The sequence below is a fragment of the Indicator indicator genome, chromosome 21, assembly GCF_027791375.1.
Source record: "Indicator indicator isolate 239-I01 chromosome 21, UM_Iind_1.1, whole genome shotgun sequence".
Classification (NCBI taxonomy): domain Eukaryota; kingdom Metazoa; phylum Chordata; class Aves; order Piciformes; family Indicatoridae; genus Indicator; species Indicator indicator.
The window spans coordinates 4,240,728-4,365,273 of NC_072030.1; the positions used below are offsets into that span (position 1 = coordinate 4,240,728).

A 124,546-nucleotide genomic window follows, 5' to 3' on the forward strand; every position below is an offset into this window, starting at 1 on the left:
TAGGGAAATAGTGACTGAGTGATTAGCATCACCACTGCTGAAACACCATCCTTTACATTTCTAACTCCTACCTGTTTTTCTTACAATGAGAAGCCATCAGTTTCTCACATTCTTTGCCTTCAACTTTCTTTGCAGCTAAAAGGCTCTGTGACTCATGAGAAGGCTCATGTCTGTCTCATTCTGAGTCCTAATGGTGAAATGTAAACTGCAGAGATGATAGCGAACAAAAGAGACCTTGATGCTAGCTTTAATTTTAAAAGAACAAACTCTTCTAATAATGGAGCTTATTAATTAGCAAGGGATCCTTAAAAACATGAGGAAGTAAAAGTTTTATGAATACTCTTTCGAATGGCAAATATTTTTCTTTGGGGTAAAATGCTGGACTGCAGCGTTTCTGAAATCAGAATTGCATAGAGTAAACCAAACACAAATATGAACTTAGGAGGAATTCATTGACAGGTGTATTTGAAAAGGATTGCAGTCACCCAGGGAATGTTTCTGTTTGTTGGTTTAAAAGGCCTTTTAATCTGCAGCCAATTTCCTCCTAAATCTTGAGGCACTTCAGCATAGTCTTTTCACACACTGTAGAGTGTGATCCATGCCTTGCATGAAATTTTACCCTGGCTCAGACTTTGAACTAGCTGCTAGAGGTAACAGAATATGGAGCTGTCATGTGTTCTGCTATTTCAAACTAGCACTAGGGGATGAGAGACTGAAAATAGTTACTCTTTTGACTCCCTGTGTTGTGTGTCACTGGAGACTGAGTTTCTCCTTTAATATCAGAGAAAATCCTGTGAAGTATCACCATCTGCCCTGACGTCATACTCTCTCCTGGATACCCACTCTTGGCTGCTGCCAGAGATAACATGCTGCACTGGACCAATCTCACAATGGCTGCTGCTATGTTTTTTACACTTTTCTGAATTTTCTGTAGATCACAACTCCCTCACACTGCCACACTCACCCTTCAATTACACCTTTGGTTGATCTCAGTAGAAAGGCCAGAGCTTGATATTCTTCCCACCATGAGCCTTCGGTGAAAGTTGTATTAGGTTTTACCACAGAAAACTGTAGAAGAACCTAAAGTGTTCTCTCCTTCTCCAAGGTTGTCTTTTGGATCAGGCTCTTCATAATACAACAATCTCTGTTTGAAACTCCTCAAGAGGAACAGTGGAATACTGGTTCCAGTCATGTAACCAATGACTCCTCATATCCCAACATCACTCCCTAGAGGCTGGCACAGACACCAGCACGCAGCTTCTGTGTCAGCTGTGCTACCACAAGGCATGGGCAGCCACAAAACCTGCAGGAACATGTGCCTTGTGAAAGAAGAAAACCTCATTAGCCAGACCTGTAATTACTCGCATTGTTTTTCTCAAGACAATTTTAGATCAACACACTATAAAACTGTGCAGCAAGTAAGGTAAATTCTACTTTCCAGCTGGAAAAATTCCAGACTGAGATGCTTCCTGATGAATACATAAGCTAGTACAGCAGTCAATAAAACTATGACAAAATGTTGAAATATCAATCCAGAGCCTTTTGGACAGCAGGCAGAAGAAATGTAATGGGTTATTTATTTGGTGTTCAATATTCTTTTGTTATGGAGGCAATCTGGTATTTCTTTCCAATTAGAGGGAAAGGTTCATACGAAGTCCAATGTGTTTAAATTACTTTATCTACATGTTCACAGGCTTTTCTTGCCATTCGTGATGTTAACTGCAGGCATCAAAGACCCAAGGCTCTGCCATTCATCATGAACCAGCACACAAGAGCCTAGTTTCTGAACTCAGCTGCACAGTCCAAATCCAAAGGCACACTATTACCTGCCTCAATACCAAAACTTTCCCATAATAAGGAATCAACAGCCTTTGTTCACCAATCTTTGCCAAAATCTCTTACTCTGGCACTCCAAATGATCAGCTGGTGGAAAACAGAATAACTCCAGTGCTGTACAAAAAATATCAGCTGGGGCCTAGGACAAACCTTGGTCCTAATGAAGGTAATGGCAGAATTCCCACTGATTGCCATATGACCTGACACAGATTGTGACAGCTGCACATAAACCAGAGCAGACTGGTAACAGCCTTTCAGCTCATTGTACTTTCTTGGAAACACACAGAGGCTTTCATAAGTCCTTTTGTCCACTCCAGCACTTCAAAGGTGATTTAAAATTACCTTGAAGCTAATGCTGAGCAGTACAGATACAACTGATTTTTAGTTCTCTACTGGGTAAGAAAAATAAAAAAGGAAATGTTGTTTTAAGAATCTTTCAGATGAATATTTCATGAACTTTCTAGACAACTAAAACTCTGAAAATTACTAGCCAGGCAAAAATCTGTTTAATTTAAAATGCAATGCATTTTAAAAAATGAATTAAAATATTCTGGTCATTCAGTTAGAAAAGTATTTTGGAATTTTAAATCTACAAAAGTATTTTTTGTAACAGTTTTTCATTTTCAACATGAACTAACTGGAACAATACCTATGTAGTTTGTTGAAACTTCATTTCCCCAAAACAGTTCTGGTAAAAAAAGACCCTGGCTCATTGATTGTAGATTTGACCTTCAGATAGCATGAGGCTGGCTGAATGGGTCACAAGCTGCTTCTGCTCTCCTCAAAACAAGGGGCTTGTGGTGAGCTGAAAGCATCTCAAGGCAAAAGAGAAGTGGGTTTAGTAACCTGCTGACAGAATTGCTCCTCCTGGCATGCAGCTACTGTATCCTAAACTGAAGGGCAGCTCAGGGCTCCTGGGACAAAAGAGAGACTGAAAATGGAGCTGCCTTCTACCAGGCCTATTCAGTGCTTACTTCTCTATTGCACTTGCATAGAGTAACATTCAGAGTTTCTTCCTTGTCCTTTGATTTTTCTGCTAGCACAGTAGTTTAGTACATACTGAGTCCCACCACTCTGTAGGGTCACCTAATTATCCCCATGAAAAATGAATTTTACCTTCCTTTCCTACTGTACCTTTGCCTTTACAACCATATCACAGGTGTTTATTCAGCAGGAAGAATAAGGTCAGGGGCTTCTATTTTTCCTTGAAGAGGCTAACACAAAGCTATCCTATTTTCTCTTGGCTTAATTACCAGATCTGTGAGGAAAGCTCTCACACAGGTTCTGTTACTGTTATTTTGCTTCAGTTGCTACTTGGGGGCCATTGTACTGTCTGTTTCACATACGCCTCCAGGCAATTTTGGCCTGCTGAGATCTTTTTTTTGACACCCTGAGAACTACTGATGAGTTTTCATACCCCTGTGGCAATGCAGCCTGTCTCCCTGGCAGCCAAAAATGATGCTGCACCGGTTGGACTGCTGGCTGGTACGGATCATGTATTCTTTTCTTGGCACATCATTTTCAACAGGTGTCACCATGCTCTAAGGAGCCCATGGTAGCAGCCTGTAAGACAGCAATTGCTTAAAGGAGCTGCTTTCTTAGAAGATATGATGCTTGCATTGTCATGCAGGCTGCTGATCATTGCCTGGCACCTCTGCCCTCAAGGCAAGAGTCCAACCAACTTGTGAAAAGGCACTTTGCCATCTCAGCAGATGGACATCAGCATAAGCAGCTTAGGGACTGTGTCTGGGCATCAAGCATAGGCATTGAGGGCATGATTGCTAGCCAAGAATGCTGCAATTGCTGTTTATCTTCTGCTTACCAACCAAGAGTTCAGGGAATATGTCACTACTAATTAAGACCTGGGCTGGACTCAGTTTCAAAAGTATAAAATATGCCTGTGCAAAACACATCTCTGTCTGGCTTGAATCACACAGCCAGTTCTGAGAGGGGCTGAGAGAGTTACCAGGATGAAATCTGCACTGGGGCTATCCAAAATAGGGGAAAACATGCCTCAAAATGTTGCCATTTCATAGGATTCAGAAAAAGAGTAAGGGCAGGGAAATCACTGCAAATATATCTGTGAATTGATATTTACTCAAAAGGAAGAGTAAAAGTTGGCATAACAAAGGTATGTAGCTGAAATGGGGGAAAAAAAAATAGGCCAAAGATGAGAAAAACTTGTGATTGTGAATTGCATGAGTTTACAGAATAAGCTCAGAAAGGAAGGTTTAGAGGCATTTTTGCTTGGCAATTGTAATAACTGAAAGAAAAAACTTCTTCAAAAGAAGAAGACAGCGTTGTATCCACTGTGAGAAAACTCAGATGACCTCAGGGTTCCTTTCCCCTCTCAGTTCCATGAGTCAGATGAGATTACCCTACCTCAGGTACAGAGGTAGGACAAGTCCTGTAATGCCTTTGAAAGCCTGAAGTAGAATTAAGTGATTAGGAGGCCTTGTCCATGTACAGAAAAGAAATGAAGCAGAGGATCAGGCAATATATTATTTAAACCATGATGTGACATGCTTCTGCTCACTGGAGGCAACTGCAATACCAGATGAGGGGATCAAGGACACGTTAAAAATGGATTTTGATCTTGCTGTTGTTATCTGAGTTTCAGGCCAAATATTCATGAAGTATAAAATTTGCTCCCTCTCTTTACAGTTTTAGTATCAAAAATGGTTAATAATTAGAGTAAGAAGGTCAAGCATTTGCTTTCCTGATTAAAACAAACAAACAAAACAAAAAACAAAACAAAAAAAAAAAAAAAAAAAAAAACAACCAACCACCACCACCAACAAACAAACGAGAAATTGTAATTAGATAGAAGAAAAGCCAGTGAATAAAAATCCAAAACTAAAAGTGAACAGGATTCACCAAATGATACTGGAGTGAATGCTTAAAATCCAGCAGTCTAAAAGGAAAAGCTGGCCCAAAAGGCAAAAAAGCCTACAAAAAACCCAAGCAAATCATGAACCAGGCACAGCAGATTTCAGACATGGTGTTCACTGGTTCAGGTCCTTATCCACACACTCTGAGGAACAGGACCATGCATTTTATATGATTTTATTTCAAAGGCTATCTTCATCAAGCCAAGTGTCAAAGTCATTATGCCTGCCTGGAAACTGGGATACAAGAAACTCAAACGTTCTTCAAATCTTTGCAAATACAAAAAAAAAAAAAAAAAAAAAAACCAAAACACAAAAAAACCCAAAGAGACAAGACAAAAAAACCCAAAAATTCTATATTGCTTTTTTACCATGCACTGATACTGAAAAGTTAGAAATATCCACCTTCCTTTTCCACTGTCCTTTCCCTTTCCTGACCTTCAGTCTCAGAGGAGGACTACTAGGGGGACAAAACTGAAGAACAAGCATAGCTCATATAAACAGATGCACCATGTTCCAGCACCCTCCTCTAATAATACAACTAGATAAAATTTCAGGCTGTTCTCCAGCCCTGTGCAAAAAGACAGATGGATTTGATTGCCATCACCAAAATGTCTTTGCAGAGTTCTAGCAGCTTTCAGAAACGGTGTAGTCCTGACAGCCACTTTCATTATCGCTGCTCTTGTATCTCTATCAATATTTGAATTTATATATTTACACTTCTGTCAGAGAATCTTCACATACAAGGAAAAAATTTATGAGAAAATCTCTTTGGTAGGATGATAAAACCATTGTGAGGCCATCACATCCCCTTGCCTTGTTTCACCTGATAAAAATAAGCATTTGGGGATGCAGAGGAAATTAAAAGGAATCTGCAGTTTCGCCCTTGTCTGTTACTGTGCTTTAAAGCCTAAATCAAAGCACAGTGAAGTTTGAATCTGCTCAGTGAAATAACCTTTTCTTATTTATCACACTTCATCTGAATATCCTGATTATCTACCCAGTCACAGGTGAATGTCAGCTGAACCCTTCAACTCATTTTCTCAGACTGCTCACGTCGCTTTGCAGCACAACCAGAGCCCCTCCACAGGCCACCAAAGTCAATTAGCTGCATGGTCCTTGCTTACTGACATGATGTGGGTCACCTCCCAGGTGGAGGATGACGTCTTAGCCCCATTCTCTCTGCTAGCTGGCAGAATATCTAATTTGGGGAGGGGTGGTTTGGAAAAAAATGGAGAAAAATCTTGCTCTCCATCACAAATCACAGGTACAGGGTAGCATGGCTGCAATGCCTGAAGAGTTCTAGGGAAACAAAAACCTGAAGAAAGCAATCAGATGCTGAATGCCAACCAGCATGAGGAGGAGCACACAATGAAAATGTGCTACTGTGTTTTCTTCTGGTTTACCTTCAGCTTTTTTCTTCTCTCCATGCTATCAAAGCCAAGGCTAGTAAGGACAGTAAGCACCTGTAAGTCAGGCATTCCACAGTTAAACCTGGACTTGCAGGAGTCTGAAAGGTCTCCAGATACCAGTCTGAGGTGCCACTGCTCCACAAGCTGTGCACAAGGAGGGCACACTGGAGCCTTATTCCTCCAGAATGATTAGCCCACAGTAACTGGGGCAACTTTTCACATGGCTACCAGGGAGAAAGAGGAAAAAGAGAAAGGTAGAAAGGTAGAGTCAGTGATCTCTCCTTGGGCCTCCTCATGCTCCTGACAAATGCATTTCAATAAATTCTATGCCACGGGGGAAGGCAGGGGAGGAGGTGCTTTTTGAAAGCAGCTGTTTTAGGAAACACTAAGCACAAGGATGCATTTGAAATGTGACCCTGACCTACTCTGTGCTTCACATTTTGCAGCAAAATGCTTTTATCTACTGCAAATCCACTGCTTTTAGCCCTTTCCTGAAAGAGGGGGGTCTGTGACCTGTCTTTGAAATAGCTAAGCAGGGACTATTCTTCTCCTTTTTAAAACCCAGTTGAAAGGGGAGATGATAAAACAGCATTGAATAAAATATGAATCCTTGGAGCAGAACTCAAGCTATCCATCTATCATGGAGTGCCCTGCCCATGAAGCTGTGTTCATACTCCTGTTATCTTATTGGCCTAGTAAACCTTGAGTTCATTTCTGTACAACAATCCAGACAGGATAGCTGAAGAGCACTGCTCACACCTGAACTAGGCAAGAAAAGGAGGAGTGTGTGTCTCAACTGGGTAAGACATTAAAGAAAGGTGAAGATTCTTCTAATACAATTACAGACTACTACATCTAAGGGAAATGGTAGGGGAAGATTATCTTCCTTCCAAGGGAAGATACTTCCTGCTGCATTTTGTCCAATCTTTCCAGTTCATAAAGCACTTAACTAGGTAGAATCCCTTTTGAGATTTAATCACAGGATTATCTAATTACTGTATCATGAATGTGAAGGCCATTAAACCCAAGTTATAAAATCATTGTTACTTGAGCTATCTGAACAAGGCTGAGTAAATCTGAACTCTGGCAGAAGAGGGGAAAGAAACATTCTGAAGTATAATCAGCTGCAGCTACTCTTTGAAAGCCAACAGCAGTCAAAGGGGCAGCATTCAGATCCTGACAGACAGAAAGAAAAGCATGAGTTCATGGCAAAAACAAAAACAAAAAGAGAGAGAACTGAAAAGGAGGAAATATATAACACAAACATCATGAGCAGTACAGCTTTTTAGGTTTCTTATTAAGCGTGGTCCAGCAAAGCAAGTGCAGGTTCACTAGTTAATATGTTAAGTCAATTCTTGGTTCAGATTCCACTGGGAACAATAGTCATTAGGCACTGTCACCTACTGTAGATGGTTATGAAAGATCTTAATAGAAGAAGAGGCTATCAAACATTTCATCTTAATAATATCTACCTGCTGTCTCATGGTCTACAAAAGGAGATGTGAAAATGTTTCATAATAAATGTATTTCATAGAAAAGGAAGAACTGCTGCTTGCTATGGAGTTTTAGTTGGATTTTTTTTTCCACTTGTCTTTTATTTTTTTCTTTTGCCATTTCATTCCATATGCTCTGGAAGTATTTGCTGCTGAAGGAGAAAACTTTGATTTACTGAACCAAACTTTGGTTTACTGAACCAAAACAACAGTTTGTGTAATCTTATGCCATGCCTTTGGTGGTGTTCAATGAGTTACTTGACACAGAACAGGATGGAACAGGTACAAGAAATTCTAACTAACAATTCTGAATAGCAAGCTCTGATGAGACCTCACCTGGAGTATTGTGTTCAGCAATGTGGCTCTCAGCATAAGAAAGACATCAGTCCACTCAAGCAGGTCCAGAGGAGGACCAGGAAGTTGATCAGAAGGGTATGAAGACAGGCTGATAAGAGTTTGGATTGTTCAACCTGGAGAAAAGAAGTCTGCAGGAAGACCTTTCTGTACTGAAAGGGGGCCTACAGGAAAGATGAGGAGGGACTGTTTATCTGGGAGGACAAGGAGTAACAGTTTTAAGGTGAAAAAGGTAGAGGGTGAGGGTGGTGAAGGACTGGAGCATGTTTCTCAGAGAAGTTGTGGACTCCCAAGAAGTTTCCAAGGCCAGGCTGCATGGGGCTTTGAGTAACCTGTCTAGTGGAAGATGTCTCTGCCCAATGCAGGTGACTTGGAACTAAATGTTCCCTTCCAACCCAAACCATTTTATGATCCTGTGATTTCCTGATGCAATTCACTTTCACTTCACCTCCTTTTTTCACCCCCCACTGCAATATGCTTCATCAGACCTAATATCTGACTTTCATAACTACTTTGAAAATTAGAAATACCTCTTCTATGAAGTTCCTTGTACCACAAGCCTTACTAAGAGATACTGAAAACAAAAATAGAATCTTCCATTAAAAGCGCATTAGGTGCTAAATGAATCTACAAAACCATATTCAGAGACCCACATATTGCCTATATGGGGAATAAGATATGTGAAGTCTGTGGCTGGCAATCTGTTATTCAAATGGAGCATTAATGTAATAGAAAGTATCTGCTTGTATCAGCAAAATTAGCATCATAAACTTCTCAGAGTAATCTCTTGCTGTTAATAGCATTTCACAGGAATCACCAGAGACTGGGCAGAAAACGTTTCCACTCTGGCACTACCCAGCAATTCCCAATGGAGAGTGCTGCCTCTTCAACAACTTTAATGCAAAATTCAAGGGGACATGGTTTAAAAAAGTCAGCACTTGAATTTGAATCTGGATCTCAGATCCCCAAAGTATGAGGGTAAGGTACCAAGCTGATCCAGATGTTCCATTTTCACAGCTTGCATTGGGTTGGAAGGGACCCTTGAAGGTCATCTTGGCTAAGATGATTTTATCTATAAAAATTTGAGAACTCACCAACACTGAAATGTGGTACTAAGTGTATAAGGAAGGAAGAAATGTTCTCAGGCATGGGGTGTGGTTTCTCCCCCTTACATTAATGCTATGGAACTGAAATCATACTTAATGGATTTAGATATGTGAATCCAACTGACATTCCCAAGCCAAATCCTTAACTTAGGTATAGTTCAGACTTAAATAACACCAAACTTAATAACACCAGACTTAAGTAGCAATATAAACTACCAGGGAATAAAAACAATGACAGGAAGAAGGAATAATTACTTATGTCACTTCATTACATAAAATAGCAAGTTTCAGTAATGTCAGCAACAGCAAGGCTTCAAGGAGCACTTACCAAGATGCTTCTGAAAAATTAAAAAAGGTGTCATTTTCTTAGTCTCTGAAACAAGTGGAGATTTTTTTGCCTGGATGTTTTGTTTCATCTTCTGTGCTTGCAATACCCAACCAGAAAAATATGTTATGTCTGCTGAGTTTCATTCAGACTTCATCAATGAATGGTGGCACCACCCTGAGGTTGGAATTCCTTTCTATTCTCTTGTTTTCATATTCCAATACAAGTTTGTGGATACTCCAGAGTTAGAAACTGCTGGGATCCCTATCACAAGCATCCTCTTTCCTTTCTCACAATAGGATCCAAATGTTATATTCTGAGCATGTTCAAACCAATGAAAGAGAGGAGAGGAATTCTCAGTAGAATATTTATTTAGATACTGGACAATCCAGATCAAACTTGGACCTAGCAACCCTACCAGCAGGACAGTATCCCTCTGGAGCCCACAACACAGGTGGTCCTCAACCTTTTCTTGTGGAGCTCCCTTTCTTGGCACTGAAAAATTTAAAATATTTGTCATCAGTTAGAGACAGATTATTGTAATTAATATGGCACAAATGCACAAGGCATTAATGTCCTTAGGAAAATTAATTTTTGTTTCTTAAAAGTAGAGAGAAGTTGGGGAGGGCTATGAGAGACAAGAAGCTCCTCAAAGGCACAGACATCTGGGCCATCCCTGCTGGTAACCCTTCCCCATCATCTAGCTGTTTTGCCATTTCTGCAGGCTGACTTTTATAAATCCAGGTTTTAGGCAAATATTACATCCAAGGATTGAACAGCAGAATTTATAAACCTATCTGTGGGTTGCAAACTCATCTAGTCCTCTGGGTAAGAAAAGTTAGGAATTCTGTAGGTTAGTACTGCAACAACAAAAATCCCCTTGATAATCTACCCTCAATGTCTCAGTTCTATGCTGTCTGAAGCAGGGCACAGGTCAGGTTATTCTACAAAACAAAACATAATATTACCAATTTTATTTTATTTTTTGCCATGTAAATCACCACTGCCTGAGACAAGAAGCAAATTGTAATCTCTAATTGCAGGTTGTCAGAACCAAGTACTTTCCCCAGCTCAGCATAATGGGGAACAGTAGTGACAAACTGATCCCACATCTGAAAACATGACTTGAAGTCTCCTTTTTCTGACTTTGAAAGGACTGAAAAGCTTTTGTCTTATTAATAGGGTATACTGTTTTAGAAGTACAAAGTACATATTTGTCCAGAATATCTCTAGATTAGATTTCAGGACAGCCATAAATCCACACTAGAAAGCACCTTGGCAAGCAGCTCAGGTTTGATTGTACAAAATGCTTTCCAGTGATATACAGCAGATTATGCTGCAAATTTCTTTTGAAAAGCTAAATTCAAATCTAATCTCATCAAAACCAATTCAGCTAAACTTCCTAGAGGAAAGGATAGGCAGATGGCCCACTGATGTCACACCTTTACTTTTTGTTCTAGGATTTTCAGATATATGGATGCAAGGTAAAGACACTTGCACTTCAAAACCACTGAGCCCTTGGAAAAGCCATTTATAGTAAAATTTTAATAAGCACCTTGATGGCTTAGGAACCTAAATTCCTTTTTTTGAAAGTGAGGTAAGCACTGACAAGCTTAATTCTCCTGAAAATCTAAGTGACTCAACACCATAATTTCCTGAATTCTCATGCATATAACCTATGTCAATTAAGCCTTTTATCTCTTAAGGAATAGAATTACTGCAAGTGGCAACTATTCTTTTACTGATATTCAAGCAAACAGAGACTGTGTATACTTTCTATAGATTATTTGTACATCTGAATCTAAAATTATTTCATATTGCAGTTGGCTAAGGGTAATTTTTTTCCCCATCTTTCAATTTGAGCAAGATCACCTCTATAGCTGCGAGCAGTTTGTAGAAGACTTCCCAAAGAACATCAAAACCAAACCAGAAAATACAAATGCTTGTCAGGAAAATGTTTATATTTGTAATGGAGGCAAAGACTGTAAACAGTTATTTCCACGGGAAAAAGATCACCAGAAAAGGAGGAAGGTGACAGTCCATGTGTTTGCACCTCTTGCTAGCTGGGAAAAAGAAAGGCAATTTCAGTTTCTCTCTATAGACTTATTCTCAGTAGCCTGCCAAAATCTTAGCACAGAAACCCTACTTCCCTTCTGCCAGGTAAGAGGGCTGCAAGGGACACAGTGCACCCAAACCCATAGTTCCTTCCCTTGCCATGCTCTGTGATAAATGATCCAACCTGCTGTTTCCTCAGTCTCAAAATGGAGCCACCTGTTGGGGACCTGCCTTTCAATTTTGCATCCCGAAATATCTTCAGTGCCCAAATTTCTTGAGAGGATTTTCCATCAGCTAAATATTTTTTTTATATATTTCCCCAGACATTTTTGAACATTCAGCAATCTGCTGAGTTTTGGAGCAGATGATTACTTCTCTGAGCACTGATTTTCTTCTTCTTCACTTTTGTACAGTGCTCTGCACAATAGGGGCCTAATTATATTAATGGTCCTTTGCCTCTAAAGTCTGTCTCTTGAAAGGGTCATTTCAGACACTTGGGCACTTCCATCTGTGCCAAACCTCTAACAGATTGAGAGCCTGAAATAAAATCCCCCAAAGCACAATGACCTTTAGAGATCTTGCAGATCACTAAGGATCTCATTGAGACACTAATAGAAATCAATCTGGTTCTGTGAATTCACATTTTGTTTCCAGACACTATTAGACACCTTGTCTACATGAAGTGCACTCACCTAACCCCTTGATGATAGCCTTTTCCCATTTCATATTCATTGTGATAAACTGAATAAAGAACTGGCTTGATGGCTGCCCCCAAAGAGTGGCTGTCAATGGCTCCATGTCCCAGTGGAGGCCAGGGACAAGTGGAGTCCCTCAGGGCTCAGTCCTGGGACCAGTCTTGTTCAACATCTTTGTCAGTGACATGGACAGAGCCATTGAGTGCACCCTCAGCAAGTTTGCTGATGACACCAAGCTGTGTGGTGCAGCAGACAGGCTGGAGGGAAGGGATCCATCCAGAGGGACCTGGACAGGCTGGAGAGCTGGACACAAGCCAACCTCATGAGGTTCAACAAGAACCTGCTGCTTGAGAGCAGCCCTGAAGAAAAGGACTTAGGGGTGCTGGGGGATGAGAAACTCAGCATGAACCACCAGTGTGCACTTGCAGCCCAGAAAGCCAATCACATCCTGGGCTGCAGCAAGGAAGTGTGGCCAGCAGGTCAAGGGAGGTGGTTTTCGCCCTCTACTCCACTCTGGTGAGACCCCACCTGGAGTGCTGCATCCAGTTCTGGAGCCCCTATTACAGGAAGGATCTGGACATGCTGGAGTGTGTCCAGAGAAGGGCCACCAGGATGAGCAGAGGGCTGGAGCACCTCTCCTATGAGGACAGACCGAGAGAGTTGGGACTATTCAGTCTGGAGAAGAGAAGGCCCTGAGGAGACCTTATTGTGACCTTCCAGCATCTGAAGGAGGCCTACAAGAAAGCTGGGGAGGGACTTTTTAGAGTGTCAGGGAGTGATAGGACTGGGGGGAATGGAAAAAACATAGAAATGGGTAGATTCAGATTGGATGTTAGGAACCACCGTGAGGGTGGTGAGACACTGGCACAGGTTGCCCAGGGAAGTGGTGGAAGCCTCATCCTTGGAGGTTTTTAAGGCCAGGATGGATGTGGCTCTGAGCAACCTGATGTAGTGTGAGGTGTCCCTGCCGATGTCAGGGGGGTTGGAACTGGATGATCCTTGAGGTCCCTTCCAACCCTGACAATTCTATGATTCCATGATTCTAATGCCAGTCTTCGTATCTGAATTTGGAAGGTAGAAACTTAGGACATATTTGCAAACTCCAAGCACTAACTTACTCAGGGATAAAAACACACAGTAAGAGATCTTAAACCTGTAAATAAATGTTATTAAAGAATACTTCTAAAAGCAAGTGTGGGAAAAAAAAAATAAATGGTTGGCAATAGTATATTTGAAATCAATGAGCTGCTGTGGTTTGGAATTTAGTGATGCTTGTGCCCTTTCTGGCATGACAGTGTTTGCCATGCTTGCTTTGTCTGATACCAGGCTGTAATCCTTGCTTTGCTGTATTTCAAGCTGCTGCTAAAACTGCCTGAGAAAGACTGGAAATACCTCTTTGAAACGCACAGCAGGATTGCTCAAAAATGAATCAAGAGAACTTTGAGAAAACTCTGCTGCAGAACCAAAAGCAAGAGAAAACTGCAAGCATTACACATGTACACATTGCCATCTCAGAAATGCACAGGATTGAAACAGAGGGTAAAGAATTGTCTAAAAAAATAATCAAGTAAGGACAAGAGATCATGCACAGATGTGAGATTACGTAACAAAAGGTAAATATTTGTGCTTTATTGTTTTCCTCCCTCATGTGTATCCAGCTTCTACAATAGCAGAACAAAAAAGAACCCTGATTCTTCAGCCTGGTCTGTTAAGAGATATAGGAGTCATTTAAACCAATTTCCATTTCAGAAAATCACTTCCTGAAAGCACACAGCAAATTTTTTCTTTCTCACATAAAAGGCTGGAAGTTGGGGGGACATAAATTGATGATGATCTCAAACCAATGATTTCATGGTAAGGAGACAAATAGGAAGCCTTCAGTAGTGTCATGCTACCAGAAAATTAGGACATTCTTTAACACAAGGTTTTGCTGGTATTTTATTATTGGTGACATTTCTGTGGGTACTCTGTGTGCAAAAGATTGAGCACTGCACTACAAAGCCTGTCAGGAAAAGCAATCCCAAGCAATGTTGATTTCATTTAAGGCTAACAATACAGGAAAAAATGGAGCAGAAACCCAACACTCTGCTTTGTTATATATGGAACTTCCTTGCCAAGAATCGTGCTCTAGAAATTTTTTCCCTTCTTTCTGCTTTTGCTACACCTGTAAAAAAAGCTGCCTGCCAGCATGCAGCAAGCAGTATTACTTCATAAAATAGATGATAAAATGAACCTGCTTGTGATAGCAGCTGGAACCAAAGATGTAGGGACTTTCCTCAGTCATGAAGTATCTGAAATGGAAGCCTTAACCTGTTTTACTTATTTTTATATTTACTTAAACAGAAGAAATTTGAAGTGTAAAATCTTGTGGTCCATAAAAACAGGAAAAGAGCTCATATATCCTGAATGATGTACATCACCAGTAAGTAAATCAGAACTTAACACCTCAGAGCAGTATCGTGCAAAGGCAAGAAATGCATTGTCAAAGGCATCTATAGACAAACTCAACTACAAAGCACCCAGGCCAGTAACTGCAACACTCTCCTCTGGAACGGCCTCAGAGGCACAGCCTGCTTGCCATGCAGCTCCTTGTGAGCTCTCTGTAGCACAGAGCATCTTGTTCTCATGTGCATTTTTATTATGCAACACTGAGCAGAAGGCAGTCTCACTTCCCAACTGAGGCTCTGGGATTCTGTGGTACAAAAGTAAATAAACAAGCCCACCAAACAGCACCACACACAGCTCTGACATTTTTCGTGGCCTCTTCTGGAAATAGAATCTGCTCTGTGTATGACGGTGTCCTGGTTTCAGCTAGGATGAAGTTAGTTTTCTTGCTTGTATCTAGTTACAGTGCTCTGTTCTGGATTTAGGATCGGAGTAATGTTGGTAACGCAGAGATGTTCTTGTTTCTGCTGAGCAGTATTTATGCAGAGCCCAAAGCCTTTTCCGCTCCTCACCCCACCCCACCAGCGAGCAAGCTGGAGGTGCACAAGAAGCTCAGACAGGACAGAGACAGCACAGTTGGCCCCAGGTGACCAAAAGGATATTCTGGAGCATATGATGTCAGGCTCAGCATATAAAGGTGGAGGAACATGGGGGACATGTCTGGAGTGGTGGTGTTTGTCTTCCCAAGTCACTGTTACACGGGGTCCAGCCTGGCTTTCCTGGAGATGGCCCTGAACACCTGCCAGCAAAGGGGAAGCAGTGAATTAATTCCTTGTTCCACTTTGCTTGCGTGTGTGGGGTTTGCTTTGCCTGTTAAACTGTCCTCATCTCAACTCTTCTCATTTTTCCCCTTCCGATTCTCTCCCACACCCTCCCGGGGAGGTGGGGAGCAAGCGGCTGCGTGGGACTGAGCTGCTGGCTGGGTGTAAACCACCACAGATGGTCAGTGTTCGCGCTCTCACCATTTCTCTTCCCTGCCTGAGAAACACAGCACAATTAAGGAGTTTCTGTTGGAGTTAGGACTATTCATCATACTCGGACCTTTCAAATATTTTAAGCCAAAAGCGAGTGTTTCATTTCACCCTGCCAAGCGTGAGCCCTGTGTGCGCTCCGATGAGAATTTTTAAATCGCGCTTCAGCCTGGTGCAAGCCAAGGCTGAGCTGAGCCTCACCTTCACCCGGGTTGCCCTTCACCTGCCTGAGGCCTGCCCAGGTGTCCCTTTCACACCCTGCCGCCCTTCCTTCCCCCTCCTGCTGCCTCCCCAAGTCTCACCTCCTTACCCCGGGGCCCTTCCTTCCGCTGCCCCAGGCCGGGCTCACGCTCCGCAGCGCGAGCTGCTGGCGCCCCCTGCCGGCTCCGCGCCGCCACAGCCGCGCAGCCCCCGCGCAGCGCTGGGGACACCTCGACGCCGTTGACTGCCGATCTCCTCAACAGTGCTAGTGACGAAGCGCTGACTGGGTCTAAGATCGCATCTAACTGCATCTCAGTCCCTCTCCAAGAGAGCAAATAGACAGCAAAGGGTCTGATATGAAAGCTGGTGACAAACGGGAGAGCAACCTTGTCGAGAGCCAACTTATCCTGCTTTGAGCTGGACCAGAACCCATTCTGTCACTTCGCAGCTCAGTCTCTGCTCACTGAGGCACTTTCTGAAGTTTCAGGGTAGGGTTGCACAGGCAGGAGCTGCTTCTAGCAGGGAGAAGCTGATGGGCACAGCCAAGGGCTCGGTTGCAGAAAGGCTCTGGCTTAGATTTGCTCCTCCGCAGACCAAGGACACTGCCACGGCTTGTGCCCCACCTTGGGAGGCAGGAAGTCAGAGGTCACAGAATCAGAATCACAGAATTGTTGAGCCTGGAATAGATTCCTGAGATCATCAAGTCCAGCCTATGACCTAATCCCACTCATTCTGCAGCAGGAGGGTCCTAACTGGGATTCCACAAGGTATTAAAGCAACCTTTAAATCACTCCTTCTTTAAATCCTTCCTCCATCCTGTGACAGTGGATTGACCACAGCTCAATGTGAGAACAAAACAAAACAAAAAACTGGAGTCTCTCTCACTAAGATTCACCTACCATAAATAGCTTAGACTTCATCTATGTGTATTTTGAAATATGTGCTTTTTGACTTGGTAGATGCCCAGTTTCCTGTGTTTGTGCAGCTCTGTGGTTTCCAGAGTCCCTCACCAAAACAGCTTGCCTGGCACCATGTATCCGACAACAGATGCCCATGCTAACCATGACAGATAATGCACGAGAAGAGCAACCTTCACCCATACATGAGAGATCTGGGTCAGCATCCAAATTCTGCCCGTGCTCACACAGATGGACACTGTTCTCCTCCTGTCCATGAGGACAATGTGCTTTGTCTACCTGGTTACACTCTGGGTGCATGATGGGCACCCTGCATGACCTGCAGGGCCTGGCAACCAGCCTGGTCCCACTGCACCAGTCAGGTGATGGGCAGCTGAGGGGCATCAGGTAGCCCCATCCCTGGGCACCAGGCACCTCTGTGGCACCAGAATGGAAAAGGTTGGGATGTCAACCAGGCTTATCTTGGTGGGGCTCGTAGCTGGGCAGGGGGCAGGCAGGGCTAGTGGTACCCTCAGGACCCTGGCAAGTTTGTCTTGTGTCTTTCAACATTCTTGCCAGCTCTCAGGTTTCTCCTCTTTTCTGCAATTATAAAGTGAAAGGAAAGGAAGTGCACCCATCTGGGCATGGCAGGGGAGCCAGGCTTCCATGCAACACAAAGGGTAGGTCTGCATGGCAGTGAGTGCCAGGCTGGATCTTGATTATTGAAGCTGATGGATAAAGACTGCTGGGTCTTCTTGCCTGCCTAATATACAAACTAAAGATTTTCCTATACCATCCACCAAAAGCTTAAACAGCAGCTAAGAGCAGAAAAGAAAAGCACCTTAAAAAAGGGAAAATTCCTAAATTTAGCAGGATGGAATGAATCTAATAGGTTTTTTAAAAAATGAATAAGAATCTCAAAGCAGCTTTAATTGTACCACCTTTAAGCTGCTCTGGTGCCCAACTAATGCCCAGAAATTAACATCATATAATCAGAAGTTTTTAGCACCTGTTATCTGATACCACTAATTTATATTGAAAATGCTATTTTTTTTTTTAGTAGTTGTGTTCAAGCTGCCAGTTTATTTCCAATGAATATCTATTTTTTTATATATTTATGGAAAAAATAAAAGCATGATTATATGGAGAAAGGCTGTGACTGAGACTTCAGAAGCAGGTCCTTAATTAGTTTCCTCAGGATGATATCAAGTACCTAAGAAATAACACAATAAAATAGAAATGTACATGACTGGAAGGTTTGAGTTCTGGCAGGACTCCTTTTACTTATTATAAAAAGAACAGAACAAATTTCCCAAAATGTTTAATGTCAGTACTTGCAGTTCTTCTTTCACAACAGCAGGAGGGAAAAAAAAAAAAAAAGGCAAAAAAAAAATTGTCTAATGTCCAAAAATGACATCTGTGAAAAAAATCTGTGCTAAAAAGGATGAAAAGAACATCTAATAGAGTTTATTCACAGAAATGCCCTTAATAGACTAAATTTGCAACATAAATCCCCTTTTCTACCCAGTTTATATAATAAAGAAAATTATCTTATTGATGCTAGTGTGAAACCAGCCTTGTGTGGTATAGTAAACCAGACTCATGCTACGCTTAGCAGACGGACACATTCCTGTTATGCACCAGGGACTGTACCAGGTAGCCAGCTGAGAAAGTCTGACCAGCACATTCATTCTTCTCATGTAACATTCCTTTAAGGCCATCATTAAAATCATTAGCTGAGATTTCAAAGGCTGAAAAAGTAACCAGATCACTAGAACAAGTCTTTTGTTACACAGCCCATCTCAGGTAGCCCTTGCTCCAGATCTGAAACTGGTGCTGCAGGCAGAGAGCAAGTTAGCAGGCAGAGAGCAAGAGTGTAGCAGGCAGAGAGCAAGAGAATGTAGCAGGCAGAGAGCAAGAATGTAGCAGGCAGAGAGCAAGAGAGTGTAGCAGGCAGAGAGCAAGAGAATGTAGCAGGCAGAGAGCAAGAATGTAGCAGGCAGAGAGCAAGAGAGTGTAGCAGGCAGAGAGCAAGAGAATGTAGCAGGCAGAGAGCAAGAATGTAGCAGGCAGAGAGCAAGAGTGTAGCAGGCAGAGAGCAAGAGAATGTAGCAGGCAGAGAGCAAGAGTGTAGCAGGCAGAGAGCAAGAGAATGTAGGAGGCAGAGAGCAAGAGTGTAGCAGGCAGAGAGCAAGAGAGTGTAGCAGGAAGAGAGCAAGAGAATGTAGCAGGCAGAGAGCAAGAGTGTAGCAGGCAGAGAGCAAGAGAATGTAGCAGGCAGAGAGCAAGAGAGTGTAGCAGGCAGAGAGCAAGAGTGTAGCAGGCAGAGAGCAAGAGTGTAGCAGGAAGAGAGCAAGAGAATGTAGCAGGCAGAGAGCAAGAGAGTGTAGCAGGCAGAGAGCAAGAGTGTAGCAGGAAGAGAGCAAGAGAGTGTAGCAGGAAGAGAGCAAGAGAATGTAGCAGGCAGAGAGCAAGAATGTAGCAGGCAGAGAGCAAGAGAGTGTAGCAGGCAGAGAGCAAGAGAATGTAGCAGGCAGAGAGCAAGAATGTAGCAGGCAGAGAGCAAGAGTGTAGCAGGCAGAGAGCAAGAGACTGTAGGAGGCAGAGAGCAAGAGTGTAGCAGGCAGAGAGCAAGAGAGTGTAGCAGGAAGAGAGCAAGAGAATGTAGCAGGCAGAGAGCAAGAGTGTAGCAGGCAGAGAGCAAGAGAATGTAGCAGGCAGAGAGCAAGAGAGTGTAGCAGGCAGAGAGCAAGAGTGTAGCAGGCAGAGAGCAAGAGTGTAGCAGGAAGAGAGCAAGAGAATGTAGCAGGCAGAGAGCAAGAGAGTGTAGCAGGAAGAGAGCAAAAGTGTAGCAGGAAGAGAGCAAGAGAGTGTAGCAGGAAGAGAGCAAGAGAATGTAGCAGGCAGAGAGCAAGAGAGTGTAGCAGGCAGAGAGCAAGAGTGTAGCAGGAAGAGAGCAAGAGAGTGTAGCAGGCAGAGAGCAAGAGAGTGTAGCAGGAAGAGAGCAAGAGAGTGTAGCAGGCAGAGAGCAAGAGTGTAGCAGGCAGAGAGCAAGAGAGTGTAGCAGGAAGAGAGCAAGAGAATGTAGCAGGCAGAGAGCAAGAGTGTAGCAGGCAGAGAGCAAGAGAATGTAGCAGGCAGAGAGCAAGAGAGTGTAGCAGGCAGAGAGCAAGAGTGTAGCAGGCAGAGAGCAAGAGTGTAGCAGGCAGAGAGCAAGAGAATGTAGCAGGCAGAGAGCAAGAGAGTGTAGCAGGCAGAGAGCAAGAGTGTAGCAGGAAGAGAGCAAGAGAGTGTAGCAGGAAGAGAGCAAGAGAATGTAGCAGGCAGAGAGCAAGAGAGTGTAGCAGGCAGAGAGCAAGAGTGTAGCAGGAAGAGAGCAAGAGAGTGTAGCAGGCAGAGAGCAAGAGAGTGTAGCAGGAAGAGAGCAAGAGAGTGTAGCAGGCAGAGAGCAAGAGTGTAGCAGGAAGAGAGCAAGAGAGTGTAGCAGGCAGAGAGCAAGAGTGTAGCAGGCAGAGAGCAAGAGAGTGTAGCAGGCAGAGAGCAAGAGAGTGTAGCAGGAAGAGAGCAAGAGAGTGTAGCAGGCAGAGAGCAAGAGAGTGTAGCAGGAAGAGAGCAAGAGAGTGTAGCAGGCAGAGAGCAAGAGTGTAGCAGGCAGAGAGCAAGAGAGTGTAGCAGGCAGAGAGCAAGAGAGTGTAGCAGGAAGAGAGCAAGAGAGTGTAGCAGGCAGAGAGCAAGAGAGTGTAGCAGCCATCTTCCCAGAGCAGCCTTTGAAATTTCACTTGAGGATGTACATAGCAGAGTCAACCAAATTAACATTTTCACCATTATTGACACTGCAAGATTTATTACTCCCTGTTCAATTTAAAAAGATTCCCTGGGGAAATTTTTAAGGGGTGCCTGCTTTATTAGTTGTTATTGAATTGGACCATTTGACAGCTTGTGGGGAATGGCTGAATAACAAAATCCTTGATAGAAAGAGATCAAGAGACCCCTGGTGACTGATTCGGATGACATTGATTTGGTTTTAGCATGATGCATTTAGTTGCCATTGTTAAGAGAATATAGCAGATTAATTTATAGAATGATAGCAACTATATGAATGGTATACACAAAGGAGTCTGACTAGGGCTGTGATAGAACCTGGAGCCCTGCAGTGCATGAAGCTCTCTCCCCCCCCCCCCTCCCCCCCAGTAAGCAATAAATTGCAGCAAGATTACTGGGGAGGAAGCAGTAAGGCTGAACACTACAACTTCTACACTTGATATTCACTGAATGACTCCATTAATGTGTTACATTGGCTGTGATGTGAAGAGAGAAGGCAAGATGGGAGAGAAAGATTTCTATCATCTTCAAGCTCCTGAATAATTTCCTTCTAACAGAATATTAAGAAACCAAGAAACATTCTTGTGCAAGCAGGATTTTGAAACAAGAGCTCCAGCAAATACAAAGACAGGGTATATTAGAGTCATGCAGTTTAAGATGTGTTCTTGGCATTAAAACACAAAACATAAGGCCAGCTAACAAGTAACAAAACACAAGGCTGAGCACTGATAAGGCTGGAGCCATTTTTTTTCTGAGGGATTATGAGACAAACAAATTGAGTCAAGGAAACTGAAGACAGGAAAGACCTTAAGTTGAATGAATTCACAGAGACATCAGAGCATTTATAGAGCTGTGCACAAAGACAACAGCTTCCTCTAAGACACTGATAAGAAGAATTTTCAGAAAAGCAAGAGTGAATCAAGTTTACGTGATTGCATCACCAGCATTGTTTACTAATTGCCATAAGCCCTAAATCCCTCATTTTAGGGACTAATCAAAAATTGGCTTTTGCTTTCCCAAGAAAGGGTCCATGAATATTCCTGTTAACACCAAGAAAGACTAGTGGAGGGCCAGAATGTAGTCACAGATGGCTGAAACCAACTTACCTGAAGCTTAAACTGAAAGCTGAAGATTTAATAGAAGGACTGAAAATATGTCCTTAAAAAATACGTCTCAAAAAATCTGAGGTGTTTCAATTTCAGATGAAGTCTCTGCTGGATGGGCAGCAGCTACACATACTCTAGACTTACAACTGCTCTAAGATACCTTTCTACCATGGTTCCAAAAATTCCCTGACTTTGTGTGTTTTACCTACCACCCCACCCCAGTCGTCTCCACCCCAGTCCTCTGGCAAATGTCCATTTGTGGTGAGCTGGTTGATTACTCCTATGATTCTAACCTGCAACCACTGAGAGACTGAAAATTTACCATGTAAAAGCACCAAAGAGTTTTCATTCAGTCTGTGAGAATTTAGGGGTGTATCAGATCTGAATTGTCTAATCCTAGAGTTCATCCAAGGCTTCACATGTACAGGTCATTAACCCCATATCTGTCCTACATACTGGGCTTTGCCAAAAAGTTGTGCCAGGCAAATATTCACATTATACAAACCAAAGGAAGCCTGGAATCTGTTTCTCCAAGCACACCAAGGTTACTCAGCAGGAATAGCTTTTGTCCCACAATTTTTCTACCCATCTATACTTTGCTGTGTACAGCTTCTGTAATTATACTTAACCCTCTCTGTGTTCCATATGCTAATGTAATCTTCTGTACTGTGTTTGAGTCATCCATAATTCACTTCTGCCTTTCTAACAGAAAGCTTTATGCCTGTAGGACTGTAATTGCTTTTCCCATATGCCAGATGAATGCCCAAACTGGTGGACTGTGGTCACTTTCCTTAAGTTTGGCTCTGTCATCAACAACTCTGTAGAACAAAACAGTTTTAATAGCAAGAGATTCCATGGGGTAGGAGATACTCACAAGTAACTCACCATTTCTGGTTATCTGGCATTTCTCCATTGCCAGGTTAATATCCTTGTCATTCACCTACACACCTTGTGCTAATTTTCTCTTGTTTTGGCCAGAATGAGAGAAATCTTTTTTTACAGAATAAAAAGAGTCTCTAGAAGAGCAAACTTCTTACTAAAAGTATCACTTCAAATGATTAACATTAACCCTTGAAAATCAATGTTGGACTCTCAGTTTGAATATGTTGGTGGTTCCAGGTATGAGATCAAAAATGTCAGGGACTGTGAATCTCTAAATGGTGGATAAAAGAGAGAGAATAATTATTGCTGTGTGTTTCCCAAATGAGAGCTTTGCACTAACTTCCTAACTAGGAGGAGCAACTCAAGGGAGCTCTGTGAGATATTGCAGTGCAATTCATTCCTTACACACTGCTGTGAAAGAGAGGGACAAGGCACAAAATGCTCCTTGAAAAGCATTTAGCAAGGAAAGGAAGGAAGAACACACTTCTTCACATTAAACCAAATCAAAAGACCATGTTCAAGAACCTAGCCACAGATGACTAAATCCAGCAAATTGGATGATCAAATTATGGTGAGCTACAGCCATGGGTATCACACCACAAGGAGTATTCTGCAACCAAGGAGCAGCACATAAGTTCAGCCTCACTGAAAGAATGATTGATTGCAAGAAAAAAAAAAAAAAAAGGAAAGAAATTACACAGGGTAGCTTTTTTTTTGGAGGCAGAATTCTTCTTTGTGCTCTTTAAACCCAAGACAAAGCCCCTAGGAATGTAAGATGCTAATTTAAAAGAAATGAAAATTATTTCTAACTTGTTGTATCATACCCTTGCATAAAAGCATTTCCTTTCATTCTGTAATGCCTAAAGATCTTCTCAATTATATTTGGTTTCTGGTTGATTCTCCTCATCTGAGACCCATTGCAGTATAAAAATGAACACTCCTGACAAGCTTGTCCTCTTTTTTCAATGACCTTATAACAGTAACAAAAAGTCTTGAACCATTAACTTTAGTGCAACTTTTGTCTGAAAATGGACAAACAAAACATTTCAGGATTAGGGCCACAGAATTACACCAGCATTAGATTCAAACAGGCAGACATTTATTCACTGTGAATGACGTGCTTACGCTTCCAAAGGGACCACTCTGGGAACAAAGGACATCAGCAACAGCCCACAGTGGTCTGATGCTGAAACTTTTTATATATTCAAATGTTAGATGTCAAATACTCGCAGACAAAGAGACAGGGATGCATTCAAAGGTGACATAAAATACTTGCTGCTCCCCAAGGGTAACTGCTGGACACCAGGAGACTACTGTGACAGCGTCTGTCACCTGAACCAGCACTCTCTGTTTCAGACAGCAGGAAATCGAGTCGTGATAGGAAGGAAAGGGGGAATTTGTCCAGCCACAAGCAGCAGGTCAGTCATGGAAGCGGTAAAAATCCTGTACTGTTGCTATATCCTCATTTCCTTCTTAAGGGAGAAGCATTGAAACTCTGTGATGAGGAGAAGACATTCTGAGCTGGCTGGGAAGAGAATGATAAACCAGCTTGAGGAATGGAAGAAAGGGGGATAGCAGAATCAAGCAGAAAGGGAAGAGATCTGGAGGCAGGTAAGAAGAGATAGGAAGGACCAGTAGGGTGAGATGAGAGAACAAAAGTGGAGAATGAAAAGTCTCTGGGAAGTTGAGTTACATTTCAGAGGAATCCTTGTTTAAAAAAAATAAAAACACATTGGGAATTATTGACATTTGGGAAACCGTGTGTACAACACAGCAGTAAATCTACATGAATTATTATTCAGATTACACATAATTTTCACTCTGTGTGGAAGTGTGAGACTGTAACAGGAAAAGATCAAATTATGAGCTGAGAAGTGTGAAAGAAAGTAGAGAACTTGTTACCCTTGGGTTATGTTTTTTGCATACAGAGAGGAAAACGGTTTTTTTCACTCTGAAATACTAAGAAAAACGATTTTAAAGAATAGAAAGTCTCCATTAAAAGAGCTGTATTTTTAGATGTGTATACCTACTGATCCCTAGCTACTGAGTATACCTGTCAAGTGTAAGAATCACCACCCTGCCAGTTCTAGTATCTGAGTCTCACTCAGGCTGTGTGCTGGGAGATATCTGTGTATGCCTCTTGCCATCAGAAAAACTCCTTACTTCTAGTCACATCCACAACACAGCAGGCCAGCTGGAAGGTGATTTGGAAGTGAAGCACCTAAAGGACAAGACTGACTAAACAACCCGGAGCAGTGGCTTTTGAATTTGAAAGAGTGGAACATTAACAATTAATTAGCAAGAGACTAGGTTAGCCTTCTAGACCCGGGAGCAAATCATTTGTCTGTGAGGTAGTTCAGGTTTTAGATAGGTACAAGTTGGGAGACATCAAGGTACAAACTTGGGTAGGAGAAAAAAAGGTTACTCTGGCAGGAGTTAAACGTGATGATTGCTATTATAGACTGTAGCACTAAGGCAACTGTGAATCTCTTACCTCCTTGTGATTCCTGCTGGTTACTCTGCATTTTGAAACAGCAAAACAGGGCTCCAGCCAAGCCATTTGTTTGGGTTTGGCTCAGATGTGTCTACACCCTGCTGAACCAGCTGATTTCACTGGCAAATTGAGAGTAGCTTGAAACCTATCACTGGCAATTATTTGTTGTACTATGCCAAGTTCACTTGGCCAAGTTGACAACAGGTGTAGTGAAACCAAGAAAAGCCTCTGGCATGTTTTTCATAGAGCTTACCCAGGACACTATTTCTTGACATACTCCTTACCTGCTAGCTAAGCAGCTCCTCAGATGTATAGTGTGAAAATATGGAGAAACATTCGTGGTGTTAATGATTTTATCATTAAAACCCGAGTTGATAGATTATCCCTGGACTGCTTCAATCAAAAATAATGATGAGTAGTGACAAGAGGAACTGTTCTGGAAGAGCAGCTGATGACAATGTTTATCTCATATCTGTCTGGGCCTGTTTTTTATCTGAATTAAAAATCAGCCTTGAAAGGGTCAGTGCTAGGAATCACACAGGGAAAATTTCAAATCTAGCTTCTCGTATATAGTATAGTCATGGTGACTGCACTCACTGCACCACACAGTCACAGTGGGGAAACATAACTGTGTTTCAGAGTTTCTTGTGAGAGAAAAACAATGGAAAGGATCACATCATTCCATGTCCCAGCTCTGGAAACAATGAATGACACCAACAAGAAAAAATTAGAGAAAGCTTGTAGGAGGCGTGTGAAATGGGTTCCTCAAAATGTAAAAGAAGGGTTCATGAAGCAGCATGGGACACTGGCTGTATTTCAGGAAAGGATTTATATAAAAGTTGATGGGTTTTGGAGGAGAGAGCTCTCATATGTGATTTAGCACGAGGTACCATAGTAAAGGAACACTAATAATCCATTCTCCCCTGTCTGATAGCACCACTAAAAAGATTAGTGTTGAGAAACGTTAATTAAAACAAGTGATGCAAATGCTGTTGAGTCTGACAACCCAAGCAGTCATGGTGAATTAAAGAATATGTGCCCCAATCCAGCAGCAAAACGTGATCTTGGAAATTGATTCAAAACAAAGATTATCAGATTCCTGTCTAAAAAAGCATTACACCAGAAGAAGAATGAGAGATTTTAAATATGAGTTTAGGGGCATGCAGATAGAAAGACAATGATAGACTCTTAGACCAATAGCATTTCTTAAGGGCTGTGGAGATATTAAACCACCAGCAGACTGTCAGAAATATTATATAAAAATAGAATGGATGCTCACAAGTGCAAGGTAAAGAGAAAGACTGTGCCTGGTTTAGCTTTCATTTGAGTGTGACAGGACATGTGTGGAGAGGATATCAATTTTACAAACAGAAATGGGGGGATGAAGTTTAATAACTTCATTACTTTGTGAAAGTACAAAGGAAATGAAGAAAAAAGCTGCAGCAGGCCAAGGCAAAGTTAGCTGATACTGATGGTGCCTCACTACCTAATGATTGATAAGAGCAGCAATTACTGACAGTTTTAAAAAATGTCATTCTATTTTAACTCTCAAGATGTCAGACCCAGGAAAATTAAACCACATCAAAAGCCACAGACTTATTACTGAAAGGACAATTTTTATGAAACTTTTCCTTAATCATTCTAAGGGAGAGATTAACTAAAGCCTACTCCATTAACTTGAGTCAGACAAGTTTTAGGAGAACATCAGGGAAAAATGGACAGAGAATTGTTGTACTTTGAGCTACTGCACAAGGCTTTGCTTCTACTTCCAAAGATCACTTGGAAATCAAAGAGTAAATGACCTTGACATTCACAGCAGTAATAGCATTCAAGACTTCTAGCAAAACACACAGATGTGGTTTGGAAAAATGCCCTGAAATAATGAAGTAGCATCACTGGTCTGAACTGCTGTAGGGATGGATGAGGAAGGCTGATGTTCCCCCTGATGTGTAAAGTCACATTCACTCCTCCAATACACCCACTGGAATTGATGGGTGGGGTGTGAGGCCATGCAGAACCAGACCACCACACCTGCAAATCCTAATGCTGCAGCATCTTCAGTAACCCATAGAAAAGCACGGAGGAAAATATTATGATCACCAAATCCTTGACTGGTTTTAAAAGTGCTGTGTCTTTTATACCAGATCAGTTCTTGACTCATGCACAATTTTAAGTTGTGAAGCACAGGCTGTGATTCTGAGAAGCTGAGGGTGATTGCACTGGAAAACTGTGGGAAAATTGAGGAGCAGGTTTGATCTGGGGAAAGAAAAGGTCAGTCTAGACTTAAGGGCCTAGATTGGAAAAAACCCAACAAACCCAAGAGTTCTTGAAAATCAGAGCTACTAGTAGATTTGCAGGACCAGAGTTTATGTACCAGATCACACAAACAACACTTTCCCTCCTTTACAATACAGAAGGCTTAATAACAAATGTTTGTGTTCATCTTTTATGCTTGATGATAAGGATAAGCTCAGTAATTTCAAGCATTTGACAGGTACACTAATTCCAGCTATCTTAGCAGACTGACTTAAAGATTTAAATTAATTAGAAACATTCAAACCTATATATTTGTATGCTCATTAATAGGAGAAGCAATGAACTCAGCAATCAGGAAAAATCTTCACACAGTAGGACTTGAGGATTTCAGAAATGATCCAATTAGTAATTACTGGATAAGTAACTACCATGGTGTCTTCTTGCCACTTTTCACTTCTGAGCTGAAGTGTGATACAGCAGAACTTTCCAAATGAGGGAAACAAGAAATGACAAATGAGACTCTGCCTCATACATTATGCACTTGAATGGGTATCCAAGAGGGCACAGTTAGAAGGCACAATTAGTTTGTCTTCTGATAAACGATACAATTTACAATTCATAAGAAGAGCTATATTATAGACAATAGCAACCAGCTCCAGGAGAGAGCTTTGACTTTTATTAGGGATGGCAGAGCTCCTCTTACAGATTCAATGGATTGACAGGAAAGGAGAATTAACATTCTGAGAGGTAGCCACCAAAAAAGTATTCAAGTAGCAGATTTGCTCCACAGAAATTACAGGATTATATATTTGCCTGACACTTTGCTTTTCTACCTGAAGCCAAAGGTAAACAGCAAAAACAAACAAACAAACAAACAAAAACCCCACAGAACCCAGGTAGTTGGTACTGGCAGGCCTCTTTGAAACCAGATGAAGCAAAGCAGCACCTTGCATTTTGAGGGCTTTTTATCCACCCCCCAGAAATTGTAAATATACATCCCAGCCAATGAACATGTAAATCTGATAATAATACAGCTTTCTTATTTATTGCTTCTCCTCTTTTTCACTCTGTTCCTCACAGACTCTGCTGTTTCCTGTTTAGAATGTGTGTATAAACTGTCAGATCATACTGGTTGTAGCCTACACTCCATTCTTCTCACCTTACTTTTAAAGGACTGATTTTTAGATCCATCTTTTCTGCTTACATTTATCTCTTTACCTTTTGCCCAGTCCTTCTGATTCTGTTTGATGTGGCCTGTGTTTCACAGCTCCTGCTGCTCTTGGATGCTTATCATGTTCACAAAGCTCACACAACTCATCTGTATGCTGGGTTGGGCAGGCCAGCTGGGGCAGCCCTGCAACTTTGCAAAGGGGTTCCCCTGGGTGGGGAGATAAGTGGCACATTATTCAGACAGGCTGTGAGATAGGGTTCGACTGTGGCTAGAGACTGGAGAAAGGCTCAAAGCACAAGGTCACTGTGGCTCACACAGTTGTGTGGAAAGGCAGGGAAAATCAGAAGGAAATTGAAGGGTTGCAACAGCCAAGAGCTGCCTGCTCACTTCTGTATTTTATTAGAATTAAACCCAAGACTGTATCAAGCAGTACTGGATCAAGGCTGATGCCATCCATTATGGAATTCACCTCTTATGAGAAAGGCTCCTTCCCAGCATATATCAGTGTCACTACATCCATCTGGGTACAGGCCAGCGCAGGCATCCACATCTCCAGACAATAGCACCTTGAAGCACACAGCTGGGTTGTGAGATGGTATCAGCCACTGCACAGCCCCAGGAATCTGGGAAAACCTCTGTGTGCTTGGGTAGGGTTGGTTATTGCAGGAATATCTTAGTCAGTCACCTTCCTTTCTGCCTGTGACCATCACACAGCTTTCCCTAAGGCAGACAGCACCACACATCACTGAAGCAGTTGCCAGGCACTGCCCAGGGAAGTGGTTGAAATCATCCCTGAAGGTACTTAAAAGACATGTAGACATGGTGCTTAGAGACATGGTGTAGCTGTGGGTTGTGTTGAGTTAATGACTTGACCTGGTGATCTTAAAGGTTATTCCAGCTAAACAATCCTGATTCTCTGACTATGACACACCCTCATCTTGCTTGCTCCTATAAATGCTATGTTTAAACTTTTAATCCTTTCTGTCTCCATAGAAAACTGCATTTTGTTTTCTTTCCTGGCCCATCTGTCTTCACTCATCTGTGGTTAGAAGTGCCACCTGCAGCCTTGCACCTAGACCATTCTGTAAGATATGAGGCCTTTGCAGCTTCTTCTCTTTACTTTTGCAGGGAAGGAGAAGGATGGGAATGTTGGCAAAGAAGGCCAAAATAGGAAGCTGCAAGAGCTTGTGAAGGATGGCAACCTTCAGCCAAGTTATTGGAGCTTACCTGAAGCCTTCTACCCAAGGAGAAGTGCTGAAAAGAGATGAGGTAGCTTGATTGTTCAATGTCAGAGAAGCCAAAAGCTTCCTTTGTTTAGGTTGTTTGTAGGGGTGCTGTATACAGTGAATGGGAAATCAGAAAATGAAGTCCAGACCTACCAAACATGCAGAATTTAACAACAATTTATAACAGTGAATGTGAAGCATTTTGTTAAAGCTCACATTATAACTCCTGCTATTCTTCATGAAAATTGTTATAAGCAGCAGAGAAGAACACAGTCATTCAGTACTGCCCACAGGATTAGCCAATCACTTCTACCATTATTTCTATTCTTCTTACCACCCGCCAGCTAAATAAATTGTGCTCAGAATAACTTGAATACCCTGTCCTATTCAGTGCATACTGAAGGACTTACCTTTTCCTAGAATTCCTACCATTGTTGACAAAACTCAGCATCTCTTAATAGAATTTTGTACACTTTGTTAAAAATAAGCACACATCACAGATACAGAAGCAACTGAAAGTTATGTACCAAAATTGCAGTTCACACAAATTTATTCTTGATGGCAGAATATTGTTTGTGTGTCTCTCATACATAACTTCAGGGTTTTTTTTTCTCTCCTGTATTTTTATGGTATCTTTCTCATTCAGTTCAACTTTACTGTCTAAGATGATTAATGCACACTAAAGTGATCTGATTTTGTTAATGTTTTTGCTAGAGCTACTGAGCTCCCTGCATCATTTCAGTGCTCTGGCTTTCACATATCATAGAATCATAGAATGGTTTGGGTTGAAATGGATCTCCAAAAGTCATTGTGGCAGTTTAGGCTGGGTGCCCCCTGCCACTGCCGCATGAGATACACCTCTGGTGTCCTGGGTGCCCACCCAGAGGGGTGGACACAGGAAATGGCGTATTTCTACCCATAAGTCCTGCGCCCTATAAGGCCATCTGCAGAGTCATTCTCTTCCTCTTTCTTCCCTCTGCTCCCATGGGAGATGTCCTCTCTTATCGGGTAATGCCGGGGGAGTATCCTCAAGGCCTCTTAGGCCTGTCTAGGCCTAATGCCAGGAGGAGAATGGAGGGGGGGGGGCAATCTCAGACCTGGCCAGCCTGAGACTTGCCTAGCAGCGGGAGGGGGAAGAAAGAGCCCTGAGGGTTTGGGTAGACCCTCAGGTGAGAGGAAGGGAGGACTGGGAAGCTTTTGGGAATTCTGTGAGGGGATTCTGTATGCTTTAGGATGTTCTTTTCCACTATGCTTTGTAGTGTATAGTTTTCTGTAGCTTCACCAATTCGTTTTTCCATTTAAACTTTTTCCATCACTCTCCAATCCGTTTGTGTGTGTCATTCTTTTGTCCCTTTCGGGGCAAGAGATGTTCTGGCTGGCCTCAAACCAGCACAGTCATCTAGTCCAAACTCCCTGCAGTCAGCAGGGATATCCTCCACTAAAGCAGGTTGCTCAGAGCCTTGAATCTCCAAGGATGGGGCCTTAACTACCTCCCTGAGCAACCTGTTGTAGTGTTCCACCTCCCCCATGCTGTTCGTAACATCCAACCTAAAGCTCCTTTAACTTCAAACCATTGCCCCTCATCCTAGCCCTAGAGGCCTTTAGAAACAGTCCCTCTGCAGCCTTCTTGTAGCCCCCCTTCAGCAGCCTGGAAGGCTGCTATTAGGTCTCCCTAGAGCCTTCTCTTCTCTAGGCTGAACAACCCTAGCTCCCTCAGCCTGTCCTCATAGCCTCATTTACTCATTCCACGATCCTCTGTTTGTTCTTTTTTTAATTGTTTTTTGTGTTGTTGTTCTGGGGTTTTGTTTGTTATGGGGGTTTTGTTTGTTTTGGGGGCTTTGTTTGTTTTGGGGGTTTTGTTGTTGTTTGGGGGTTTTTTGTTTGGTTTGGGGTTTTTTTTGTTTGGTTTGGGGTTTTGTTGCTTTTTTTGTTTGTTTGTGCTTTTTTAAAAAATAAAAATATATAATTCAAATTTATTTATCCATTTTCACTCTGGGATAATCAACAGATAGAGATTAAAAAAAAAAAAAAAGAAAAAGAAAGAAAAAAGACCAAAATGAAGCATGGGGAGCCAGCAGCTCTGGTTTCACAGGAGGAAACAGTTAGCACCAGAGGGCGCTAAACCCTGAGAAACAGAATTGTCTCTCAAAGGACAAGAGAGAAAATGGAGATTTCACCAGAAACAGACAGGAATTTACTGTGATGCAACTTCTTATCTTAACATTGCCATTTACGTGGCAGAACGGATGAAGTGGCTTCATCCCAAACCTACCACATTCAATAAGCGATGCACAAGCCATCAAGGATTAAATACTGATTGGCACTCCTGCTGGGTAGGAGCAGTTTAGCAAAATCAATGGAACTAAATCCCTGGGGACATAACTAGGCAGGGGGAGGTGAGGATCATGCCTCAGACGTTGCTGGTGAATAAATTTCGCACATATTCAAGGAGCCTTAAGAATGTCTGTACCAGCAGGAAAGAGATGAATTCTCTCTTCTTCCCAGAACACATCAAAGTATTTTTTTCTTGTTGCCTTTTTTTTTTTTTTTTTTTTTTTTTTTTTTTTTTTTGGTCTGGTTTCTTTGGATTATCTTTTTTTAAGAAGTCTTTGATGGCATCTGTAAACCGGGCAATCCAGTTATGGGAGTGTAACTGCAAGAGCACAGAACTAAAAACGTCTGCTTGTGCTTGAAATGGGATACAAGCTTCTGTTAAGATTTACCTTCACCTCTAGCAGCTGGCTCAAAGCTGCTGCTGCTCACGCAGAGGGCATAGAGCTGGTGGTGTCCCTGCCTCCAGCTTTCCTCCTCCAGCAGCCAGCACCGCTGAGACGTGGCTGGGTTTAGCTGGGACCGCACCCATGCAGTTTCCTTGCCCTGGGGAGAGTGCAAACCCGGTAGTTGATTTTAGTTGTGCTGTTGCAAATGTATAATAACTCTGGCCAAGGGAAGGTTAGATGAGAGTCTCTAAGCCATCTCTTTGTTTAGACATCATAGGTATGGTTCTCCCCTTCACCTCTTTCTGCAGACAGCTGACTAACTGGAAAGTGATGGAGTAGGAAAAAAATGCAATGAGTAATGCTGAACTTTTGCATGCTACGTTACTTCCTCTGCGAAGTGTTTGCATTCTGTTGCCTCGCACCACAAGTCTTCATGACATTGTTTTCATTTCCTGACAGCTTGAGGGCTATGTGGCACTATGCAAAAAGCATCAGCTGTCTTGAGATACAAATTCAAATGCCCATCTCATCAGTAAGTGCTGCTGAAGTCACAATGCCTGCCTCTGTGGTGTATTCAAGCAGCTGGGTTTAGCCTTGGGAACTGTGTATAGCAAGAAGGGGAAAACTGGATGTCAGGGGAAATGCAGAAAGAGTTCAGGGCACCCAGACTGAATCTCCAGGTAGCTGTGATCTCCCTTGGGCTTTCTCCTTGGCCAGTGGCTACTACATTCCTTTCTTTACAGTGGCAACCTTCAGAGAGAGCACGCAGGACTTCCTTATCATCCATGTCCTCTGCCTAGTGGCTCAGTGCCTCCCCACATCCATCCCAGCCTGCAGGCTGGTGGAGCAGCCTTACATCAGAAGAGCTGACCCCCTGCACTCATGAGACTTGGCCTGTGATTTTCCATACTCCAGGAATGTGATGAAACTAACTTATTATTACCACCTGAGATACAGAAACCATGTTCCCTTTCTGGTGTATTTTAAACAAACAAAAGCCTGTGGTAACTGAAAGGCAGTTTGGAGTATCATAATGCTGAATTTGGGCACCTAAGTTCCATCTGAGTCCCACTTTACCTTTCTAAACCTGTTTGGTATCTGGCCCTACTGGTCTCTAAAAGAATCACTTGTTTCCATATTAAACCATTACTTATATTCTAAAGGGCTAATTCAACAACAGGGAAAGAAATCTGTGAGGTTGTCAGCCAGGAAGCCTCGGTGACCTTTAACTGATCGACAAAAGCACACTCCTGAAAATGTGAGAGGCAGCAATGTTCATTTCTGGGGTACAGCCCATGTGTGCTGAAATCTCACAGCAACTGTGGGGTCATTCAGCCATCAGAGGAGAAAGTAGGCTGGGGAGCCTGGCAAGGAGACACCCTGCTTCCCTTTCACTCCTGCATCTGTTCCAAACTTGTGTGCTGTTATTTCTAACTTGTCCTCACAGTCTGATTTGAAAACTTGCTAAACCTCTGAATATATATATATATATACATATATAATTTATATATAAAGCTATTTTTTAAACAAAGGAGTGGATGCAATACACAGATCTTCACCAGCAGAAAGCTGCTGCAGCTTCCAAGACTGTGACATGGATATGGGACATGCACAGCACTGGGAATCCTGAAAGCATGTATTATCTGAACAACTTAAAGGCAGGTCCCCAGGAGGAAAATGCAAAAGCTTTATGCATTAGATTCCTTCCCAGAAATCTTTCAGAGCATCCGACTGATAGACACAGAAGCTCAGTTTTCCACATGATTTAGGACTCAGGGTCATATTGTCAAAGATGTGTTAGTGTCAAAAGGTTTAGACAGTCCTCTAAAAGGACTTTCATAAAAGATTGGATTCAAGTTGGGAATGGCTTAGAATGGGCTCCAAGACAAGGATGGACATGGAGGTATCTTTGAAATCTCACCCTCCAATGCCCCCAATTTTCTGTGTATAAATAATAATGTTTGAAATACGAAGGCCTGTAAATCAGTTTCAAAAAAGCCCATCAATGGAAAGTGAGGCTTTGTAAGGGCCACAAACTACCTGCTCTCCTTTGGCACAAACAAAAGATTATGCTTTGCTGCTGAAAATCCTAAGGGTAATCACTGTCAGTAATTTTTGGTGATGCTTGTCGCCTACACCCACAGCCTTCTAGGTGTTTTGGGTTTTTTTTTGTTTGTTTATATATATACTATATTAAAAACAATGTCTGAACTCCAGATGACCAAAAGCAGAAATATTACAGCACACCTGGTTATTATATTGATATTTCATGAATAAAGTGGTCCTGATGGTGTGTAGTTCCCCACATCCTCCTTTGTTTTGGCAGCCCCTGCTGCAGTGAGGCATGGAACTGAAAACGCAGAAAAATAGAAAACATAGTCAGTTTAATGGGTTGACCTGAGTCATTTCATCACTTTCTGAACAATCAGCAGTGAAAATGCAAGGTAGGAAGGGAAAAAAGCCTGTGCCTTTTGAAGGAAGTGTGGTCCTGGATTTCTTACGTATACTGTAAAACCACCAAGCCAGTATCTGCCTCAACTCTGAGTATTCAAGAAACCTCAAGCTGGATATTGCCTGGACCTCCTGTGCACCTCCCATGGGCAAAAGGCCTTCCATATATAGTTCCTCCTGGGAGAGCAGACTTCTGTCCTGTCTGTAACCTGTCCTTACACAGGCTACTGTGTAATTTACAAAAATTCAGTGCCTCAACAAACCATGAGACCATCCAATTACAGAGATCTGCAAGATGATCTTTGGCATGCTGGATGCAGTCTGTACACAGCTTTAGGTATGGCTGGCACATGCTGGGTGGAGCTGGGAAGAGCAACCATGTAATTAGGAGGCAAAACCCAGTGATGGCCACTGCAATTCTTGCTGTTGTTGAATACTGCCTCTAATTGCATCTTCTATGGGCATAAAAGCACTTATCTGAGATATATAATGCTGTGAGGAAATTAAAGCCTTAGCAAATACAGCTTTTGAATGGGACCTTGTAGCCTGGGGTGCTGCACGCAGTTACAAGCTGTTTAAAGGCGTGCTTTGGTGTACCCTGCCCATCATCTTTGTGCCTACCATCCTGCATCATGAGATTAAAAACTAAACTAAACATTTCAGACTCTGGAAAGCAAACAGATCCATTTTGAGGTCTTGCTCCTGACTAAAAATACACTTCTCGAAGCAGTAATGCCACACAGCACAAATAAAGGCCTAATAATGCTAAACATGAGCCCAGCACCTTAACTGACTCACTTTACTTGATTAACCTTACAACTAAAAGTCATGAAACCACTGTTGTCTTGCAGTTGCCCAGTAAGAAAAAAAAACAAAACTACTATCACTTTGGGTCCACAAAATGGTTACTTAGGCAGTAAAAAGCTGGATATACAAAAAATCAGTCTGAAAGAAGTCCTGAGATTATATTCATGAACAAAATGTTGATGAAATACATGTACTGAGCAAACTGTCTGGTGGAAACTACCTCAGATTTTTGAGGCAAGTGATGAGGACATGGGGACAGTTTGAGACACAGGAATGGTACCATGGTACCAGCTCCAGAAGGGACAGCAGCTGCAACCGGTTTCACATCCTCCCAGCACTGTGGGGCTCTGGTTCTGGGAGATGTTCTATGCTTCAGAGCTCCTGAGGGAGCCTAGATGAGATTTGGCTTGACTGAGGGAATAATTCCTTCCTGATCCAATGCCTGGAATGAAAGACTGTTTTTTCCCCCTTCCTCTGGTTTTATTTTTATGCCTGTCTCCCTCCCAGATACTACTTAAAAAGAGCCCAGAATCATTAGCCAAAACGATGTTTTTGATAGCTCTGGATCTGGAATCATCAGAGTGAACAGCATGATTCTTTATGGCCTGATTCCAGCTTAAACTTGCCCTGTTGGTGGGAAAGCTGTGTGCTGTTCTTTACATCCCTGCAAGGCCAAGAGTGAGAGGGTAATCATCCTCAATAAAGGGAAACCAGTGACTCTGCTGGCTTTGGCTGGGTTAGAGTTACATTTCTTCATAGCAGATTGCATGGGGCTGTGTTCAGGGTTTGTGATAAAAGAGTGCTGATAACACAGGATGCTGGAGTTCTTGCAGAGTAATGTCTGCATAGCCTCCAGGCCTTCTCTGCTCCTCAGACAGCTCTGGCCTCATAGGTCAGGAGTGAACAAGAAGCTGGGAGAGGACACAGCTGGCACAGCTGACCCCAGCTGACCAAAGGGATATCCCATGGCATGTGACATCATGCTCAGAAATAAACCTGAAGGGGGCAGCTGTTGGCAGAGGCTGCTGTTGCTCAGGGACTGCCTGGGCATCAGTCAGGTTGTGGGGAGCAATTTTCTTTTGCATTTGTTTTTCCTGGGTTTTATTTTCCTGTTATTATTATTTTTTTAAATTATTATTAAACTGTGTTTATATCATAGAACCATTTAGGTTGGAAAATGCCTCCAAGATCATCAAGTCCAACCATTAACCTAGCAGTGCCAAGTCCACCACTGAGCCATGTCTCCACCTTTCAAATCCCTCCAGGGATGGGAACTCAACCACTTCCTGGGCAGCAATTTTTTCCTCCTGATATATTTTTATTTATTATCAAACTGTCTTTATATCAGCCTGTGAGTTTCCTCAATTTCACCCTTCAGATTCTCTGTCCATTCCACTGTGGTGAGGGCAGGGAGCAATCTGGGGGGGAGCAGGGAGTAATCTGGGGACTGTGTGGAGCTTTGTCATGAGAAATCAACTAAAGGCAAAGAAAAAAAAACCAAACAACTCAAAAAAACCCCAAACAAACAAAATCCCAAACAAAACTCCCCACAGCCCCCACAAACAAACAACAAAACCAAAAAAGACCAAAAAAAAAAAAAAAAAAAAAAAGAGAGAGAAACTTCGCAGTTTATAAAAATAAAATTGTACAAAAGGTTGCTCTTCCAAAACACCACTAAAGGAAATCAGATTAAATCAATTATTCACATTTTGGATCTTTTCCCAGTTCAGTTCTCACTACGTAGTAAAAAAGCAAAGGGTTTAACGGCGATACTAACGAAGCAAAGACCTTCCCCTCTGCCCCTCACCGGCGGAACCGAGCCGCTCCCCAACCGGGCGCGGTGCCCGCTCGGGGCACCCAGCGGGCAGCTACCCGTCTAGCCGTCGTTCCCGAGCGGGCACCGCGCCCGGTGTTGAGCGGCCCTCAGTTGGGGTTGGCTTCGCTTTCCTGTCCCTCCTTCAGTCCCCCCCCCGCCCTCCAAGTCCGTGCTCCGCCTCTGCGGGCAGTGCGCATGTATGGGCGGCAGCCCAGGCCCTGAATCTCCCCTTCTTCTCCCATCAGCGTCCGGGAGGGATCCCCCCCTGAAGGAGAAGAAAAAGCGGCCCCCATGAATCGTTTGGGGAAGAAAGGGGACGAGAACCTTATCGAGATGGCTCTGTCTACTGATGGTAGGAGGCAGCGGGGAAAGGCGGGGGAGGGATCGCTGGTTCTTTTCGCCTGCCCGGTGATGAGGAGGCTGCTGCGGGCGCGGCGGGCTTCCTGCCCAGTGGTGGCCGCTGAGAGAGGATCAGAGCCTGGGGTGGGTGTTTGGGGGGGGGGGGGTCCTGTATCGCCTTGGAGCTCTGCAGACGGCTGAGATGACGCTTGATGCCTCCTAACTCTGTCTTTTATCCTCTGGCTTTCACTGAGAACAGCAAACGAGTAAGGCGTTGGCGAGAGCCTGAGCATAGTTTGAGAAGCGCTTTATTAACCCTAAATAAACCTTGAAAGCAATGGTTCCTGCATCCAAGCACGCAGCTTGGAACTCGTGCTGGGGCTACAGAGAAGATGAAGAAGATCCTTTTTATAAGAAGTCCCATGGAAGAGATGAGGGACGATAGGTGCAAGTTACTTCTGGGGAGATTCCAATTAGACATGAGACAAAAAAATTTCACAAGGACAATCAGCCATTGGAATAATCTCCCCCAGAAAGTGGTGGAGTTCCCAACACTGGATACTTTAAAGGTCCAACTGGGCAGGGTGCTGGACTGTCTTGTCTAAACCATCTGTTTACCCAGAGAAGTGGGACCAGATGATCCTTGAGGTCCCTTCCAACCTAGTATTGTATGATTCAATATTGAATCCTATGGTTTCAGTGGTAGCCCTTTTTTTAAAGCACACTTCAAATGCAAAAGCCCCTTTGCCAAACAGCAAACTTGTAGCCTTTCACGAAGCACCAGCTTGGTTCAGGCTGAGGAGAGCAGCTGGCTGCCAGTAGCTGAGATTATCATTACAAGAAGGTTTAGAGCAGACCAGGTCATCTTACTGAGGAAGGTGGGAGCAGTCCTGTCCCTGCCTTGCTCTCTCTGAGGTGCACCAGTACCCATTTGGCTTTGTGTAAGGCCTGCGTACCAGTTGCAGCTGGTGGGTTTATGTTGGGGCCTTGCTTGTCTGGGCTAGGCAGGTTACAGTTTCCAGTTCATGTCAACACATCATGTTAGTACTTATAATAAATGTGGTAATAGTGTGATTTCGTAAAATAACATGATGCAAATGCTGCAGTGGGTATTTATCAGCACCTCAGCTGGCAACATGGATCACCAGGCAGATGGAAAACAGTGTGGTGATATTTTCAGAAAGATTCTTTAGGTAGTTAAAAGCAAAAGCAAAACACTGGCCTAGAAAAACTTACTCCTGGGAACCACACTTTGCCAGCAGTCCTGGAAGTGAAGATCTTAAAGCAGCAAAGAACCACTAAGAGCTTCTGGGTTGGATGTTTTCCCTCACAGCTTGGCTACACTGTCTCTTCTAGAAGAACATGTCATGCCATTCTAAATACCTTGAGCACCAGTGTAAAATCATGGTTTAAAAACCTCTTCCTCAGTCTTGTTTCAGGGAGATAAGGACAGCAGGTAATGACCATGAACATTATCCAAGGGCGGAGCGTTGTCTGACCATGGCAAGGCAGGAGCCCACAGCAAGTGCCAGACAGGCTTTTGGTGTCTCAGTGCAGCTCGGTGGAGCTGGCAGGCTTGCTCAGAGCTGGAGCAGATGGGTGTTACAGCCTCTGGGCCAGCAATGCCTTTCCACAGCCCTGTGGGGAAGCCTGAGTCATTGCCCATCCCGCTGCCTGTGAGCAATGAACAGTGCTGAGGGCTGAGCTGCTCTAACCAGTGGCTGGTCTCCTGAAGTAGATTGTGACTAAAAATGTACTTTAAAAATAAGCAATAACAGTTTGGGGAATGATGTTAGAAGTCAGGTTTGTAAACTAAATTCCGCAGCATTCAGTTTTCCCATGACTGCCTTGTGTTTTTTTACAGCCATAAACATGGAATATAAGGAAATTTGAGGGGGGCTTGGTGAAGGGGGGTGGTTTTGTAGGATTTATCATACAGTAGCTCATAACTGTGCAGACAAAAGTCTTGTGCTAGGTAATTTTTTTTTAATCAACCACTCTTCTAATACAGAATCAAATTGAATGTGGGGTGCAGTGAGTAGACTTTTAAAAGTTTTTGTTGTTGTTGTTAATTTGTTATCCAAAACTCTCAGTTAAAAAAAAAAACAACAAACTTGCCTTAAATTATGGCTTAGAAAAGTTACCAGCACACTTGTATTGCCACTGGGACTTCTCCTAGATCTAAACATCTGCTTCTAAGGAAAAGATAGCCTCTTAAGGAGGCTCCAGGCTATGATGTCTGACTGCACAAGCAGGGGCTGTGTGAGTCAATAGGAAGAAAGCAGAAGGAAAAACATCTGCTGCTTCTTTTCCTTAAAGACACATTCATGTTTGGATAGTGTGTGTGTGTGTATTTCATTCAGGCTTACTACTGTTTTCCTTAAAATTGAATGCTGATGAACAGGTTGCAAGGACGAAAAACTACTTACCAGCAGCACAAAGTTTAACTTGCAGAGTCTGTGTTTAGAGACTGTGCACCAAAAGTTCTACCTTGAAGGAAACTTTCTGGCTTCCTGTTGAATTACACCCACATGAGGTAATAACTTCCATTTCTGTGGTGTGATTTTTACTTTCTGTTGGAAGATGTGGGGTGTTTACTTCAAGCATTACAAACAAAGCAAAGGGAACTTGCAAAATTGGAAGGAAAACACCAAAGGATGTAGGCTGCAGTATGCTGTTGGAATATTTCTTTATGCCTTCACTTTTAAGCATTTTTTTTTCTGTATGAAATACTAATGCTATGCTAGTTGTGTTGTGGGAGATATCTCCCAAGACTCTGGATCTTCTGGAAAACATGCCATCATTTGAAATATGCTGCCTTTATACACATATTTTATGAGGAGTAGCTGAGGGAGCTGGTATTGTTTAGTCTGGAGAAAAGAAGGCTGAGGGGAGACCTTACTGGTCTTTAGAGCTACCTGAAAGGAGGTCGTAGTGAGGGGGGGTGTAGGTCTCTTCTCCCAAGTAACTAGTCATAGGACAAAAGGAAATGGCTTCGAGTTGTATCAGGAGAAGTTTAGATTGAATATTAGGAAAAAAACCCTTCTTTACTGGAAGAGTGGTCAGGCATTGCAACAGGCTGCCCAAGGAAGTGGTGAAGTCACCGTCCCTGGAGGTGTTCAAAAAACATAGCCATGGCTCTTTGGAACAGGGGCATGGGAGTGTTGGGTTGATGGTTGGACTTGATCTTGGAAGTCTTTTTCAACCTTAGTGATTCTATGGTTTCTCTTGCAAAACTTCCATGAGTCTGGTTTGAACTGAGTAATCCAAGACTGATCTAAATTCAAACCTTACTTAGGCTGGTTGTCATCTTCCTCATGTTCCCTCTGAGAAAGGCAACAAAACATTGGACAAAGCCAATGACTTGCAGATGGCGCTGGTGCCAGCGTGTTGGGCCAAATACTACTGTTGTTTAATGAAGTGACACTTGTATTTTTAACTCATTATTATGATTCCTACTAGTACTATAAAATACACCTGTCTCTAACTGCTGGAACAATGCATGTAGTAATTTCTGATCTATTTGTGGAAGTGCTGGATGGGATATCATGTTCTCACAGGGCTAAAGCAGAGGGTTTGTGAACATGAAAGCTTAAGAAGATTATTCCTATGTCATAAAATAAAAGCTCCAAGAAGTTTAGCCATAGTTCAGAATATAAAAGGCAGAGGAGAAAATATTCCTTCACACCAGCCAATGTGTAGTGGTTGGGTGGAATTTCTTTGCTGGCTTCGGTGCGTCACCATGGGGGCACAGTGTAAATAGAGGTTGGTTATTGGAAGGTAAACCTCCTTGTAATGGAAAACTCCAGTGTGCAGTAGGAAAACCTGCTTTTGGGAGCTGATCCAAACAGCTTGCATAATGTTGCCTTATATATCTTTTTTTGTGGTGCTTTTAGTGAGAAAATAAACATGAAGCTCTTCCACCACGGCTGTTAAATATGGATTTTTATCCAGAGGTTGTATCAGTTAAAGAATAATAAAAAAGAAATTGCCCTTGGACTGGTGATTGAGGCTTACTTCTTTTCTTTCAGAAGAACCTTGCATATGAGATAAAAATCACTCTCTCTGCAGCCTGGCAAACCAGAGCAGCTCCCAAGGAGGGATTAGGTCTCTCAGTACCTTCATAACCCAGTAGTAGTTATGTGGGAAGTTCAGGCCACACTTCAGAGAGATGGGCAATACAGCTGAATTCCCTCAGGTGAAGGACTGAGTGCCCGTCCTGTTCAGCCCAGCCAAATGTTCTTTTTGCTCAGAAAATGAAAGAGCTGTTTCTCCCTTGAAGAGTTCCTGGAGGAAAGGTTTGGTTCCAGCTGGGTACACAGGGTCTGGGCTGGGAATGCCAAGTGAGTGCTGAGGAAGCAGCTGAAACCCTGCTGCAATACAAGGCTGAGAGATGTTCTCTTGGTGTTCCCTTCTCAGGCAGTTTTGCAGCCCTAGAAAAAGCAAGTGCTGTCTGATGTGGTGTCCCAGTCTGGGAGGTTTATAGGACTAGTGAAAAGCAGTGCATAAGGATTTGGTTTTATTTCTTTTCTTAAAATAAAACTTTGCCTTTGGATCTGAGTAAAATTCAAAAGCATAACTACAGCTGGAAAGTTTCCAGTCTGCTGCTGATCACTGAAATTGTGCCACAAGTATGGTGTCACACCCTGGGAGGTTTTTGAAAGTAATTCTTCTCAGTTTACAAACACAATTCAAAGATACTTTGGCTTTTAGTTAACAGGTACAATAGTAGCGTGTGTTGAGAGCTGCAAGCTGTGTTGATATGTGAGTTTTTTTGCACTCTGGACAAGTCTCTACAGAAATGAGATAATGGTATCATAAATTGGAAGGGCACTTCAACATCTGTGTTCAAATGCTTAATAATTACTATGCTCAAAGATAAACTAGAATAAGACACAAGGGCATTCCTGAAAGTATGTTTTAAAAACTATGCTGAGAACTGTTGGCAGATATTTTGTAAACAAAAAAAAAACAAAAAAAAACACCAAAGCAAACAGAAAAACCCCCAACAACTCAGAAAAGCAAACATTGTCTTCATATTTAGTATCTATAAACTAATCCATGAGTTGTATAGACACAGATGAGAAGCACTGTCCCCTAATGTAAGCATTAAGAAGGTAAAAATGTGGCAAGAGTTGCTGTGTCTGGTGTTAAGTGGCGAGGTAAGAATGTAGTGAACTTTTCCACTTACTGTTACTGGGGGGTTGAACTGAAGAGCAGTGTCTTTTCCAGCTTGTGCTTTGCCATCTAGAGGTCAGTTCATTATATTTGGTAGTAGCTTTTCATGCGCACATGAAAAATGCTTGGAGGGGATGGAAGATCCTTGTGGCGTCTTGATAGGGATATTCTTGCAGTTGTAGTTATGGAAGGATTTTGAGGTGGTGGCTGTCTACAGAAAGCTGAAGAGTATGTCAGGAATTACATAGAGATTAAACATTGTGCCTGGGAGGAATTGATTCCAGGCTGGGACTTGGTTGTTTGGGTTATTAGATGTGTGTTTTTAATTTGAAGGGTCTCCTGCAAGACCCACCAGCTGTTCAACCAGTGGTGTTCACTGCTCTAGTCCAGGGCATGCCAAGAATAGGTGTGCTGGCAGGCTAGCTGGCTGCTGCTGATTAAAAAGGCACAGAATAAGGAAGGATGGCTGAGCTAGTGCTGGAAACTGTTTTGTGCTGCTGTGCTGACAGGCTTTGTGAGCACTAATTACCTCTCTTGGTGTAACGCAGTACACCTCTTAACTCACCAATCTGGGTAGGCTAAGGGATGTAACATGAAAATCTATGTGTAAGTGTAGTTCTCCAGAAGGGCTGAGAGAATACTTCAATTCCATAGTTGCATTGCTCACATTGCAGTAATCCAGTAAAGGCTTCTGAATCTCTGTGTGTTCAGAGTACTTCCACTTGTGAGTTTGGATCACTCTCCACACCACATCAAGGCAGAACTAGCACCTATTCTCACATGGCATAGGCTTGCCTCTGGTCTTTCTCTTTAGCCTATTTTCATGGTTGGTTTTGCTAAAGTGGAGTTTCTGCTGTAGTTGTAACTGGTGTCCAGGAAATGAGGAGAGCAATTGTCTTGAGTCTGGTTTGCACAGTTACAATTTGAAAGGACAAGGAGCAATGGATGTAAGCTGCAGCACAGGAGGTTCCACCTCCACCTCAACACAAGGGGGAACTTCTTTACTGTAAGGGTCACAGAGCACTGGAACAGGGTCCCCAGAGAGGATGTGGAGTCTCTTCTCTGGGGACTTTCAAGGCCTGTCTGGATGCATTCCTCTGTGACCTGAGCTAGATTGTATGGTCCTGCCCTGGTAGGGGTTTGGACTTGATTATCTCTTTGGGTCCCTTCCAACCCCTGTGGGGTCCCTTCAATCCTGTGATCCTGTGAAAGTTTCAATAGTTCCTTTAAATTAAAGAGTTAGGGGATTTGCTACTTTTTTGTTATTGTTTTTGTAGAACAGTAGGCTGTTACAGATCTGGCCAATGTTTGATAATATTCATGTTAAAAGACTTTGTTCTAAGGTCCTGTTTCAAATCAGACCTATTTTTTTCCAGTGCACATGGATCAGAGAGTTACACCTAACAGTATATAATACAAGCAATTCATTATTTCATCCTCTTGGTTTGCCTGGTACAGTCAGAGCCATTCTCCCTGGCTTCTTGGTGAGAACCAGTGGAGGTGGTGAAGTTCCAAATGCTGGTTTTTAGGAAGTGAGAATATCTTTGGGTGAAAGGCAGTCTTATAAATGGGAATTCCAAGTGCTCCCCTTGTCTTCCTTAGCAGGCTCCCAAGGGTAAATGTGAAATTTGAGGCCTCTGGCAAGACAGCCGAACCCCAGCAAACCATGTGGGTAGAGCTCGTGATGCAGATGGCTGGCCTTTAATTTTCTCCTCTAGCCCTAAATTAGAAAGGGCCCTGTGGTTTGCTGTTCAAAGGGGTTTTCTTAACTATCAGGTAGGAAATCAGAGAGGCTATGTTTGCACAATTTATAGTGTGCTGAAAATACACCATGCTAACGAGCAGTGATTAGCAGATGTGGTTTGGAGGGCCTTGGTGAGTTGGATGCCGTTGGGTTCTTCAGTCCTCTTAATCCACTGATAAAAAACTTCAGGTGATGGGAGTCATGGCCCATTCTCTCTGTCTTTCTTCACAGGAGAACTACAAATTCATAGGAGGAACTAAAAGTTATGGATGAAATTTGCCATCTGAAATCAAATATCCAGGTGGCCCTGGAATAGTGCCAGGGCCAGTAAATTTGAGATGGAGGGAGGTTTATATATTGCTTTTCACTTTTCTCATGAAAGTACAAGTTACATTTGTTCCAGGCTTATGCTGAAGCTCACCCCACCCTTTTATCAGTCTTTCCCTTTTGTTAGTTCCCCATTCATGTCTCAATTCTCTCTTATGGTGCGTGTAGGAGATGTCTCATAGAACGGATGAGTGTCCGTAGGCACACACAGGGCCCTCCTCTGCGTGTTACAACGTGTGGATTGCCAATGCTGGAAGAAATCAGAGGCTGTGTTTTGTCAGGGTTCCAGCAGGGATTCTGGTGCAAGTTGAGCAGTGATAAAAAGCAACACAGTAGTCCCCCTTTCCTCATCTTGAAGGAGCCAGGAGAGCCCCTGGCATTTTCATGTGTGTGCACAGGGCCATTGCCTGTGCTGTTTATCTGCCTCTGCAGCGGGGTAGTGAGGATGACATCTGGCCCTGCACATAAAAGCAAACAAGCAGAGCCATACTGCTTCAGGAGTTGTAGGAACTTCTGCAGCCTAGTATTTTACCACCTTGGTTTATTTACCATCCTATCCCCCCTTACTTACATGCATCTAAATATGACACAGTTTTAAAGTACCTGACTTTATCCAGCTGTCACTGGTCTGGGCTTTGTTTTAATTGCATTTGAACCTGTTAATCAGCTTACATGTGTCATTCTGCAAAAGGATGATGCCTGAAAGGTCTGAGTGCTAACTTCAGTGCTAGCAGCATGCTTTAAGCCTTGTCTATGCTGGTGCATACAGTATGATAATGGTTGTTGCCTTAACCACATTAAAATGCCGTTTGTGTGTTGCAACACTCTGCTTGTGGCTTTTTGCTAAAAATGGGATTTACACAACTCTTTCATTTGTGGTTTTTTTTTTTTTTTTTTTAGCCTAGTGCCTTTTAATCAAAAGGGGAGGTTTGACAGTTTGTTAAAAGGAAGATAGTTGAGGATAAACGACAAGTTTAAGATGCCTATTTGTTAAACTAGAGGTTAGAACTGAGGACTTCGTCTTCCAAATGCTAAATAAGATCTCCTTACTGTTAGTAACAGATTTCTGTTCCATATAGCTATGCTTATATAAAATACTTGGGTTTTTTTCTCATGGATTAATAAGCACCTGTTCTCTGGAATCACTTGCTTAGTAATGAAACATGCTGGAAATTAATATGTCTGTGCAGCAGCCTATACTTGAATGCAAACATTTTTAAGGGAATCCTAACATTATTTAAAAATGTTCCAAATGCAGTTTCTTGGATTTACTGAGAATTTAATATTTTGGGTGTATTGATGGATGAGAAGCTCACTAGGAGCTGGCAGTTGGCCTCATGCAGCCTAGAAGGCAAATTGTGTGCTGGGCTGCAACAAGAGCAGTGTGGCCAGCAGGGCAAGAGAGGGGATTCTGCCCCTTTACTCTGCTCTGGTGAGACTCTACCTCGAATACTGCATCCAGTTCTGGTGTCCCCAGCATAAGGACACAGGGCTGTTGGAGTGAGTCCAGAGGAGGGCCACAAAGATGATCCAAGGGCTGGAACATCTCTGCTGTGAGGATAGGCTGAAGGAGTAGGGGGTGTTCAGCCTGGAGAAGAGAAGCTCTGGGGGGACCTTCGAGCTGCCTTCCAGTACCTGAAGGGATCCTACAGGAAGGCGTGTAGAGGGACTTCTCACAGGGGTGTCTAGGATTAGAACAAGGGGGAATGGTTTGAAGCTGAGAGAGAGTAGGTTTAGACTGGATCTTAGGAAGAAGCTCTTCAGTGTGAGGGTGGTGAGACTCTGGAATAAGCTGCCCATGAAGGCTGTGGATGCCTCCTCCGTTCGGGTGTTCAAGGCCAGGTTGGATGAAGCCTTGAGCAGGCAAGTCTAGTTGAGAGGAATCCCTGCCAGTGAAGGGGAGGTTGGAGTAGATGATTTCTAAGGTCCCTTCTAAGCTAAGCCATTCTATCATTCTGTGGCTTCATTGTTAAGAAATAGTTTTACATTGTTAGGAGCATCTGAGTGTGCATAAACCACCACCTTCGACATACTTTTGAGAGTGACTCTTTGGCTTAGCAGTGCAGTTATCACTCAGTAAATCAGTTACCACTCTTCAGATGATGCCACCTGAAGTAATAACACTGTACTAGCTCAGGAGCCAGCATGCTAGGTGGGTCCTCAGTTCCCCTAGACAAATCAGTCATCCAGCTCTGGGAGGATGTGGTCAGTATACACATAAAATCAGTTAATAAGTCATTTTAACGCTGTGTTGTTCTTAGGGGTGGAAGCACTCACAATAGCCATTCTGAAGCTTTCTTGGAATGAGTGATCTCCCTTTGGAGAGGTCTTTGTTCAGGGTATATTGTTGTGAGTGACTCACAGCTTAATCAGCCTGCTTATCAGAAATGGAAGTGGGTCAGGGTAGATCCCACCACAGCAGTAATCCCACAGTGATCTTTTTGGGAGCAAAGGACACAGAAATCTAAATAGCACATTGATTTACTGATAAATAATCATGTTTTACATTGATTGCTCTTTTCTGTCAAGCAGGCCAGGCTATTGCATAATGGCAGAGCTTTATTAAAGTAGTAACTTTTAAGATATCTAGGAGGAAAATTTTCATTTATTGCTTGCTAAGCATGAATATCACTGTAAGTTTTGGTGTTTGATTTGGGTGTTGTTCTTTGGAGGGGTTGTTCATGGGGATTTTTTGTGGTTGGAGTGTGGTTTGTGGTATTTTTTCATATTACCTGGACCATCAAAAGTTTGCTCAGGGGGTATGTGTGTATTAACTGAAATGCCAAAGGCATCAGATATAGCCAACAGCACAACAGGTCCAAAAGCTCTTTTTACCTGCTTGGTTTTTTGGAGGAAAAGGGATGCTGTTACTGTGTCTTAAAAAACTGCAAGTAAGTGGAAGCAGTGTTTTGGAAACTATACTGAAATAGAAGGACAAGCAGTAATGCTGTCACTGCTGCTAAGCAGTAACCAGTTTATCAACACCACTCTGAGAATCCTGGCTCTGACTTGGCCTTTGGAGTAGCTCTGTCAGAGATATTAACTGTGCAAGTGCAGATGATTTTCTAGCTTCAGTACCAAAATGACAATTTTGATCCCTAAAAAGGTCAATTCAGGTGCCACTTGTCTTTGGAAGCACCTATGTGGTAACATTTGCATTAAGCAGTGCTCATTAAAATAAATAGAATTTATTTTGTGGTGCTAGTTTTCTTGCAGGTGAATTTGATTTTTAATTTTATAGAGTCTGTATTGCCATTGCAGCCATCAAATGGTATTGGTAGGCAGGGCGTGCATGTGGGCTCCAATCCACTTACCTGATTTTAAGTATGTGATGGCCAGTGGTACGTGAATAGTGTGTGTACTGATCACAGAATGTTAGGGGCTGGAAGGGACCTCCAAAGATCATCCAGTCCAACCCCCCCTGCAAGAGCAGGGTCACCTAGGTCACAAGGTCACACAGGAACACATCCAGGTGAGTTTTGAATGTCTCCAGAGAGGGAGACTCCACAACCCCCTGGGCAGCAGTGTTCTGTCACCCTCACGGTGAAAAAATGTTTCCTCCTGTTTCCGTGGAACTTCCTATGCCTCAGCTTCCACCACTGCCCCTTGTGCTGTCATTGGGCATCGCCCAGCAGAGCCTGGCTCCAGCCTCTTGGCACTCACCCTTTACATCTTTACAAACATTAATGAGGTCACTCCTTAGTCTCTTCCTCTCCAAGCTAAAGAGCCCTCAGCTCCCTCAGTCTCTCCTCATAAGGAAGATGTTCCACTCCCCTAATCATTTTTGTGGCTCTGCACTGGACTCTTTCAAGCAGTTCCCTGAGGTCCTTCTTGAACTGAGGAGCCCAGAACTGGACACAATACTCCAGATGCAGCGTCACCAGGGCATCTATAAACTGCAGATACAGAAGGGTGTTTGAAAAATTGTGAGCATGTTCGTGTCTAGATCAGGAAAGGTTTTTGTCTTTAGTCATGGAATGAATAGGGAATCCTGAAATACGAATCATATCACAGTATTTCTTTTTTTACCATTGGGTCAGGAGGTGGAATTAAATTCCTTATATCTTTTCTTAAAGCATCAATTTTGCCATTGGAGACAAAGTGATTCAGGCACTTGTAAACAAAGTCAAACTATTGTAGACTGAGTAGTCATTTCATTACACAAGAAGACAATTTTCATGCTTGCTAGAGAAATCATGACTGCACTAAAATGTACCTTTTTTTTGTGAGGGGAGTGAACTGCTTATTTTAAGAGGCAAAATCAGTCTTGATGATATTCTCCAGTCTTCAGTTCTGAATGTTGATTTCTGTCAGCTCTTTTGGATTACTGTTGTTCTGGTCCTCAGGGTCTGTAGTTGAAACAGAAATGGTCAGCAATTTTTAGGGGTGCCAAACCAAAAGTTTTTAAATAGGTTGCTCTGTGGCAGGGTGTAGTTTAGGACAGCACATGTTAATGCAGCAGAATTATAGGCCATCTGAAGCTTACTTTTTTCCAGTAATTTGCAAACTCCCCAAACACATGTGGTTCAAGGAGTTAAATAGCTGTGTGCAGAACTGTAAGGCTGTTGGAGATGACTGTTATAGATAACTGGAAAGGGTTATTTCTCTCAGCTGGGATGTATTCATGCCTGTGGAAGGTCAAGGATTTGAATCAATATTAAAGCCATCGATGGGTGAAAAAGTTTTAATGAGTTTTGATACTCATGGCATTGTTCTGGAGTTAATTTTGAACAAAAAGTTGACAAGTGTGACTTTGTACAAACAGATTTTGTATTGAAGGACCACTTACGTGTCCTCATTTGCTGTCCTTGGTGTGCAGGCGTTTCTAGATCTCTTTATGTGCAGCAGAGTGTGTGGTGTTGAAGAACAGTGCCACAGGGCCACTGCCTCACATCTGATGGTTTTATCAGAATATCATTGGTTTACTCCCATCTTTAGATACTAAGGTGTGAGTTCTTGAAGAATTTTAAAGGTGTTTTCTTGCCTAGCAGAAACCATTATGGTCATCCTTGTTTGTGTTGCAAGAAGGTGAATGTTGGTGTTTCAAGAGGAACCTGCTCTATGCTTCATGTCTAGGTCACAGTCTCTGGTTTCCAGGGCTTATTCTTTAGTTGGAATAGTGACTGTGTTGTAGAGGGTACAGAGGAATTATTAAATGGGTTCATGTTAAAAGTAGATTTTTACTTCTAGTTCTTACTGTTTTTTCCTTTTCAAGATGATACTGTGATTCTCACCAAGTTCAAGCCATCGCAGTCAGAAGGTATTGTACTAACCAGCAGTGTACCTTCCCCCCTCTGTCTGTTCTCTGTCCTGTTTTGTCTGCCAAGAGCCCCTTGGAAATCAGACTTAAGTTTGAATCATAGATAGCTTTTTGTTATATGATTTGCAAGTCAGTTCTTGGCTATCTGTGGGCAGCTCTCTTGGTTAAGAACTGGTTGGGCATCTCAATTCCTGATGCTTGTTGCAGTTACAGGTTGTGGCTCTTTCATACCTTCCTGCACAGCTTGGACATTGCTTTCTTGTGCTGCTTCTGATCAGGAACCCATTCATGTGTTTTTCAAGGAGTGACTGTGTTAGTGTGTTGTACTTCTTAGTTAATATGTTTTGCATTCTCTTTTTGCTGCCTTGCTTGCTGCTCTGGAGTTAGGTGATTTTAAGTCACCTGGATCAGAGATGCCAGGAGGATTTCCTTCCACAAGTTGCATAAATCATCAGCTATTGTACTGAGAAACTATTTTAAATGCACAACTCTGATTTGTGCACATTCCTGTGCTTAAACGTTAACACCAGGAAGGGTAATTCAGACAAAGCACACCCACCAAGGCTGTTGTAGGCTGTGGGATCAGTTCAAGTCCTCTCAGTAGCACAGGCAGATTGAATGCTACTGCTCCTGGGACAGGGTGCCAGGCTGCCCCTGCCACAGAGGCTTGTTTGAGGAAATGTTTGGGCTTTCTGAGCCTGGGTGCTGGCCTGGCTGCTTTGCCCAAAGCTGCAGCAGCCCCCTGCTTCCCAGGGCTGCAGGAGAGCAGGCAGCAATCTGCTGTCCTGGGCAGCTGCTGAGTTTGCATTAGCTTAGAACTAGCCCTGTGTAAAGGTAGAGTCTCTCCTTAGGAATATTCTTGCAGAAGCAGCTGCTCACATAAGTCAGTCTGGGTATTTTATATAGCTGTTGGTTTTGCAGTCAAGACTTCTGTGTTCTTACTTCCATATTCAGCCATAATGTGTTGTTTGTTTCTCTTCTCTGTTGAACATTGATGCTGTGTTGGGAGGTGACTTGAACTGAGTTCTGAGCTGAAGCTGTTCTTGCAAACCTTTCCTGTGTTTGGAGTTCTCTTACAGGGTAGTCCCTGTGGAATTTCTGATACATTTGAGTAGGAAGAATGATTCCAAATTATTTGCTTTCACACTAACCTTTTTTAGAGATTACCTAATGCTGGTTAATAATAATCATATGGATTTTGCAGGTGTAGTTTGCTTTAGCAGAATAGCATGTGACAAGGTCTTGGCATTCAGAAACTTTTAAATTATTTTGTATACTGTCACATACCACAGCATCTCTACAGTTAGAAATTAACATTCCTGTAAATGAACTTGGAGAAAGAAAAAATGCATAGAAACAAAATGCTCTCATGCTGTGCCTTAAGGAACTTAGAGTTACTTAGATCAGTCTCCAGATCAGGTATCTAGCTGGTCAATAGAGATGGTTGTTTACAATAATATTTTAAAGTAAGGAATGCATTTATGTGAGTCTCTTTTTTTTTTTTTTTTTTTTTTTCCAATGTTCCTTAGGGGAGGAATGCAATGGACCTTTTTGTGAAACTGTTTCCTCTGCAGGATCAGAAGTCCCGAGCAGCTCTGAGGTAAGGTACAGTACTAATGGTAGGAGTAACATACCAAGAGGAAGAGTTACTGTGAAAGAGAGAATTAGTTTTTAAAATAGCATTTCTTTAAGGTTGTCTTACACCTCATTTTTCAATCCATGTAAACATTTTCTTCTTCTAGTGTTTTCAAGGGGCAAAAACCACAAATAAAACATTAAGACTCCCTGAGTCTTAGAAGTAAATTAGCAGTGTTAGTGCTACAGCACAGTAGTAGTAGAAAATACCTTGGACCTAGCAATGTTTCCAGCATCAGTCTTGAAATGAAGATCATACAATCATATAATGTTTTGGCAATTGGAAAAACGTAATGCTTCTGCACAAACCCAACCCTATCTGTAATTCAGTAGGAATTTTTTTCATCTGTAAAGGAGTGTGGGATTTGGACTTGAGGGATGATGCAAGTAAAAAAACCAAACAGGATGGTGAAAACCAGCCTGTCAGCGTACATATAGAAGTCAGGTGAAACCCAGGACTCAAAAGGAATTGAATCTCCCATCAATGCTCTAACTGGGCCTTCTTATGATTTTCCATTTGTGCTCTAATCTAATACTTCTTACATTATCCTGTTGGTTTTTAGGTCATTTTGGTTTGTTTTTTTTTTTTTGGTATCTGCTTTTTGTTGAGTCTTCTTACTCTCTTTTCATATCCCAGAAGGACAAAAGAAACAACATCTCCTGGAGTTCAACAGCTTTTCATATTGCAAGCCTTATAGCATGAATAATTTCTTGATGCTTTGTCATGCAGGGAAGCAAGGAGAGGTTTTCAACAAGCAGCAGACTGGAGAGGGGGGAAAAAAAAAAGAGGCTATGATAGGGATATTTCCAGATAAGCACTGCAGTGGGGACTGCTTCAAATGATGTTGTCAAATCAGTAATTTCATAGGCAGCCACTTCTTTTAGGGACAGGCATATAACCTAATGGAGGTTCTGTGTAGAATCTACCTGAATCAGTCTTAGTGGAGTTCCTATTCCAAGAAATACATAAATGCCCCTGAAAGACGTTTGAAGCAAATTGGAAAATGAATGAAATAAAACCTGAGGATCTGTTTTTCCTCTGTGCTTTATATTTATGCAGAGAGAGTCCTAGGAAAATACAAAGGCAGAATTCTGTTTTGGTAGCACAGTGCATCTCTGGCCAGTGATGATAATTAGTTGTTCAAGTTGCAGAATAAATGGGGATGAGGCCCACTGACAAAATAAGGGTAACTATTCTTAAGAGGAAAGAAGGGCAGTTAAATAATTCAAGATTGGAAAAAGGGTTAAAAGATGGAATTTGTATTAAATATCCTGATAGAAAAAGTTTCAGACCATGCCAGGAGGATAATGAGTACAGATTTTGTGGAGGATTGAGTCACTGGTTTGTAGTTTACCAACATCAGTAAGAGGTGTATGCAATGGACTGTTGGTCTGTCTGCTCTTGCAATGAAGAAGTAGAAAGTAGCTGCAAATGTTTGCTTTGTATGTATGTGGACCCTGAGTTTCTCACTCTAAAAAGGCAGATGGCTGCACTACTCTCTGAGTAAAGCTGCAGGGTTATCCTAGCTGTAAGAAGGTAGGAATTAGTTTTGCACAGTTATATATGAGATTTTTCACCTTTGCTGCTGTTAATTTCACACCAGTGAAATGCTCACTAAAAATTGCTGTTAATTAGTATTTTCCATATTGCAGCTTGTCTGTGAGATAATCTGGGAACAAGCTGTCTTCATATAAGCCAGGTTAGCAGAACTAAATTGGCAGAGCTCTGTCAAGTATATTAAAGCAATCCATTTTCTAAAATGAAGTCAGTTTTTTAGGTTATCTTTTTGAGAGCAGCAGGTGCTGCAGTTGTTCCAGATAGACTAATTTTATTTTTTTCTGAACACTCTCATAATTAGTTGTTATGCTTGTTCATTTTCCAGTTCAGACTGGTAGGTTTTCAAGGAGAGGGAAACATGAAACACCATTATTACCAAATCAGTTCCAAAATGCAGGGGGAAATACAAAAAGACTTATTTCAAGTGCCACTACAAAACTCAGATGGAAAGGTGGGAAAAAAAATCAGCTGGAAGGTTGGCAGCTTGGACAGAGTGGCAGATGTGCAGTGGGGAGGGCAGGAGGTGTAGAATAGCAATGGAAAGCAAGGCTGCACTTCCACTGATGGCAGATTTTCAGTGTATAATGGCAGAAAAACTTTTTACTTAAGTGTTTTGGCCCTTAGTACTCTGCAAATTTTGCAGATTTTCCCAGTAGCACCAGTGATGTGAGGATCAGACTTCCAAACCCAGTTCAGACTACCTTAGAGTAAGAGCCCAGTGCAGCTATTTATATTTGCACTGTCTCTCACCTGGATTCCTTGCCAAAAAACCAGATCAGCCTTTCTGTGTTTACTTCACTGAGTTCTGAAAAGGGCATGATTTTATCTTAGGTAAGCAAATACTCAGAGATAGCATTATTAAGAAAGAATGTAAAGATGTGTGTCTGGGTTGTTTGCAGTGTAAACAGGAATAAAAATGGGGTGTGTGTTTCAGAAAAATTATGGGAACAGAGCCAAGTTGTTTTTACTCAAAATCATCATAAAAGTGAGAAGTGCTGATTTCTGATTTAAAAAATTGGTGGACAATACTTGGTGAAAATTGGATTTTGGGAAATGCACCTTCTGAACTATTACAACTCTAAGCCAAGAACTGATGCTACAATAATGAAATGAAGTTAGTATTCAGGTTCTGCTGAAAGTCAATGTAATTCCCTCGAGGACTGTCGTACCTGCATAATGTGCTTGCACTCTTTGGGTGCACTGTTTCAAGCTGTCAGTGATTTGTTTTCAGAGGCAAACCAAGAGTGTGAGAGATTATTGACTAATGGAGTTAGATATTGCAGAATGTAAGCTGTTACTCATTCCAATAGCAAAGCTTGATCTCAAAATCCCTTCCTCGTGCAATCACAATTGTGGGCCAGGACTCCAGATAGTTTCTGGATATATCCATAGCTGTGCTCTGCAAAGCCCTCTGTTCTTGGTGTCCCTGTCGTCCCTGTATGGAGCCTGGCTAGAGGACATTGCAGCACCTTACAGACCCACAGAGAGAAAAATAATGAGCACCCAGATCTTCTACAGTGCAAATCAGGGTAGAGCCTCTCCAGGTGTGGATCAGAACTGGAAGGTGGGAAGCCCTCACTGCTCTCATTAGGAATAATAACTACAGCTGCTGACACCAGTTTGCCTTATCTACATCATGAGTTCAATGATTTCTCTCCTTGCATTTGTTTTCATTCAGTGTAGTGGTATCATCACAGTTTCCATTGGAAAAATAATCTAAGTAAGGGGCACCACCTTCGTTCTGAACACAAGTGCAGCCATCTATCCTGTGCACGTTTTCTCTGATATTAAAAGCAGAACAAGTTCTGTTTAAATGCTGCTCTTCAGCAGCTTGCAAATGATAACCTGTGCCGAGTTGATGAGGTGGTAGTTTTTGTAATGGGGATGGTGGGGATTGGTGTACAGCTCTTAATGAAAGTTGTTAATATGTAAAAATCAGTATGTTCAATGTAAAACTCAGTGACACATGCTAGAGCCCAGCTTGGCTCAGGAGGTTTGTCTGAACTTGGACTGTCTAGATTGAAAATCCCAAAGCTTTTTCAACAACTTAAGCCAGAAGCTACACTGTTTCTTCTGAAATAGCCTTTTATTTTAAAGCATCCTTTGCATCATTGCTAACAACATTGTTTTTCCCATGATGCCACTGGCAGGGTCTAAACAGCACTGAGACTACTTTACTCATCCCTGAACATCAAGTGGTAAGCAGTGAGCAGCATTCATGCTTCCTTGCATGAATTTGTGTGGCGTCTTCTGTTACCATATGCCAAGAAGTCCCTGGCCAGAAAATTTTCCAGTTTCATGGAAGCCATCCTTCCCAAAAGAATCGTGTTTTTTCTAACTGAGAAAAATGAATGTGGTTTTTTTTTTGCATTTATTCTCAGTGATGGCTTAAATGATAAAATTCAAGCAAATTGTAAGACAACAGACAAAACGGAAAAGTTAAGATTGGTGGAGAAAACTGGAAAGTTTGCTTTTTTTTATTGTTGTTTTGGTTTGGTGGCTTACAGGATGTTTTCTGACTATGGTGCTATTAACCAACCTGGGTTTCTTCTTTATCATGGTAGTCTGGAGGAGCTCTGTGAGTCAGCATGATACTTGAAAATATTCGAAAGAGCAAGAAACAAACAGCAACAACACTTGAAATGCGTTGCCTTTTTCCTTTTCTTATAGTAGTCAATATTAAGGAAAAACTCAAAATGTTCACTTAAGAAGACAAGACAAAATAATTATATTAATTGTAAAATATATCAAACAAAATGTAAAATAACCTGTTTTTTAATGGAATAAAAATGACAAAAATTAAGATAACTGAAGTACATGCTGAGATAGATTAAAACTGTCTGCTTGCTTCCATTGGGCTCTGGTGTCTGACATTAACACATCTGTTCTCTTAACATACTTTTTTATTTTCCTTTGTTCTATTCTGGTTTAATGTGTCCTTTCATCAAGAGAGGCTTTATCTGTGCATTGAACTTGTAGTGCAAATATCTTGGTGCCTTAAACTGCTTTGTAGTGCATGTTTCCAAGCTTTCAGATTTTGATGCGGTTCGGTATTGAAACACCAGCGTGGTGAAGGTGTAAAAAGAAGCTGCAAGAAATGTGTGGGGAAGGTTATAGTTTTATATGCAGCTTTGGAGCCTGCCTGGAGCAAACTTAGCAACTGGGGTGTGTGGTGTTAATACACTTTTTTGAAGTGGGTAAGCATTTCAGTTACCTGGATTCCTCCAAAGAAGAGTGTTGAAGAGAGCTTCATGCAGAGGGGATCTCTGGTATCACAGGAACTGAATGTACTGTACAGAAACCAAGAATTTGCCTTTTTGATTTCCAGCAGAGTGCCTTTCTATTTGCTAGCTTTTGTGTAAATGCATTTTCAGGAGCTTTTTGGCTTTGGACATAAATTTCATCAACAGCTCTATTTAGCATAGCAGCACTTGAATCAGTTTGGGTTTTCTGTAGCTGTATGTTTAATTCATTAAAAGGAGGGTATATGTAAATATCCTGTATGATCTGGGGGTCTAAGTGAGGGGGTGGTCATTTGGGGGTTAAGCCATTGAATGTTTCCTACCCATTCAGTTATGGAGGCTTTTCTTGTATTTCAATTCAGCTTTCAAACCACTGTATTTTTTTTCCATTTCTGTATTCTAAAAATTTTTCTGCAGTTCACCTAATTACTTTGTAGTTTAATTATTTTGTTTTACATTATCTATAATAAAAGCTAATTTGCCTGTATGATTATCAAAGGTATGCAGTAAATAAATACTTGCCTTGTAACCTGTACCTTGTAAGCAAGCAAAATTTTGCAAATCCATTTTATTTTGTAATTCCAAGCAATTTTATTTTCTTGTCTGGTAATGTAGGGCTATGGTGTGTAACAGCTAGATGTGCTCATGGAGATCATGTTATTAACTATGTGCTAGCACCCTAATGAAGCTCATGTTCCTTGGTTCCTCCAGCTCAGATTAGTGTTGGTTACTGCTTTGTTGCTGAAGTTGCTGCTCTAAACCACCCTTCCCACTCTGAGGTACAAAAAGCAGAAGGGGGAAGGCTGCTGAGGTCTGAACCTGCAGTCCCAGCTCTCCTAGGCTGGACACCTGTGAAACCTTGAAGTCCAGAGAACTAAATTTGGAGAGGCTGTTTCTGAATGTAGGCCCCTAAGAAAGTTGCAGTTTTCTGGCTGAATATTAATCTGAAAAGTACTGCTCCAAGCTAAGTTCTTTTGTCTTTGCAATATGGCTGTGGAGAAGGCTGGGATACTTAGTAGCAAAGTGGATGTTGAGGAAGCTCCATTACCTAAAAGGAGAGGGCTGTGCTAAGCAGCCTGTGAGTACAGAAATTCCCTGTGAGGTGGATAACCAGAAATAGAAACCCCTCAGAGTCCTGTGAAAATGTACAGGAGTAAATTATTCAGGTATGATCTACAAAATATATTTGCTTTTCAGGTCCTGTGGTGTCTGTCGTTAGACTACCACAGGCTAGCTGGCTCTGCTGACCAAGGTCAGCTGGCTCTGTGCTTTGGTGGTTGAGCACAGCCATGGTCATGTTTACCATAGCTTCTGCCCCTCAGCCTCAATCCAAAGTTGTTTCTCCTGGAGCACTTTCTGTTGGAGTTTAATGGTTGAAGCCACATCCAGCAGCTCTCTTTCCCTTCTCCTGTTTGCGGTGGCTGGCTTGTTTGATTTGGCCATGGAGAAGTGTATCTGAGCCACCTGTGGGACCAAGGTGGCCAAGACCTGCTCATGAAGCATTCAGCAGTGCAGGATTTGAACACAGCATGTGACAGCCAGCCAGCATTTACCCATTTCACCCAAAGCTGTGTGGGCAGAGCTCAATGTGGGGTGTTAACAGCCTTACTTCATCTCGAGCCCTGCTTTGTTTATTTCCACGCTGATGTCTTGGTCTTTCCTGCAACCTGTGCTCTTTGAGTCAGCATTTCCTAGGACAGGGCTTTAGTTTGTGTCTAACATGAAGATTGCAAGTCTAGGTCCATAAAAGGTTATTTGGTTGAACATGATCCAGTATCTTGATCTGCACTGGATGTCTAGACAGAAGTTGCCAGTTGGGGGTGACTAGAAATATTGGTGCAGTTCTGTATGGATCCAGGAAGTTTGCCCTCATGTAGTCATGTGGAAAGAAACTTTATCTCTTTATGGTAGACCCTTACAGCACTCAATTAGCACATCTGTCTGCAGGCTATGAAGTCACTCTGAGATAATTAGACTATTAAAACTGGAGAGTTGCTACAGGAGAACAGGAGGGCAGTATTTGCTTTTGAACAAGTAGTTTTCATCAGCTTGCTTTGTAGTTGATGGATTTATTTAGCTTTCAGGGAGTGCTATTAAAAGCTGAACACTTGCAGTTGAGTCACTCCCTAGAATGATTCAGTGGCTAGGACTGGAAGGGACCTTTGGAGGTCCCCTTGGCCAACCTGCTGCGCAAGACAAGGCTGACTCCAGACTTAGATCAGGTTGCTCAGTCAGTGCCTTGCTTGCTCAAGCTGTGTGATTTTGGGATGAAGATTACACAGTTTCTCTGGACAACCTGTTGTACCTGTTCCTGCTCAACCACACCCTCACATCCAGTTGGAATTTCCCTTGTTGCAACTTGTGGCTGTTGCCTCTTGAGTTTTCACCACATGCCTTGGGGCTCCATCTCTTCTGTAATTCCTCAGTGGGTATTATTCAACTATTCAGAAGCTTCTGCTTGCTATCTGTGCTGAGCTGGGAAGTTTTAACTCAGTTCCTCGTATTCCAGAAAGTGCACATCACAGAATGTCTGCTCTGATGAGGTGTGGCTTCATTCAGTAGCTGCAGGTTGTCTGAGATCAATTAATTTGAATACAGTTCTGCAAAGAGCTGTTAAGAAAGGTGATGCACTTAATGTGTGAGGTTTGATGATTCACTGATGCAGCCAATGCAGATTGCTAACATTTTATGTATGTTAAACCTCTAAGTGCACATGTATGCACAGAACTGCATGATTATGCAAGGCTGATCTTGTTCTTCTTGTGAAACCCACATGCAGCAAAATGGAAAGGAATCGTTTATGGGTTTAATAAGCAGGCCTGTCACTATTCATGATGAATAATCCTATGTGCAGAAGAAGAGGGAAGAGATAAGTAGTCCCCATCTCAAAGCAAATCCACAGATGACTGCTGCATCTTCTTAAATTGATAATCAGACCTTTCAATGACTGAGCAGGATTCTGATACATCTTAGAAAATGAGGAGACTTTGATGGCATGAAAGATAAAGTATGACTTCAGTTGCATGGAATAATCTAATTATAACTGTGCTACCCAAAGAATTTGGGACACTCCTTTGGCAGGAGTCTTTTAAAATAGAAATATTATTGATTGATTTCTTTTTCTTAGTGTACAAGGATTCTATTAGTTCACTAAGACAAAAATCTGTGCTCACACAATCTCTGTCTTTTTAAGCCAGTGGTTGGAGTGCTCTGGTTTTAGGCCACTTCTCAGTGTTGTAAGTTGTTAAAGTGCACTTTGGTATTCCCTTATTGTGATGGTGAATAATTACAGCACTGCTGATGTTACACAGATGTCAGTGTGGTTTTGTGCACTGTGTTGATTTGATTAACATGAGAACAGTTGCAATTTGGTTGCAGTCACAATTATAGTTTAAAAAAAAAAAAAACACAACCAAAAAAAACCCCAAGCCTGTAAGTAAAACACAGAACAAGCAAATGCTGTTAATTTTGGGTTCCCATGACTTTTGTGAGCCTCCTAGTCTTGCATGATTAGGTACAACGTTAGGAAGCAGAAGCTTTTTCTGACCTAGTCTCACAAAGTAGTCTGTTCGAATTGCTCTGCTGGAAATATTTCTCAAGAATTAAAACAACAAAAAAACCTCAGGAGAACTGCCAAAGAGGGAGGGCAAAAAGAGGAGTGCAGCATTCCCAGGAAATAATTTCTTCTAGCTGTTTCTGTGTTACTTTGATTTGCAGCACAGTGTTTTGTAGCTCCCCAAAGGCAAGGACAGCTTCTATAGTAGGGTGATTCTTCCCCTTTACTCTGTTCTTCTGAGACCCCCAACTCGAATACTGCATCCAGTTCTGGGTGTCCCCAGCATAAGAAGGACACAGGCCTGTTGAAGTGAGTCCAGAGGAGGGCCACAAAGATGATCCAAGGGCTGGAACATCTCTGCTATGAGGATAGGCTGAGAGAGCTGGGGTTGGGGGGAACTTAGAGCTGCCTTCCAGTATCTGAAGGGATCCTACAGGCAGGCTGCAGAGGGACGTTTCATAAGGGTGTCTAGCAATAGGACAAGGGAGCTTAGTGTTAAGCTGAGGGAGAGTAGGTTTAGACTGCATCTTGGGAAGAAGCTCTTCAGTACGAGGGCAGTGAGGCTCTGGAATAGGCTGCCCAGGGAGGTTGTGGACGCCTCCTCTCTGGGGATGCTCAAGCCCAGGTTGGATGAAGGCTTGAGCAGCCAAGTCTAGTTGAGAGGTGTCCCTGCCCATAGCACTGGGGTTGGAGCAGATGATCTCTGAGGTCCCTTCCAACCTAAGCCATTCTAGGATTCTATGTATGAATGATCTGGGTAGGCTGCTATTTGGTTTCAGCAGTTAGTGTGTCTAGTGCAGATGCATCAAGTTGTGCAATACTATGAAACAGGGATTTTTTTGAAGTTAGGAGGGGTTTTATTATTAAATGTGAGCCTGTGTGAAGATAATCTCATGTTCTGGAGTATGTGGACATTACTACTTGTAATTTTGTCAGCCCTGGAATTCTGTGGTTGCCATTCATCTTTCTATGTCCCCGTGGGTCCAACCTACAGACACATACATGCCCTATACATTAACCAGTGCTTGTTTGGTTGCCTTTGCATTATGTTCAAAGAATTTTTTATTACTTTCTTTTAAATCAGTTTAAGTGTCCAAATGATGGCTCTTAGTGTTGCAGGAGTCATTGTTTTAAAACACCCAAGTTTATTATCAAAATGAATGCCAGCAGATTTTTGCTTTTAATAAACAATTCGTCATAGTCATAATACCTGTGGATGCTTTTGTTTCCCCAAGAGCTGGAGGCTTTTCCTGGCTGTTGTAAGAACATTGATTTCCTGCTGACTTTAGTTGGGGATGTGTGCTTGAAGCAGTTGGTTTGGGTTTGGGAGAGGACCTGCAGGCTTGCTAACTACTTGTTGGTTATTCCAGCAGAGTGGAAGGAGATATAATCTGTTCCTGAAGCGACGTCTCAGGGTAAAGCAGTGATGAATGATATTGCAAGTGGCTTGAATGGCTGCAGTAATAACATGCTTCACTGTGTGGTGCCTTTTGTTAACTGGGAGCAAGGTTCACAGCTGTAAAGTTCCCTGAGGAAACACAGGATACTTTTCACGTGCATCATTGCATGGCTTTAGAGGGGAGAAGGCAGAAGCATATCCTCTGAATCATTCTGATTTTGGTCTGCTGTAACAAAAATTAAACCCAAATTCAGTCCTGTATTAGCACAGCTTTGCTGATGGGTGTGGTTTAAAGAGACCACCACCAACCTTCCTTAGCATGGAGTTCAGTTGAGACCAGAGTGTTAGCTTTTATGGAGAGCATTCTCTTGCATGAACCTCAAATCTTGTGAACAATTTGGTAGAGCTGAATATTGATATGGTAATAAATAATATGACCTAATATTATGTTAATTTCCCTAGGAGTTAATAGTCTTTATTTGCTTAACATTAGTTACTCTACCCTCATCAGTGAAAATGATCAATGTTGTTATTGTGACATTCTGGCATGCTGATAATGAAAATATGTCCTTAATAGATGAATTAGAATGCTAATTACCCTGCTGCACTCATACATGTTATTAGGTTTATTTATTTTATTTCCTCAAGAAAGCAAATACTCAGTGTGCTGTTTGTGTGCATTTTCCTGTGTAGTCATTGCTGTGATGTATTTCTTCGTGGTAGTTGGTTCAGTGAGTCTTGTTACGTGGAATTTACTTTTTGCTACCTGCCCCAGGTGCCCTGTCCTGGTTTTTGTGTAGAGTGCCACTCTGACTAACTGCAGAGGAAAATGATGCTGCCAGATAACACTTGTCTTGATGATTTATGCCACACTGAAGACTGTGCAGTGGTAGTGTTGCTCCCAGGTGTTGCTACACTAGCATACAATTGCTCTTCCTGTACCAGTTATTTACAGGTAGTGTTTGAGGATCTAAACAACTAATTTTGCAGCTATTTTAACTGGCTACAGGCCTTGTCACAACTTATAGGTGTAACTATAACTTAAGCTGTAGAGAAACTGAAGGGTTGAGACAATTTTAGGGAACTTCTTTGTGTTCTGCTACATTTTTGAACAGCAGTGATGCCTGGGTGTTTTAATCATGTGCCTGTGTCTTCCACAGATTGATAAAAGACATCAAAGCAAAGATTCTATTTTCTTCAGAGATGGTGTCAGGAGAATTGATTTTGTTCTCTCCTATGTGGATGATCTCAATAAGGAGTGGGAAAAAAAGTTGGTAAGTTTATCTTTTTAAGGTCCTCTTAAGTCTTGGCAATCATAAGCTGAATATCAGTTACTAAGCCTTTCAAATCTAGCTAAAAATTTGATAGCTGTATAAAAAAGCCCTTCCATTTCTGTGAAATTTACTGTTGTGATTAGGACCCAATTTTGTTAGATTTGGGGGGGATTCATTTACAGAATTGATAATTCTCCATTGCTTAGGCTGATCAATAGTGCCAAGTAATCTAAATGGTTTTGCTTTCTTCAATGAAGAGCCTTATAGGTAGCTGTGGCTTTGGTTAAACTGTATCTGTAAATAGTTAAGAGGAGGGGGTTTCTTTTAAATAAGCAAAGCATTGTCCACATGGGATGGAGCAACGTTTTTTTCTTATCTTTTGAGTTCAGTTACAGCAGAAATGAATTCTTAGATCTGAGAATCCATGAATTCCCCTTTTAGAACTTTAGGACTTTGGGGACTTTTGTTTTTTATTATTATTATCCTCTGATCAAAATAAACACAAACCTCCTCTTTAAGCCCTTTCCTGTGCTTGAATTGCTCTCAACCTGTGTGTATTCATCCTATTTAAAGTGTCTTTGATGAACAACCTCCTATGTAACAGAGCATCCAGGCACAGGCTTTCTCTAAAATGCCAGTCAGCGATGATCCTTGAACATCCCAGCAAGATCCAGTTGCCTGAATGCCAGCAATAGGTCAGACAGAATCAGTAAATGAGATGTAATTGTTCCTTACTCACATTGATACTGAGCTCTGACTTGACCAATACGTAAATTTAGGCTATTTTTAAAAAAATCCAATACTATGAGATGCAGTCAAGGTGAACAATAAATTCTGTCTCAGCAGAATGTTTAAAACATCATAATTATTTCTGATCCAGGAGAGGTTACATTTACAAACTAGCCTTTCCACTGTATATCTCCAGAGTTAATTCTTTAAAAACCAAACCCAACCAAAACAAAACCAGAAACCCACAAAACCCCAGAACTAAACCCCTCTTCATTCTCCTGTAATCACATTATTCTGAAAGGCTTCCTGAAGCAAGCTAATGATGCAGAGGCTTATGACAAAGTCATGATCAAAACCCCAGCTCTGTGAAGTAAAGAATGTTTCTCATCTATATCTTGGTAAAGTGTTTCATAATTAAAATCTCTAATTTCCTTTGAACAAAACCTGCACAGTTGGGCTATAAGCAAAAACTTGCTTACTGCTTCAATTCCTTGCTAAAGGAAATGCTGGGTTGTTTTTTTTTTTTTTTTTTCATTATGGACTTATGCTGCCCATATGCAAATGTGGTCTAATGTAGAACACAACTCCTGCATCATATTCTTGTTACTTCAAGCAGTAATATCTTCCATGCTTTTCCCAGCTCAAGCATCTGAGAGTCTGCTTTCCTCAGCAGTTCAGGAGATTTGCTCTGAGAGACTGGATTTGTGTTACAGCTCTGGTGCCAGAGGTTTCTGTCAAGGCATGCTTCTTCAAACCCACACTAACACTTTGTCAGGCTGCAATCTTAGCTAGATTCCTCCTCCTACTGTAAAGTAAAATGCCCTCTAAAAAGAAGGGAAAGATCAATCAGTGTAGAGAAAACAAGCTGCCCATGCAAAATATGTGAAAGCAACTCCTAAAATAAACTTTTCCATTAGTCATACTCAAGGAATAGGAGGGAAGAAATGGAGACTATTAAGGTAATGTTTCAAGTGGGAAGGAAAACAAGCCAGATGCTCAGTCTAGTCATTGGTATTGTGCACAGCAATTTCCTTCTCACTGATTTATAGATCATTAGGGGGTGGCAGGAATCTTTGCCAGACCAAAGGCAATGGTGTGAGTGTCATTACTTACTGAAGGATTCCCCTGGGGAAGAACCCAAGAGCTAGCATCTAATAATGAACTTCCTCATGGAGATAAAAATGTACTTAGAAAGAAACAACTTTCTTGCAAAATAGTAGAACACCTGCATCAAGTTTTGTGAGATTTAATTCTGTGTATGTCTATTACTTGCAAAACAGTTTATGGCCCCATGAAGAAGGCTTTTGGTCTGTGGCCCTGTAGGTTAGTTCTGCAGACACAGAACAGACAGGCATGAAGATACCAATGGTATGGCATGTGAGTTTCCACACAATTCTTGGGAAATCTGCTAAGAAAATTCTATTTGTCCTGTGTTTATGTCCAGCAGAGACCTTTATAGAATTGAATATGCCTGTGAATTAATTCAGACTTATTAGCATAGAAGCACTGTGCTCTTGCCTTTGGGATGAAACAAGCAGTGATGCAGTGCAGCCTTAGGAATGTGTCTGGCATGCTGTACAGTTGTCACAGGAAAAACATGTCAATTTATTGTTCTGTAGTGCAATGATACAGCAAAATGTAACAGCTAAAAATAGAGATGTTCATAGGAAGAGAATAACAGTTGTGACAAATGGTTTTGTTTCCTTGTCTCGAGGAAACAGCTTTATTCTGTGTTTCTAAGAGAGGTGAATAACTCCTTTGTGTGTTCCAACATAGCCCTGGTAAAGATGTAAGAGTCAGTCTGTTCATCATCCCCAACAAATGCATTAACTTCTTTGATGTTCCCAAGAAACTTTACAGCTTAAACTCTGTTTCGAACTTGCCTTCTATAAGCTACCTGAATACATCCTAACCACCAAGTCTCTCTTAAGCAATACTTAAGGTTACATTTTTGTGAGACAATCCTTTATATTTTTCCTTAAGGCCTTTAGCAGATGAGAGGAAGTATTTTACCCAGGTGTGAAATGCATGTGAACATGGAAGAATAAATACAGGTTTTTAAACTATCTAGTAAACATTTTTGCATGACCAGGACATGATCTTTATTGGTAGGAAGTGGTTATGTTTTCACCAGAAATTCCAGAGCATTAGGACTCGGTGCAAAAGAACTATTTCCAGTAAACACAGGAACAAAAGTCCCCCTGTCCCCAGTGGGGCATGGAGATACAGAAAGGTATCTTATCTAATCCTCTCCCACTTTTCATCATCCCAGAAAGAAATTTCTGCTTTCTCACTGTAGCAGTAGCCCAACGTTAGGGAGCCCTGGGCAGCAAACAAATCAGATGCTTGTTGTTACTGCAGCACCCTGAGAGAAGCTGTGTGCCCAGCTCTGCAGGAGCAGCTGAAAATGGCTTGAGCCATGACTGGGTACCTTGCTGTGCTGCTGGGGCATCATTTGCAGAAGGGTGTTTGGTGCCTCTTGCACTATGAAAGACACAGAGAGCCCCAGGCCCTGGGGCAGTCCCTGCAGTGCTGTGCTAAGGCCATTTACCTCATCTGTCCATCTGCCTCCTGCTCTCGTGACTGCAGCCACATGAGACAACCAGGAGCCTTTCCTGAGCAGGCTCTACCTCACCTGGAATGTTTTTGCCAGGGAGCAGCGTGGGCAGCCTGAGCCCATCTGTGTTAGTGCTGGGAAGTGACTTGTGTTTTCTCAGGGTACAGCTGAGAGCAGAGCCCATGTGTGCTTCACAGCAGCGTGTGACTGTTCTCTATCTGTTCCCCAGTATCCTACATGTGACTGCAGTTAGAATAAGCCTGAGCATCTTGGTTTTGCAGGGTAAAACCAAGCAAGAGGAGTTTGATTGCAGAATAGGAAGTTGTAAACTTGAAGTTCTTCTAATCTCCTGTTTATTGATTGTTGTTACTGGGAGTGACAGCACCGTTATCAGGAACAGGTTTATGAGTTGCCTATCTCCCCTAGATACCTACTCATGCAGTGTTGCATCTGAATTGGGTGTATTGGTGCTGCTGGACTTTGGATCTTGCTTCCTAATCTTATCAGGGTGGTTCTTTGCAGACAAGCCTGTGTTAGGTGGTAAAGTGTCCAGGATGCCCACAGCAGTGTCTGGAGAGGTGAATGCTCTACTGGCCTCTCTCATTTATAGTCCACAGTGGTCTCAGAAAATGTGGGTTTAGTCTTTTAGAGGTGTTTTGGAGAGGCTTAAGAACTGTACTTAAATAAAAAGTGAGGAAGGGCATTAGCCCACTGCCACTGGTCTTCATTGTGTGATTGCTGATGATGATTCCCTCGTCCCTCTGTGACTGCAGAGTGGAACCTACAGCCAAGTCACAAATACAAGCACCAGGTCTGCCTTTCAAATGGGATTGGGACAGTCAGCTTAAAATTCTTACCAGTGCATCTGAAAACAAAACAGCACTGGTCCAAGGGTATGTTTTGTCCATTTAAAGCCTTTGATGGGGACCTGAGGAACCACAGTATTTAACAAGAAGAGGAGGAGCATTGGTTTTGCAGCAGATTGATTTGCTTTCAAAGATGGTGTTTCAATTGACTGCAAAGTACAGTGCATTTGCATGGATTTCAGAGAAGGTGGCTGCTGGGAAGAGAGTAAGGTGGTAAAAGGAGCATAATTTCCATTAGAGCCCTGCAATTTATCACACTAAGTGTGTGAATAAGGGAAGATCAGTAAGATGGGGCCAGACCCTTTGGCTCTCTCTGTTATGAAGCTGCACAACTGGAGGAGGAGCTGCCTGGTGGCTCTCTGTGTGTCGGTGTGAGCTGAAATTCCCCCCCACCAACAATAACCAGGCTAGCTCAGTCTGGAAGCAAATGAAAAGCTGTATTTACAAGCAGAGTCTAAAATCTACAATGAAATGCAATGAATATGTACAAATATACAAAATTCACAACATTCACAAATATATACAATCAACAGAAAAAGCACAACCGATCTCCCTTTGCTTCCCCCCAAGGGGACCCTCCCAAAGGGGCCTCTCTCTCCCAGGAGCTTCCCCCCCAGACCCCCCTGGACAGAGAAGCAGAGTTTAGTTAGAGCAGAAAGTTGTTAACTTAGCTGCCAAGGTCAGTGTGTTATCTTCAGCCAGAAGAGAAGAAGAAACAGCAACCAGACAGCCCAGCAACTGCCCCCACTGCCGAACGCAGAATGTGCAGAGTGCCTACTTTGTTTTGGGTAATAGTTCTTAAACATTTCTATCTATCCAATGGAAGTGTTTAGAACAATCAGTATTTTGCTTTCTTACACCCAATAGTGACTATTTACATTCTTTCACTTTCTCTATTCTGAACTTTGCAAGGAAAAATTAAAAAGACAGTTTCAAACCATCACAGTCCACCCCTTCTAAACAATTCCATTGGCTGCTACTATTATCTATTTAATCTAAAATAATATCTACAGCAATAGGTGAATAAAGACCATAGTCCATTCCGGCTATCTCAGATGTAGATGATTCAAAAGAGTCAAATCACAGGAAAAACAGCAAACAGCTTGTTTCCTCGCAGATGGAGCGAAGGAAGGAACAGGGACTCTCAGCTGACTCAGGGCTCTCAGGGTTCGTGCACCGTAGATCTCATGAACTCTCCTCTTGGGCGCGATGCTGTATCTGCGCAACACTCTGAATTTAACCTCTCTCAGCCAAAGTTAGATTTCTTTGTGGAATACACTGAATTTCACCATTTTCTTGCATCACCCAATAGGTGTGACCAGGACCTTCAGCAGAAACCACCCCTCGGACAGGTTTGGCCTCTCCTGAAGGAGAAAATACCCAAACAGTTTTGCCTAACAGATTCTTTTCTCTGATAACAGGAACTCTATCACCTTCTTCCTTTCGCAACAAATCTGATTGGGCAGGTCCAGCTCGATTCACTGAACCTCTACTATTCACCAACCAGGTTGCTTGTGCTAAATGTTTCTCCCAGTTTTTCAAAGATCCACCCCCCATGGCTTTGAGAGTGGTTTTCAGCAAACCGTTGTAGCGTTCAATCTTCCCTGCAGCTGGTGCATAGTAGGGAATGTGGAATATCCACTCGATGCCGTGCTCTTTGGCCCAGTTTTTTACAAGATTGTTCTTGAAATGAGTTCCGTTGTCCGACTCAATCCTCTCTGGAGTTCCATGTCTCCACAGGATTTGTCTCTCCAGGCCAAGAATGGTGTTACGTGCAGTTGCATGAGGAACTGGATAAGTTTCCAGCCATCCAGTGCTTGCCTCTACCATAGTCAGCACATACTGCTTACCAGATGGAGAACGAGGTAGAGTGATGTAGTCAATCTGCCAGGCTTCACCATACTTGTACTTGGACCATCGGTCACCGTACCACAAGGGCTTGATCCGCTTTGCCTGCTTAATAGCAGCACAAATGTCACAGTCATGGATGACTTGTGTGATAGCATCCATGGAAATGTCAATGGATCTGTCACGAGCCCATCGGTAGGTTGCATCTCTGCCTTGATGTCCTGACGAGTCATGGGCCCACCGAGCTAAGAACAGCTCACCTCGGTGTTTCCAGTCAAGATCAGGATCAGGATCAGAGTTTGTGTCCACCTGGGAAACTCTTGCAGCTAGATCTGCCTGATGGTTGTGTTGTTGTTCCTCTGTAGCTTTGCTCTTAGGAATGTGAGCATCGATGTGTCTCACTTTCACTGGGATTCTCTCAATGCGAGCAGCAATGTCTTGCCACAGATCTGCAGCCCAGATTGGCTTTCCTTTCCTCTGCCAGCCATTCTTTTTCCAGTCTTTCAGCCAACCCCACAAGGCATTGGCTACCATCCATGAGTCGGTGTAGAGATAAAGCTTTGGCCATCTCTCACGTTCAGCTATGTTAAGAGCTAGCTGGACAGCTTTTACCTCTGCACATTGACTGGATTCTCCTTCTCCATCTCTCGCTTCTGCAACTCTGCGCATTGGACTCCACACTGCAGATTTCCATCTCCGCTTGTTCCCAACAAGACGACAGGAACCGTCTGTGAACAAAGCATATCTCTTTTCATCATCAGACAGATCACTGTAAGGAGGAGCTTCCTCAGCACGAGCTACTCTCTCCTCTGGAGGTTTAGCACAGCTTGTGCCTTCTGGCCAGTTTGTGATCACCTCCACCAAACCAGGCCTTTCGAGATTTCCCATTCGAGCTCTCTGTGTTATCAGAGCCATCCACTTAGACCAGGTAGCATCTGTTGCATGATGTGGTGAAGAACCTTTGCCTTTGAACATCCAATTCAGAACTGGCAATCTAGGAGCTAGAAGAAGTTGTGACTCAGTTCCAATCACTTCAGAAGCAGCTTTCACTCCTTCATAAGCAGCTAAAATCTCTTTCTCTGTTGGAGTGTAGTTTGCCTCTGAGCCTCTGTAGCCACGACCCCAGAAACCAAGAGGACGTCCTCGTGTCTCCCCTGGAGCTCTTTGCCATAAGCACCAGGTTGGACCATTGTCACTCGCAGCCGTGTACAGAATGTTCTTAATGTCTGGACCAGTTCGGACAGGTCCCAGACCCATCGCTTGGACTACCTCTCGCTTGATCTGGTCAAAGGCTGCTTGTTGCTCAGGACCCCATTGGAAACTGTTTCTCTTTCGAGTCACATCATAGAGAGGTTTCACAATCTGACTGTATCCAGGAATGTGCAGTCTCCAAAATCCCACTATGCCTAAGAAACGCAGAGTTTCTTTCTTGTTGATGGGATTTGCCATGGTGGAGACTCTGTTTATCACATCCATTGGGATATGACAGCGACCATCTTGCCACCGCACCCCCAGAAACTGGATTTCTCTGGCAGGTCCTTTCACCTTGTCTCGCTTGATAGCGAAACCAGCTTGCAAGAGAATGTCAAGGATTTTATTACCTTTCTCGAAGACTTCTTCAGCAGTCTCACCCCAGACGATGATGTCATCGATGAACTGAATGTGTTCTGGAGCTCCACCTTTCTCCAAAGCATCATGGATCACTGCATGGCAGATGGTTGAACTGTGAATCCACCCCTGGGGCAAACGATTGAATGTGTACTGAATGCCTCTCCAGGTGAAAGCAAACTGAGGCCTGCATTCCTCTGCTATGGGAATAGAGAAGAAAGCATTAGCAATGTCTATGGTAGCATACCATTTGGCCTGCTTGGATTCCAGCTCATATTGGAGTTCCATCATGTCTGGTACAGCTGCACTCATGGGTGGAGTTACTTCATTCAAGGCACGGAAATCAACTGTCAGACGCCACTCTCCATTCTGCTTTCGCACAGGCCAGATTGGACTGTTGAAAGGTGAATGAGTTTTGCTGATGACCTTCTGACTCTCCAACTGACGAATCAAGTTTTGAATGGGCACCAAAGAGTCACGGTTGGTTCTGTATTGTCTGTGATGCACAGTTTGAGAAGCAACCGGCAGCTTTACATCCTCTATCTCATGTTGTCCCACAACTGCAGATTCATCTGAAAGCTCAGGTCTAATGGACAACTTCAATTTTCCTCCATCAATTTCTACAGTTGCTATTCCAAAAGCCCATTTGTAACCCTTAGGGTCTTTAAAACGCCCTTCTCTCAGAAAGTCAATTCCCAAAATACAAGGTGCATTAGGACCTGTTACAATAGTATGTTTCTTCCACTGCTTCCCAGTTAAACTTATGTCAACCTCTATCTTAAACAACTCTTGAGATCCACCAGTGACTCCCTGAATAGTTATAGATTCTCCCCCTTGATAATTTGATGGTATTATGGTGCACTGAGCTCCTGTGTCAACCAAGGCCCTGTACTTCTGAAATTTTGAAGTGCCAGGCCACTGGATGTACACATCCCAATAGATTCTGTTATCTCCATTATCCCTTACCTCCCCCTGGCAGAAGGCAGGGCACCCCTAATGGTGGGGATGGATTACATCCACATGTACAGCTGGCACAATGTCCAGCACCAGAATTAAGATCACTGTTGGAGCTATCAGAGTTGTTCTGGGAAACTGAGGAAGCGACAGCTACCCTCCTGGTAGTGCTACCTCGGGATCTGCCCCTCTGCAGCTCCCGTAACCTCTTGAAAAGATCAGAAGTTGGTTGACCATCCCATCTGTTCATGTTCTCACCAAACTGATCACGCAGAGTTATCCAGATACTGCCACGTGATTGCCTCTGCTGTCTGTTTTGGTTTGACCTATTCTGGAATGGCCTTCTTGGAGCACGTCTGTTTCTGACAGCTGAAACTTGTATCCATCTGGAGGAAGAGGAATTAGAATCATCCCCCTTCATCAAGTTGGATATGGAGGTTTTAAGTTCCTCCTTCAGCTCTTTCATGCAATTCTCCATCTTTCCAGACAGAGTTTCAATGGCTGAAACCAAAGAAGTACGTGCAAGACTATCCTCCAATTGCCTCATTTGGTCAGTGAAATGGCCAACAGTAGGAGGTGCTCCACCATAATTTCTTGCCACAATCCTGCTTGCCAGAATAGTGGCATAATTAGGAGGAGCAAGCTTAATGAGCTTTTTGGCAAGGCCTGTTCCAACAGGAATTTCATCAGGATTCAGAGTCTTATGATCTCCATACATTACTTCTCTCACAGCAAACTCTCTCAGACGCTTGATTCCCTCAGCTATTGTGGTCCAAGGCTTAGGGTTCCATGGTAAATCATCTCTGCTGGGGTACCTCAGTGAGACTGCCAGTAGGAGGCGTGCCCACAGAGAAACTTTACCAATGCACTTGCCTAGATGCCTGTCTATGCCTGTATCCTTTGAGAGCATCCCCAACTGAGAGGCCGACTTGTCACCTACCACCAATGCTGGGGCTCCCATATCAAAACACCTGGCTAGCCAAGACAGGACTGGCTCATTATCTCCTCTGATGTAATCCTTCCTCACATGTCTAATTTCCTGTCTGGGTGCATTAGCTGACTGTATGTCATCCTCATCATCATCATCATCATCATCCTGAGGTTGCTGTCCCCATAATCCTGTTGTAATCCTCCGTTGAATTTCCTTGAGTTCAGAGGCTCTGCCAGCAGTTGCTAATCTACCAGGGTCTACATCCTGACCTACATCTCCATCATCCATGTGGGGTCTCAAGAGGTCTACCAGAGTTTTAAGGCTAACCCTCTCTTCCTCATCAGAAGGATCTTTCTTAAGAGAGGGACCCTGAGTAGAAGGACCCTCATCTCCATCTGCACCATCTCCTGCAGCATCTGCATCTCCTCCTGCAGCTCCTTTACGCTTTCTGGTTACAGTGGCCACCAAATTTACTGGCTTGGTTTTCACATTCACAGCAGAGTTGGAAGAGCAAGTAGCCTTATGTCTTTCTTGACACAGTGCTATCAGTAGCCATATGATTATTCCAAGAAGCAACAAAATTAAGGCAAGCACAAGATATCTAGGGTACCACTGGTTCCAAGGACCCTCTGTAGTTGTAAGAGGAGTAACAAACTCATATGTGTCTGCTAGCAGATCCATAGTTGAGTTACCATAGCTTCTTAGCCCAATAAGACCACAACAGAATTCACCAACATTCAGTAGCTTGTTCTTAACCCAAAGAAACGACTTATATGCCACATATCTCACAATCTTGTCTATCATGCAGGTAACAGCCCATCTGTAGACAATCACACTGATAACAGAGGAAATAAAATTACTCAAAATCCAAAACAGCTTCATTTTGCTTCCTAATCTGAGCAGAAATAAATCAAACAAGCAATCGAGCCCCACGTTGGGCGCCAAAAATAAAAAGTGTGTCGGTGTGAGCTGAAATTCCCCCCCCCCCACCGACAATAACCAGGCTAGCTCAGTCTGGAAGCAAATGAAAAGCTGTATTTACAAGCAGAGTCTAAAATCTACAATGAAATGCAATGAATATGTACAAATATACAAAATTCACAACATTCACAAATATATACAATCAACAGAAAAAGCACAACCGATCTCCCTTTGCTTCCCCCCAAGGGGACCCTCCCAAAGGGGCCTCTCTCTCTCCCAGGAGCTTCCCCCCCAGACCCCCCTGGACAGAGAAGCAGAGTTTAGTTAGAGCAGAAAGTTGTTAACTTAGCTGCCAAGGTCAGTGTGTTATCTTCAGCCAGAAGAGAAGAAGAAACAGCAACCAGACAGCCCAGCAACTGCCCCCACTGCCGAACGCAGAATGTGCAGAGTGCCTACTTTGTTTTGGGTAATAGTTCTTAAACATTTCTATCTATCCAATGGAAGTGTTTAGAACAATCGTTATTTTGCTTTCTTACACCCAATAGTGACTTATTTACATTCTTTCACTTTCTCTGTTCTGAACTTTGCAAGGAAAAATTAAAAAGACAGTTTCAAACCATCACACTCTGGTAGCAGGGAACCCTCTGAGCTGCCTCACTTGGCTCTCCTCCAGTGTTACAATGCACACCAATGTGCTTTGTTTGGAGACAATATAATCCAGAGTAGCACACAGCCTTGGATACCAGGCACGTATGTCAGCTTGGCTTATAGCACTTCCAAATGCAATCATAAATCACCTTTTAGTGGCGTTCTCCATGAGGTCAGTAGATCAACAAATTAATTCTCTGGTGTGTTTATGCAGGTGCATGTAGGCAAGTTGGTGGGAGAGGTTAATTAGAAAATGGTGTGTGGAATTACATTTGCCCTCAGCATGTGCAAGAACTTGGGAATTACCATATTTGCCAGTATCTAATTTAATATCTAATAATATTTAGCAGAATCAAATATGACAGGTAAGAATGTGAGGCTACTGACACAGGAAAATAGTACATCTTAGTGTAGATTTGAGGGCTATTAAATCTCTTCTTCAGTCTGTATCCATTTATCTGAGTAGTTTCTGCAAACTGCAATGCAAAAAAAGAGCAGCCTGCTCCTCACAGACACAAAGGAGAAAGAAATTGGCTGAAAACTAAGGTGGTTTGGGGTGTTTTAAGTGGGTATGAAAAATGTTAAGACCTTTCAGTAGGGAAATCATCATGGAGCATTTGCAGGCTGTAGCTAGAAATAAATTATTAGTCTAGCTAGCATGTTCTACAGAGGCTAGGGCACAATATTAAGCTTAACTTGTAGATATTCTGGCAATTCTTCAGCAATTTTTGTATAATTAAAAGGAAATTAATGCAGTTTCCTAATAGAAACAAAGTTTGTACAGAGAAGAAGGGGAAGAAGATGTTCTTACCTAAAGATCCCTTATAGGAATTACTTGGCAAATACAGAGTTCAAGATTTGTCTCAAACTCAGAGTTGACACAGCCTCTGTTCCCTGCCACAGACCACTTTATTTATCTCTGGATGAAGTCCACACCAACTTTATGCAAGCTAAGCATGTGTGAGCTCACACATGATGAATTGTCACTCTTATCTAGGTTTACAGTTATGGTAGTTGTGAAGCATGCTGTTAGAATTGTCAGTAATCAGTACTTGAACATCTGTACCAGGCACAGTTGTTAAACTGGTAAATAGATACCACTATAGGCAGTCAGTCTTCCATGTGCTCCCAGAATTTTTCTTTTCATCTAGTTTAAACTTTCTCTTAAACATAGCTAAACTGGAGCAATAACACACCACACACACCAGCCTCCATAAAGGTCAGATATGCTCAACATACACAGAAGCATAGAGTCATAGAACGGTTTGGGTTGAAAGGGACCTCCAAAGGTCAACCAGTCCAACCCTCCTGCAGTCAGCAGGGACATCTTCCACCAGAGCAGGTTGCTCAGAGCCTTCTCAAGCCTGACTTTGCATATCTCTATGGATGGGAACTCAACTACCTCCCTGGGCAACCTGTTGCAGTGTTCCACCACCCTCATGGTGCAGAATGTGTTCCTAACATCCAACCTAAATCTCCTGTTCTCTTATTTCAAACTATTGCCCCTCATCCTATCCCTACAGGCCTTTGCAAACAGTCCCTCTGCTGCTTTCTCATAGTCCTCTCAGGTGCTTGAAGGCCTCTATCAGGTCTCCCAGAGTCTTTTCTTCTCCAGGCTGAAAAACCCCAGCTCCCTCATCCTGTCCTCATAGCAGAGGTGCTCCCCAATCATCTTTGTAGCTCTTCTCTGGACCCACTCCATCAGGTCCATGTCCTTCCTATGTTGAGGGCTCCAGAGCTGGACATGCCATCATTCATGTCTCTGGTTAAGGAGATTTCACAGTTCCTGAGCCTATTGCTCACAGAGAGGTTCCCTGTTATTAGTCATCACAATTCCTGATGTGTTGCCATCACCAGGCTGCCTTCACTCAGCAGTGTCCTGGTATGCAGCAACTGGTTTCTGTCTGCTTTCTTTTACAAAGGTCACATAGCTTTGAGGGGTTGTCATCAGGGCAGTTAGGAGGAGTGAAACTTGGTGAAATCATCAGTAAGCGATCAGTTAGTTGCTAATTTCCATCAGTTAATAAAGTGTGTTTATTTCTCTTCAGGAAAGAAGAAAAGAATTTGAGAGTAATCTGCAAAAGGCTGGTTTGGAACTAGAAACAGAAGACAAGAAGGTAAGAAAGAAAACAAAAAAACCCCAAACAAACAAAAACGGGGAAAAAAGGACCAAAGAAATAGGCCTGCAAATGATTAAGTTAGCATGTACCACCTTGTGCTTTGAGAAAAGTGATAACAAGCCTCATGGACTTGAGTTATTTTTCCAACTAAGGTCATAAGAACTCTGCAAGCAAAGTAATTTTGGTTCAAGAAGAAGCGATGGCTTTTGATTCCGTAACAAAAAGAAAGCAGTTCCAAAATAGCTGTGACTTGATTTAAACCCATGTAAATGGGGAAGTATGCTGACAGCTAGATTTACTCCCTCCTAACTACTAGTAGCAGGTGTGGAAGCCAGTGACTGGATTAGGGCATGCCCACTGGATGCTGTAACAACTTTGGGATTCACAGATTTTAGTGGGTTGGAAGGGGCCCTCAGAGATCGTCTTGTCCGACTCCCCCTGCAGTGAACAGGGACACCTCCAACTAGATCAGGCTGCCCAGGGCCACATCAAGCCTGAGCTTGAATATCTCCAGGGATGGGTCCTCAACCACATCCCCAGGCAGCCTGTTCCAGTATGTCACCACTCTCACTGTAAAGAATGTCCAACCTAAATCTGCCCTGCTTCAGTTTCAAACCATTATCCCTCATTCAGCCACTATGTTTGATTAGTGTTACTCTTTAGTTTGATACCCAGAGAACATGGGATGGTGACACCCATTTCTGGCAGAGATAAGATGGGCAGTGGGGTAAAATAACCCTTGATGAAGTTCAGTCCCTGTGACATCTGCAGATGGGGATTCATTGATCAACATGTTAAAAATACCTTCTGATTGCCACTTTCTGCTGTGTAAGCAGAAGAATGCTGGAACATACGCTGCTGGGCAAAGCCTAAGATAAGATTATTCCTTATCGTTGCTGGGAGTCTATAACAGATCTCAGCTCTGTTTGGTACCTCCTTCTTGCAAAGAGAACAGCTCTAGAGCCCAGCAACCCCACAGAGAGCATCATGAGGGGCCTCAGTGTACATCACTAAGGTAGTTTGAAAAGCCTTTGTGAGATTTGAACAGTGCAAAGCTTGTCTTCATGAACAAACTCCCACTCAGACAAGCTTTTCAATTAAAATCATAGAACGCAGCAGGTTGGAAGGGTGCTCTAGAGGTCAGCTAGAGCAACCCTGCTGCAGACAGCAGGGGCATGCCCAACTAGAGCAGGTTGCTCAGTGACCTTGAGTATCTCCAGAGACAGGGCCTCCACCACCTCCCTGGGCAACGTGTTGCCAGTGTTCCCCAGATGATGTATAAACACAGGTCTCCCTATTGCCTTTTCCTTTTGTTGTTGCTTTCTTTTTTTCTTTTTTAAACCTTTCCAAAATCTGTAAAAGACAAGGAATTTTGCACAACAGCTACTCTCCTAAATGATGCAATAAACCACAGCTTCCTCTGATTTCTGCTTTACCTTCCCTACGGCAGGAATCTGAAGACGGCAAGATTTATTTTGTGAAGATCCATGCCCCGTGGGAGGTTCTGATCACATATGCAGAAGTGCTGAACATTAAAGTTCCCATCAGGGAAAATGACATTCCCTCCACGGTGGAGAACCCCCTGGACTGTATGCTTGCCCCACTCAGGCTTCCTGAGAGTGTGATGCACCCTGAGCCAGATTACTTCACAGCACCATTCAGCAAGGACAAGCAGGAGCTGTACCTCATTAATGATGAGAGCACTTTCTTCTCACCCTCCATGAGAAACAGAATAGTATGTATGCAGATTTGCCTCCTTACAGATTTGGGTGTAGATTTAGATGTAGATTTACATGGTGCCATCAGAATATTCCTGCAAGGAAGGAGTACATACACTGTGATACCCTTGGGTAAAAGCCTAGGTGCCTGTGCAGCTTTCTTGGAAGCCTGCAATAGTATTTGTTGGAATGGATCTCCTGGATGTCTACAAGGCAAATGTGTCCTCAGGGGACCCTCATTCAGGGTGAGGCCTTCTGAATAAACACTTTCTGCTGTTGTGTGTTGTGTATCCAGATTAGACACAGAGCACAGCCATCACAGGTTTCTGTGGAATGGCCTTGAAGCAGGAAAGGTCTGAAATTCTCCTTTTTAAATCTCAGGTCAATTACATTCTGACACGTTGCCCATATGGAACAGAAGAAGGGAAGAAAAAATTCGGGATTAAGAGGCTGTTAAATAATGGCACCTATTCAGCTGCATATCCTCTGCATGATGTAAGTATTTGAGCTTTCTGCTCCCTTGAGCATTTCCCAGTGTTTTCACTCTTTTACCTGCTGTCACAGTTGCTGTTTCCAGCAGAAATGAAAATGTACTCAAACCTCTCCATTTGTCCCAGTAATTGATCCTGTTTTATACTACACAAGACATGTCTGCCAGCCCTACTATGTGGCTTTTATGTGCTGAAACGTTGCTTCTTTATGGATGAGTTTCTAGGATGAACTTATCTGTCAGACACATCGCTTGCAGGAGAGCTATTCCATGGTATATTTCTACAACATCTCTGATCCACACTGTGTGATAGCACATTAACAAGATGATAGCAAGGAATGAATTGCTGTAGGTGCATAGGTTCAGCAGTGTGCATGTGCAGGGTGTGTACATATAAACACTGCAGTTATACAGCAGTGCATACTCCCTGTAGTTATGCAAATACCTGTTGCAGTTCACAGGCTCACTGGATGTTAGGGGTTGGAAGGAACCTCCAGAGATCATCAAGTCCAACCCCCCTGCCAAAGCAGGATCATAGAATCCACCACAAGTCACACAGAAATCCAGATGGGTCTTGAAAGTCTCCAGAGAAGGAGACTCCACAACCTCTCTGGGCAGTCTGTTCCACTGCTCAGTGACCCTCATAGAGAAGAAGAAGTTATACAAATGTAATGACACAAATACAATGTTGGGGACTGAAGTCAGATGGTCTGCATGAGCTCTGCAGGGAAGTGTAGGGTGGTCACTTGTCCATCTCCTAGGGAGCAACTGCAGGAAATGTGGTGAAGATGGTAAATGCTGGTGTTTAGTTTTGCTGTAGGGTCAAGTTTAAATCCAACATACATGGATTTAGCCCTAAAATCTCTTGGAGAAAACAAGACAGACATCCTTTATTTTATGGATTTCTTTTTAGCATTTTTTTCCATTTGAATAGTTTTTATTCATTACTTTAATCTTAAATTCCCTTCTTGTTGTTAAGAGTTATTTCTTACTTGTCACAGTGCTTTAGTGCACTTAAATTGCTTATTTATATCTATCTGTGAATTCTACCATAAGATATTTTGAATACTTTATAGAGATTTGTATTTTTTAATGTTGTAGAAGAATTTTGCTGCCCTCAGCAAATGAAATGGATGGATTGTACATTCTTAAGGCGCTTAGGGGAAAAGTTTAGCTGATGAAGAGTCCAGGCTGTAGAAGACTAATCAAGGCAGGGAAGTATTTTGTGCTGTTGGGACTACCAAAAGCACAGATAATAAAAGGCAGTTGTAGAAGAATCTTTTCTATACAAGTAGAGTGTCAGGTAATGATAGGGCTAGGGGGTATGGGGAAAAAAGTAGAAATGGGTAGATTGAGATTGGATGTTAGGAAGAAATTCTTCAGCATGAGGGTGGTGAGACACTGGAACAGGTTGCCCAGGGAGGCGGTGGAAGACTCATCCCTGGAGGTTTTTAAGGCCAGGCTGGATGTGATCTGAGCAACCTGATGTAGTATGAGGTGTCCCTGGCCACGGCAGGGGGGTTGGAAGTAGATGATCCTTGAGGTCCCTTCCAACCTTAACAATTCTGTGATTCTAAGTACAACCAACCAGCCCTAAACTCTAAGAAATCACATGAAAAAAATCCCAGAATGACAATTTCTTTTTTTTTAAATCTAAACTTTACCTTGATTAAACTTCTTGATTTCTTTTTAGAAAGCAATTTTTATGCCTTTCTTTGTGATTAAGATGCATTCAGGAAAAAAAAGGAAAATCGATACCACAGACTGAGCATTTGACATAGACAAATATTTCTCAAGGCAGAGCTCTGCAACACCAAATAAAATTATAAAGCTATCAGAAACTGCAGTTAGTTTGTGCTGCTTCATTTCTAGGAAACTGATGAAGTTCCAAAATGTTCTTAGGCAGGTGGATACATGGCAGGTGGATGCATGATAGTGAGGAACACCACTGAGGTTAATTAGTGTCAGAATTTCATTCTGCATGTCCTTGCCTTGCAACTGGAGAAGCCACAGCACAAAGTCCATTACAGTGCTGTGGCTGGAGGCAGGAAACAAGTTTAATTTATAGCCCCTAGTTTACATCTCTCACTGAAATGCTCTTGGCTGAGCAATTTACAATGAGGCTGAAGTACAGGGAACAGGATTTAAATTCACATCATTTTTCATGAAGTTGAGTGAAATAGTGGTTTTGTACGTTAGGGAAGCTTGAACTTCTGGAATTGCATCTGCCACTCCAGTGTGAAGGAGCAAACCTTCCACTGCAGTAATCTGCCAGTGCAAACGAGTGTGTTCCACAGCAGGTTGTTAGACCAGCTGGTAGTTCCTGTGCAGGCTAACTAATGGCTGGGATGGGGAAAGCAGCCCCACAGAGAGAGACCTTGGAGTCCCAGTGGACAGCGAGTTATCCGTGGGGCAGCAATGTGCCCTTGTGGCCAAAAGGGCCAATGGCATCCTGGGCTGCGTCAAGAACAGTGTGTCCAGCAGGTTTAGGGAGGTTCTCCTCCCCCTCTACTCTGCCCTTGTGAGACCACACCTGGAATACTGTGTCCAGTTCTGGGTTCCCCCATTCAAGAGAGACAGGGATCTACTGGAAAGAGTCCAATGGAGAGCTGCAAGGATGACTGAGGGACTTGAATGTCTCTCCTATGAAGAAAGACTGTGAGACCTGGAGGTGTTTATTCTTAAGAAGCCTGAGAGGGGATCTTATCAATGTCTATAAATATCTGAGGGGTGGGTGTCAAGATGGTGTAAGACTCTTCTTGGTGGTGCCCAGTGATAGGACAAGGAACAATAGGTACAAACTGGAAGACAGGAGGTTCCACCTCGAGGTGAGGAGAAACTTCTCTGAGGGTGACAGAACGCTGCAACAGCCTGGCCAGAGAGGTTGTGGAGTCTCCTTCCCTGGAGACTTTCAAAACCTGCCTGGATGCATTCCTGTGTGGATGCATTCCTAAGTGATCCTGCTTTGGCAGTGGGGTTGAACTCAATGACCTCTAGAGGTGCCTTCCAACCCCTACCATTCTGTGGTAGGTGATTTCTGGAAAGGTGCATTACCTTAAAACACTCCATAGACAGAAGGGGTTCCGTTGAAATAAAGTGCTGAGTTCGAGTGCTGTGTTTGGAATTGCAGATTCATGTAATTGGCACGATCTTAACTGTTCATCACCATGATCATGAATGTTTGTTTCTTTCAATATAGTCTTTGAGACTGTCCATGAGGTGTTTTGCTTTTGCTCTGATTTGCCCACAGTGCCAGTACTGGAAAAAGGCAAATGACCCAAACTGTGACAACGAGAGGTACACGCTGTACATGGAGTGGGCTCGCTTCCTGCGCTTCTACAAGGAGCAGCCTCTGGACCTCATCAGGTAAAGTACTGCCTGTGCTTTAGGATACTGACTTGGTTTCACTGTAAGACAAGTGTCTGGTCATTTATAGCTTGATCCTGCTGGAAAATGTTTACTGCTTTTAAGAACTGGATGCCTAATTGGGCACTGGGTCCTCAGAGGACACAACACAGGTTTTTACTAGCAGCTGGAAAAATGATTTCTCTCGAATCGAGCGTTTTCATTCTAGCCAGTGCCCCTGAGGTACATTACCAGTAATTCAGTTGTAGAGGTATCTACATACATAGAATCATAGAATGGCTTAGGCTGGGAGGGACATTAGAAATCTTCTACTCCAACCTCCCTGCCATGGGCAGGGACACCTCTCAACTAGACTTGGCCGCTCAAGGCCTCATCCAGCCTGGCCTCGAACACCGCCAGGGAGGAGGCATCCACAACCTCCCTGGGCAGCCCATTTTAGAGTCTTTACCACCCTTGTGCTGAAGAACTTCTTATTAAGATCCAGTCTAAACCTACTCTCCCTCAGCTCCAAACTATTCCCCTTATCCTATTGCTAGACACCATTATGAAAAGTCCCTCCCCAGCCTTCCTCTGTTTCATTTTGACTCTGCTCAATTTGCTATATTGCAGTTTTGAACTTTGCTTTGTATTCCTATTAATTGCAATTTATTTTTGCATTCAGGAAGTATTATGGGGAGAAGATTGGAATCTATTTTGCCTGGCTAGGATTCTATACTGAGATGCTATTCCTTGCGGCAGTTGTTGGCTTAATCTGTTTTCTTTATGGCTTGTTTACAATGGATGAAAATATGAGCAGGTGAGTGTAATGCTGGAAATCTCCTGGGCTTATAAGAGGAAAAGCTAAGCAATGTGAAAATACTGATCTTGCCAGAAAAAAAAAAAAGACAGGTAGCAAGCCTTTAAAATTTTCAGAGCAGAGAGATTTGTTTTCAGTTGCCTTTACTGACTGAAATGGTGCTGGACAGCTAATGCAGAACTTGTGATTTTTAATTAGTAAGACTCAATTTGTGGGTTAAAAGCAATATTTGGTTGCCATTTGGCAATAGCTTTTTATATTAGAGTACCTGTGATACATAAAGTCCTAAAACCAGCACTGCCGTCTCCCAAAATTGTTTGTTTCCAGTGTTTGTTGTTGCCTTGAGACTTCTGTTTTCACCTGTCTTGCAGAATAAGCCAGTTGACCTTTCTGTGTAGGTCATCATTTGTGCTAACTACCAAAAGCATGAGTACAGGACAGATCAGCAGTGTTCTCCCATCAAAGAAGGATCCAGTATCTCAGGAGCCAGAGTTTGTTTCTTTTGAAATAAGCATTGTATTGATTTCTTCAAGGGTCCCAAGAATTACTGTATTCTGCAGTTTGGGAAGGAGAGAGAAAAGAGCATTGATATTTCACTTCTTACTTCTTTTTGTAGGAAGGCTTTCAGAAAATTCTGAATTTTAATCATAAAAGATGAGTAACAGGTTACAATTCACATCCATTCTGTTGGGTTCTATCATTTTGAGATTTACATTTTATCTAGGTTTAGAATTCACCTGGGGATACTGCTGTACATGTTCATCTTTCTCTGGATGCTGAAAGACTATCATAGGAATGTAAACTTCATCCACTGTAGTAGTTAAATGGAAGCAGCAAATTTTACTGTAGATAACAAAGGTGATAGCTCTGCTTTTAGAAGAGGTGCTTTGAACACATTACTGATCTGATGAGAAATAACTTGGTTTGTACCTCACCTGAAATCCATGCATGTGGAGCACAGCTCCTTACAGACTTGTGATGGATTGCAGGTAGAATCAGAAAGCCCATGCCAAGTGAATTGCTGTCCTTGTGACAGCTGCTGCCTTTCTTGCTTTGCCCTGACCAACTACAGGTTAACACCAGTGAACGTACTAAGGCTTTGCATCTTCAGTATGAAACTGCAAATGTTGAGCTTTGAACAAACGGAGCTCTTCATTCTCATGGGGTTTTTTTTAGCAACTCTTAAGATGTAGTGAAAACAGTTAGTGTGCAATGTTTTTCTCCTCAGCAAAGAAATCTGTGACCCTGCAATTGGAGGAGAGATCATCATGTGCCCTCTTTGTGACCGAGAGTGTGAGTACTGGAGACTAAACACCACCTGTCAGTCCTCAGAGGTCTGTATCTGATTCTATAGCCACTTGGCATTTCTGTTCCTCCTGAAATCTGGTTTGGTACTGACCTGATCCTCTGTGTTCCCTCGCAGTATTCCCATTTGTTTGACAACGTGGCAACTCTCTTTTTTGCCATTTTCATGGGCATATGGGGTGAGTGCACCTGATAAATTTTATGTCAGGCAACCATGAGATCTTGGCCAAACTGCTTAGGGGGACACTGGTAGTGGGCAGAAATGGAGTAGTGGCTTCTCTTTTAATACTTGGCTCCAGATACAAAAGTGATGAAAGAGGAAAAAGTAATTTAAAGTTACAGAGGAATTAGACTTAAAAACAACCAGACAAATTCCAGCAGATGTCTGGGCTATTATAAGCATCGTGCACTCCAACTCCTACTCATGTTTCTATCCTTAGTAGCCTAAGACAGAGTAGTGCAACCTTATCCAGTCCCTGTAAGAGTTGTCTGCTGAGCCCTGTAGAGAGCTTTTGTGACCTTTCACTGGGTGGTGGTCCATCAGTACCACTTTATTAGCAGCACTTCCAGCATGAGAATTAGTTGGCTTCTGCTCCAGTGAAGTTCATGCATTGCAGTGTAGTTCCATGATGCAGAAACAGGTGGATTTCCTGACTCTGTCTGTAAGCAGGCTTTCACACCAGGTGATATTTGTTCGAGCTTTAAGGTCATATTGTCTGGAGTGCATTTCTTAAATGCTGTGAAGGTTTATAGATGTAGTTATTATATTGCCCTAGCTCCTGTTTCATTCTGCTTGTATGAATATAATTAAATCTTCACTTTGAAGCTAGATATTTCATTAACACACAAAGATCTCTCTGTGTGCTAATAGGAAAGCTATTTATGAATTTTTTCTGAAGGGTTTAGTCACTAATTTTTTTTCATAGAGAATTCTCAGCCCCTTTGAATATGATGTTGTGTGGCTGTTCTACTAAACTTATCTTGTTCTTAAGCACTAGCATTTGAGTGACATGGATTAGTCATTCAGGAAGTACCAGTGAAAGGTTTCAGAACTGCAGAAGATAAGCTTTCCTGTGTTTGTGAAAACAGTAAAGCCTCTCCAGTTCAAATAAGAACAGTTGGATTATTAGAGGTTTACATTTTAAAGTAGTTTATAGAGGGCTTTTAAAATGTTATGCAGCATTATAACTTTTAGAGTTGTTTGCATTATATACAGAAATCAGTTCCCTCTAATGCCTTAAAAAAATCTCATTAGGCAGCCTCACTCTTGATCATATGAAAAGCAGCAGACATTTGCCACCTTTAAAATGGTCATGATATCAAATCATCAAAAAGCATCAGAAATCTTTGACCATGCTACTTGAAACCAGTTCTACTTGTCTGTAATCGTTGTTCATGTGTTGCAAGTTTATACCCAAGGAATTAGTTGAATTATTACGTTCCTGTGTTAATTCCTTGTTGCTGTTTGCACAGCAAAAGTAGTTAAACTCTAATTGAACATGGTTGTCATAACCATGGAAATACCCGTCTTAGATCTTGGCATTTCCTTGTCATCCACTTCTGGAATTCAATTAGCTAATAAATTACTTAATCCCTATTATTGTCTCAGTGGTGAACTTAAATAGATAGGCAATAAAAATAGTTGTAAGGAGAAATAATAGACTGCAGAACAGAAATGTTTAAGTTGGTTCATGAGCCAGTTCACTCCTCCCTTAACCAGGTTTTACCATTTCCAAATTGCAGTTACGCTGTTCTTGGAGTTTTGGAAGAGAAGGCAAGCTAGACTGAAGTATGAGTGGGATTTGGTTGATTTTGAAGAGGAGCAGCAGCAGCTCCAGCTGAGACCTGAGTATGAGGCAAAATGTACCCAAAAGAAGAGGAATCCTGTAACTCAGGTAATGAGCCTGCTGGCTTGGCAAGTTGAGCTGTGTGCTGGAAGCTCGATAATGTGCGAGCCCTGCCTTGGGAACAAGTCTAACTAGGTGCAGATTTGTGTGACATACATGAGAAATGACACATTTATGTTGGAGCAGGGCAAGCCCTCAGCTGTTGTATCTCCACAGAGCAGAGTTTGAGGGCAGGGAGTTTGGCTGAAATACCTAAGCATGATGCCAACCACATCCTCACTGAACACAACAGACTGCATTGAATACCAAAGCAGAGTTGGGTAACGCATCGTCTTCTTGCTGAAGGCATCCAGTTCTGAGTGCTGAGGTTTGTGCTCCTTGACTTGTATCAGAGATGAACACTTGAGCTGCTAGAAGCAGCACAGCTCTGTTGGTGCTGACAAAACCAGGCTCTGTTCACCCTGGCACAGGGTCATTGCAGTGTGGCTGTCCTGCTTTCCAGTCTCAAGTCTTGAATGTGACAGACATGCCCTATCTCTTAGAGCCTGGCTCTCTTCCTGCAGGTGTCTTTCATTATCTAGGCTTTTCACACAGAATAAATGAAAACAGGGGATTTTGCCCCTGGAGCATGCATAACTTTCATTAGTTACCCTCTACTGATTTTAATTTCCACAGGAAACTGATATATTAAATCAGGAATACAAAGGCAAAGTTGATAGCTCTCACTTGGCTAATGCTATCTTTACAGTGTCCTTCATGTTTCAAGGTAGCAGCCTCTGAAATCTCACCTTTCAAAGCAGTCTTTCTCCTCCCTACACAACGTATGAGCAAGCAGTCACCTTGATCTAAAGATACATAACTGGGACTTGCTGTGGTTTTGCTACTGACACAACCACTTAGTTAGGAGAACACTAGAGAGATGAAGGGTGCTGAAACCCTTAGATTTCAGACAAATTAAGGTACAATTAACCACTCTGTTTAACTCTGCTGAATGCTCTAGACTTACTAGATGTTAATTGTCTTCATTTAAATTTAATGTAGATAGGTGTCATTTGAGAAATTCAGGGATCAGATCGTTGCACTTGCACTCCGATGCAACGTCCTCCGCTTCAGTTTGATGCATTTTTGAATCATCCTTTCTCAGCCTAGAATTGCTTATAATAACTTTTTTTTTTCCACTTAACACAATCATCAGTAAAGAAACACAAGCTTAGCCAGAACATGGGAAGAATCATTGTTACATAAACAATAGCCCTGGATCTCAGGTCTTCTCTCCTTAATTATTAGGAAGTACATACATTAATCTTATTTCTCATGAGAGTTTTTCTGTCTCTCCCTGCCGTTCTGCACACATAGTGTTAATGCTGCTGTTACTTGTACCTGTAGCTTAGATAATCATGCACTATGATTTGAAGTGTAGTTCTGCTGAGGTATTGATTTCTGCCTGCACAGGAAAGTTTCAGATAAATCAGTTTTTCGTTAGCTAGTTCTGCTGATTGAAAACAGATGCCTGCCTGTTGCATGTGATTTGCTAGTTTGCATCAGCATGCTCAGGCTCAAAACCTCCACTTTCTTACATGGCTAAGCAGTGACCAAAGCCAGCTGAACCACTGTGGCCATGCTGCAGTTGAAAGCAAGAGCAGGGGAAAGCCACAGAGAGGTGGTTCGTGGCCCTTGTGTGCCCTGAAGTAATGGACTGCAGCAGAAGGTAATGGTGTAAGGACAGGGAAGTAATGGGCAGTGGTTGCCTACAGCATTGACCAAAGCCTGCAGTTTGTTGAGGTAAATCAGCCAAAGATGGCATGAGTGGGGTGTATTCCTACAGCTGTCCTCTCTAACTCATTCAGATCTCCTAGGAAGAGTGGTTCGTTTGGATTTTATTTTAGAAACAGAAATTGGACCACAAGATATTTTTCTTATGTCAGAGTGAGACACTGCACTGTTCTGTGCTAGGTGTGCATTAACAGTTACTATAAAAATGCTCGGGCTGTACAGAATCACAGAATCAACCAGGCTGGAAAAGACCTCAGAGATCATCAAGTCCAACCTATTATCTAATACCTAACACCTCCTGACAACTAAACCATGGCTCCAAGTGCCACATCCAATCTTTTTTGAACACCTCCAGGGATGATGACTCCACCACATCCCTGGGCAGCACATTCCATTGACAAATTACTCTTTCTGTGAAGAACTTTCTCCTCACCTCCAGCCTAAACTTCCCCTGGCACAGCTTGAGACTGTGTCCTCTTGTTCTGTTGCTGGTTGCCTGGGAGAAGAGACCAACCCCCTCCTGGCTACAACCTCCTTCCAGACCAACAACCACCTGGCAATAAGGTCTCCCCTGAGCGTCCTCTTCTCCAGGCTAAACACCCCCATCTCCCTCAACCTCTCCTCACAGGGCTTGTGCTCCACACCTCATTGCCTCGTTGCCCTTCTCTGGATAGGTTCAAGTATCTCAATGTCCTTCTGAAATTGAGGAGCCCAGAACTGGACACAGTACTCAAGGTGTGGTCTAACCAGTGCTGAAAAGTCCTTGATGACACAGCAGTTTAGTACCTTGGTGGATTTTCAGAAGCCTTTGTGTGGCAGGTTTAAGTGATCCTTAGCAATCACAGTCCTACAGTGGTTTGGATTGGAAAGGACAGCAAGGATTGTCTAGTTCCAGTCTCTTGTCATGGGCAGGGACAGGTACCTCTCACTACACCAGGTTGCCCAAGGCCTCATCCAGCCTGGCCTTGAACACCTCCAGGAATCTACAGCTTCTCTGGGAAACATGTTCCAGTGATTTCCACTAGGATAACTCTGCAGGCTGATAAGATGACATGCACATGTGTCACTTTGCTTCATGTGTCCCAAGGCTGGCTTTGCTTTGCCCAGAAAATTGTTTCCCCATTATTCCTGGCAGTGATTCAAAGTTCTAGGAACATTTGCTCATCTTGTGGCTTTAATTAACACTTCATTTGGTGGTGATGCTAAATTATTGTGTAGATCATAGCTAAAATCTGGGTTTGCTGATTATGGTGGAATCTTAATTTACATAAATAATGAAGCATACCAGTGAAGCTTAGGCTCTGTCATTGCACACTGTTGCCTACCTTTTGCTCTGAAGTGGGAGACTTGTTAAATAGCTTAGACTGTGTGAAAGATTTGGGTTTAGTACAGAATATTCATGTTAATAGACAATAGGTGTAAAATGTTGTAAGCCCATGTAGATCTACCTGTTATCAGTGCTTGTATCTTATCTTCAGCTGTTGTGTGTGGGTTTTTTTTTTTTTATAGCTCTGTTAATAGAGACTTTAACAGTTATCACCATCAAACAACTTGTTATGACTCAAGACTGCAGTATAGATAATTGTGTTTAGTAAGTATACTCAGGCAGATACAGGCAGGACCTCTCCTGAGAGAACAGCACATTACTCTTCAAAATAAAATCACATTGGTATGAGTGTGCTGACTGCAGAATATCACCACCAAGAAGCAGCAAAGCAACCCTTGTAAAAGACAAACTACTGCTGGATTCTGTCAGGAGGAACACACAGCTCAGTTGTGGGTGTTGCATTCAGCAGAATCACCCTGCATTGGGACACTGCCTTCAGCACATTCTGAGCTCTTGTGCAGCAGAAAACAAACTCCCTTCAACAAGTTTTCACAGGTTCAATACTTTGTGCTGCCAAAACAAGCATTTCCTTATTGATAATATACTTAATATTGTGCTTGCCTGTAGTAATTGGTGCCCCCTTCCCCAAGAGGGGAGCAAGCATGCTACAGTGCCTTGTCCCAAAGATGTATCAAATTCAAATTATCTTTTCCTAGATCATCTTCTGCTGGCATCAGTTCTTAAACGGTTCTTTCTTAATACATGTGATGTGGTTTTTTTTAGAAATTACAATTGGTTGTGAAAAAGAGAACTTTACATGACCATGGGAAGTTGTTCATGTGCTCTGTGGGGATACTTGCTGGGGTAAGCTGCCTGATGCTGAGTGGCAGCTGATAAGAGCAGGCATTTCTTCAATCAAAAAAGGCAGACATTGAAGGAGCAGAGGAAAGCACTCTGGCTGTGTGGAGAAACATGGTACATTCAAGGAAATGACCATTTAAAGAAACTATTTTAAGAATTTCTTAAAATTCAGTCCAGTTTTGGACTCAGAGCTGTATGACAGCTGACCTGGCATTGCAGTAACATCTCTGGCTATTCCCCTAATGAAGGAGCTGGTCCTTTTCCTTCAGCTACTGGCTGAGTTCTGCAAAGGTTTGACCATTCCTCCCAAGTACTGTCTTTACTTTTGACATTTTTATGCCACTTCTGTCCTGCTCTTTCTGGTTGTTTTGGTTTGGTTTGGTTTGGTTTGGTTTCCCCTTGGCACACTCAAAATCATGTCCTATCTCCCCTTTTGAGAAGGAGGGTTTCTGAATGGTTTTCCTCAGATGTGGACACTTTCACACAGCTGACAATAGCTCTGTGTGCTGCTGGATGTTAGGATGAGATTACGGATTTGTGAGCTGTGCTGTGCTTGCCTGTTTCAGGAGATGGAGCCTTACTTGCCCATAAGCAGCCAGGCTGTGCGATTCTGCGTCTCAGGAGCCACAGTGTTGTTCTGGGTGAGCATTTTGTGGAACCATCATTTTAACATAATATTAGAGTTGCTGATCATCACTAATCATCACAATGACACAAACTGGGTTTAATCATGGTACTAACACATGCTTTTGTTACTATCCTGCAGTTTCCCTGCTGCTTTGCAAAACACGCTTCAACTGAGATTTAAAAAGAAAGGCCTTGGAAATCTGTCATTAATTAGTAATGTGATTGGACACATCAGCATAGGAATAACTTTTCTCTGGCTTATGTGCTGTTGACAGACCATACTGAAAAAAGTTGTAGTAAAGGCAAAAAGAAAAAAGTGTTTTTCACTGCAGTGAGCTATCCACATCTTCCTCTGTAGAAATAGCTGCAGAGTGCATTTCAATGGGGATAATATAATCAAACTTGTCCCTTCCATCTCCATTTCCATGAGTCTGTATCTTTCTGCACTGTTTCTTTGGGGGTTTCTTGACTATTGCTGTTAGATTCTCTGCTTTTTCTTGTGTTTACAAAATGCTATTGTGGAGTTTAGTGGATGGAATATAACAAATTATTTTGCCTATGCGCTTTGCATTTCAGTGCTGCTGAGCCCATAAAGAATAACATCTAAAACCTGCAAAGCATGATGATTGGCATCTTATTTCAAAATAGCCTATAGCTGTACTGAGCTGTAAGTGTATTTCCAATCTCTGTGCTTTCCATAGGTGTCTCTGATTATAGCTAGCATGATAGCAGTGATTGTGTATCGTCTGGCAGTGTATGCTGCCTTTGCCAGCCTGATGGAGAACACCCAAAGTTTACAGCCCATCAGTGGATTGTTGACCCCTCAGCTGGCAACCTCTGTCACAGCCTCATGCCTGAATTTTGTCATCATCATGATACTGAATTTCTTCTATGAGAGAATAGCCATCTGGATCACTGATATGGGTAAGCAATGTGCTTGAAGAGAAAACTTGGAAGGAATCACCAAAGGCAGAACCCATCTGGAGGTGATGCTCTGTGTAGTTGTTCTCAGCTTGGGCACAGAGGGAGCACTGGGATGTTAGTCTGTAGCTTGCAGTGATGACTCAGTTGTATCTGTGGCCATACAGAACATTTACCCTGCATTTCCAGTAGTTATTATAAGCTGGTTTCTCATAGTGTAATGTTTGCTTCTGTTAAAACTAGTCTACAGAGACAATCTTAGTTCTGAACATAATTAAAAATTATCATGTGTTACACTAGAGTCACCAAAGCAAGATCAAACTGCCTTGATTTAGCAGTGTTAGAGATCCTGAAGATATATGTCTGAAAAATAGGTCACAGCTTTCCCAGCCATCGTTGCAAGAGAAAAGACCAAATAATCATGTCTCTTATTTTGGGGGAAAAGGTGGGAAGCTAGGGAATGGGATAGGACAGTATATTTTTCAGGGTTTTCTCTTGGCACCGTTTCCCTTAACTGTGGATTTACAGCTGTGGAGTTACTACACGTTGAAGGCAGAGGTTGAGCAGGTTGTGAAGTTGGGCCCAAGATGGGGCTTGCAGCCATCAATAGCATTGCCTGCAGCAGGCTCCCTGCTTTCAGAGGAGCCAGCAGAGAGGCCCAGGGAGAGCTGTTAACTTCTGTAGCAGAGTTTGACTGTTGCATTTATGCTGGAAGTATCCCTCCCTAGGGTCATTTTTATGTATTTTGTGTTATTGGCCCTTAATGATTTTTATGTAAGTCCCTGTAGGTGCTTCATAGAAAGAAATCATTGCAGAACATTCAGGTCAGGGGAGAGGAGAGCTGAAGGTATTAGAGATTTGTAGTTTGTACAGCTGTCATAAAACAGTTGGGTGACCTTTGGTTTTTTGAGGTCTTACAAGTAGAACTGAGAATTGGAAGGTGTTTCTTGAAAAAACTTAATGGGATGTTGCATTGGGTTTATTTTGTTTTATTACAGACCATCTCTTGTCTCAGAGCTCTGTGTTTCTAATCTGACTTGGCCAAATTAGACCAAAGAAGGAGCAAGTAATAAGTAAAACTGCCCCTAGCAAAATCAAACAGCAAATCATCACTTTTTAGTCCTTCTTTCATGAAGGGCGCGAATTTATCAGCGTGAAGGCTCCGCAATGTTATTTTGCTGCTTGCAAGTGTAGAGGATTAGTTGCTGGAGTGTCCGCACTGCTGTGGCTGGCAGCTGCTGGGGAACGCAGAAGTTTACTTCCGAGGAGCTGCTGCCCTCCTCTGGCAGCCGGCGGCAACTGCGCCCAGCCCAGCCTGTGGACACGGCTGGAGCCGGGGGATGAGGTGTGGGCTGAGGCTGGCGGCAGTGTCCGTTCTGACTCTTCACTCTTGAAAAAATCAGGCCAGACTGGTTTTCAGACGTGCAGGTGTAACCTTCCTCTGAACATTATAAGTCTGGTATAAAGATCTGAACTGCTCACTGACAATAAAAATCACTAAATGAGCACCTGAGTGCTGCATACTCCCATGTCAGGTTCCAAGTAAATACCTTATGTCCTTCTGTCACACAAACATCCACAGTTTACTCTGATATACAAAATAATTTTGCCATAGGGCAGGTGAGTTCAGTACCTCTGCCAGGTCCTGACTAATTCAGAGGGACTCAAATGTTTGTGGTGTATTTTATGCCCCTTTTTCTCAGCCTGCATTGGTTAGATGCTGTCATTTAACAAGACATATTAGCAGTAATGTGCACAGGGCTTCCAGCTACCTTTCAAAAGTGTAAACCTATTTAAGAATGTGATTATGAAGGCAGCAAAATCTTAAGCAAAGGCTTGGGGGTGTTTGGTACCACCAAGATGCCTGTAGCCTTCTCTGTTCTTCCCCCCACCCTGAGTCTCACTGCCCAGAGGCACAGAGCCCATTTATTTTCTGCTGATTTCAAGAAATAAGTTACACACATACAGCATACTGGAAAAAAACCCAAGTCTGTAACCTGCTTCTCCACCACAAAGGGAAAAAAAAATTCTTTATCATGTGCATAGTTAAGTCTTCATAGTCTAGAACACCCTGCTAATTATTGTCTGAGGTTCATCTCATCTTAAAAACAGTGTGAGGTTTTGGGAGGACAAGTGCTAGAAGACAGTTCAAAGATGGGGAAATTGAAGCTTAGAAATGTTTCAAGAAGGAATTTCACTTGCCTGTCTACTCAGGGTATTGCACTGTAAATTAAGGGTAGGGTATTTGAGAGCAGAAACTCCAACTGCTGATGTGTTTGTAGGTGTTTTTTTCTTATTTCTTTTTTTCCCCTTTGGGCTGTAAAGGCACTGTGGTGGGTGATTTGTGAGTCTGTATCCTTGTAAAAGAAATAAAGGAAAATTGAAGTGACTGTTTTCTGGTTTCACAGAGATTCCAAGAACTCATATGGAGTATGAAAACAGGCTCACTATGAAAATGTTTCTGTTCCAGTTCGTCAACTACTATTCATCCTGCTTCTATGTGGCTTTCTTCAAAGGGAAGTTTGTTGGTTACCCAGGTGCCTACACATACATGTTTAATCGCTGGAGAAATGAAGAGGTAGGAGTTGCTTGATTAAGGTGGATTGAAGAAGAGTAAACTAGTTTAAACTCTTTCCCCACTCCAACCTCTGGAGTCATAAAGTTTGAACTGCAGTTTTGTTTTAGAGTGAGCTAGGCTTCAGCTGGCCACCCTGAGGCTGACTGGGCTTCCAAAGGCTCTTCCTGCTATTGCTTGTGAGGGAACCTGTGAAAACCTGTGGTTCTCAGTCACAAGGGGTGAAAAGTCAAAAAAGCTTGTCTTGGCCCCAGCTCTCCTGAGATACCAGTGGATATCACCATCAGTCTTAAAAATGGCCCTCTAGGTTGAAGAAAGCTAATATAAATGGAAGGGGTCTCTGGTGTCTTCATTGGCTTTTTGAGGCACTACACTTCCAGAGAAAGTTTGGTAAAAGGCACCACTGTAAGCATCAGCTTTTCCCCCCTCACAGCATTGCTAATAATCCTGTTTGTACAGAGATGAAATGCAATATTTAATGTGAAACATTGCCTGGGAGTCAACAGTTGAGGAGAAACTTCACGCAAAGCACAACGAAGTGCAGTTGCTGATGGAATATCTCCTAATACTGGGCAGTTGAGTTTATATATACTCAAAGAAGAGTTGTCCTCAATGAGAGAGCAGATCATGGCAGGTGTTTAAATACCTCTGGTGTAGGGATATGAGTAGAAAACTTGAGTGCTTGCCAGATCAAGGCTGGTCTGGTGTTGAGAGCTAACCAAGCACCATAGATTCATCTTGCAGGGCTGTGGAGTGGCTGCTCCATGTGGATCCTGCTGCCTTGTCTTTGTGTATCTGCACAGTGGCCAGCCTGAGGCATCTCTGAATTACTCTGTCTGCAAATGGTCATTAGATTTTGGGGGGTGTTTTATCGAGCACACTGAGCATTGAAAGCTCTTCTGAGAAGGTATCTTAGCCGACAGTCCAGGTGAAAATCATTGCCCTACGAAGTTACAAGAGCTCTTTTCTTTCATTTATCCAGTGGCAGAGCATAGTTTGTCTAGGGAATGTCCATTCTGCATGTCCATTAACCCCCAGTTTGTCTCTGCCAGTGTGATCCTGCAGGCTGTTTGATAGAGCTGACGACACAGCTCACCATTGTCATGGCTGGCAAACAGATCTGGGGGAACATCCAAGAGGCCATCGTCCCGTAAGTGATCTCCTGCACTGAGCTGCTCCTGTTGCAAACAGGAAATCTGTTGAAGGAATCATAATGAGCATTGCTATATGAAGCCAAGAAAAAAAAAATCTGTAAATCAAGCACAAATTCTGACAAGTGGACTCATTTTATGGAGGTCTTTGGCCTCTTTTTGTGAAAGCCATGCTTGTAAAAGCGTATTGCAACAAGGAGCTTGCTTAGAGAAAGGGTTGCTTCTTCTGCCCCTCTCACTGTTCAAGAAGGACCTCAGGGAACTGCTTAAGAGTCCAGCACAGAGCCACAAATGATGAAGTGGAGCATCTCCCTTATAAGGAAAGGCTGAGGGAGCTAAGGCTCTTTAGCTTGGAGAAGAGGAGTCTGAGGGGTGACCTCATTCATGTATATAAAGATGTGCAGGGCAGTGTCAGGAGGATGGAGCCAGGCTCTGCTCAGAGATGCCAAATGATAGGACAAGGGGCAATGGGTGCAAGCTGGAGCAGAGAAGGTTTCATGGGAACGTAAGTGAAAACTTTTTCACTGTGAGGATGACAGAGCCCTGGAACAGGCTGCCCAGAGAGGTTGTGGAGTCTCCTCTGGAGACATTCAAAACCCACCTGGACGTATTCCTGTGTGACCTACCCTAAGTGATATTGCTCTGGCAGGGGGGTTGGACTGGATGATGTTTCAAGCTCCCTTCCAACCCCTAATGTTCTGTGATCCTGTGATTGTTAACTTTTTTCTGCACATGCAGCTGGATTTGTAACTGGTGGGGACGCCGGAAAGCCCGAAATAATCCAGAAAATTTATACAGTCGCTGGGAGCAAGACCATGATCTGCAGATATTTGGAGCCCTGGGCCTGTTCTATGAATATCTAGAAATGGGTAAGTTTAAAAATACACCTTTGGAATTGAGGACAAGACACTTTGTACTGACACTTCCGAGAAAATAGCTTCTCAGTTAATTGTTATGGGTTGGTGGGTTTCGTCTGGTAAACAGGAGATGCTTAACTGCTGGAAATCATTAAATAGGTTGGCCCAATTTAAAAACAAAACCCAAAAATCAAACCCCAAAGAGCTGCTTTTGCATTCAGGGCTGCAGGGAAATTCAGAGAAACACTGCAGGCTGTTTGTTTCCCTTATTTGAATGGGGAACATTATTCTCAGTGCAGCCAGCTGTCTTGGTGTCTGTTCTGTTCGTGTTCCCAAGCGTGTTCGCAGCTCATGTCAGTGGAAATTGAAAGTATAGGATGAGTGCCAAGTCTCCTGCAAGGATGGTTACTGCAGATACGAGATCTATGAACTGCTTCAGGGAGAAGCCATTTAGGTTTTAGGTTTGCACTGGTTGGTGCCTCGCCTAGAGTCCAGTAGACCAGCAGAGGGAGCATGGATAACAGAATAGGGTTTTTCAAAGCTAACGTGAGCCTATCAAATGAGCTCATAAAACCTGAGAACTAAAACTAGAAACTGAAGCCAGACTAAATCTAAGGGACAGTAAAACAAGATATTAGTATTTGTCTATTAGAAGGACAAAGTTTGTTGAAAAGTGGTTCTTTGTGTGTCTGCACAGGAATAATTACTGCCTAGAGCTTTGCAGTTGTATTATTGTCACTTCATGGCATTTCATAAAAGGCTGTGATCCTGTGAAATTTATTATGCTAAGAGCCATCAGTGCTGTCAGCCATGCCCGTCAATACATGTCCTTGCTCTTCCTGAGTCAGAGCTGATACCAGCATTGACCTGGGGCTGCTTAGCTAGCAGGAATTTTGTCGCTAAGTTGAAGCATTGATCACTAAAATCGTGGAAGAGCTGGTGACTGGGGTATGGGAATTTATTTTTATCCACTGCCTAAACCAGACAAGATGTTCTATTTCCTGTCTTTAAAATACCATGGCAGTGTTGGCTCTGCACTGAGGGCTGTCACATTCTGTACCAAGAGACATTTCATTTTGGTAGTGACTAAAGGGGGCATTTTTGTATTTTACCTCCAATTTTTAAACTAAATGTTAAGACTTCCCAGTGGAACTATTGCATACAGAACTGGTATTAATATTTTGACTAAACCAATAACAGTAGGTGGAGATAATGCTGTAATAAAACTATTTCCTCTTTTTTTTTTTTTTTTTGTTAAGTGAAAGGAGAATGGGCTTGCTCTGTACAAACTGCAAGAGAGGAAAACTAGTCTGGGTTTGTACCTCCCTTGTCATTCAGAAATGGGGTGTATGAATAGGTTCCCACTTCCCTGCAGTTAGGCTTTGCTCACAAGGGAGCTGCAGTACCATGAAAGAATCAGTATCCAGCATTGCTAGCAGCATCACTTGACAGGACCTGAATGCCCTGTTCCCTTGGGTGCTGCTGAATGGCAGCCCTAAGAGACTAGAGAAGTCTCAGGGCTGGGGCTGGTTGTCACTTAGCTCCTGCCAGGGCTGGAAGTGATTTATTGTTGAGCCTGGCAGAATTTTGCCGTATGTCTGCAAGTGGCAACTTGTATGTTTCACCGTCACCCTGAGGGTACTTGCATAGGGACAGATTTTGGCACTTTCTATTCTCCCTTGCAGTCATTCAGTTTGGATTCATTACTCTCTTCGTGGCATCCTTTCCCCTGGCTCCTCTCCTTGCTCTGATGAATAACATCCTGGAGATTCGAGTGGACTCCTGGAAATTAACCACTCAGTACAGGAGACCTGTAGCTGCAAAAGCACACAGCATAGGAGTGTGGCAAGAAATCCTGAACGGAATGGCCATCCTGTCTGTTGTCACCAATGTAAGTATGTTAACTCTGCTACATCAGCTTTGATTCTTCCATGTGCTTGGAGTTTGCAGATTTAAAATTCAGCTGATGCTGCTTCTCCTTCATCAACATGATTCACTTTATCACATCACCCTGCAGACATGTGGTAAAAGCATTGGGGTGGTTCAGCTTCTCTGTATGTTGGCAACATCCAGCTCCCAATCCATATTCCATTGCACCATAGCTTTTTAGTCAATTGTCTGTGTTTTCCAATGTTTTGGAATGGCATAAGCCAGTCTGAAGCTTAGTCTGATGAAGCACACTGATAGCCCAGAGGGGGGACCACAGAGGACAGGAGATGTGAATGAATTCTGTCAGCCAGATGACATTTTTGTCTCGTCACTGTGAGGCCTGTTCTGTGGGAATTCTGCTCATTACCTGCTTCTGGATGCCCCTATGGGGGCAGTGGCTCAGAGTACTCTTGATAAACCGGGAACTAAATGTTAGGCTAGTATTTCATCTTAAGAATCTTGTAAAGCAGACTGCAGTTGCTTCTTCTGAGCACACAGTATTGAACAGTGTCAGATCTGCAAGCGTCTGAGGCAACAAACCCAGTTGCAGATATTGCCTAGTTAGTGGCATACCTGAGCACCTCCAGTGTCTCAGGTTATCAGGCAAAATGTGCTGGGAGCCAGTTTCCTCTTTAAATATTAGCTGGAGAAAATGGTTGCCCTTCTTTCATCAAGTGGTCACAACCACATCTCCTCTGTGAGTAAGGAGGGCTTTTATCACAGACAGAAGACAGTTGCTGTGAGGGGATATTTGACATTTGGTGCCTCTTGTAAGAACTGCTCACACTCTTTGTTCACTGATTGCTGGTCCTTGAAGCAAAGGCTGCAGTCAGCCTCTTTATCAAAGTAAAGCACCCAAATCATGCTGCTCATCCTTGCTTAAAACACGCCGGGTTATGCCACAAGAGTCAGAGCACCAAAACCCCTTTATGAAGCTGCTGCCCACTTTTGTGTGCCAATTCCTTCATTTCCTTTTTCCTATTTCTCTTGCAGGCTTTTATTGTGGCATTCACATCAGATATGATTCCTCGTTTAGTTTACTACTATGCTTATTCTGAAAGCGAAGACTCACCTATGTCTGGATACATAAACAACAGTTTGTCAGTCTTTCTGATCTCAGATTTTCCTGACAGAAACAAGCCTAAACTGAACCCAGAAGGCTTGGTCATATGCAGGTTGGTGTTGGTGTCACAATGAATATTTTAGCATTTTGATTAGAAAACAGCCTAAGAAGTCAATGCTGTTCTCAGTAGTCCACTAGATATTGAATGGTGAGAGGTAATATTTAAGCTATTACTAAGGCAGTGCTCAGAATGGTAAGAGATCATGCAAATGACACACAAAAAAATCAGCTTTTGGTTGTTTAAGAGAATTTCATTGCTACTGCTTGGTTGGTTGATTCTGATTTTTAACTCAGAGTGATAGAGCAGATATATGTCCCTAAGGCTGCAAACCTCAGCCTATGTTTTCAAAGGTTTTTAGGCTGCAAGGTCTAAGTGGATAAGGAAGTATCATTAAGGGAATGTTTGGGTTGCAAATCTGAAAATTAGCTAAGGTGTTTGAAGTCAATCTTTACCTTGCTAGATACTACCAAGGATCTGGGTCATCCTGCTCTCATTCAAAACAAAAAAATACTCCTTTGTTGCTGGAGGTTGTAGAAGATTTGAGAAAGAACTTTGGAGAAGTCCACAGTAAAAGAAGAGTATTGATTGATTGGGGGAAAAAAAAAAAAAAGAACCACAAAACAAGTGAGCCAAACAAAACCCCTTTAAGAAGACACCACATTTTTATGATGTTTTAGTCAAAGCCCAAGGAGTCTCTGTCCTACTCTACACATGAGAGTGCAGAACATGCATTCAGGTCCTTCCATTGAGCCCTGTATCTGTCCAGTCCATAATCTGTCAACATCTCTCACATTTATTCAATACCTGTCCATGACTCTGATACATTCTATCACTCTGCCCTGTGTGATTTGCCTGAAAAAAACGGTAACCTATGTGCAGACTTTCACTGCTCAGGCCTCCTCATCTCTGCTCCACTGCTGTGACTGTGAGTAAACATCAGATAGAAACAAATTGAGAGGCAACCTTTTTCTGCAAAAAGAAACAGACCATTTAAAACAAGGTGAAAAGGTTCCTTAAGTGACAGCTGTATTTGTCTGTAAGTGACACTGAGCTTGTAGCCTGTCTCAGGCTGGAAGTGACATTTCACCTCTGCTTGTCTTTCTATCCAACAGGTACAGAGACTATCGATATCCTCCAGATCATGAGAGGAGATATTTACACACTATGCAGTTCTGGCACATTCTTGCTGCAAAACTGGCCTTTATAATCATCATGGAGGTATGTTCCCTACAAAATTTCCTTCCCAAACTAGTACCTTATAGATTCTCTAGGTAGTCACTAATGTAACAAAAAATAGAATTGCTCAGAGCATAAAATAGTTCTTTCCCTAAGTATTCCTGTCCTAAATGATGACTATAACTAGGTCTTCTAATGTCAAGGACTTAACTTCAGAGCAAGAGCAGGAAAAACAGCTGAGAAGACTTCTAGATTTGATACAAATAAGCCAGCAGATGAAGGAGACATGAACCACAAGGATTAGCACTTTCAGTCCTGCTGGTTTCATTAAAGAGCTGTATGTGAGGTGACTGTACTCAAAATCCAGAAAACATTTTTCAGTGATGTATATTGGCTAAAAACAGCTAAATTAGTAGTTTGGATCACTGGCACTTCAGTATTAAACCACTGCCTTTCAAGTTCTGAAAGGAAAAAAGAGTCGTTAAAGTGCTCTTACCACTTTTGCTGCTGTATCTTACCAGTTCTCAATAGCTGAGTCTTAGCAGCACAGCTATGTGAATTTTCTAAGAAACCACACAGAGGTATTAGAAATAGATGCTGGGAATTCAGAACCAGACACTTTCCTCTTGGGTTTGCTTACTCAGAAATGCTTTGGAGTTAAAGCCTCTGCGTAAAAGGAAGCGTTCCAGACTTTGTGCACATCTCAGGTAGCTGTTCATGTGCTATAGAATCACAGAATCAGAGAGCTGTTTTGGTTGGAAAAGCCCTCTAAGATCATTGAGTCTAACCATCGACCTAGCACCACCATGGCCATTGAACAATATCCCAAAATGCCATCTCTGAAACACCTCCAGGGATGGTGACTCCACCACCTCCCTGGGCAGCCTGTTCAGATCCCTGACCACTCTTGCAGCAAAGAAAGTTTTCCTCATCTCCAACCTAAACCTTCCCTGGCACAGTTTCAGGCCGTTTCCTCTCATTCTATCACCTGATACTAGAGAGAAATTACGAACACCCTCTTAGTACAACCTCCTTTCAGGAAGTTGTAGAGAGCAATGAGGTTTCCCCTCAGCCTCTTCTTCTCCAGACTAAACAACCCCAGTTCCCTCAGCTGCTCCTCGTAAGACTCGTTCTCTATGTCCTTCACCAGCTTTTTATGTGTTGTTCCAGGACGGCCAAAGGAAATGTGTTCTGTTTCTGAACAACAAAAAAATGATCTATTTGCTGTTTCATTTGGCAGTGAGTTGTTAGATTTCTCCTGGCTTCCTTTTTCTCTTTTCAGCATGTTGTATTCATCGTCAAATTCTTTGTAGCGTGGATGATTCCTGACGTCCCAGCAGACGTGAAAGCCAAAATCAAACGTGAGAAATACTTAACACAGAAAATCCTACATGAATATGAACTTGAAAAGCTGAAGGAGAGACTGTGTCAAGGTGATAAACGAGCCACAGAAAAGGAGTTCATTGCCACAGAAGGGAGAATGGAGTTGTCCAGGGCAATGTAGCTGAAAAAACAGCTGTTTGGGATTTAGTTCATTCTAGCTTTTTTTTTTTTTTTTCTGGTCTGTGATTTGCTCAGTATGCATCATCTGGAAAGCCATAGGACAGTTTCAACCTTTTGCTTTCAGTCCAAAGATTTTAGACTTTTCTTTAAAAGTCTTACTGAGCATTCTAGGTGTAGTAAACCTACTCAGCTGTCTGACTTCAGTACTGTTTTCTATTTACCTGTCACTTTCAATAATCGGTGTAATCTCCTAGAATTTTGATTCCCAGTGCAGGGAATGTTACCCTCAAAGGGCTCAAAGGATATTTAAGGTTATTACCACAAGCCCTCCTCCTGTTGCTAACTGCAAAGTTCCAGGCTGTATCCCAGCTGAATGAAAGGGATATCATAGAGGTCTCCTGCTGTGGAAAGTGCTGAGAATTCTTATTTTTATGACATGGTCATTTAAATAGGAGAACACTCCTGATACAAGGGTTAGAGTTTGGGGCTGGTTTTGTATCCACTATGTCTTATGAAACATTTGTTTGCAACTTTAAACTTCTATATACTTTTTAGAAGGAATTGATTTTTAAAGATACATTGGCTTAATTCCACTTGGAATTATTTATAGGCACAGAATCCAGTTAATCCATACTAAGGAAGGAAAAAACCTCCATAGTTTATTTCATAAAGATATTGCCTGCCAGAGGGTTTGCTCTTTAAATGCAGATATGATGGAATCATCTAATTACAGTGGGGTTTTGAAAAGATGGAGACAATTTGGAGAAGTGCAGCTGAGTTATCTCTCAGCCTCAAAAACTGCTATTGGAAGGTCACATTTTGGCCAAAGCTGCTCCTTTGTTTGGGTTCTCTGTGAATGCCAAGGAAGAGTTGAAGCTGTCCCCATTCTCGACATGTACCATGGAGTGTGATGCACAGTGCAGTGGACTGGGAGCTGGACTGCCACACTCCTGACTTTAACTGGGTGGGTTCTGGATGGCTTTGCGTTCAGAAGAGTGTGCCAAATAATCTGTTTACACTGCTGTTGTGGTTATACATAGGAGCTGAGGGGTGGGGTGGGTAGGGGTTGGTTTGGTTTTGTTGGGGTTTTTTTTTGTTTGGTTGTTTTTTTAATCTTCAAAATGATTTTTTTTTTTCTGTTTTGTGTCATGGGGCTTTTCTACACAGTTACCAAGTTTATAAATACATAGTAAATCCTTGTGCAGAGTAGCTACCAGCTGTTTATGAGTGTCCCCTGGTTTTATCATTTGGAGCAGTTAGGCATTTTTATGATGATTTTGTTGTATGTTTAAAACATATCAACACTTCCATGCTTAGTGCCTTGTTTATTTGCATTTGGCAAAAGATGTGAACGTAATGACTGTGGGGAAAAGTGTGTTCCCCAAGTGTGCTTGCAGGCACTGTGATACTGTGAACCTGCACATAGAGCTGTCCAGTGTTAGCCAAACCATGCCTGCCTTGGCACACTTCTCTTTCTAGTGCTGGGTGAACTGTTCCTGGAGAGCAGTTCATACCTGGACTGCTTAGGTGAAGCAGCACCAGACTGTTGAGTTCTCTCATGTTGTATAATACACTAGCTAGAGAGAGAAGAAATTTTACTATATTTGCACTTTGAAAGTTATACTTCCTTGCAAGTATATAAAAAAAAAAAATTAGATTTGTATTCCATATCAGCCAGACAATGTACTGTTTACTAGATCCACAAGCTGAAGTTTCCATGTTTTGTTTTAGCAGGCATAGCCTACATCTTAGGGTATCTGGCTAGTAACCTTAACGGTGTAAGAGAGTTTTCAATCAGTGTCTTTGTTAGCAAAAGTTGTAACGTTGAAGTGCCTACCTCGAGAAAGCAGCAGCACATGGTTTGGCTGCCAGGCAGGGGTGAAGCAGATGTACATTTCTCATTACTGTAAGTTATTCAGCTTTGCTCTGTCAGCCTGCTTGGTAAATCAAGCACGTTGGCAATCCGTGCTCATGACGAACTGACCGTGCTCTTGAATATTCAGATATCTTTGAAGTAATGGATTTATTGGAGGAATGCATGTATAAATAAATTAGCTCTGCTGCTTAATGTACAAGCCAAAGAGGAGTATCTGTCACTGTAATTGTGTGTGTGACACCAGAATTTACACAATGCAAGCACTTTGCTGCCTCTCGCACATAGCCTGTTAACTAAACTGCTTAATTTCGATTCCATGGTTTTGTTACTGCTGGCAATGCAAACAGGTGCTTCAAACAGCAAGGTGAGGAGATGCAGAAAGCTATTTCTATGCAAAATGTACAATCTGATTGAAGCTGAAACCCAATTTGAAAAATCCAGCGTTAAATGCACTATTCCTGTTGCTTAGGGAACATTTAATTTCTTCAGGTCCTGCAATAAAAAGTGTCCTAATATACAAGACTTGAAAAGGTGTCAGCAAAACAGAGGTATTGTGAATGAGTAATGCTGTTACAAAGCAAGGTGGGTTGGGATACAGCATTGATAGGCAGAAGCCCTGCATGCAGACCCTGGAGTTGACTTGATGTTTTGATGCCAACTTCTTGCTTCTTTCAAGTTTATTTTTGAGATCGTTTCCTGTTGAACGCTCTGCAAACAGACGTTTTGCATATGTTGTATCATACAATAGAAAGTGTGTGTGTGTGGGGGGGAAATCTGGGATTATCTTATTTAAAAAGAAAGAGATAACTTTAAAATATATCATTACACTTCCTAGCATTACTTCTCTGTATATAGGAACTGTTGAAAAGAGAATGCGTTGTCCTCTTCAGAGCTGATGTCACCTGACAAAATAAGTCCCACCTCTTTGCACAAGAGTTTGCCTTTTTCTTGTTATTCAGCAGTATTTTGACAAACTATTCTTAGTATGGTTAGGATTACAATGGTTCATATAAATACAGAATAAGGCAAGTGGGCTGGTCTTATTCTTTACTATTGGAATGTTTAATGTTGGTGTGTTTAATATCAGTATCTAAAAGTGTCCTTTAACCAAAGCGAAGACAGTTCTGTGTTTGGAGCTACTGTAATTTAAGTTACAATTAGAGTTGGTTAGGAAAAAAAGAAAAAAAAGAATAATTTGCCTTTCAAGTATAATACAATCAGGGATTATATTTTGTCTCAATTACAATTTAGGTTTTTTTACCTTGGGAAGGTTTCAGTGTGGTATGTTCTAAGCAAGTGACTGCAAACTAAGGAGTGCTACAGAAAAAAAAAAAACACTATCCTGCTTTTTTTCCTAGAAGATTTTGTTATTCTGCTTTTACTTTTTTATGTAATACTAGCTGAGACAACAAAAGGAAGTGAGAAGAGATGGACTTTCTTCCTGTTCTGTGTGTACTGTCATGTAATCTGAGTGGCATTTTTGTCTGCTAAGTGTGTTGCTGATCTCTGATACACTAATGTTGGAATAAATTTTTTAAACGTGGCGTTCAGCTAACTTATATCTGTACATTTAATAAGGTCTAAACCTGGCAAATAAAGCAGTGTTTATTTTTCATCTGCTTGTTAGCTTGGTCTTGAAACCCCAAGAATTCAGCCACAAGCTGAAGTATTAGAAATATGAATGCCCCAAGAGCCTTGCAGAGAAAAGTATTCATAGAATGATAGAATGGCTCAGGTTGGAAGGGACCTCAAAGATCCTCTACTCCAACCTCTCTGCCATGGGCAGGGACATCTCTCAGCTAGGCTGAGTTGCTCAAGGCCTCATTCAGCCTGGCCTCAAACACCGCCCCAGGGAGGAGGCATCCACAACCTCCCTGGGCAGCCTATTCCAGAATCTCACTGCCCTTGTACTGAAGAGCTTCTTCCCAAGATCCAGTCTAAACCTACTCTCCCTCAGCTTAAACCCATTCCCCCTTGTTCTAATCCTAGACACCCTTACAAGTCCCTCTGCAGCCTTCCTGTAGGATCCCTTCAGGTATTGGAAGGCAGTTCTGAGGTCCCCCCAGAGTCTTCTCTTCTCTAGGCTGAACAACCCCAGCTCCCCCAGCCTGGCCTCATAGCAGAGGTGCTCCAGCCCTTTGATCATCTTTGTGGCCCTCGTCTAGACTTGGTCCAATGGCTCTGTGTCCTTCATATGATGGGGACACGAGAACTAGAAGCAGTATTCGAGGTGGAGTCTCACACGAGCAGAGTAAAGGGGCAGAATTCTCTCTTGACCTGTTGGCCACACTCCTCTTGAATTCATACAGATTCCTGCAGCTCATTGCAGGGTATTTGGATGCTGTATATGGATGTCCTGCCATTGTACCTTCCAACTTCCTCACTCAGATTATTGAAGAACCTCCACCTGACTGCCATCTTCAACTAGCTCATCACACTGGGTAACTGTTTTCCCTGTCTTCATGCATTTCCTAAGAGTGAATTACCAAGGAGAACCTGCACTAGGTTGTGTGTATGATGTTGGCAATGCATATGGACTAAGGTGGCATGAGTCTGGTGGCTTGTGAGGGAATTTAGCTTTGCAAATTCCTTACATTAGAAGAGCACAGTTCGGTGAGAGACTGAACACTTCCATCTTCCCTTAGGTGCCGTGCTAACACACATTCATTCTCAGCCAGCCTGCTTTTGCCTTCCTTCTCTGGATACAATTTTATTTTTGTGATGCCAGGACCTGAGGTGACTTCTCAAGTTCTCAGTTAGTCACACATGCAGTTTTCACACATGGTGTGAGTGCTTCACATACATGCACTTAAATAGCTTTGAGCACATATACCGGGAAATATGGCAGAGCTAAAGCTCTTCCAAGGGTCTGCTAAAATCTGCCTGTTCATAGATACCTCTGCATATTTTAATCTTTCCTGAAGCTCACTTCTGGCATCAGTGTAGGCCTTTGGGTGAAATCACAGAAAATCTGGATTCAGGTTTCTGACAGCATCAGCACATGTTACTGCTCCTGTTCTATATACCGAGGTATCAGAACTTGGGGAATAGGATCACCTGGCAGATGTGGAATGTCATGTCCTTTGTAGCTTTGGCATGATAAATTAAGAGATGCAATAGCAATAATCAGATGAAAGAAATATCTGAGGTGAATAAAAGAACCTTGTCTGTATTAAAAAAAAAAAAAAAAAAAAAAAATAAGAAGAAGACCAAAACAAGCAAGGTGTCACTGTGCATTCTGCTTCTAGTGTGCAGCTTACCGAGATGGGACAGGTTACTTCAGTAAGTAGCAAAAGTAAAAGTGTTAAGAAAGATGGAGAATAAAATGATAGCAAAAGGAAAGTGAGAAAGGAAGAGGGGGAAGGGATGGAGGCACTGTTGCTATGCAGAATACAGGGGATATTTATGCATTAGGAAAGCATTCAGAGTTTTCAGGTGCATCCCAGTTTTGCTCCCAGAGGTTAACTTTGCCTCCACTGAGAACTGTCAGAAATGTAAATAGATTGAGGGTACAAATTAATTCAAAGCCAATTACATTTTACAAGAAGGAGCAGCATTGTAATATGAGATGTTCCCAAAACCTGGATCATACCTGACTGTCCCCATGATCAGAAATGGTAGCCACCCTTCAAGAGTCTCAATGCCTTCGTTTGTCTTGTGCAGTAAATGAAGAGGTGCACCAAACTTTTGGTGGTTGTACTTTGTGTGGGAAAAAAACTAGGTAAGGCATCTAATTTGCTCCATAGCTTCATCAACCCAGACTAAAGAGCTGCTAGAAACTCTTTTCTAGTTTCTAAAATGTCTGTGTTTATTCTTTGCAGAGAATGGTAGGGAGCAGTGCAACAGAAGAAATGTTTTGAACATGTGTGCCTCAAACTGGTGTAAAACACATTATCTGACAGAAGGAGAAAAATATGTAACCCACTCACTAGTGGATCAGGGGAAAGAGAAGCAAGATGTGGAAGAAACAATATCCCACCAGCTGAAGTCTGCACCGTTTGTGTCTGTTTCAGACACCTCGGCTCTGTAACAAGGTCTTGTCTATCATTCCCCAAAATGTTCAAAATTAAAAGAAGTGTTTCTGAAAATGATGTCTTAAACATGGCACTGAAAGGACACTGAGGTCAGCACAACTGCACCTATGGGCAGCTCCTGCAAGCTGAGAGCCCAGCTTGTCACTGGAAGGAGATGTAGAGAAATGGGGTTGGGGTTCCTCATGTCTAGTGCAGCAAAGAGATTGCACCAAGAGAGGACAAAGGCAGCCCTCTCAAGGACTCATTTGTGCATGAAAATCCCTAAACAGATGGAAAGAGGTAAAGGGGGGGAAAAGAAATTATCATTACCATATGAATGATAAAATAACTCGCAGCATATGTGAATTACTTTGTAACCTCATTAAGCCACAGCTACTATTTCTTGTCTCTCCCTGCGTGCTCAGGGTGGTCACAACAACTCTGCAGCATAGCCTTGGCATCCTTAAAAAGGAACAACTAAATTAAATCTTCTTCTGGTTTTAAACAGTCAGTTGTCTCTATCCAACACTTACATCATTCAGATGCAGCTCAGGAAGTTTTTTTTTTTATGTAAGTATGTGTACTGAGAAATCTGCTGGGAGCTGAGTAGGATGTGAAATTCAGCAGCCATATCAATTTTTGGAAGGCACATATGCACATTTCCCTGCAGTAAGGAGTGACTATGCTTTCTCAGGCAGAAATGAGTCAGTCTGAAACATTTAGTGAGGGCATGGTTCTTTTTAATGCTATTTTTTTTTCAGCTCCTCAACAAACCAGTGCTGTTAGCTAGCCAGAAACACAATTGTATTTAAATTACTGACTGACCTTAGCTGTGTCCTTGGGTGTTCTCAACAGCCAACACCATTCAGCATTTCAGGTTTGGGACTGAAAGAGGCAGAGGACATAATAACTATTCTGTAGTCAAGAGGCATTAAATAAATAAATGTTGTTACATCATCCCTTCCATACCACAAATGCTTGTCACTCTTAGTACACCTGAACCATGCCATCCTCAGCAATGAAAAGCCACGGTGGAAAATTCTGTCTCAGGTGGCCCCTGGTTCCCTACACCTCCCATACTGATGGCTTTGACTAATTCATCTTGGCTAGAGCTCGGTGTGATGTCATGGGAAGCCAACGTTCAGGAAGCACTCACTGCATGTTCACACTTTCAGAAGTTTTCAAAAAGAAATAAAAATACTTCAGACAGAAGGGTTTAACAGGGAAAGCTGATTGGAAGGCTGGATTCTCTGTCATGTTAAAACCTCACCCCAGCAGACAGTTTTGCTAGTGGATCCTCTTGAACAAACGTTTCTGTTGACAGTAGCCCATTAGTAGAGTGTCAGCAAAGTGCAGTGCTGCAGCTAGGCCTGTTTTCTGCTTGTATTCTTCAGATAAAATCCTGGTTTGTCTATATTGATGGAAATTGTGTTACTTTCAGATGTGGCCAAGATTTTTGTAACAAAGATCCAGCTGAAAGAGATGGGCCAAGTGATTTCCATACAGCTCAGCCTTTAGCAGCAGTCTGTCCATTTTAAGGTGTCTAGACTTCATGCTACTCTAAGCAAGTTGCAATCAGAAAAAGAATTCCTCACTTTCCCCTTTTGCAGAGGGTTGCTCTGTGTCATGACAGCTTTTTTTGCTTCCTCAGAAGCAGTATTGGAGATAATGTGGCAGTAGTACCAAACACTGAATCCTGGGTGCCAGGTCACACTTCCCCTCGTCTGCTAACAGTGACTTCCTTGCATGGGTTTCAGTTTCTCAGCTAGAAGTGAGGCTCAGGTGCCTCCCGAATATCCTCCCAGGATGCTGCAGTGTGTGAAGGGGCATATATCAGGGAACAAATAATTGTGTGGGGAGGATATTCAGCTTGATGCCACATTGCATGAACATTTCAAGAAATATTCTTTATGTCTCAGCCAAGAACTCAAGGCATTCTGTGTCAATGATGGCACTCCTGCCACTTCAGCTCCACCAAAGCTGGTGTGTGTAGGCTCAGGCCAAAGAAACAATGAGAGATCATATGAAGCATGTCAGGGATGTTTCCTTGGGAAAAGACAAGTATCCCACCTCTCTTTAAAAAAAAAAAAAAATAAATAAAATGGGACAGTCTGATTTTTTACCATAAAGGAATTTTGTCTCATAAAGATTTTTAAGTAGAAAATCTCATGGTTTGAGGGAACAACAAGATCCTGTGTGTTTTATAGCAAGCAGTAAGTGCTTTTTCATTACCTTTTCCTTGCTGTGCACTCATATGAAAATAGCAAATGATTCTGTGGCTACAACCAGCTGTCACAATGACTTGTGTGCTAATGAGATGCCACAATATGCTGGAGTCACCATGTACCAATGAACAACATTCAACTTTTTCATCACATGAAAGTACTCTCTCTGGGACGGGTAAAAAGATGAAGTTCTAGTTAATGGGGTCACCACTGGGAGAAAGAGGTGACACAGGTAGAGGAAATCAAAGTAGAAAGAAACCTGCTTTGTGCTTTTACTGTATGTTCAAGTGCTAAGATTACCTGCTGAACTTGTGGAGGGCACTGAATTTAGCAAGGAACTGTGAAGTCCTATTAATGACTTCGTCTTCAGAAGGGGGAGAGTGGACAAATGGAAGTGTAAGGACTCGTGAACAGAAGACAGAAAAACTGAGGCACCAGACAGATTTGAAGCCAGATCATGTAGAGAAACTGCTATGGAGACCTGTTAACATTCAGATGTGTATAAGAAGCCTTAAAATGTAAATGCTAGTCTGTCAGCAAGCCTCTCCTCCCTAGGAAAGAGCAGCCAGTTTTATTAGCACTTAATGCAGGAACTGAAATGGGGCATCTAAGAGGTTGATTCTGCAGGGAAGGGGAAAGTAGGCTTTCCTCTGCTTTTGCACCTGGAAGAAATTAAATGCAAAGAAATAATCTGGAGCATTTGCTTCACTTTCAGTGCTAGAATAAAGTCTGCTTCAAAGGTCTACCAGTGTAACCAGACACCCCCCTGCACACAGAGCAGCCTCCCCTTCTCCTGCGCACACAGCGCTCCGTGATTCATTCACGCATCTGCCGCCGCGGGCACCTGACTCATTCCTGGGCACAAAGACCAGGAGCAGGTGCTTTTCCAGGGAGCTCAGAGTGTCTGATGAGGATGGGCCAACTGCTGAGCAAGGTAGCGGCAGCTCCTTTTGTGGAGAGAGCAGTTCCAGCTTCCTATAAGCCTACCTTGGCAAGTTTATTCTGCAATAAATCCCAGGTATCTGGCACACAAATGCATGAAATTCTCTGTCATTGTGAAACTTTATAATTAAACCTCTATCCTGCAAAAGGAGTGATATTCCTTAGTATACACAAAAGCCAGTGATACAGGATCACTCTCTTTGAAAACCATGCTTCTTGTTGCTTTTTAAAGCATGCTGGAGCAGCAGCTGGGCCTGGAGATGTTCTGATAGGGTCAGTCCAAAGCAGTAGGTAGCAATTTTTCTGTTTTAATGCCTTTGATCAGCTCCTAGTGATTAGTCAGTAAAATGTCAAACACCTAAAAAACTGAAGACAGTCCCACCATAAATCTCTTCTCAGAAGTGGCAAAGATGACACAGGCAGTCACAAGATGTTCATGTTAACTGCAGCACAGAGAGGAGATGCCTGTCACGCAGAGTGGGAACATCGTGCTTTGTGGCTCTGCTTTTGGCCAGACAACAGAGAGGGAGTTCTGTGGCAATGCAGATACCATCTTGGACACTGCTCCAGGACTCTTCTTCCAGGGACTTTTTCTTCATTCCATCTGTGGGGCTGACTGAACATCTCTGTTATCTGGATTTTCATCTTCCAGGGGAGATGCTGGACTCAAAGATGTTATTCCCTTGCAGCCTGGCCTTGGCTGAAACCTCGTGGCTCCTACTTCCCTTTCTGATTGTCATTTGAGCCAGCAGCACCACATCTTTTGAGACATTTTTTGCAAGATAACCAAGACAGTTCACCATCTTTACTACTACAATAACATCTATTTTGTCACATGTCAGAGCAGGGAGCACTATTTGGCCCTGATGCATCCACTGAAGTCCTTGAGGGTGTTAAAAACTGATGGGTTCTGATTTTTTTCCCCATGTAGACAATGGCTACCCTGACCACTGTATTAGTCACCTCTGTTGTCAGTGCTCAGACATGTCCAAACACCATTATTTGTTGCATTTATGATGTTTCCAACTTCACCTCTCTCACACTCTCCCTCATCTTGAGCTGTGCAGTTTGTGGCTGCTTACTGCCCTTGGCTGGTATTTGCTTCTGTTAACTGCTGCAGCATCAGGACGCTGACGGATGGAGCCCTCCTTTCCTTTTCTAACAGTAATACATTCATCAAACAAAGATGTCCTGCTCTGATCATTTCTGCCTTCTCTGCTTTCCTTAACCCTTGGGAAGAAAAACTTGCATCTTTTCAAGAACATGGTGGCCCACTGCCAGGAGACCTAGTGGTTACTGGATACTTTCTGAAGATGACAGCATGCAGCCTAAATACTTGCACCAATCGTTTCTTCTGCTTCTTAGCTCTGTGTGTGTATTTCTGAGAACAGATTGCTATCAGAGGAGCCTCCTCATTTTGTAACAGCACAATTCAGAAGAGACAGCAGCATAGGGCATCTGTATAACCAGTATAAATCCAGCCTCCCACAGTAGTAGCTGAAGAAATGAAATATTTTCTGCCATTTAAATCAATAGCAAAACCCTGTAGACTTCCCAGGATGGGATTAGATGCATCCTAGACTCTAATATTGACACATATTCTTATATTCTAAAAAATACCAATTTGGGCAGCCTCAGAGATCTCACAAAATGGCCTCAGACACCTCAACTGTCCGTTTCCAACCCTGGCTGTTCTGTGACTGAACGAAGCCAAGTAGGCAATGAACAGACCTGGCAGAAAAATGACAACAGTTACGCTGTCCAGACTTTCTTTTGAAGACTCACAAAGTAGCTCTTCAGCAAGATCTGTTTGTTTATTTCTGGTATTGTTTTCATATGCCCCATGTACTATTAAAAATGCCAGTGAAAGGAGTTAGCACACCTTGACTCATCATTTTTGGCAAATGAAACAATTCCCTTAGTTTTATTTCTTGGTTGTTCAGCCAGTTTTTCTAAAATAAGCTTTTTCCTTAAAAACAAGTTTCTATGTGGACAGTTTGAAAAAAGCTTTGAAACATAGAAAATTATCTAAACAGTTCTTAAATGTGCTTTGGGGAATATTTTAAAGCATTAAGAACAGAAGTTTTGATTATTTTTTGTTATCACCAGGGGCAAAAAGTTTTCTACTTGCAATTCTCCATCTTCACCTTGTTCTACAAGACTGAGCTACAAAGTCCCACATTCAAGCTGCATTTCAGTTACTTGCATGTGTGGGTTACCATGTAGCCAATTCATAAGTGAAAATCCTGAGAAACATCAGGTATTTCAATGTAACCAAGAAGAAATAACTTCTTGCACATGCTCAGTTTACTCGGTTTTCCCTCCTGACACACAGAGAACAAAAAGCTCAGAGCCTGATTTCTCTTGGAGAAAACACAAGCAGAAAAACTAGATGAAGTTACACTGTGGTGACTGGGCCTAAATATTTAGCAACATGATCAATTGTTCAGAATTATTTGAATTTTGAAGGTGGTCTTTTCCTCTTTATGTCCCTCTAGCCTTTTGTGAAACAAGGATTAAATTACAGGTAAGCTTGAAGAAGGAGGGGATTCAGCTGCCCTTGTGCATTTGCAGTCCCAATTCTGCTGATGAAGAGACATTGATTCAAACACTGGCAACCACTGGTTCTGTAAACTGCTTGTTACTCTAAAATGGGAAATGGGGTAGAGGAGGCATGGGATGATGAGGTGTAGTGTATACTGGAGTAAAAATAAAAAAGGTTATGCCTAGTTGTGGATATAATTTCAGGCTGATAACCTGTCTGTGGTATGGGAAAGCAACTCCGGAACGTGACTTGTTGTGAGATTGCCTGCAAAAATGCTAACACTCATGAGAAAGTCCTGTTGTATCTAAGGTCATATTCCTTAAGATTGAGTTGGAGTAGAGAAACCTGGGCTGTTTTTCATACTAGCTGACCTCTCTTGTGCCCCACATGGACTTAAGAGAGAACCCTGCTCTCTCTTTTCCTCACTGGTCATATTCTTCCATTTGCTTCAGCCTGTATGATTGGTCACCCATCCTTTCCGTGAAGTCTACTCGAAGTGCTAGAGAGTATAGGGCAGCTTTTGAAAGACAAGCAATCGATTTATGAAGCCTTTTGGAGAACACTAGTCAAGGTACAAACATGAGGCAAGGGAAGATGCCCATGCAGACCAGGAAAACATGCTCTGTGTGAAGCCCTTAGGTGTAATGTTAACCAGATGTGAAAGTACCTCTCAATGATTTATGATGTGCCTTGATGATGAAGCATGCACCATTCATAGAGTGATTAATATTCTTGTCATAAACAGAAAGAAATTGGCAGCCTGCCAAGGAAATTTGTCTGTGAAAGCAGAAGACCAACTCAATCCACCAGGAGTGACTCAGTAATATGAGACTGATTGAACACATGGATTCAGTGGAGATTTTTATTAAAGATAAGCTAGCCCCAGGGAAAGGTGTTTCCATAAGCCATGGGAGCCTGGGAGTAAAGGAGAATTTGGAAGTGAAGAAGATGTGGCTGACAGAATGGATTTGTAAGGCCCACTTGCTTCCCAGCCCTTCAGTCTGGGGCTACGTCGTTATTTCAGAGTTGTGATTACTATATGATTATTCCTAAGGGAAAGTCAAACCCCCATGAACCCTGTTGCTTCAAACACCACAAAAGCCAGCCTTTGTGATGCTTCTGATCTTTTTAGCCCTTCAGAAAGCAGAATACATCTGGAAAAACGGAATCTCTAACAACTTAGTAGGTGTGAATGAATTGGCAATCTCAGACCAATTACTGGACACATGGACCACTCAAAAAAAAAAAAAAAAAAAAAGCCAACACAAAAATAGGTACAAGTAGTACCTTCCTTCCTGAGTTAAAAACTAGTCTATCATGATACTGGGGGAAAAATTATTTGCACAGAAAACATATGGTGTGATTCTGATCACCGTAAGAAAATTTAGATCCTTTGTTCTGGAAATAGCATCAGTGATTTTACTGGAATTATATGTGAAGTAAGAGCTACAGTTTGGAAGCCTAGGAAAATATTATGTGAGAGAGAACAAGAAAACAAACAACTAAATTTAACAAGTTATGTGTTGCAGAAATTAATTACCTAGCTGCAGCCCCCAGGGTGTGATCTCAGGACATCTGGCAAACAGCAATAGAGCTGTTCTCGCAGCCTACCTTTTCTTACATGCTTATCCACATCTCAGTCTTGATCTCTACTTGGCTGCAGTGTAATGCATGTTTGTCATGGATAAAACAGGCTTAATACCTAAGAAATACCTATTCCTCAACAGGGATTTAGAATGACCAGATGGTAAGACCATTTCTGAGGAACCCGTATCGCTCCTGAAAGCAGAGTGTAGAGGATGTGAAACTGTGTGTTGAAAGGTTCTCAGCTACAGAGAAACCACTGGTAAAATCCAATGTGCACATTAAAGTTAGTTTCACACAGAAGGCCAAATCCTGAATCCCTTTCTTGATATTCTGCAGAGATCTCCCTCCTGCTGAGTTAGGGCAGGGATACAGCCCAAGCAGAGACTTTGACATTCATGGTTTTCTTCCATTAAGCTGTAATTTTTCTAATGGAAGGAGAAGTTTCAGTAGCACTGAAAGAGAGTATAAGCAGCATGGTTTTTCAGAGCTTTTTTTTAGACTTTAGTGTTTGGCTTTGGCAAAGAGAATGAGGTTCATAGCTCATACACCACAGCACACAGAAGTTGCACTAATGACAATACTGATCACTGCTCCAGCTGTGGCTATGAAGAAGCCAGCTAACAACTACCCATAAAACAGCACCCTTTGGGTAGAAAAGGGAAACAGCCAGAAAAATCTTTGCCACAAAGGGAGCCATAAATTGCCTCAGCTGCAGAATGGTTGCAACGATCAGCCATAATGCAGTAAAAGCCCATGGTGAAGACTCAGTAGATGTCACCTGTTAAGCTAAGGGTTGTTGGGCTGAAAACTAAAAGACAAAAAAACTTGGCTTGGCTTTCATGATGGAGATGCCAGACTGAAGAGAGAGACGAAGAAATCCTGTGCCTGGTAAGGGCTGAAGGTTCAACATAAGTCTTCTGAATTGCTTGAACTTCCAGGTCCTGTAAACAGACCACTAAAGATGTAATTAAAATTCACCTCCCCCGTAGGAGAAACTATGGGTCAGCTAAAGAACAACACAACAACCAATGGGCTCAGTCTGACTCAGGTAGAACTGAATAAGCCAGAGGCATTTCTTGAGACATTTGAAGTTATGGCTAGCTACATCCAGAGGAACCTGGGAAGGAAACGGAAGGACAGACTTGGAAGTGAACCAGAACCAAGCTCTTAAATGTATGGATGTGCCTGTCCTTAATCTGATATGTCTACATATAAAATTAAGGTGCTAAACAAGGGTCTAGAAACACTTCATCCATTTAAGTGTGTGCCTGTAAAGCCTAATCATGCCAGAACAATACCATTGCCATGGAACTGTCAAAACTATCACCCCATGACACTACTCAACACATCTGGAGCTGCAGCTTCCTTTAGTGAAATTGAGTCAGTAATCCACTAGATCTGTGATGGTTTACTTATAAAAAAATAAATAAATAAGAAAAAACCTGATATAAAATATTTACACTTAAACACCAGACCATAAAATGAAATGTGCAGGAAGCCATTTAGAAATGGGATCTAAACTGAGAATTTGGTATTTTTAGTTACATTTAGAGATCACAGACATTTCAAAATAGATGGGTCAAGTGCTTTGGCCTAAAGCTAGCTATGTGATACCTCAGTCTTCCATCCTGCCCTGTGGAACACAATGTGATCACCATTGAGCTCATTAGCAGTGCCCTAAAATAAAGCAGACATTTTCCTGTCATCTTGCGTTATGTGAGAAGGAATATCTTCTGTATTCCACAAACTAACAGGAATAGCTGTTCTGTGCTCAGACACCCCCAAAAACCTTTTACAGTCTTTGGCTTTCCTTTGTGGTAAGAAAAAGAACATTTGGATTTTTCTGCCTTCAAATCCCTGGACATCTTCTCCAAAGAAAGTACCTAGCACTCCTTAATTATCTATTGCATAAAAGAGGTGAGATCTTTGTGGTTTGTAGAAAGCAGAGGAATTGTTTCTCAAAAGATGGAGCAATATCAAAGATAACAACTGCTATTAATGGAACATGAGATCAACAAACCAGGCAACACTTCATGCTGATTGTTTCAGTGCAGTTTTCTAATGAAATGGACTTGCACTTTTTTGTGTTTGTGTGTCCATTCACCTTCATAAGCAGTCTGGAACCTATTTTGGTCAAATATACTAGAAACATAAAAGAGCCAAAAGTAAGAGTTCCCTACAATTTTCAGGATGGAAAAAAATCATCAAAAGTAGCTTTGTAAAGAAAAACAAAAGAGACGGTGAGAAAGAAGGGAAAAGCATGCTGATGACATGGCAGGAGCTAAGGGGGCTGACAGGAAAGCACAAGGGAACATCCAGAGGAGGACTGGGAGTTCTCATGGATCCTGACCACAGCCTGGTGTGAGGAGCAGGTAGGAGAAAGCTAGGGATTATAGAAGACAGGAAGCCTCAGTGAGCCAGATGAGTTCATTCTCATTGCTCATAGAATGAGCAATACTTGATTTTATATTATAAACATTTGATTAAAATGCTTGTCATTTGAGGTTAGCATTGCTAGCTTGGATTGGTGTTATCTGATGCAGATGGAAACATGAGATAAGAAACCCAATTCCTTAGTTTCCTGGTTAGAACCCAGATTGGAGACAATTCTATTAGGTGATTCCTAGAAAAAAATAAAAGATGAAACATGTTTACATTCAGCCTTGAATTCATGTGTTGATTATTAAGAGATAACTAAGGAAGCAAATATAGGATGAATGAAAACCTCCCTCAGTGAAAAAATGTAGTTCTTTCTTGGGAAGGCCTGAGGATCACTTTCTACAGACTCCACTAACCCCAAACACCAACTACAGATGTAGTCTTCCCCCCTCTTTTTTTTTTTTTTTTTTTTTTTTGCTACAGTTATGCACACTGTCTCAATATCCTTCTACACAGAAAAGCTGTGGTATAGCAGTTGAAAATCATAGAATCATAGAATCATAGATGGTTGGAAGAGACCTCAAGGATCATCGAGTCCAACCTGTCACCCTACACCTCATGACTATCTAAACCATGGCACCAAGTGCCACGTCCAAGCCCTCTTGAACACCTCCAGGGATGGTGACTCCACCACCTCCCTGGGCAGCCCATTCCAATGGCCAACCACTCTCTCTGTGAAGAACTTTCTCCTCACCTCCAGCCTAAACCTCCCCTGGCACAGCTTGAGACTGTGTCCTCTTGTTCTGGTGCTGGTTGCCTGGGAGAAGAGACCAACCCCCTCCTGGTTACAACCTCCCTTCAGGTAGTTGTAGACAGCAATGAGGTCTCCCCTGAGCCTTCTCTTCTCCAGGCTAAACAGTCCCAGCTCCCTCAGCCTCTCCTCATAGGGCTTGTGCTCAAGGCCTCTCCCCAGCCTCGTTGCCCTTCTCTGGACATGCTCCAGCAATTCAACATCTTTCCTAAACTGAGGGGCCCAGAACTGGACACAGTACTCAAGGTGTGGCCTAACCAGTGCTGTGTACAGGGGTACAATGACCTCCCTGCTCCTGCTGGCCACACTATGCCTGATGCAGGCCAGGATGCCATTGGCTCTCTTGGCCACCTGGGCACACTGCTGGCTCATGTTCAGGCGGCTGTCAACCAGTACCCCCAGGTCCCTTTCCACCTGGCTGCTCTCCAGCCACTCTGACCCCAGCCGAAAATACACACATGTCCTTAGATCACTGGAACCTGTTCTGGCAGAGTCTAGTGGTGAAGCCAAAGTGTGTTGGCTGACTGAATCACTAACAGATTCTACTTGGTGGAGACAAATCACTAATTAGAGTTTTGTGTATTTGTTTCTCCTTAGAGGAACCACTTTACATGTAACAGAAACTCCCTACATTCTTCCTACACAAGATTGTATGTATTTTGGTTTAGTCTATTGACAAATCAGCATTTGTCCTAAAGATGGATTACTCCCCCTCCTTCACAACAAAAAAACCTGAGGCACAGTAAAAAACAAGTGACAAATTCAAGCTGTAATATCAATCCCAGACCCAACAGTGTAGTCTGAGAGTCTGCCCGCAAGCTCAGATCTTAGTTCCCTGTTGTACTAAGCACAGCTCTTTTCCAAATGTCTGAGTTGTGTTGGGTTGTTTTTTCTCCACCAGAAATAGTTTCCTGGTCAAATGATGTCTCTGAAGTTACCTTTGGTATTTCTTTAACAGATCTCCTAGCAAATGAATGTCTATAATAGATTTAAGCCCTGTTCAAATCAGCGTGACCTGTGATCTGAATCAACAGAAATTCCTCCTCAAACTTCTCTTAATACATTTTAAAATAATGTTAAGAGACAAGTCAACAGAACAGAAAAGACTGCTGCAGCCTTGGAAAACCTGATTCTGATTTTCTAATGCTAATAATAAAAAGGCACCATGATACAGTCTTAATTTGTACATTTCCCTCAAGGTTTTTTCCTGCAGTGAAAAGAGACCTGACAGTCACTAAGGCCTAACTGACTCTTGGGTAAAACCTTGCCTAAGCTGCTAAAGAGTCTGATGGCAGACATCATGGAACAGTAAAATAATGATAGAATAATGATATAAAAGATCATTAAGCATCATATTAATAAAAGATAGGATAATATGCTGCAGTCCTTGGCTTAATTTCATTGTGGGCAGCTGCATCCCACTCACCAAGTGTTGCACAGCTTTCTCCTGTACTGGGAGAATTGTTACTCCAGCTCACCCCCAGAGGCAGGTGCATTTCTGTCTGTGCAACGTGACAGATGGCTTGAAGTCCTTGGGGATCCTTTACATTTAACTCATGGAGCAGTACAGGAATTCAAAGGAACAGATGTTCCTGCAATATTTGAGAAGAGGAGAAGTACCCCCATTTACTTTAAAGATAAATATATTTGATACTGTCAAATTTCTCTACAGATATACCCCCAAAATGGAGAAGATTTTTGATACAGCTATGATTGCTTTCATGATTTAAAAGACATTTTTCATGGAACAGATTTTTGTTAATTTTTTTTTTTTAATCTAGTTGCTACTATTAAAAACAAATTAGATTTTAGTCAGTGAAGTGAGGACAGAGGAAAAAGAATCATAGAATCATAGAATGGTGGGGGTTGGAAGGCATCTCCAGAGGTCATTGAGTCCAACCCCACTGCCAGATCAGGATCACCTATGGCAGGTCATACAGTAACACATCCAGATGGGTTTTGAATGTCTCCAGAGAAGGAGACTCCACAACTTCTCTGGGCAGCCTGCTCCAGGGCTTAGTTTCCCTCACATAAAAGATTTTCCTCATGTTGAGGTAGAACTTCCTGGGTTCCAGTTTGTATCTATTGCCCCTTGTCCTATCACACCACTGAAAAGAGACTGGTGCCTTCTTCTTGACATGCACCATTCAGGTATTTATAAACATTAAGACCACCTCCCCTGTCTTCTCTTTTCTGGACTAAACAGCCAAGTCTCTCAGGCATTCCTCATAAGAGAGACATTCCAGTCCCTTAATCATAGACTTGTTAGGGTTGAAAGGGACCTCAAGGATCATCCAGTTCCAACCCCCCTGCCATGGGCAGGGACACCTCACACTATATCAGGTTGCTCAGAGCCACATCCAGCCTGGCTGCAAAAACCTCCAGGGATGAGGCTTCCACCACCTCCCTGGACAACCTGTTCCAGTGTCTCACCACTCTCATGGGGAAGAATTTCTTCCTAACATCCAATCTGAATCTACCCATTTCTACTTTTTTCCCATTCCCCCTAGTCCTATCACTACCTGACACCCTAAAAAGTCCCTCACCAGCTTTCTTGTGGGCCCCTTTAAGATACTGGAAGGCCACAATAAGGTCTCCTCGGAGCCTTCTCTTCTCCAGACTGAACAGCCTCTTTTTTGTAATGCAATGGGAGCATTTGCAACCATAGAATAGCCATATATGGTAACCGAAAGTCACCTAGTGGTGTCATTTGCACCGCGAAATGCCCTGTACTAGCAGGACACAAAACCCAGCTGCTCTTCTGCTGCCTTCTCGGCTTCTACCGCTAGAGGGCGGAAGCCACAGGTTCACCACGGCAGAACCTGCCCTGCCCCACGAGTCAAACACACCTCGGCTTGTCTGAAAACTAGGTACTGCCATTAGGGTTAACACTACCAATTTATACGCTTAGAAGTAAGATATTCCTTAAAACGGGAAGGTGCAGCTTTCAGATACTTCTATGCCTTTCCTCCCACCTTTTTAAAGTGACCATTGTTACCTTCTCAGAAAGCAATTGCACCTTCCCCAAATACTGGTGGCTTTAGCAAGCCATCAGTGTTTCATCACCTTATTAGTGAAGAGTTTTGGCAAATAACTTCCAGATCATCTTATAACTAGAAATCACCCTAAAAAAAAAAAAAAAAAAAAAAAAAAAAAAAAAAAAAAATCAATGTTTGCCTTCTGGCCTCTACTATGTATAATTTCTTGTGCTTCTTAGGCTATTGGTAAAGTGATGTAACTGTTCTAGCAACTGAGTGGGGGCATCTGAAAGAGAGCAGCCCATTTACAAACTTCAAGCTGTCGTATAGCAAAGCAGTGGAGGACACAACTTTGATTGACAAAATCCACAATCAGTTTATTTTGTCTCTGTGGCCAGCTTCCTGATAGATTTTTTTTTTTTTGTCCTTTTGATCTTGGCCCAAATTTTCCGATTCATATTTCCAAGAAGCATGAGCTGGCTGAGAGTGACCTTCTGCATGAATGTGCATATTCTGCCCAGACACATGTGTTCTTCAGAATGTTTCAGCTCAAGCCTGTTCACTTTGGGACCCAAAACAACAGCAAGGATAAGGTTAAAAATGAAATTGAAATCATATTTTTCAATCACTGTTGTATCAATCCTGAAAATTTTAGCTTGGGATGTAGTTTGCTCCGGCAAGACTAAAACTTTAAGAAATGCATATTGCTGTGTTGAGTTTGTAGTCATCTAAAAGGATTAAACTATAATTCTTTATTCTGAGGGTTATTGTGGAGAATTTTGAGATTAGATATACAGCAATAAGAAAAATTTGAGCTAAGAACTACATCTGTAATTCTCCATCTCTTTCAATTAACTTCTTGAAATAGCTCAGTTGGAAACTTGTTAAAATGAACTACTTATAAAAAGAGGAAGGCAGGTAAGGACTCAATCCTTTAGCTTTCACACAAGCAAAAGAAAAAGAAACATATCAGGCACTGCTCTGTGTGCAAAACCACAGATATCTGCAGCATCCTGCATCATACCACATCATCACCCCACAGGTATGCTCAGAGCTTAAGAACTGCATTTTTTTACTGGGTGCTTTTTGACTGCATCTTTTTGCTTCTGGTCAATATTTGAACATTCAGCAGTGATATCTGGACCAGAATTTTCTGAGCACCCTCCTATTTCACCTGTAACTGACACCAGTGGGAAGAACTCACAGTGATTTTACCAGAGTTTGAATCAGTGCTTTTGTGAGAGGAGTCTATCTGGAACAGGTATTCATTATAGAAATAATGATTGATGACAGTTTTGATAACATATATTAATGTTATGTGTTGTTTCTTCTGAAAATGGCTTGTTCTATCAAGATTAAACATCTACTGTATAATATTAAAAAGACAAGCCTATATGTGTTTTATAACATTAATGACATTAGCTTTCTACTGCTCTTCTTGGTGCCTCATGTGAAACCAAAACAGCTGAGCTTGGTCATGATGTGTCTCACTAATCTCTGGATATTACATGGGATAGACATAATTCCTACTTCAGTTGGCTGCAGTAGCAGTCAAGTCACTAGAGAATTTTCCTGTACCATGGTTGTTGGCTGTTTTGCATATTTTATCCAGTTAACAACTAATTCTCCTCTGGTAAGAGTCTACACCCAGGAATCTCTCAGCTTGTACATTTTTGTGTGATACAGTAAATTATTTATCTTTCCCAAATCTATCATCATTTACTTATTAAAAACTATTATTTTAGTTATTATCATTTAGCTATTACTCTTTAGCTACTATTATTTAGCTATTATTGCTGCCACTTAGTAGCCACAGCATCAAAAACATGTCAACGCTGTGCTTGCTAAAACAAGGACCAGAGCTTTTGGTACATAATGTGCAAATAAACAATGCAACCTTGCCCTGCAGAATTTACAGTTTCAAATTCCACTTTGGAAAGTGATCAGTACTTTTCTGAAAGGCTTGTGTTGCAGAATCCAACCCTGCTTTATTACTGCTAAACAAATTCCTGTTCCTGCTGCCCCTCAGAAAAAGATATTCATACAGGTTTCCTTTAGGCATCTGCAGTGGCACACTGGGACACCAGGAAGGCTTGCTTATGTAACTGTGCAGCTTTGCATGTGCTGGGAAAAATCCTTTCAGCAGCACAATGGTAGTGAAGATGCTGCACTGAAATCTCTGCTGAAAACCACACTCAGTACCTACCATGATCTAGAAATCTGCTTGGTGTTATGACGCTAATTCACAACGTCTCAATTACATTTAGTGTTAAATTTTCTACTCTACTCTATTTTTTTTTTTTTACAGCTTCGAACGGCAATATTGAAATTCTAAACGTATTCGTCATAATGGGAACCGCAAAATTAAAACGGGTCTGTGTCAAGGCGCTGTGCTGCTGTAGCACTTCATCAACCTTCCACCAGAGGGCAACGTCAGGAGAAAAGATAAATCCAAAGTGCGGATGCTCTCGGGAGCTCTGCAGCTGCAACACACTGCTTGACTCTTACTTTTAAAACACACTCTTCATGTTTTGTCTCCAACTAGGCAGATGAAGGATCGTAATAATTTTTGGATTTTTTTTAGAGCACAAATTATACTTTTTCTTTTGTTGTTGTTAAATTAACAAATCTACAGAAACTTTAAGATTAACATGAAGCCTAAGAAGAATATCATGGTCATGGCTTTAGAAAGGAATACTACCTTTTGCATCTTCAATCAATTTCAAAGTGGTTAAAGTCGAGAAATTATTACTCGACTATGGAAAGAAAAATAATTCTGTTCAGAATGTGCCCATTTCATTCCAGTGCTCTAAATACCATACATCAAGTCTAGACGTTATGCTGGCATGCTCAGAGGCAAGAGGAGAAGGTGAAAGGGATGGAAAATGTTAAGTACTTAAAAGAAAGCAGTCACTAATATGATATAAAATGCCAGCAAACACGGATGTAGAGATAAATATATCTTTGCAATAGATATTATCCATTTCTAGCACGGGCAGTGTTACGTGCAGTGAATGCCCCGTTTCTCTAGGAGTGTGACTGGCTGCAGGATGGCCGTGTGCCTTTTCCACAGCAACAGCACAAACGGCCCCGACGTGCGGCAGAGCCGGGCCGTGGCGGGGAGGGGCAGGCGGCGCTGGGTCCCCCCAAGGCCGCGGCCGTGACTCCCGGTAGCTGCGGAGCGCGGCCCGCCCCGCCGCGCGGCGGGGGCGCGGCGCTGACCGCGGTGCTGAAGGGAGGGAGGTGGCGGCGCGCTGTCCGCGGTGCTGAAGGGAGGGGGCGCGGCGCCCCAACGGTGCCGCTCACCTCCCCCGCCGCCTCGGGGCGAGACCTGCGCGGCCGCGCTGCTCCCGGCGCTGCGCGGGTGGGCGGCCGGGCAGTAGCAGCACGGACAGGCCGGGGGTCCTCGCACTCCGAAGGATTTATCTAGCTGCTGCGGGGCGCGAGGTGTGTCACAGCTCCCTGTCTACGGAGGCGAATCTCACCCCTCCCCCTCCGGCTCAACAGCCGGGGACACCAGCCAGCGCCAAACCGAGATTTGCTTTGAAACGCTCCCGCAAAGAGATCTCCATACCCTCCCAGCCGGGCATGGCACTGCCTCCACCCGCCATCACTGAAACTCGCAAGGCCCAGAAGACTTTCTGACCGTGCCTGGCAACTCCGCGCTGCCGGGAAAGCCGGGGGCTGCCTGCAGTGCTCGCAGACTCCCCGCTCGCTGCCGC

The 124,546-nt window shown here is 42.5% G+C and overlaps 1 protein-coding gene across 1 annotated transcript; it reads left to right on the top strand.

Annotated features, from left to right (window-relative positions):
* Positions 1-37,750: 37,750 nt before the first annotated feature.
* Positions 37,751-101,484, top strand: ANO5 (anoctamin 5). The gene is made up of 20 exons (XM_054390576.1): positions 37,751-37,780; positions 51,806-51,876; positions 62,827-62,940; positions 76,051-76,119; positions 77,573-77,857; positions 78,222-78,335; positions 81,581-81,696; positions 82,358-82,492; positions 83,721-83,826; positions 83,916-83,976; positions 85,541-85,692; positions 90,172-90,246; positions 90,934-91,156; positions 93,562-93,731; positions 94,781-94,878; positions 95,618-95,748; positions 97,422-97,627; positions 98,659-98,840; positions 99,902-100,007; positions 101,248-101,484. The coding sequence occupies exons 1-20, from the start codon at positions 37,762-37,764 to the stop codon at positions 101,467-101,469; spliced, it is 2,655 nt and encodes an 884-aa protein (XP_054246551.1). The 5' UTR covers positions 37,751-37,761; the 3' UTR covers positions 101,470-101,484.
* Positions 101,485-124,546: the final 23,062 nt, after the last annotated feature.

What these genes read in the sequence shown, in the direction of transcription:
- ANO5 (XM_054390576.1), top strand. An exon ending in AAGTCCCGAGCAGCTCTGAG is followed by an intron (nt 51,877 to 62,826) that starts GTAAGGTACAGT and finishes TGTCTTCCACAG; the next exon opens with ATTGATAAAAGACATCAAAG. An exon ending in ATGGATGAAAATATGAGCAG is followed by an intron (nt 82,493 to 83,720) that starts GTGAGTGTAATG and finishes TTTTCTCCTCAG; the next exon opens with CAAAGAAATCTGTGACCCTG.